This window comes from Pelobates fuscus, chromosome 9, assembly GCF_036172605.1.
Source record: "Pelobates fuscus isolate aPelFus1 chromosome 9, aPelFus1.pri, whole genome shotgun sequence".
NCBI lineage: Eukaryota > Metazoa > Chordata > Amphibia > Anura > Pelobatidae > Pelobates > Pelobates fuscus.
In genome coordinates, this window is record NC_086325.1 from 16,218,636 (window position 1) to 16,329,923 (window position 111,288).

The 111,288-nt window shown below is 45.5% G+C and overlaps 5 protein-coding genes and 1 long non-coding RNA gene across 7 annotated transcripts; 5 read left to right on the plus strand and 1 right to left on the minus strand.

The window, feature by feature from the left end:
* Positions 1–9,276: 9,276 nt before the first annotated feature.
* PRSS16 (serine protease 16) lies at positions 9,277–17,950 on the plus strand. Its single transcript, XM_063431301.1, has 12 exons — positions 9,277–9,427; positions 11,832–12,013; positions 12,114–12,213; positions 12,402–12,531; positions 12,673–12,793; positions 13,046–13,123; positions 13,694–13,741; positions 13,970–14,239; positions 15,902–16,043; positions 16,126–16,305; positions 16,806–16,951; positions 17,089–17,950. The coding sequence occupies exons 1-12, from the start codon at positions 9,289–9,291 to the stop codon at positions 17,155–17,157; spliced, it is 1,605 nt and encodes a 534-aa protein (XP_063287371.1). The 5' UTR covers positions 9,277–9,288; the 3' UTR covers positions 17,158–17,950.
* Positions 17,951–24,585: 6,635 nt separating this feature from the next.
* DMAC2 (distal membrane arm assembly component 2) lies at positions 24,586–33,499 on the plus strand. 2 transcript variants are annotated; one of them, XM_063433227.1, is made up of 7 exons: positions 24,586–24,670; positions 28,108–28,325; positions 28,852–28,932; positions 30,509–30,648; positions 31,718–31,880; positions 32,498–32,673; positions 32,791–33,498. In XM_063433227.1, the coding sequence occupies exons 1-6, from the start codon at positions 24,653–24,655 to the stop codon at positions 32,667–32,669; spliced, it is 792 nt and encodes a 263-aa protein (XP_063289297.1). In that variant the 5' UTR covers positions 24,586–24,652; the 3' UTR covers positions 32,670–32,673; positions 32,791–33,498. The 2 variants fall into 2 exon arrangements, with proteins under 2 accessions (XP_063289297.1, XP_063289298.1); XM_063433228.1 differs by lacking the exon at positions 28,852–28,932 and having other exon boundaries at positions 32,791–33,499.
* A 16,625-nt stretch (positions 33,500–50,124) lies between these two features.
* B3GNT8 (UDP-GlcNAc:betaGal beta-1,3-N-acetylglucosaminyltransferase 8) lies at positions 50,125–56,275 on the plus strand. The gene is made up of 2 exons (XM_063433229.1): positions 50,125–50,362; positions 53,866–56,275. Exons 1-2 carry the CDS (start codon positions 50,330–50,332, stop codon positions 55,066–55,068), a joined length of 1,236 nt encoding a protein of 411 aa, XP_063289299.1. The 5' UTR covers positions 50,125–50,329; the 3' UTR covers positions 55,069–56,275.
* Positions 56,276–58,788: 2,513 nt separating this feature from the next.
* On the minus strand, positions 58,789–84,583 carry BCKDHA (branched chain keto acid dehydrogenase E1 subunit alpha). The gene is made up of 9 exons (XM_063431291.1): positions 84,511–84,583; positions 78,657–78,833; positions 68,326–68,412; positions 66,497–66,605; positions 63,198–63,359; positions 62,425–62,631; positions 62,188–62,329; positions 61,352–61,523; positions 58,789–59,323 (listed from the first exon to the last, which is right to left on the minus strand). The coding sequence occupies exons 1-9, from the start codon at positions 84,571–84,573 to the stop codon at positions 59,153–59,155; spliced, it is 1,290 nt and encodes a 429-aa protein (XP_063287361.1). The 5' UTR covers positions 84,574–84,583; the 3' UTR covers positions 58,789–59,152.
* Positions 84,584–84,655: 72 nt separating this feature from the next.
* EXOSC5 (exosome component 5) lies at positions 84,656–100,316 on the plus strand. Its single transcript, XM_063431293.1, has 6 exons — positions 84,656–84,869; positions 87,668–87,781; positions 91,114–91,234; positions 94,990–95,131; positions 95,219–95,308; positions 99,040–100,316. The coding sequence occupies exons 1-6, from the start codon at positions 84,788–84,790 to the stop codon at positions 99,130–99,132; spliced, it is 642 nt and encodes a 213-aa protein (XP_063287363.1). The 5' UTR covers positions 84,656–84,787; the 3' UTR covers positions 99,133–100,316.
* Positions 96,457–97,544, plus strand: LOC134572370 (uncharacterized). Its single transcript, XR_010085276.1, has 2 exons — positions 96,457–97,154; positions 97,187–97,544. It is a non-coding gene; the product is annotated as an uncharacterized LOC134572370 (long non-coding RNA).
* Positions 100,317–111,288: the final 10,972 nt, after the last annotated feature.

Consider the following 111,288-nt stretch of genomic DNA (forward strand, 5'->3'; position numbering starts at 1 on the left):
TCATTCTCTGGAGAAGGGATCTACCTTGATCATCTACTTTAGATAAGGCACTTTTTGGCTTGTAACCCCAGGCAGGCCCGGCATTCCATCCCGCCGCCCCCCAATGATTACAATTGTGCCCCCATTGCTTGTCAACTACACAAACATATGGATCTTTTGAATGAGGGATATCTCTGTAAATACTCTGGATTTGTGATGTGGGGAACGGGCATTCTACAATATCACAATAGTCAAAGGTGTAAGTAGCCACATGGGTGCATGATGAATTGTACCAGAAGGTATACCCACTAATATCTTTGGTGATGGCTACTTGTTGGGCCTTTATGAGGCTGATTAAGGAGAAGATGTGCCAGAGGTACATGCTTGTGCGGTATCTGCTTCCTCTGGGGCAGGAGATTTCTTGCAGTGGGAAGCGTGGATCCAATTTGGCCTACCGGCCAGTTTGACGGAAGTTGCGGTAATCAGGAGAACTTGGAATGGACCGTCAAATCTTGGTTCCAGGGTATTTTTCCGCACAAACTTCTTGACCAGAACCCAATCTCCGGGGAGCAGGTTATGGGCACCTGTATCCAATTCGGGATCTGGAATTGAAGAGAAAACTTGGGCATGTATTTTGTTTAAGGCACTTGCAAGTTCAGTTACATAATCTACTAAAACATCTGATTGGAGCTGTAACTGCTGCGGATAATAACAACCTAGTCTGGGTGCTGTCCCAAATAGAATCTCATATGGGGACAGTGAATGCTTCCCTCTAGGTGTGTGCCTAACACTAAATAAAGCTATTGACAGGCTTTCTGGCCAGGGCATCTTTGTTTCTTGTGACATTTTTAACATTCTGGCCTTTAGAGTGCCATTCATGCGCTCTACTTTACCACTACTTTGTGGGTGGTAAGGGGTGTGGAAGGCTAAGGTCACCCCTAGAGCAGTCCAAATTTCTTTAGTCACTGTTGCTGTAAAGGCTGGGCCTTGATCACTTTCAATGACTTCTGGGAGTCCGAACCTACATACTATCTCTGTAAGTAGGCGTCTTGCGGTTGTTTTCGCAGTGATATTGGCCACTGGGTAGGCCTCTGGCCATCCTGAGAACATGTCCACTATGACTAGTGCATATTCATGGGGCCCACTCTTGGGCATCTGGATGTGGTCAATTTGAATTCGCTGGAAGGGGTACATGGGCTTTGCCAGGTGTTTTGCAGGCACCTTGATTGGTCTTCCTGGATTGCATTTTGCACAAATGACACAGGCCTTACAGAAGCTGCTGATCAATGTTGTGATTCCGGGTGCTTCATAATACTTCTGTATGAGGGCGGCCATTAATTCCTTTGACAAGTGTGCAGGCCCATGTGCCCATTGGACAACTGCTGGATATAAATTTTTGGGGAGACAGAATTTGAAGTTGTTGTAATATACTCCGTCCTTTTGGACAGCTCCTTTCTTTTTCCATTTCTGGATTTCTTCAGGAGTGACTGCAGCTTGCTGTTCTCGCAAAATTCGCAAATCAGTAGGAAGAGTTTGCAGAGCAAAAATAGGGACTTCTTCTTCTTCTTCTTGTCCGGACACGTCTTCATCCACTTCCTGCAAATCCCTGGCTGCTAGCTTAGCAGCCTGATCAGCCAAATGGTTGCCCATTGCTTCATCTGTATCCAACTTCCCATGGGCCTTTACCTTCAAGACGGCCACTTCTTTAGGGAGTAGGAGGGCATCCATTAGCTCCTTGATTGCAGTACTATGCTTGACTGGCGTACCGGCGGTGGTAAGAAATCCTCTTGTCTTCCAGATTAGGCCGAAGTCATGTGCCACGCCTAGAGCATATCTTGAATCTGTATAGATATTGGCACGTTTTCCTTCGGAAATTTTGCATGCTGAAGTCAGAGCCTGTAATTCAGCTTCTTGCGCAGACATTGCTGGTGGTAAGGATGATGATTTGATAACTTCATCTGTTGTGGTTACGGCATATCCTGTATGGTATCTTCCTTCTTCATCAGCATATCTTGAACCGTCCACAAACAGGGTAAAATCCGGATCTGGTAATGGATTCTCGTGCACGGTTGGTAGGTGCACTGTCTCCATTTTCATCTGTTCAAAACAGTCATGAGGTGTTTCGGGGTCATAATCATTCACTATGACCAGATCTTGAAATTCTTTTTCTAGGAAGTGGCGTGGCCATGCTTCCAGAAGGTCAGTTGTTGGGTATTTGACAATACCATTTTCCTGTAGCTGTTCTTCATCCATGGTGGCCCATAACTTTGCCATGGGCCCAAGATCATTCCATGACTTTGTCTTCAATTTGGTAACAGGAATATGTGGGATAGCAGTATCCCAATGGCGGTAGAGGTAGTTAAGTTGTTGAGGTAGTTGGACCAAGACCATGCTATTGCCTTCAGAGTCACAATAGAAATCTTGAGCAGTGAGCTTAACATCAGTCCAATGGTAGAGCTCATCTTCATAGCAAGGCTCGGGAGTAATGTCTGGTTTGTACCACATGGTACAGAAGGCGTGATCTGGGCCTTCACAGAGAGGCTTTTCACCTTCATAAAATGTCAAATGTGGATGCATGACTTTCTTGATACATCCACAAAGCAGGTAAATGTAGGTTTCATCTGTGATAAATCCATAATAGATACCCCCCTCAGGGAGTGGAAGAAGAGTGGATGGGTTAAGAACTTGACATCTTTGGATGGAAATGTTGTCAGGTAGAAGAAGATGGCACTGGAGGCGTAGGTGTCTGGCTGGAGACACGTGCTTGAGCTGGACTTGGTTGATGATGGCAGAAATGTCATGAGGGGCCAAAACAACCAGGGGGTGGCCAAGGACCAGGTCTGAGGTTCTTTCTATGAGCTCTCTTGCAGCAAAAACAGCCCTGAGACAGGAAGGAGTCCCTCTGGCCACAATGTCCAGTTGACATGAGAAATATCCAATAGGCCTCTGGCGGCCTCTTAAGTCATTAGTTTGGGTGAGAACTCCTGTTGCGTGGCCTTGTCTTTCAGAGACAAATAATTTGAAAGGTTTGGAGTAATCAGGTAGGCCCAAGGCAGGAGCAGAAGCAATGGCACGCTTGAGAGCATTGAAATTGTCCAGAGCTTCATTAGTTAAACAGAAAGGGTCAGACTTAAGTGCGTCATAGAGGGGTTGCATGAGCAGGGAGGCTTCTGGGATCCATGCTCTGCAGTAGGAAATGAGGCCTAGGAAGGCATGGAGAGATTTTGAAGTTCTTGGAGTTGGAATATCCAGTACGGCTCTTACCCGGTCCCGGGTAAGATGTCTGGTACCTTGAGATAGGCAATGTCCAAGGAAAATTACTGAGGGTTGGCAGAACTGTAGCTTGATGAGTGAAGCTTTGCATCCTTGTTCTGCCAAATAACAAAGCAGGCTAATTGAGCACTTTTCAGTAGTGGGTATATCATCTCCACAGAGCAGCAAATCATCCACATACTGAAGCAGAACAACTTCTGGGTGCTCGGCTTGCCATGGGTCAAGGATGGTGGCCATGGCCTTTGCAAATTGACTTGGTGAATTTTGTGCCCCTTGGGGCATGACAGTCCAGGTATACTGTTGCATCTCATGGGTGAAAGCAAACAGGTATTGGCAGGATGGGTCCAGTGGAACACTGAAAAAGGCATTTGCTAGGTCAATGACTGTGAAAAATTTTGCAGATGGTGGGACTCCAGAGAGCAGAGTATGGGGATTTGGTACAAGAGGGGTGTCCAGGACGGTAGCTTCATTAACAGCACGGAGATCCTGAACCATCCTGTACTTCTCTGGCTCACCTTTTGGAGTTTTCTTTTTCACAGGGAATAATGGGGTGTTGCATTCAGATTTGCATTTCACTAGGGCACCCTTCTCCAAGAGTGCCTTGATGTGGGTAGAAATGGCAGCAGCCTGTGCTGGTTTTAATGGATATTGTGGTTTTCTTGGTAATTTAGCCCCTGGAATAAGCTTTACCACCACAGGGGGAACATTTAGGTGACCTATGTCCTCTGGGCCTGAGGACCATAACTTGGCGGGCACCTGTGTTTTTAATGCCTCTGGGAAATTGGACCTTAATTCTGCTGCTTTCTCACGGGGCTTTTCTAAATGCAGCATTAGAGGCAAGGAGCACAAGGCTGAGGTGTCTGATTCAGATAGAGGTGTGGACATTTCTACCTGCCCATCCGGGGTGAAGGTAATGGATGCTTGCAGGCGTGAGAGAACATCAGCACCTAACAGGTTAATTGGGCATGTGGAGGATACCACAAAGCGAGCTAGCAGGCTGGAGCCAACTCGGAGTGGAGTTGTTAAAGGGCTATGTCTTGGCTGGCCATCCACTCCGACACAAGAGACATCAATATTTGACAGAAAGGATGGATCTGGCAGGTCTTGTTCACGGAGAACACTACGGGCTGCACCTGTGTCAACTAGAAAGGTGGTAGGGTGGCCTTCAATGGGCAAAGTCACTGTGGCAAGTGGCCCCCCTTTATCCCCTGTAGACACTGCCATTACAGGGGTTACAGACACAGGCTTGCCAATTTCCTAATCATCGGGTTCCTCAATTATCGGAACCTCTTTTTCGGCCTTAGGGGCCGGGGCAGGCCTGGATGGCTTTCTTGGCTCTCTCTTGGGTTCTGGACAGTCACTTTTAAAATGTCCCTTGGCTTTACAATTAAAGCAGAAACCATCCTCTGGTCTGGTGCCCCTGGGGACAGGGGTACTGCGTGATACCATAAGAGGGGCAGAGCTTGGCCTTCTGGGGGTCTGGGCAGATTCTAAGACCCTAGCAACTAAAAGTAGGGTATCCAGGGGAACAACCTTATATTCAGGGCGTGCAGCAATGATTCCCTTGCGTATAGAGTCCTTAACACCTTGGACAAACGCACCTGACAGCATTTGTGAATGAATTTTGTCAGTAAGATCAAACCCCAAATCTGTAAACATTTGATACAGTCTTGCATGAAACCTTTCCACTGATTCTCCTTTATCTTGAATAACATCAGTAAGGCCAGCAGCCTGATCTGCAAGTTTGTCCTTAGCCCATTCTTTCCAGAGGGGTAATCAACATCACTGTTGAGCTGATCTGTACTGAGGTGTCGGGCCATACTTGGCCAATATGCATCCCCTGCTTTAATAGCACAAATGCTCAATAGATCACGCCATGCGGCTGAATAAGTCTTTTGAATTTGAACTATCCCTCGGTAGAAGGGCATGGGCTGCTTTTCTGGGTCCGGGAGTGATTTCATCAGAGCACTAGCTTGAGTGGGGTTAAAAGCTACATATTTAGGAGGGGCCTGTTCTCCCCGACCCTTGTGGCCGAAGGGATCATCGATAGAACGATGAGATGGGGCTCCCGCAGCAAGTTCCGATGAGACATGGGACACCCTGTCCATCTCGTCATCATCGAATTCTATGATATTGACTCTTCTACGCGGTGCAGGTCCCGCGTGAGGTGAAAGGGTCGGTGGCTGGGAATGAGCCCCAGATGCAGGGGTGGCTAGCGAGTCGTAACCTGGGGACAGGTAGTCGCCGGGAATTACTGGCATCAGGGCTGAACTGGGAGCCGCCATATTGGAGGCGGGGAAAGGAGTTGCTTCAGGATTAAGGGAAGGAGCGGCGGCCATATTTGATATGGGCACTTCCGGGGTAGATTGGGCCGGACTGGGCATGACCGGAACCTGGGGAGTGGCTTGGGGAAAGGGAGGGTAACCGGGGTAGGGCAGGGCCATGGGATATGGGAAGGGGTAGGGCCAGGCAGGGGAGGGCAAAAGAGTAGGGTGGGCAGGTACGGTTAAGGAGGTAGGATATTGGACTGGGGCGGAGCTGGTTATCGGAGGAGACAGGACAGGATTAGTAGGGATGGATGCAGAAAGAGGAGTCGTAGCATGGGAGGGAGGGGTAGTTAGCTGGACGGGTGCTGATGGAAGGGGATTAACCATAGAGAGGGATTGCAGGGAGGAGGCGGCAGATGAGATGTTAGGATTAGGCATGGAAGGAAGCGTGGGGATGGCTGAGGATGATGGGACCGTTAGAGAAAGGGAAGGGGTAAAGAAAGATCCATCAGAATTCAGGACCGGGCAGACAGGGGAGGTGATGGGATGGGATTCAGGAGGATCGGGAGTGGGGAACATAGTCAGCTGGCTATCACCTATGGCTGACTGAACCTTGGGGACGGACATCCCCTGGGCGCCATTTTGGGGCGCTGGCTGAGGGTAAACCCCAGCAACACAATTTTTATGATACACAAACAATTTTACACCTTTGTGATTTACTTCTTCCTCAACCCAACCTTCTAACTGAATAGCCTTCGCTACTCTGTACCATGCTTCAGCAGTCTTTAATAAACCATTATCTGTAAGCTTGCCTTTCATTTCTGCTAGTAACTTGCGCCAACTTTCTGGTTGCAATCTCCCACATGTCGGTACAGCAATTTTACATACTTTTGCAATCTTTTCAACACCTTTAACCATCTCTTCACCCTCTCTGTTCTCTACCAAATCACATGCTAACCAGCCCTTGCTGGGCTTATCTAAATCCTGTCCCATAGTCCCTTTACCCCTATACCAGCGTCCTAGATATAGAGAGAGAGAGGGAAATTTGAACAAGAACGTCTACAATGCTCGACTGCCACCCGAGAATCGTGGGACTTTCTCAGGTGCGTCTTCCCAAAACGTAGACTAGTCACTGAATCCGCCTACCCGGGGTGGTAGACACGGATTGGAGCGAGGTGAGAAGTGTGTGACCAATCACTTCTCTTTTAAGAGGAATGGGAGTGGATAGTATAATAATATAGAAAGTGTAGAAAAGATGAAAGGCAAGGAAAAATCCTTAGAGACAGACACAGGAGTACATGAGACTCCTCATTAAACAACCAAGACAACAATACAGTTGAAATACAGTGCATGCATCACAGTTCAAATAAAATCAACAGTAATTCCTTTCCTTTACTCGTGTGCTTACTCCAAAGTCACCTCCCTCAATCCCGTAGTATCTTACTACCAACGGCCAAGGATAACAGCTAACACCGGTCCGAAATCCATATGCCTCCCTCGTCACAGCAGCCCACTAATGGTGTCTGCGCTACCCTCACCCTTGTAGTGCCCCTATAAAAACCCACTTTATAAGTCCCACTACTCCGTGGTGATGAAGACAGCAATGCCTGCCCGAATTCACACACCACAAAATAAAAATTGGAATAGCTCCAGCTCAGCGCTCAAAGCTGGAGGGTACCACCACTCTGCAAGCAGAGTAACGTGCACAGAGAAGCTAGCAAGGCTATCAAAGTGACACAAGAAGGATCCCCAGGAAACTATGAGTCTACACAATCTCCACAGATCCAACACACCTCTTTTTCCCTACAGCCCCAGCCACGAGGCTCCTAAAAGAGTTAAACAGGAAAAGATGACCCCCAGGAACACATCCACAGGTCAACCCCCCTTTTTCCCTACAACCACAGCACCGTGGTTCCTAAAAGGGGTAAAACAGGCAACAGAAGACCCAGGCAAATCCCCTCAGGTCCACCCCCCTTTATCCCAAAAGAGGTAAAATACAAACAGATAAACAGACAAAACAGAAGACCCAGGCAAATCCCCTCAGGTCCACCCCCCTTTATCCCAAAAAGGGGAAAACAAGCAAGACAGAACCCCAGGCAAATCCCCTGCAGGTCCACCCCCCCTTTATCTCAAAATGGGGAAACAGGCAAACAATTCAAACACAATTCAAACACACCCAGGCAACAGATAGACTAAAATGCAGGTAAACAAATGAGTAACGAGACACCGGGCAAGATATTACCTGTCTTTGATGTCCTCCCGGGAAGCAGTCACAGACACGTGGACGGGTCAATCAAAGGGGCCGGAACGTACCGGTGGCTCTGCAGAAGTCTCTACCGTGTATCTGGAGGTGATCAATCTCCCTTCCTTCCCCCTGGATTCCTCCGTCCACCCTTGTCTTCCTTAGGACGGCTCACCGGCCGGACATAGCCCGATGCCCCACGTTGGGCAGCCAAGTTGTTATGGTACTTTTTGCAGTAAACCAAAATGTTTAAATGTCTATCTGTTCCTGTCCAAATCAATAAAATAAATTGCGTATATACGCTGAAGTAATTAAGTCTGACACACAAGGTTCAGGTTAAAATAACTTCGAGAAAATTTATTGGCAAGTGATTAAAAAGCGGACACGCAGGTCCTTTTAAGAGACATTTTACGTCATCATTGCTTATTAGAATATCAGTAAATAAACATCATTAATTGGATTAATTGTCAAGTGTCGGGATTAGTGTCCACCTATCAATATTATTAATTGGCTCAAAAGACTAAGTGGTTAATCCCGTGTCCACCCACCAAGAGGTGGGATTGTTCTGGACACGGGTGGGGGACAAGGGGTCTTGAGCGTCATTTTACACGGTCGGTGATCTCAGGCCTCGTGGCCAGGTGCAAGGTCTCTTATGAATAGAACATTTCATTACTACTGTGTTCGCATGGCCTTCAAATTATACTTTGTTGCAAATCTAAGGAAAAGTCAGCAATTCCTGTGTTAATCATATCTTTATAGAAAATACAGTCTTTGTTCTATTGTATTAGATGTGCTGGGAAATTCTGTCATGTAAGGTGATTTTAAAATGAACAAGTTAGGTTATGAGGACAAAATGGAGGATTGAAGAAGTCAGGTTAGGGGGACAAAATGGAGGATTGTCACAGTATAAAGTTAAAATGGAGTTAGTGCAATAATTGAATACAAATACAATAAGGTTTTTTAAATAATCCCACATCAATACTTAATTCCAATAAGTGATAAACCTCTTGATTAATTTGGAAAACATAAAGCTGAGATAGCATAATACTGGTTTAACACATAATAATCAATCACAGAGGTAATGGGTCACTCACACTCTCCAGAGCCACATTGAGCAGGCTCTGACTATGTTGGCATGTAGATAGTCAGAGCCTGCTCAATGTGGCTGTGGAGAGTGTGTGACCCATTACCTCTGTGATTGATTATTATGTGTTAAACCAGTATTATGCTATCTCAGCTTTATGTTTTCCAGATTAATGAAGAGGTTTATCATTTATTGGAATTAAGTAAAACTCACTGTGTGTTGGTGTTTACTATTACACCCCCTCTCCTTTCTTTTTTCTGTTATTTGTGTAGATCTAAGAACTAGTTTACTTTTTTTGCTAAATCCCTGAGATTGTGTAATTCCTCCGTAAACTGATAGCAATGATTAGACAAACATTTAGTTATTGGGCTGTGCACTAACTCGGGCTGAGTCAGGAAAACAGATCATGTGATTCCCTCTGTCATGTGACTTCCCCCTAGGTCATGTGCCAGTTAAATGTTCTCCTTCCAGGGGAGGCTTCTCATTATCTTTTCTTTTTATCTGTGGAGCTGCAAGCAATGGCTTTGTCCTGGCTGCCCCTGTGCCTGGTTCTGCTGACCCTCCTGGGGGGGACTCAAGGGGGTAAGAAGAGCTTTTTAATTCATAGCAAGGTTACTTTCTAGTTCAGTCTTTTATTGAGAGAATTAAGTAACTCAGTGCTTTCACACAGTAAATGAATGGGACATTAAATGACTGCTGTGTGGGTAGTAGATCCCTGGATTAGCCTCCTAACAGAAATGGTAGTGGTAAAATTGATTATTATTTTTTGGGGACTAATAGGAGCTGTTGTGGGGGGAAATAATCTGTCTGTGGTGTAACTATATCCTCTCCCCTTCAGCCCATAACCCCTACCTCTCTCTACATCTCTCTCACTGTCTCTGTCTGTCTCTCCCTCTAGCTGTGTCTGTCTTTGTGTCTCACCCCTTGCACTTTCCACTGCCCCCAGCCTGGTCTGATCCTGTCCTCTGATAGATCACTCATTTAAAGAACCCGTATCTGACTATTTGATTTTAATATAATGTTGTCCAAATCTTCACCTACAGACCATTCTATGAATGGTCAAGAGTGTAGCGCAGTCATAGCGGTGGGAGGATCGTCCGTGAGGAGCCAATCAATTCCTAAATCGATCAATTAGAATTCTGCCACTACCTGTCCACAATCCTGAATAATTACCCACGCTGGAGATAGACTGTATATAATGAAAACTGTCAGGGTTAGTTACTAAAGTGAATTTCACATTTACGGCCAAAGTAGCCAAACTGAAAGCGTAGCAGACTTTGAGAATTTCTACAGTTTGGATATTTTGATCTTAAATGTGAAATTCACGTCCGTGATTAATTCTGTGAGTTTATAAAAATGTTGCATGCTGGGAAAGTATTGAGCACATTGGTGGGTTTCTGCTCCAATCTCAAAAATGTTATAGCTCACTCATGCCATTAAAGAGATCACTAATGATAATATCATGAAGACCACTATAGTGCCAGGAAAACAGCCACTAGAGGAGGAGTTAACCCTAGCAGGTAATTATTGCAGTTTATAAAATTGGTAATAATTACATGCTCCGGGTTAAGGGTGATAGGAGTTGGCACCCAGACCACTTCAATGAGCTGAAGTGGTCTGGGTGCCTACAGTGGCCCTTTAAAGGGACACTCCACTGCTCAAATACAAAATAAATAAATCATTGTTTAGTAGATATAGCCCCACGGAAAACTTGCATGTGTTTAATTATGCATTTTTTTTTTTTTTTGAATAATATGGCTTGTAAAAGCTGCTGATCTCTCATCGGAACCTTTGCACGCTCTCCCCTTCTAGCCCCGCCCAGACTTTCTGTGGCTGTCCCATCACAGACCTCTCAATGCAGCTCTTTGCAAGGCAGGTGCTCCGGGCAATTGCTGCCTCTTGAGTTCAGCTCCACCGAGCTAGCCAAACCAGGAAGTAACTGGACCGCTTGTCTGCTTGAAAAACCAGAGGGGTGTAACCAGCATAATTTATAAAATGTGTTAATTTCTATTAAACTCTGCTCTTTTTTTTTTTTTATAATTCAAAAAAGAGGGAACTCTGTTCACACACAAAGCTATTTAACAAGCTAAACAAGTTCTGGAGTGTCCCTTTAATAATATGGCCTTCGTTTCTCTCTCCCTGTGGGAACACTTGTTTCTGTGTTATGATATACATAAAACACAGACCATTTATATTGCACTATACAACCTCCATCGCATTCTGTCTGTTAATCCAATTTATTCTACTTATCCCACCTATGTGTTGCCCTGCTCTGCTCGGATTGTAAGCTCTGTAGGCAGGACAAGTCAAACCGCTACATTTAATTGACTATTTCCTCTTCATTCGGGTGAGCTGCGGGTTAGTTACAGGAAATTGTGACAGACAATCTCTATCGCTGGGCGTCAGGACTCTGTAAACACAAGCATTCCCCACGCTGTATAATACGCAGTCAGCCATCCGTTCAGTGTTATATGAAACCTCAGACCTGCACAGATGAATACTTATACCCCCTGCGGCAGTGCAGAGACCACCAGTGGGGGGGGGGGGGGGGGAGGTGTGTATTATTTTCCATGGCACAAGATCGAAGCAGACATGACTAGAGTAAAGTAAACAACATCTAGAGTCTTATGGTCAGTATACACAGAAATCATGAGAGAGAAAGCGAATTCGATGATAATTCAACAACTGACTCAATTTTGGAATTGTATAACGCACCAGATGGGAATACAAAATAAGATCTTGAACTGTTTCCCAATACAGTCTCTGATGATAAACATGCAAGACTTTGACATAAGACAATGGGAATCAATGGAATAGGGTTATTAAAAGACTTATAGAGATAAATATATAAAACGTTCCCTAGATTACAATCTGTATTTTGGATAATATAGGGGGCTGACATGGGCACTTACTATTGTTGCTCTTTCAGTACAATATCTTCCACCTCTCACCCCAAGCTGATGTATCTCTCTCCTCCATCCCACAGCGTGGAATATACGACAGATCAGAAACAAACTGCACCGGCAGCAGCAGGCAGAATCCTTCAAATCTTTTTACACTCGCTTTGGGCTCCCAAGGGGGGCACTTTCCTACACCACTGCACTGGAGGGTTACCTCACCCAGCCACTGGACCATTTCAACCGACGCAGTAATGCCACCTACAGGCAGGTCAGTAATTATAGTGCCCAATATGTCGAATGCAGATGTGTCAGCACACTCCTGCTCATTGTAAACCATGCTTTAATTTTTGCCAAATCTCTCTGTTTAGCGGTACTGGATAAACGAGGAGTTCTGGCAGCGGCCGGGCGGTCCGGTTTTTCTCTTTATTGGAGGTGAAGGTTCCCTGTCTGAATTCTCCGTACTGTCAGGTAAGATGTGCTGGTGGGTGGGAGGGCTCCCATCCCCCTCTGTAAATGAAAAAGATAATATGAAAGGTGCCCTAGCGTTTATTACTGGGTGTAGGGGAGACACCCTAGTGTTTATTACTGGGTGTAGAGGAGGGCTCTGTGATGACTGCATGCTGCCTGACATCAATCTCTTATGCTGCCTGTTATAGGGGAACATGTGGAGATGGCACAGAAACACCAGGCACTCTTAGTATCTCTGGAGCATCGTTATTATGGAGCTAGCATTAACGAGGACGGCCTTACTCTGGAGGCAATACGTTTCCTGTCTAGCCAGCAAGCGTAAGTATCAGACACTCTGTGATGTCCTAATACATAATATGAAGACCCCTACCTCTCACCCCCTGCTAATACGCAGACATGAAGACGCCTCCCTCTCACCCCCTGCTAATATGCAGACATAAAAATTATACTGTTTTCCAGTCTTGCAGATCTTGCCTCCTTCCACCTGTTCATCTCCCAGAAATATAATCTCACCCGTAATACATGGATCTGCTTTGGAGGGTCTTATCCCGGCTCCCTCTCTGCCTGGTTCAGACTTAAGGTAAGAAAGTTAATTGACTTATACAGAAAACAATCTGCCACTTCCTTCCTACAATATCACAAAACCACTGGTATATATTAACTAGCAGTGAGGGTAGTGTGTGTCTGTGTGTTACTGGTTCTTGGCACGTGGGGGAGAGGTAGTGTGTGTGTGTGTGTGTGTGTTATTGGCATGCAGGAGAGCTGTATTTCCTGTGTGTGAGAGGTTGTTACTGTGTAACATTTTGGATTAAAGCACGCATTGTCTTTACAGTTTCCCCATCTGGTGTACGCCGCTGTGGCCTCTTCTGCTCCGGTTAGAGCTAAGCTTGACTTCACAGACTACAATAAGGTATTCAGGCGCTCCATGTCGTGGCATGTGCCCACTGTATCCTGCCTAGGTTGTTACAGGGAGTTTTACTCTCTAAACCAGGAACTGTCTCAAATTTAATAATATTACAAATGTCAGGCCAAAATAGAAAGTAGTTACAGTATTTTTCCAGTTTATCTAATGTGGCCTAAAATGAGCAATTTCCTGGTCAGATCTTTCCGATTGTTAAAGGAATACTCTACGCACCAAAACAGGTGTAGCTTAATGCAGAGCACAGCACGGACATTGCTTCTGCCAGCTGATGAGACCTGCAGTGTTAATAAACACACTGTGATGTCACATTTGATTGAAAATTAAACCTTTTTTTTTTTTTTTTCCTCATGCAGGCTGTGTCCATCACAGTCACGGGAGATTTGGCTAGGGCTGCAGAAACAAAAGCTATTTATTTTTTACTCCTAAATTCCAGTCAATTGAAAACCATTCATTTTACTTAATATTAAAAAAGATATATATATATAAATATATAATCTCCTTTATTATTGGTAGCCAGAGAAAAGAACACAATATTTAAACCAGTGTCTGTCTCTCCAGGTGGTGGGTCATAGTCTATCGGACCCTGTGATTGGTGGATCTGCAAAGGTACGTCGCAAAATTACAACATATTTCATGTATCCATTCCCTTTAAGCCACTAAGCGTGTCACTGTTATTTGGTCCCTTTAACCCAATAAGCCTGTCATTGTCATTTGGTCCCTTTGCTGCAGTGGGGACTGTCTTGTTTATTAAATATGGCTCTTCCAAATCTGTTTCAGTAAAGGAAACTCTTTCTTTCTTAAAGTATTAATACATGTATTTCTGTGACTTTCCAGTGCCTGGATTTGGTCAGACGAGGTTTCCAAAGAGTAGATTCTCTCCTCAAGTCGAGAAATGTCACCCAGTTGGAGAAGGATTTCTTTTCATGTGAAGCGCTGCGCGGCCCAGATGACTTCTCAGAATTTGTTAGTAACCTGGCCGACATCTTCATGGGCGCAGTGCAATATAATGGGGAAATTAAAGGCAATGACGTGCGGGGATTGTGTCAGATTATGACCACGGAAGGCATGAAATCTGCCTACGAGGGATTGAAAAAAGTCAACAAGGTAAGGGGTTACTGCAGTGAATATCCATTGGTACGGAGAAAGGGTTGTTATTGCCATTTATATAGCACCAACAGATTCCGTAGCGCTTTACAATTTTATGAGAGGGGGGATTTAACTATAAAAAGGACCATTACAAGAAAACTTACAGGAACGATAGGTTGTAGAGGACCCTGCTCAAACGAGCTTACAGTCTATCGGAGGTGGGGTATAAAACACAATAGGACAGGAAATATCAATCAAATAAGGTGGGAGTGAAGCAGAGCTGGAGGAGAGAGTAAAGTGCTGCCCTTTAGGAGAGAGCTAGAGACAGGTATGTGAGGTAGAGGTTACTCTTTCCTAAAGAGATGGGTTTTAAGGCACTTCTTAAAGGATTGAAGACTAGGGAAGAGTCTGATGGGGGTAGACAGGCTATTACATAGGAAGGGAGTGGCCCGAGAGAAGTCCTGCAAGCGCGAGTTGGCTGTATGGGTGCGAGCAGCGGTCAGCAGGTGGTCATGGGCAGAGCGGAGGGAACGAGGAGGAGCATAACTATGGATCTGTGAAGAGATATAGGAGGGGCTAGAATTGTTCAGTGCTTTATAGGTATGGGTTAGCACTTTGAATTGACTCCTAAAGCATACAGGAACCCAATATAAGGACTGGCAGACGGGTGAGGTGTGAGAGGACCGACTAGAGAGGAAAATCAGTCTGGTCGCTGCATTCATTACAGACTGTAGCGGGGCAATACGGCTTTTGGAGAGGGTTACAATAATCCATGCGGGAAATTACTAGAGCATGGATAAGCTCCTTGGTAGCATCTTGTAAGAAAGGAGCAGATGCGGTCTATGTTTTTAAGTTGGAATCTACAGGATTTGGCAACAAAGTGGATGTGAGGCTCAAAGGTGAGGCCAGAGTCAAGTATGACGCCAAGACAGCAAGCTTGCAAGGATGGACTTGTCTGGATATCACTGACTTGAAGGAAGAGCGAGAGAGGAGGATCAGTATTAGGAGGAGGAAAGACAAGGAGTTCAGTTTTAGAGAGATTGAGTTTCAGAAAGCGCGAGGACATCCAGTCAGAGATGGAAGAAAGGCAAGCATATATGGGTGTCATCTGCGTACAGGTGGTAGTGGAATCAAAAAGAGGCTATAAGTTTTCCAAGAGAGGCAGTATAAATAGAAAATAGAAGGGGACCAAGGACAGAGCTTTGGGGAACTCCAACTGAGACAGGACGAGGGGAGGAGGTATTCTTGGAAAAGGAGACACTGAATGAGCGTTGGGAGAGATGAGAAAAACCATGAGATGATGGTCACAGAGACCGAGCGATTTGAAGAGTTTGAAGGAGGAGAGCATGATCAAAAGTGTCAAAGGCAGCAGAGAGGTCAAGGGGAACTAATAGGGAATAGTGACCTTTTGGATTTAGCTGCGATTAGGTCATTAGTAACTTTGATAAGAGCAGTCTCAGTAGAGTGGAGAGGGCGGAAGCCAGACTGAAGAGGGTCAAGGAGAGAGTTGGAATTGAGGAAGCGGGACACACTGGTAAAGACAAGTCTTTCCAAAAGCTAGGGATATGGGACGATAGTTAGAGGAGGAGGTTGTAGGATTATATCCAGCTGATAACGTGAGGTAACAAATCTATCCTAATAGAGAAACCATTTAACATCAGTCACCTTCTCATCGTACAGGCATACATGGAGTCCACGGCCCTCAAGTGCGTGGAAAATTCTTACCAGAAATCTGTGGAAGATCTGAACAGCACCAAAATCAACCCAGTGGGAGTCGGAGAACGCCAGTGGTATTACCAGACCTGCACAGAGTTTGGATACTGTATGTACCGCTGACAGATCAGATATGCACAGATTATATATGTTTAATGAAATGTCTGATCCTTTTTCCGATTCCTCCGCAGATCAGACGTGTGAAGACAGCTCTTGTCCGTTCTCCCCACTCATCACCCTCTCCTCGCAACTGGCTCTCTGCCCTCGCGTATTCCAGATCCCACTGGAGTCTGTACAGAAATCTGTCCAATTCACCAATGAGTTCTATGGATCAAATCATCCCAAATCCAGCAGAATAATCTTTGTTAATGGTACAACAGCGATTTTTTTTTTTTTTTTTTTTTTTCCCCTCAGAGTCACAGTGTACTAATGACAGTGACGTGTTTAATGGTCGGTCTCTCCCAGGGTCACAGCGTACTAATGACAGTGACATGTTTAATGGACAGTCCCTCCCAGGGTCACAGTGTACTAATGACAGTGACGTGTTTAATGGTCGGTCTCTCCCAGGGTCACAGCGTACTAATGATATTGACATGCTTAGGGGTCGGTCCCTCCAAGGGTCACAGCGTACTAATGACAGTGACATGTTTAGGGGTCAGTCCCTCCCAGGTTCACAGTGTACTAATGATAGTGACATGTAAACAAATTGTGACATTAAATCTTCCCCGGTTATTTTGCTAATTAATTTATGGATGTTACACTTTCTAATATCTGTACTGTGTGTGCTCTTACCACTTCTGCTGGGAAGCTATTCTGGGCGTATTCTCCACTTTCTGAAAGTTGTATTGTAATTTCTATCTGTTTGCTGCAGGGGATATAGATCCATGGCATGCACTCAGTGTGTTGAAGAATCAGTCTCACTCAGAGGTCGCCATCTTCATCAATGGGACTGCGCACTGTGCGAACATGAGCCCTTCACGTCCCAATGATCCTCCTTCTCTGCAGAAAGCAAGAGAGGTCAGTATGTAAATTATTGAATCTTCTCTCATTGTCTATACAGGAACCCTGAAACATTCCAACTTATTGAAGTAGTCTTATGTTCACCTTACACTCACGTTTTTTAAATGTTTTTTTTTTCTTTTTTTTTCCTTCAGGAAATTGCAGTTCAAGTCGCTAACTGGTTAAAATCTGCTCGGCGAGATTTGGAAAGTGCTGGACCCTAAATGTGCACTTAACGAGGCTGCACAGCCTACAAACCAAATGTGCCAGATTTACACTGGAAGCCTTTTTAAAATCTTTTAATGTGGTTGTAACCCATTGCTGCTAGGAAATTTTATGTCTATGCAATAATGTTTATATTTTACCAAAAGTGTGATTTACATATAGGGGGGAACTACTGTGAAAGCAGAGTATTGAACAGTGAAAATGGGAACTCCCAGCATGTTCAACCCTTTGCTGTTCAGGCCAGCACAATCATACTTAAGTGGAAGGGTGTGCAGAGCGCAGTAACTTTTGTCTTCACTCCGGAACCAACACCACTGTCAAGGATGATACAAGACGTTTGCAGTTTATAAACGTCTGCTTTAAAAATAATTTATTTGCAGTGATTCGATTGTCATTATAATGACTTTATAATGTTATTTAACTATTCTGATACTTAAAGATCCACTCCTGCACTGGCAGTCCCTCCCTAATGTCAGTAGTCAAACCATTTAGTAATGCTTTTTACTTGATCCTGGGGACTGCTGGACGCTGCTCTCCCGCTTCCTTAATGTCAGAAAGAGATCTGGAAGATAAGCTGCGCAGTGGAGGACAAGCTCATTGGCCTAGAGCGGTAGTTGATCAATCTCAGCCAATGAACAAAGCCTGGTGGATCAATGAAGATTCTTCTGGCAGAAATGAGGTGTGGAGCTGTGCCCAGTGAGCCCCAGAAAACCGTAACCAACATTACAATGGAGGGTGCCAGGGCACACTGGAGTAGTTACGGTACTTGGGATATTTTTTTTAAAAAAACAAGTCAAGGAATTTTTTAAATCGGAACTGTACTATAAAATTCGGAGAACAGGGGAAAATTGGTTTGAGCATTTTATTAAATTAACTTGTACATTTTATTACAAAATCTAAATGTGATTCAGAATTATATCATTGTAATGATTTACAATCATTAATCTTTAATGGAGGATGATTTATTTTTTTTTATATATAAATTAAAACAAAAGTGATTTTAAAATGTGTGTCTAAATAACAGAAAAAATATATTTTATAAAAAAAGATTTAAACATGTGCACACTGTTTTACACAGGACCATTTACCATAAGTTTGATATTTGATTCATTCATGCCTTGTTCCCCTCCCCTTCCTCCCCCATGTGTGGGAATTCTGGAATTTCTGTATAAATGTATTTGTATTTCTGCTGATTTTATAATATGTATTCCTCATTTTAATTACGGTTATGGTAAAATGAAAAGAAAGTGTATTTGTCAACCTCCTGTTTCTGATCATGTTTGGAGGTTTCTCCCCAACAGTTAAGTGGAAAGGCTCTTTTTCTAACCGCACCCAAACTTTCAGAATTCCTGAAGTCTGAATGGTGCTGATTAAATGTTTGCAAATAATAATTACTGGTTTTAATGTTTTAAGTTTATTTTGTGTAAACAGCTTTCTGCTAATAAAAGGATATTTTTGTACCAATTCAAAATATGTCACTACTTTTCTCTCCAGGGACCACAAATTCAATGTATTAATGCATTTTCAAATAATTGATCTAGTAAAACATCCCTCAATATCATGTAAATTTTGAAACAAAGCTAATTGCTGCAAAGAGAAGTCATGGGTAATTATGGTAGAAAATATGGAACATCCAGGGATAGTGTACCAGCAGAGATGGTAAAAAGCATGATGAATAGAAAATGGAAACTTACAGATTTATGGAACCATGGATATATAAACTGCCATATCTTGGCCCAAAAAAGAGCTACGGTTAGGTACTACAAAATAATATATGGGGTTGGAGAGGGGACATGCCGGTGCAGGGGGGCAGGGGACCGGTTACCACATAACGTGACTCTTGCAGAAGAGGAATCAGTTGGGAGCTATTAACAGTTTAATTGATACACTTGATAAGTGGGTTTTTAAAGATTTTTTTTTTTTGAAGGAGTGGAGACTGGGTGAGCATCTAACGGAGGAGGAAAGCGAGTTCCACAGGAACGGTGCAGCCCTCGAGAAATCTTGAAGGCGAGCATCAGAGGTGGGAGTACGGACAGAAGATAGACTTAAGTCTTCAGCAGATCGTAAGGGCCTAGACGGGACAAACGTGTGTATAAGGGAGGATAGATAGATGGGAGCAGCATTACGTAGAGATTTGAAAGCAAGAACCAGAATTTTAAACTGAGCTCTATATTTTATAGGAAGCCAATGTAGGGACTGACAGAAGGGTGAGGCATGGGAGGTGCGGGCGGACAGGAAGATGAGCCTCACCGCCGCATTCATTATGGACTGTAACGGCGCAAGTTGGGAGCACGTAAGACCACTGAGAAGCGGATTACAGTAGTCAAGGCGAGAAAGGACAGTGGAATGGACCAACACCTTAGTCGCATCTGGCGTTAAGTAGGGGCGGATGCGTGCAATGTTTTTGAGATGGAAATGACAGGATTTGGCGATAGATTGAACATGAGGCTTGAAGGAGAGGTCGGAGTCAAAGAGAACACCTAGGCAGCGAGCCTGCGTGGTGGAGCTGATGGTAGCACCGTTGACTTGGAGGGAGAAATACACAGGAGTAACAACACTTGAGGGAGGAAAGACCAGAATTTTAGTTTTGGTCAAGTTTAGTTTAAGGAAGTGGGCAGCCATCCAGTTAGAAACAGCAGAGAGGCAGTCAGAGACACTAGTCAAGAGGGATGGGGAGAGATCAGGAGAGGACAGGTAGATTTGCGTGTCATCTGCATAGAAATTATATTGGAAGCCAAAGGAGCTAATGAGTTTACCAAGGAAGGCAGTATAGATGGAGAACAGTAGGGGACCAAGGACTGAACCTTGGGGGACACCAACAGAGAGGAGTTGGGGAGAAGAAGCAGAGCCAGAGAAAGAAACACTGAAAGAGCGCTGGGAGAGGTAGGAGGAGCACCAGGAGAGAGCAATATATTGTAGACCGATATTGCGGAGGATGAGAAGAAGCTGTTGATGATCAACAGTGTCAAAAGCCGCAGTCAGGTCAAGGAGAATTAGGATAGAGTAGTGACCACGAGATTTTGCAGCGAGTAGATCATTGGATACTTTGGTCAGTGCCGTTTCCACAGAGTGCTTAGCGCGGAAACCAGACTGAAGTGGGTCTAGCAGAGAGTCGGACTCGAGGAAGTCTGTCAATCTCGCATACACAATTCTTTCAAGGATCTTGGATGCAAAAGGCAGTAGCGAGATAGGACAATAGTTGGATGGGGAGTTAGGGTCAAGATTGGGCTTCTTTAGAATTGGGGTTACAGTTGCATGTTTGAAGGGCGATGGAAATATACCAGAGGAGAGCGAGAGATTGAGAATTTTAGTGAGAGGTGGAGAAAGAGAAGAGTACGGATGAGATGCGAGGGAATTGGATCTAGGGATCAGGTGGTGGGGCGGGAGAACTGGAGCAGAGCAGAAACCTCTTCCAATGTAGCGGGTGCGAATGAACATAGAACAGCAGAGGGAGTGAAGTTAGGGGAAGTATTGTAAGGGGAAGAAGAAAGATGAGAGATCTCTTCTCTGATTGTAGAGATCTTGTCAGTGAACTGAGTTGCAAAGTCTGAGACGGTCAAGTTAGTAGGTGGAGGAGGAACAGCAGGGCGAAGAAGAAAAATGTGTGAAATAGTCGTTTGGGTTCGCGGGAGAGTGTGGTTATGAGGGTATTGAAGTAATTAACTTTTGCAGAGGAAAGAGCCAAGCTGTATGAGCTCAGCATAAATTTATTGTGGAGAAAGTCAGACGCACAGTGAGACTTTCTCCAACAGCGTTCAGCAGTTCTGGAGCATTTTTGGAGGTATCGAGTGAGCTTGGTGTGCCAGGGTTGTTGTTGGGGGGGGGCCTGCGGCGTTTAAACGTACAAGGTGCCATGATGTCTAGTTGAGAGGAGAGGGTGGAATTGTAGAAGGAGGTTGCAGAACTAGGACAGGTGAGGTTTGAGATGGGTAAAAGGAGAGTTTGGAGATTAGTGGAGAAAGGTAGATGATAGCAATTCTTAAAGGAGTGGGTTTAAATAGGCAGACAGTGTGAACTTCAAGAGAAGAAAATGATAGGGCAGGGGGAGTTATGATTGGTGAAAGGTACATTGAGGGGAGAGAAGGATGCCTACGCCGCCTCCTTTACAGTTGAGTCTGGGAGTGTGAGAGAATTGTAGCCCACCAAAACATAAAGAGGCAGGAGTAGCGCTATCAGAGGGGGACAGCCAGGTCTCTGTAAGTGCAAGCAGTGTGAGTGAGTTTGAGATGAAAAAGTCGTGTATGGCGGTTGATTTTAAATTACTGCAGATGGAGTGGAGTGCACACTGAATGTTGGTAAGTGAGGGTGAAGGGCAGGGTATTGTGATGAGGTTTGTGGGGTTTCTGGTTGTCTTAGTGTGTAGAGAAGGTGAAGGGCCCTGGATTGGGAGAGACATCACCATCTGCTAGAAGTAGGATGAGAGAAAGTGACAGGAGGTGTGAATGGGTTTTGTACTCATGGGGTCTAGGATGAGATCGATTGTGGGTTGGAGTGAGAGAGTAGAAAAATGAGTGTAAGGCATGAGATGAGAGAAGGGGGAGTGTAGCAGAGGGGGGCATATGTAAATGTGGATGGGGGGATGAGTGAAGTGGGTGTAAGGAGAGATTTTTATACTGCGGGAGACTGAGGAAATAAAGAGGAGGAGAAAACAGATCATTGCTAAACTGTGAACAATTTAAATTGGAGATAATTGGAATTTTAAGAGCAGGTGAAGGTAGGAAAAATGTGTTTTATGGTTTAAAAAAGGGCAGGAGTGTACTAGTAAGAGTCAGGTTTTTTTTTTTTTTTAAACCTAACTAAAATGTAGGCATGACAGACAATCTATAAATGTAATAATGAGCATGGGGTGGGTGGGTATCAGGCTTGCTCACTGAAGGAATGGGCTTGCAAAGTTGGGGAATCAGGCTGTTGAATAAAGAGATGTGAGGGTCAGAGAGGTTGCAATAAAGGAAAGGGAGGGGGAAATGTATCTAGGTACAGAGATGGAGAGATGGATATTCAAATAAAAACAAACATATCAATAAGAAAAGGGGGAGGGGGGTCAGAGGTCAGTCACAAATCAGAGGGGAAAAATAGAGGAATGCATATAGGTGAATAAAACAATTACATACAGGGATAGCAAAACTACACTTTAGCATAACAGACAAGATATCAATACAAGAAAATATACAAAGTACACCGGATATATTAAATAAAAATATAATAAATGTACAGGGTGGTTAAGTTAAAAATAAATGAAGGTGTGCAGGATGGGACTCTAGCTCTGTTTATTGCTGGCCCAGAGGACCGGTTACCACATAACGTGACTCTAGCTCTGTTTATTAGTGACCTGGGGGACCTGTTACCACGTAACGTGACTCTAGCTCTGTTTATTAGTGAGCCGGAGGACCGGTTACCACATAACGTGACTCTAGCTCTGTTTATTAGTGAGCCGGGGGACCGGTTACCACATAACGTGACTCTAGCTCTGTTTATTAGTGACCCGGGGGACCTGTTACCACGTAACGTGACTCTAGCTCTGTTTATTAGTGACCTGGGGGACCGGTTACCACATAACGTGACTCTAGCTCTGTTTATTGCTGGCCCGGGAGACCGGTTCCCACATAACATGACTCTAGCTCTGTTTATTGCTGGCCCGGGGGACCGGTTACCACATAACATGACTCTAGCTCTGTTTATTACTGGCCCGGGGGACCGGTTACCACATAACGTGACTCTAGCTGTGTTTATTAGTGGCTGGGGGGCCGGTTACCACATAACGTGACTCTAGCTCTGTTTATTAGTGACCCGGGGGACCGGTTACCACAAAACGTGACTCTAGCTCTGTTTATTGCTGGCCCGGGGAACCGGTTACCACATAACGTGACTCTAGCTCTGTTTATTAGTGAGCCGGGGGGCCGGTTACCACATAACGTGACTCTAGCTCTGTTTATTAGTGACCCGGGCGACCGGTTACCTCATAACGTGACTCTAGCTCTGTTTATTAGTGGCTGGGGGGCCGGTTACCACATAACGTGACTCTAGCTCTGTTTATTAGTGAGCCGGGGGGCCGGTTACCACATAACGTGACTCTTGCTCTGTTTATTAGTGACCCGGGGGACCGGTTACCTCATAACGTGACTCTAGCTCTGCTTATTAGTGGCTGGGGGACCGGTTACCACATAACGTGACTCTAGCTCTGTTTATTGCTGGCCCGGGGACCGGTTACCTCATAACGTGACTCTAGCTCTGTTTATTAGTGACCCGGGGGACCTGTTACCACGTAACGTGACTCTAGCTCTGTTTATTAGTGAGCCGGGGGGGCGGTTACCACATAACGTGACTCTAGCTCTGTTTATTAGTGAGCCGGGGGACCGGTTACCACATAACGTGACTCTAGCTCTGTTTATTAGTGACCCGGGGGGACCTGTTACCACGTAACGTGACTCTAGCTCTGTTTATTAGTGACCCGGGGGGACCAGTTACCACATAACGTGACTCTAGCTCTGTTTATTAGTGGCTGGGGGACCGGTTACCACATAACGTGACTCTAGCTCTGTTTATTAGTGACCCGGGGGACCGGTTACCTCATAACGTGACTCTAGCTCTGTTTATTAGTGACCCGGGGGACCGGTTACCTCATAACGTGACTCTAGCTCTGTTTATTAGTGACCGGGGGGACCGGTTACCTCATAACGTGAATCTAGCTCTGTTTATTAGTGGCTGGGGGACCGGTTACCACATAACGTGACTCTAGCTCTGTTTATTAGTGGCTGGGGGACCGGTTACCACATAACGTGACTCTAGCTCTGTTTATTAGTGACCCGGGGGACCGGTTACCTCATAACGTGACTCTAGCTCTGTTTATTAGTGGCTGGGGGACCGGTTACCACATAACGTGACTCGAACTCTGTTTATTAGTGACCTAGGGGACCGGTTACCACATAACGTGACTCTAGCTCTGTTTATTAGTGACCGGGGGGGGGGCGGTTACCACGTAACGTGACTCTAGCTCTGTTTATTAGTGACCCGGGGGGGGGGGGGCGGTTACCACGTAACGTGACTCTAGCTCTGTTTATTAGTGACCCGGGGGGCAGTTACCAAATAACGTGACTCTAGCTCTGTTTATTAGTGACCCGGGGGGCCGGTTACCACATAACGTGACTCTAGCTCTGTTTATTAGTGGCCAAATACTTTATGAGTTAGTTATTTTGCTTAATTACGCCTGAAATAATAAAATATGGTAAGATGCACTTTTTCTGACAGAATTTTTGTTTTAGTAAATGTGATAATTGCAAATCGCTGAGAATTCGCACATTTTAGTAAATTACCCCCAAGTGATCTCTCCAGGTTTGTCCAATCGCCTCCCCTAACCCCGCCCCCTGCTAGCCCCGCCCACACTCCAACGAGGGAGCAACCGCGTTAGAAAGCCACGCCCACAGATGGTAGGGAAATCTGATAGAACACCTGCTCACTGGTCACCCCTGGCCAGCTGTCACGTGACTGGAATCCAACATGGCGGCGCCCAGACTGGTAACTGCTGTGTGTTATACACAGAGAGAGAGAGAGCTTTATATAGAGATCCAGCGTTATACACAGAGAGAGAGAGCTTTATATAGAGATCCAGCGTTATACACACAGAGAGAGAGCTTTATATAGAGATCCAGCGTTATACACACAGAGAGAGAGCTTTATATAGAGATCCAGCGTTATACACACAGAAAGAGAGCTTTATATAGAGATCCAGCGTTATACACAGAGAGAGAGCTTTATATAGAGATCCAGCGTTATACACAGAGAGAGAGAGCTTTATATAGAGATCCAGCGTTATACACACAGAGAGAGAGCTTTATATAGAGATCCAGCGTTATACACAGAGAGAGAGAGCTTTATATAGAGATCCAGCGTTATACACAGAGAGAGAGAGAGCTTTATATAGAGATCCAGCGTTATACACACAGAGAGGGAGAGCTTTATATAGAGATCCAGCGTTATACACACAGAGAGAGAGCTTTATATAGAGATCCAGCGTTATACACAGAGAGAGAGAGCTTTATATAGAGATCCAGCGTTATACACAGAGAGAGAGAGCTTTATATAGAGATCCAGCGTTATACACAGAGAGAGAGAGCTTTATATAGAGATCCAGCGTTATACACAGAGAGAGAGAGCTTTAAATAGAGATCCAGCGTTATACACACAGTGAGAGAGCTTTATATAGAGATCCAGCGTTATACACACAGAGAGAGAGCTTTATATAGAGATCCAGCGTTATACACAGAGAGAGAGAGCTTTATATAGAGATCCAGCGTTATACACACAGAGAGAGAGCTTTATATAGAGATCCAGCGTTATACACACAGAGAGAGCTTTATATAGAGATCCAGCGTTATACACACAGAGAGAGAGCTTTATATAGAGATCCAGCGTTATACACACAGAAAGAGAGCTTTATATAGAGATCCAGCGTTATACACAGAGAGAGCTTTATATAGAGATCCAGCATTATACACACAGAGAGAGAGCTTTATATAGAGATCCAGCGTTATACACACAGAGAGAGAGCTTTATATAGAGATCCAGCGTTATATACACACAGAGAGAGAGCTTTATATAGAGATCCAGCGTTATACACACAGAGAGAGAGCTTTATATAGAGATCCAGCGTTATACACACAGAGAGAGAGCTTTATATAGAGATCCAGCGTTATACACACAGAGAGAGAGAGCTTTATATAGAGATCCAGCGTTATACACAGAGAGAGAGAGCTTTATATAGAGATCCAGCGTTATACACACAGAGAGGGAGAGCTTTATATAGAGATCCAGCGTTATACACACAGAGAGGGAGAGCTTTATATAGAGATCCAGCGTTATACACAGAGAGAGAGATTTATATAGAGATCCAGCGTTATACACACAGAGAGAGAGATTTATATAGAGATCCAGCGTTATACACACAGAGAGAGAGCTTTATATAGAGATCCAGCGTTATACACACAGAGAGAGAGCTTTATATAGAGATCCAGCGTTATACACACAGAGAGAGAGCTTTATATAGAGATCCAGCGTTATACACACAGAAAGAGAGCTTTATATAGAGATCCAGCGTTATACACAGAGAGAGCTTTATATAGAGATCCAGCATTATAGACAGAGAGAAAGCTTTATATAGAGATCCAGCGTTATACACAGAGAGAGAGAGAGCTTTATATAGAGATCCAGCGTTATACACAGAGAGAGAGCTTTATATAGAGATCCAGCGTTATACACAGAGAGAGAGCTTTATATAGAGATCCAGCGTTATACACAGAGAGAGAGCTTTATATAGAGAGACAGCGTTATACACAGAGAGAGAGCTTTATATAGAGAGACAGCGTTATACACAGAGAGAGAGCTTTATATAGAGAGACAGCGTTATACACAGAGAGAGCTTTATATAGAGAGACAGCGTTATACACAGAGAGAGAGCTTTATACAGAGATACAGCGTTATACAGAGAGAGAGAGAGCTTTATACAGAGATACAGCGTTATACACAGAGAGAGAGCTTTATACAGAGATACAGCGTTATACACAGAGAGAGAGAGCTTTATACAGAGATACAGCGTTATACACAGAGAGAGAGAGAGCTTTATACAGAGATACAGCGTTATACACAGAGAGAGAGAGCTTTATACAGAGATACAGCGTTATACACAGAGAGAGAGCTTTATACAGAGATACAGCGTTATACACAGAGAGAGAGAGAGCTTTATACAGAGATACAGCGTTATACACAGAGAGAGAGCTTTATACAGAGATACAGCGTTATACACAGAGAGAGAGAGAGCTTTATACAGAGATACAGCGTTATACACAGAGAGAGAGAGAGCTTTATACAGAGATACAGCGTTATACACAGAGAGAGAGAGAGCTTTATACAGAGATACAGCGTTATACACAGAGAGAGAGAGAGCTTTATACAGAGATACAGCGTTATACACAGAGAGAGAGAGAGCTTTATACAGAGATACAGCGTTATACACAGAGAGAGAGAGAGCTTTATACAGAGATACAGCGTTATACACAGAGAGAGAGAGAGCTTTATACAGAGATACAGCGTTATACACAGAGAGAGAGAGAGCTTTATACAGAGATACAGCGTTATACACAGAGAGAGAGAGAGCTTTATACAGAGATACAGCGTTATACACAGAGAGAGAGAGAGCTTTATACAGAGATACAGCGTTATACACAGAGAGAGAGAGCTTTATACAGAGATACAGCGTTATACACAGAGAGAGAGAGCTTTATACAGAGATACAGCGTTATACACAGAGAGAGAGAGCTTTATACAGAGATACAGCGTTATACACAGAGAGAGAGCTTTATACAGAGATACAGCGTTATACACAGAGAGAGAGAGCTTTATACAGAGATACAGCGTTATACACAGAGAGAGAGCTTTATACAGAGATACAGCGTTATACACAGAGAGAGAGAGCTTTATACAGAGATACAGCGTTATACACAGAGAGAGAGAGCTTTATACAGAGATACAGCGTTATACACAGAGAGAGAGAGCTTTATACAGAGATACAGCGTTATACACAGAGAGAGAGAGCTTTATACAGAGATACAGCGTTATACACAGAGAGAGAGAGCTTTATACAGAGATACAGCGTTATACACAGAGAGAGAGAGCTTTATACAGAGATACAGCGTTATACACAGAGAGAGAGAGAGCTTTATACAGAGATACAGCGTTGTACACAGAGAGCTTTGTATAGAGTGTTCTACAGAGAGCTTTATATACAGAGATACTGTGTTACAACGTTATACACACAGTTAGCTGTTTATAGAGCGCTTTATATACGGATATACTGTGTTCTATAGAGAGAGCTTTATTTATATAGAGATAGATTTATACAGACACTACTAGTCTTTCTGTATAATACATATAATTGTTTCACTGTGATCTACCTGCAGCTTCAGATGCCCAGAATACTACCTCACCTCAAACTCTTGCAGACTTCCAGGATCCTGGCTCTTGTTGGATGGAGAGACTCACGACACAGCTCGTCCTCCTCACTTCCCTCAATCAAACACAGAATCCTACATTCTCTCAACAATTATTTTCATGACATTGAAACTGTACTAGACTGGAGCAGCCGTCTTAAGACCTGGAACCTGCGCAGGAAGAATGCGTGCGTTGTGATGCTCGTGAATACATCTATCTTAAATGCCACTAACAAGGCGCTCATAGTTCTCACCTGAGCTGTTCATTGAGTAGATATTGTGAGGGGTATTTGCTAACAATCAGAGCTTGTATTGGGCACCAGTGAACCAGCACACATGGCCTGTAAGATTTGGTGGTTAATTAGACGTCTTTTATTTTCCATCATACCAGGCACTATCTGCTAATGATATACATATTGCACAATATAAGTGTCATATTCTGAATGTAAAAATGTAATATTTGGTAAAAATAAAATCAGAAATTAGTTTACAGTTTAGAAGGAGAGCTCACAGGGAGAGAGCCATATGAAATTAAGAGTTCATTAATTAAAACTTAATGAGTGGATATGCTTTTAACGGAGCCATAGTGGGCAACCTCACACTATTCTGTGCACTGCACACAAGTAGCAGTGATTCCTCTTTGTGTTCACATTGATTCCTTCTCTGGATTTTTTTCATATTATGGCAAATCTAACTAACCTGTATTATCCTTAGGCATTACGCGTACACCGAACGCCTCTATGGACCGTATGCTGCAGCTGCCTATTATGCGCTCTCTAAAAAGGGAGGAGTAAAGTACGTATCTAAGATTGATTCATAGATGATTTAAAACAGAAGAAGAAAGAGATAAAGAGAATATGGTAGAGGAAATGGCAAAAAAAGAAGAGCAGGGAAATGGAGGGTAAGGAAGGAGAGAAGTAGATTGGGGGGGTGGCGAATAATAAAGAGCACAAAAGTAAGAAGGGGAAACGGGTCAAAGGGAGAAGGGAAATGATACGAAATTAAGATCTAACAGAAGAGAAAAAGAACAAGACAACATATATTAGATTTAGATAATTCACATTTTATATCTCATCAAATAATAATTGTCCTTTTTGATTATAGATCCTGATATACCTGGAGCGACTCTTCCTTATTTCTATTATCTATCTTGTATTATAACATTGTTAAAGGAACACTCCAGGCACCCAGACCACTTCTGCCCATTGGAGTGGTCTGGGTGCCAATTCCCACTACTCCTAACCCTGCGAGTGTAGTTATTGCAGTTTTTTTCAGAAACTGCAATAATTACATTGCAGGGTTAACTCCACCTCTAGTGACTGTCTACTAGACAGCCACTAGAGGTCACTTCCTGCTCTATAGCACAGGAAACCTGTGCTAGGGCGTCGCTGGACGTCCTCACGCTGTGTGAGGACCTCCAGCGTCGCTCAAATCCCCATAGAAAAGCATTGAAATTATTTTTCAATGCTTTCCTATGGGGAGCGCTAATGCGCATGCCCGGCATTGCCGCGCATGCCCGGCATTGCCGCGCATGCGCATTAGGTCTCCTCGGCCGGTGGGCGGGATCAGTCTCGCCCACCGGCCGACGCAATGGAGAGGAGGAGCGGCGCGGAGGAGGAGACAGCGACGAGGGACATCGCCGCTGCCTCAGGTAAGTCACTGAAGGGGTTTTCACCGCTTCAGTAACTGGGGATTGGGGGGTGGGAGGTGAGAGGGACCCTCCAGTGCCAGGAAAACTGATCGTTTTCCTGGCACTGGAGAGTCCCTTTAATAATTGCATTAATTATTAGTCCATTTTTGCTTAAGATATACTTATCTTCTATTTAAGTTTTTGTAATTGTCCTTTTGTAGAAATTATTTAAAAAAGAATTATTTATTGGTGGGGGGGGGGAGTTCATTTTACAGAACAAATGTTGAAAACATCTAAAGCACGTTAACATCTGATTGAAAATGAAGCAATTTTTTTCTTGGAGGCTGTGTGGGTCACAACCAGGGGAGGTGTGGCTAGGGCTGCATAAACCACAACAAAAGTGATTTAACTCAAATTGACAGAGAATTGATTTCAATAAAGTTGTTTTGGTGACTGTAGCACCCTTTAACCCCTTAAGGACACATGACGTGTGTGACACGTCATTATTCCATTTTATTCCAGAAGTTTGGTCCTTAAGGGGTTAAACACCCACAATGTACGAGCATCATACAGCTTATTAATACGGGGCTGGCTCATCGCCTGTGTATTGTCCTATATATCTTGTCACATGACCCCTATTTACACTTGCATTAGGCTATATTGTAGAAACATTTGGGAGTTTTTCCTATGATTTTTCAGGTAAATCTTTGGTTCTCACTCCTCTTATCCATCTCCCTGCAGGTTTAAGGGTCACATCGATTGGCACCGGGTGGACAGGAAGGGGCGTTTCAGCTGGGATTTTATGCAATATAAAGATGTGCCTCTGGAGGGCATTGACCTGAGCAATTCACCCCTAACCTTTAGAGGTCTGGATAACCTAGGTGGGTGATAACCCTTGTTTCATGAAAAACCTGTGAATCGCTACATTTAACCAAATGGAACATAAACCAATATTGTCGTGTGATCTAGATTAGCAGCCATTGTGTTTCACATTTTACCATCTTGTATCACTGTATATATTCAGTCTATTTCATTAGAACTGTGCTATGAACCGTGGGAGAGGAAGTCGATGTTCCAGGTGAGGAGAAATTTACAAAACCATAAACAGTGGGAGTTAGAAATAATGTGTGAATTAGCTGCACGTTGATGACGCTCATTATGTACTGTCGGCCCTGCTGATTGAGGTGACAGAATCTCGTCTGTACGTAGCTGTGATTTACTCATTAAATTGGGAATTGCCGAAAGTTGACAAGGAATAAAAGCATCTCCAGCTTTTTATCCATTTCCACTATTTTTTGCCTGAAATCTATAGAGCTGGCTATCTATGGCGTAGCTCTGTGTATGGATGATAGAGCTGGCTATTGATGGCGTATCTCTCTGTATGGATGATAGAGCTGGCTATCGATGGCGTATCTCTCTGTATGGATGATAGAGCTGGCTATCGATGGCGTATCTCTCTGTATGGATGATAGAGCTGGCTATTGATGGCGTATCTCTCTGTATGGATGATAGAGCTGGCTATCTATGGCGTATCTCTCTGTATGGATGATAGAGCTGGCTATAGATGGCGTATCTCTCTGTATGGATGATAGAGCTGGCTATCGATGGCGTATCTCTCTGTATGGATGATAGAGCTGGCTATCGATGGCGTATCTCTCTGTATGGATGATAGAGCTGGCTATCGATGGCGTATCTCTCTGTATGGATGATAGAGCTGGCTATTGATGGCGTATCTCTCTGTATGGATGATAGAGCTGGCTATTGATGGCGTATCTCTCTGTATGGATGATAGAGCTGGCTATTGATGGCGTATCTCTCTGTATGGATGATAGGGGGATTCCAGGGATTCTTGATTGCAGCCTTCCTGCAGCGTCTTTGTATAAGTGATAGTGTCTTTGTATAAGAGCAAGGGGGTGCTGGGACTGAGCTGACTTGTTTTCCCTTTTCTAGTTTCTCTAACAGAGCTCCGGGAACTGTATCTCCGAAACTGCCCTCACCTGGACGATTGGGCTCTGAGCCGCCTGCACGTGTTTAAAGATTCGTTGGAAGTCCTGTCTCTGGCCGGGTGCCCTCATATCACTGAGAGAGGTCTGGCCACCTTGCACCATCTACAGTGAGTGTCACTTACTGCTGATTAACTGTTTAAGTACTGGATGTGTTCCCCGCTGCTCTCCAGTAATGGATATAGCAAATATAGTGACAGGACCAAGAGTCACTGCAATTCAGTGTGTCTGAATGGGCTTACTTGGCGGGCCTTGCAATGAGGTCCAACTTACTGGGTACATGTACGACAATAGGCAGAGCGTTCCAGGATCCGAGCTGGCAGCAAGGAATCCGGAACAGGAAGGATTTAGACTCCGTGACTGCATGCAGGTCTGTAACATCTCGCTGGACTGATGGCTCGGAGAAGGCCTCCTACTGGCTTACCTCCGTCATTGCTGTGTACACTACCACAAAGAGAGATGCTTGTGACCTATTGCACAGTCATGTCAACAGGGAGAGTGCCAGATAGAAAGCAACAAACGCTCTTGGTCCACGAGGCAAATACTTCACATCTAATTCATCTTAGAGAGAGCAAGAAATGAAATAATGAAGTTAACACCTATAGGATGTTTAGTAAGTTACAAAGGATTGAATTCTGTTCAGGCAGTAAGGCTGTATTTAAACATTCCAGCCATAATCACATACTCTGCTCATTTCTCTCTCTACCTACCTAACTACCTACCACAGGAAACTCCAGCACTTGGACTTGTCCAACTTGCCCTCTGTGCCTAACAAAGGGTTAATCAAGATTCTTCTGGAGGAGGTCCTCCCTGGGTGTCAAATTGTGGGGATGGATTATTTCGATGGACTGGAGGACACAGAGGAACAGCCTCTACTTGTACCTGAGTTACGCCACTGACCAGGTGAGCTAGTCTGTCCCGGCTGGGTGAGTCAGCCATGCAATTATCCTGCTTTCTGTGTCTGGAAGATGGGCTCCAGAGTTAACTGCTTTGTGTTTTTTTTGTTTTTTTTTAATTTAGATTTTAAAGCCAGGCTTGGGCTGTGGTCATATCCTTCATGGTTGGATTTACAATCTCTCCAGCAGGGCAGACTTTACTTGAAAGCACGTTGGGTAACATCTCTGCTGTTTGGTAATTGATTCCACAGAAGACTGTCACTCAGTTGACCCTCCACGAGGGCCAAGTCTGCAGGATTACTTTACCTAAGAACAGAGAGGGACCATGCTGAGTTGATTTGCCCGTGGACCAACTGGTAGAGATGCCATGGATTATGTGGACAGCTGTTCATCTACTTGGCAGTAGAAGTTTATAGATATGACACTGGTGCCCAGGCAGACTGACCTTATAACATCAAGGCTGAAGCGAGTTAACAGAGGGTCATGCCAGGCCATGGTCCAATGTCTATACAGATCTACCCTGTTCTGGAACAATATTTACAGTTTGGTTCTTGTCGAGATCCAGAGATGTTGCCGAAAACAACTTCTAGGAAATTCAGGTTTGTGATATTCGCGAGATGTCAGGATGATGTGTTCAATGAAAATACACGGTTGGCTCAAAATTTCCATTCTTTACAAGCCGACCATTGTAATTTGTGAGCAGCTAGGTTTGGCTGAAAATACTACAGGCGCATTATCTTGTAATCAGTCTGTAATAGCAAATAAACCGTGCTATATAGGCGCTCAAAATATGATGTAGTGAAGAACCTAATTCCACTAAGCAGCTCAACACACGTGAAGGTACCTCCAAACCTTAACACAATAACATGCAAAAAAGTGGGGTAATGAAAGTGGGGCGGAAAGGTCACAACAAACAAGACCCAGTGGAGCGCTAATAAAATATCTTGACTCACCCTTATTGTAAGGGATATGGATTATGAGAAAATCTAAAGGGAAAGAAATATAATGGAAACAATGGTGTAGTATGTATGGACTTGGTATTCTTAGAGAGAAGGGTTGTGAATGTAACAAACTCACATGGTTCAGAGCCTGGTTCGGGATAGGCTCAAATCATAAACGCAGAGGTATTTTAAAGCAAATACCAAGCTTCTTCAGTGGCTGTGTGGCAATCCTCAGAGAAAGGGAGAAAAAGGGACAATGGACCAGAGTCCTAGTGTATTATCCTTAACCCAATATAATGCCAGAACAAATACAAATACTTGCTCACCTTTAAGAGAGCCAATCCAAACTGGGCTCTCAGTGTAATAGGTAGTGTAATAGGTACTCTTATTGTTTCAATCAATGTAATCAGGGAGTAAAGATAACAGACTGATCCCCTTTTTCTTTTCTTCCATGTTTGTACTCTATATATATATATATATATATATATATATATATATATATATATATATATATATAATATCGAACATATAAATGCTATGAGAATATGCTCAATGTCTGCCAATGACAAATATGGCGGCCACGATCAAAACGGAAGTGACATCGCGGCAAGTGCGATACGTCACTTCCGGAATCACGAACAGCTGATCGGAATACTCCTTGCCATATTTGGCAATCCGGAAGACAACAGGAACCAATAGGAAAGGACTTTCTGGGTATTTAACCGGCGGGAAAATACAAGCAGGATACCGATTGAAAAAGCCTTTGTATAAGGCGAAACGCGTCTCGGACGAGGACTCATTTCCATACCATTGTTTTATGGGACTTTTTATTTGCATTTTATGTAAGTGTTTTACAATAAATTAGCTTTTTATTCTTTATATGAGCCTACGACCTGCATCTATTTTCCTGCAAACAAAGAAGAGCAGTGCCCTCTTAAAGGCACACTACCTATTACACTGAGAGCCCAGTTTGGATTGGCTCTCTTAAAGGTGAGCAAGTATTTGTATTTGTTCTGGCATTATATTGGGTTAAGGATAATACACTAGGACTCTGGTCCATTGTCCCTTTTTCTCCCTTTCTCTGAGGATTGCCACACAGCCACTGAAGAAGCTTGGTATTTGTTACATTCACAACCCTTCTCTCTAAGAATACCAAGTCCATACATACTACACCATTGTTTCCATTATATTTCTTTCCCTTTAGATTTTCTCATAATCCATATCCCTTACAATAAGGGTGAGTCAAGATATTTTATTAGCGCTCCACTGGGTCTTGTTTGTTGTGACCTTTCCGCACCACTTTCATTACCCCACTTTTTTGCATATAATCAGTCTTGACTAAACAGCACAGGGTGTATGACGCGTGGCGCAGTGATCTTTCTACCCGTGCAGCACTGTCTATTTATATGATGCAATAAAGATTGTCATATGATAAAAAGAGGTGGTTATGGTGTGTAATGTGTGAGTGCTCCACGCTGGATCCTTTCTGTAAATACGACACATAAGTGTTACTCCGCGACCCAGTATGTAAACGGAGAGCAATGTGGCAACAAAACACCAGGTTATTCTTTTTATTGCAGACCTGGTATTCCAGAGTCCTCCATGATGGTAACTCTGTTCCTCTAAAAATCCCCAACCAGCATATAATACCACACTTAAAGACTGTTTAAAAATAAATGTGAAAAAGGTGCTCAAAGTTAAAGAAAGAATAGCTGCAAATAGTCCCTAAAGACAGTAATTTCTCTATAAATAACATAAAAACACACACAATAGGGGTGAGCTTCAAAAAATAAATCATACTTGTTGGTGTCTGAAATCTTTCAACAAGTGGAAGAACAAGAGAATATTCTCATCATTCTAGAGACTATACCTGGAGTAAAATTCCTGAAAGGCTAAATGAATTGAGAAGACATTCTCCTTCTCCATTAGAATGGGAACCATCTAGAGATGGACATTGAGATGGGGCTCCCATCCTCCGACTGAGGTCTCCTTCCTTCCTGCTACCAGGGACCTTGGAGCACTTAAGCTCTCTGAGGCCCTCTTCCACCGGACCAGTCTGTGGTGGTTATAGATTGCTGCTGTGGTTCTAGCTCTGGAGTCTTTCTCTCCTGTAAAGCAGTGATTATAACTGTGACTGCCTATCCGCAAGTAGCTGGGATGTCACCGCCAAGGTCCCCTTTCCACCCTATGTTTATATCCCAAGTGAAATATAGCTTAGAAATTACAGCCAATATCGCTGTTCCACTCAAATAAAACCCGAGACTTCGTGAAGAGTGAAGAACCGGTTTATTGAGACAAATTACACACTTTTATACCTGGGACCCCAGCAGGGGCTCACCAGGAAAACAATTTTCAGTAGACAACATCTGGTGTGTTTGTACCTGACCAGGTAATTTTATTAATGGCCAGATGCCACCTTGGTGCCTAATAACATTTATTAGATAAAGTGTAACATTCCCAAATTAATGCCCATCCCCGGAAAGCTTTTTTTTTTTTTTTTTAAAGTTTCGACTGGGCTGCGACCGTGTTATCTGGTGCAAAGTTCCACAGCGTTGGGTGGGAAGTCCCAGTCACGAAAATGACGCTTTCTGTCAATACATGGAGATCCCTTAAGTCCTTGGTGTCTTTCAGTGCCTCACCACCTACTCTATCACCACTCTAAATAGCACCCTGTCTGGTGACTCTGGGACCAAGATCGCCTTCGACACAGTATTACCAGACCTGGACAACTCCGCGATCTGATTAGGAGTTCCAGAGAGTTTGTGTTGTGCCGTGCCTCTGTGAGTTTCCTGATGGTCTGCAATGACTCCTGGGACACTGGAAAGGGACGCTGGGCCTTGAGGCACGGGCTGGAGAGGCAAGTTTACTTCTTTTTAACCCCTTAAGGACCAACCTTCTGGAATAAAAGGGAATCAGGACATGTCACACAGGTCATGTGTCCTTAAGGGGTTAAAGGGAGGTGGTGGTTGGGAGCTAGTTCAGACTCCTCCTCCACTCTTGTTAATTTTATATGACTCTGGATGTCCTCATGCATAGCGTGAGGTCATTCAGCGTCAGCTTATTAAAAGTCGTCTTGATGTGGGATTATTAAAAATCTTTATTGTACTTGTATTGAATTATTGTACTAACTCCATTTTAACTTTATACTGTGATCCTCCATTTTGTCCTCCTAACCTGACTTCTTCGATCCTCCATTTTGTCCTCCTAACCTGACTTCTTCAATCCTCCATTTTGTCCTCATGACTTAACTTGTTCATTTTAAAACTACATTACGTGACTGAACTTCTCAACCCAATTAGTATAGTAGACAAAGACTGTGTTTCCTGCAAGGACAAGCACCAGGAGGTGCTGGCTACTCCTTAAACCTTGCTGGCTACTCCTTAGAACTTGTAAGATAGTATAGTTTGAAGGCCACGAGAATACAGTAGTAATGAAATGTTCTATTCATAAGAGACCTTGCACCTGGACATGAAGCCTGATATCATTGACCGTGTAAAATGACGCTTAGGACCCCCTTATCCCCACCCGTGTCCAGAATAATCCCACCTCTGGTGGGTGGACACGGGACTAACCTCTTAATTTTTTGAACCAATAGGTAAGACACTAACACCGACACTTAACAATTAATCCAATTGATGATGTTTATTTGCTGATATTCTAATAATCAATGATGACGCAAAATGCCTCTTAAAAGGGCCTGCGCGCCCGCTTTTACTTCACTTGCCAATAAACTTTCTCGAAGTTATTTTAACCTGAACCTTGTGTGTCAGACTTAATTACTTCAGCGTATATACGCAATTCAATTTATTGATTTGGACAGGAACAGATAGACATTTAAACATTTTGGTTTACTTTTTAAAAGTACCATAACAACTTGGCGCCCAACGTGGGGCATCGGGCTATGTCCGGCCGGTGAGCCGTCCTAAGGAAGACAAGGGTGGACGGAGGAATCCGGGGGGAAGGAAAGGAGATTGATCACCTCCAGGTACACGGTAGAGACTTCTGCAGAGCCACCGGTATGTTCCGGCCCCTTTGATTGACCCGTCCACGTGTCTGTGACTGCTTCCCGGGAGGACATCAAAGACAGGTAATATCTTGCCCGGTGTCTCGTTACTCACTTGTTTACCTGCATTTTAGTCTATCTGTTGCCTGGGTGTGTTTGAATTGTTTGCCTGTTTCCCCTTTTTGGGATAAAGGGGGGTGGACCTGCGGATGCGTTCCTGGGGGTCTTCAGTGTGTCTGTCTATCTGTTTGTATTTTACCTCTTTTGGGATAAAGGGGGGTGGACCTGCGGATTCGTTCCTGGGGGTCTTCTGTTGCCTGTTTTACCTCTTTTAGGAACCACGGTGTTGTGGTTGTAAGGAAAAAGGGGGGTTGACCTGCGGATGCGTTCCTGGGGGTCTTCTTTGCCTGTTTACCTCTTTTAGGAGCCTCGTGGCTGTGGCTGTAAGGAAAAAGGGGGGTGACCTGCGGATGCGTTCCTGGGGGTCTCCTGTTGCCTGTTTACCTCTTTTAAGAACCACGGTGTTGTGGTTGTAAGGAAAAAGGGGGGTTGACCTGCGGATGCGTTCCTGGGGGTCTTCTTTACCTGTTTACCTCTTTTAGGAGCCTCGTGGCTGTGGCTGTAAGGAAAAAGAGGGGTGTTGGAACTGTGGATTTTGTGTAGACTCATAATTTCCTGTGATCCTTCTTGTGTCACTTTGAGAGCCTAGCTAGCTTCTTTGTGCACGTGGTAACCCGCAGCTTCAAGTGTGGAGGCTGAGGGAATTTTTCTGTTTATTTGTGAGGGGGGCTTAGTCTTGTGGCAGAGGACTCTGTTTCCTGGGGGGGATTCAAGTAGGTATTGCTTGTTTTCCGCATCACGTGGTAGTGAGACTTATAAGTGGGTTTTATAGGGGCACTACGGGAGTGAGAATAGAGGTGGCCACATTCTTGTGGACTGCTGTGTAGAGGGAGGCTGACGGAACTCGGACCGGTGTCAGTTGTTTTCCGTGGCCGCTGGTAGTGAGACTTACGAAAGTTGTTCTCCGAGCGGAGACACTACGGGGTTGAGGGAGGTGACTTTGGAGTAAGCACACGAGTAAAGGAAAGGGATTATTGTTGATTTTGAACTGTGATGCATGCACTGTATTTCAACTGTATTGTTGTCTTGTTTGTTTAATGAGGAGTCTCATGAACTCCTGGGTCTGTCTCTAAGGATTTTTTTTTCCTTGTCTTTCATCTTTTCTGTACTTCCTATATTATTATACTATCCACTCCCATTCCTCTTAAAAGAGAAGTGATTGGTCACACACTTCTCACCTCGCTCCAATCCGTGTCTACCATCCCGGGTAGGCGGATTCAGTGACTAGTCTACGTTTTGGGAAGACGCACCTGAGAAAGTCCCACGGTTCTCGGGTGGCAGTCGAGCATTGTAGACGTTCTTGTTCTGTTATCTCTCTCTCTCTCTCTATCTAGGACGCTGGTATAGGGGTAGAGGGACTATGGGACAGGATTTGAGTAAGCCCAGTAAGGGCTGGTTAGCATGTGATTTAGTAGAAAACAGAGAGGGTGAGGTGATGGTTAAAGGTTGTTGAAAAGATTGCAAAAGTATGTAAAATTACTGTACCAACGGGTGGAAGATTGCAACCAGAAAGTTGGCGCAAGTTACTGGCAGAAATGAAAGGCAAGCTTACGGATAATGGTTTATTAAAGACTGCTGAAGCATGGTACAGAGTAGCGAAGGCTATTCAGCTAGAAGGTTGGGTTGAGGAAGAAATAAATCACAAAGGTGTGAAATTGTTTGTGTATCATAATAATTGTGTTACTGGGGTTTACCCTCAGCCAGCGCCCCAAAGTGGCGCCCAGGGGATGTCTATCCCCAAGGTTCAGTCAGCAATAGGTGATAGCCAGCTGACCATGTTCCCCACACCCAATCCTCCTAACACCCATCCCGTCACCTCCCCTGTCTGCCCGGTCCTGAATTCTGATGGATCTTTCTTTTCCCCTTCCCCGTCTCTAACATTCCCATCATCCTCATCCATCCCTACGTTACCTGCTGTACCTTCCCCTAACATTTCATCTGCCATTCCTTCCCTACACTCTCTCTCCGTTAATGATCCCCTCCCCTCTTCATCCGCCCAGCTAACCACCTCTTCCACCCTTGCCCCAGCTCCTCCCTTTACACCCACCCCTACCAATCCCTCTCCGTCCCCTCCCATCTCCACCCCAGTTCAATACCCCACCTCCTTCCCCTCCCCAGCCTGGCCCTACCCCTTCCCATATCCAATGGCCCTGCCCTATCCCGGATATCCACTACCCCTTCCCCAAGCCACTCCCGAGGTTCCGTTCATGCCCAGTCAGGCACAGTCTGCCCCGGATGTGCCCACATCCAACATGGCCGCCACTTCTTCCCTTAACCCTAATGCAGTACCTTTTCCAGCCACCAATATGGCGGCCCCCAGTACAGCCCTGATGCCAGTAATTCCCGGTGACTACCTATCTAGTTATGATCCGCTAGCCACCCCCGCATCTGGGACCCCCGCTCATCCCCCGGTCCTGTCACCTTACTCGGGCCCTGCACGTAAGAGAGCTCAGATCATAGAATTAGATGAGGGAGAAGAGGATAGGTTATCCCAGGACTCGTTGGAGGCTGCAGGAGCCGCTGCAGGAGCCTCAACTCATCGTTCTATCGATGATCCCTTTGGACACAAGGGTCGGGGAGAGCGGACCCCTCCTAAGTATGTTGCTTTTAACCCCACTCAAGCTAGTGCATTAATGAAATCGCTCCCTGACCCAGAAAAACAGCCTATGCCTTTATACCGAGGGATAGTTCAAATTCAAAAGACTTATTCCGCCGCATGGCGTGATTTACTGAGCATTTGTGCTATTAAAGCAGGGGATGCATATTGGCCGAGCATGGCCCGTCACCTCAGTACAGATCTGCTTTCCAGTGATGTTGATTACCCTTCCGGGGTAACCTTTTGCACCCAATTAAGAGAATGGGCTAAGGACAAACTTGCAGATCAGGCTGCTGGCCTTACTGATGTTATTCAAGATAAAGGAGAATCAGTGGAAAGGTTTCATGCAAGACTGTATCAAATGTTCACAGATTTGGGGTTTGATCTTACTGACAAAATTCATTCACAAATGCTGTCAGGTGCGTTTGTCCAAGGCGTTAAAGACTCTATACGCAAGGGAATCATTGCCGCACGCCCTGAATATAAGGTTGTTCCCCTGGATACCCTGCTTTTAGTTGCTAGAGGTTTGGAATCTGTTCAGACCCCAAGAAGACCTACTTCAGCTCCTCTCATGGTATCCCGCTCCACTCCAGTCCCAAGAGGTCCCAGACCGGAGGAGGGGGGACATTGCTTTAATTGTGGAGCAAAGGGACACTTTAGAAATGACTGTCCGGAACCTAAAAGGGAGCAAAGGGAACCCAGAAAACCACCCAAGCCTGCCCCGGCTCCCAAAGCCACCAAACAGGTTCCAATAGTTGAGGAACCCGATGACTAGGAGATTGGCAAGCCTGTGTCCGTAACCCCTGTCATGGCAGTGTCTACAGGGGATAAGGGGGGGCCACTTGCCACAGTGACTTTACCCATTGAAGGCCACCCTACCACATTTCTAGTTGACACAGGTGCAGCCCGTAGTGTTCTACGAGAACAAGACCTGCCAGACCCATCCTTCCTGTCCAATATTGATGTCTCTTGTGTTGGAGTGGACGGCCAGCCAAGACACAGCCCTTTAACAACTCCACTACGAGTTGGCTCTAGCCTGCTTGCTCGCTTTGTGGTATCCTCCACATGCCCAATTAACCTGTTAGGTGCTGATGTCCTCTCACGCCTGCAAGCATCCATCACCTTCACCCCAGACGGGCAAGTAGAAATGTTCACACCTCTATCTGTATCAGACACCTCAGCCCTGTGCTCCTTGCCTCTGATGCTGCATTTAGAAAAGCCCCGTGAGGAAGCAGCAGAATTAAGGTCCAATTTCCCAGAGGAATTAAAAACACAGGTGCCCGCCAAGTTATGGTCCTCAGGCCCAGAGGACATAGGTCACCTAAATGTTCCCCCTGTGGTGGTAAAGCTTATTCCAGGAGCTAAGTTACCAAGAAAACCACAATATCCATTAAAACCAGCACAGTCTGCTGCCATTTCTGTCCACATCAAGGCACTCTTGGAGAAGGGTGCCCTGGTAAAATGTAAATCTGAATGCAACACCCCGTTATTTCCTGTGAAAAAGAAAACTCCAAAGGGTGAGCCAGAGAAGTACAGGATGGTTCAGGATCTCCGTGCTGTCAATTAAGCTACCGTCCTGGACACCCCTCTTGTACCAAATCCCCATACTCTGCTCTCTGGAGTCCCACCGTCTGCTAAATTCTTCACAGTCATCGACCTGGCCAATGCATTTTTCAGTGTCCCACTGGACCCATCCTGTCAATACCTGTTTGCTTTCACTCATGAGATGCAACAGTATACCTGGACTGTCATGCCCCAAGGAGCACAAAATTCTCCAAGTCAATTTGCAAAGGCCATGGGTACCATCCTTGACCCATGGCAAGCTGAGCACCCAGAAGTTGTCTTGCTCCAGTATGTGGATGATTTACTGCTCTGTGGAGATGATATACCCACTACTGAAAGGTGTTCAATTAGTCTTCTTTCCTATTTGGCAGAACAAGGATGCAAAGCTTCACTCACCAAGCTGCAATTCTGCCAATCTTCAGTGATTTTTCTTGGACATTGCCTATCTCAAGGTACCAGACATCTTACTCGGGACCGGGTAAGAGCTGTTCTGGACATTCCACCTCCAAGGACCTCAAAGTCTCTTCATGCCTTCCTAGGCCTCATTTCCTACTGCAGAGCATGGATCCCAGAAGCCTCTCTGCTTATGCAACCTCTCTATGATGCTCTTAAGTCTGACCCATTTTGTCTGACCAATGAAGCTCTGGACAATTTCAATGCTCTAAAACGTGCCATTGCTTCTGCTCCTGCCTTGGGCCTACCTGACTACTCCAAACCTTTCAAATTATTTGTCTCTGAAAGACAAGGCCATGCAACAGGAGTTCTCACCCAAACTAATGACTTAAGAGGCCTATTGGATATTTCTCATGTCAACTGGACATTGTGGCCAGAGGGACTCCTTCCTGTCTCAGGGCTGTTTTTGCTGCTAGAGAGCTCATAGAAAGAACCTCAGACCTGGTCCTTGGCCACCCTCTGGTTGTTTAGGCCCCTCATGATATTTCTGCTATCATCAACCAAGTCCAGCTCAAGCACGTGTCTCCAGCCAGACACCTGCGCCTACAGTGTCATCTTCTTTTGCCTGACAACATTTCCATCCAGAGATGTCAAGTGCTTAATCCATCCACTCTTCTTCCACTCCCTGAGGGGGGTATCTATTATGGATTTATCACGGATGAAACCTACATTTACCTGCTCTGTGGATGTATCAAGAAAGTCATGCATCCACATTTGTCATTTTATGAAGATGAGACACCTCTTTGTGAAGGCCCGGATTACGCCTTCTGTACCATGTGGTACAAACCGAACATTACTCCTGAACCTTGCTATGAAGATGAGCTTTACCACTGGACTGATGTGAAGCTCACTGCACAAGATTTCTATTGTGACTCTGAAGGAAATAGCATGGTCTTGGTCCAGCTACCTCAACAACTTAACTACCTCTACCGCCATTGGGATACCGCTATCCCACATATTCCTGTTACCAAGTTGAAAACAAGGTCATGGAATGATCTTGGGCCCATGGCGAAACTATGGGCCACCATGAATGAAGAACAGCTACAGGAAAATGGTATTGCCAAATACCCAACAACTGACCTTCTAGAAGCATGGCCACGCCATTTCCTGGAAAAGGAATTTCAAGATTTGGTCATAAAGAATGATTATGACCCAGAAACACCTCATGACTGTTTCGAACAGATGAAAATGGAAACAGTGCACTTACCAACTGTGCATGAAAATCCATTACCAGATCCAGATTTTACCCTGTTTGTGGACGGATCAAGATATGCTGATGAAGAAGGAAGATATCATACAGGATATGCCGTAACCACAACAGACGAAGTCATCAAATCATCATCCTTACCGCCAGCAATGTCTGCGCAAGAAGCTGAATTACAGGCTCTGACTTCAGCATGCAAAATTTCCGAAGGAAAACGTGCCAACATCTATACAGATTCAAGATATGCTCTGGGTGTGGCACATGACTTCGGCCTAATTTGGAAGACAAGAGGATTTCTTACCACCGCCGGTACACCAGTCAAACACAGCACTGCAATCAAGGAGCTAATGGACGCCCTCCTGCTCCCTAAAGAAGTGGCCATTTTGAAAGTCAAGGCCCATGGGAAATTGGATACAGATGAAGCAAAGGGCAACCATTTAGCTGATCAGGCTGCTAAGCTAGCGGCCAGGGATCTGCAGGAAGTGGATGAAGAAGTGTCCGGACAAGAAGAAGAAGAAGTCCCTATTTTTACTCTGCAAACTCTTCCTACTGATTTGCGAATTTTACAAGAACAGCAAGCTGCAGTCACTCCTGAAGAAATCCAGAAATGGAAAAAGAAAGGAGCTGTCCAAAAGGACGGAATATATTACAACAACTTCAAATTTTGTCTTCCCAGAAATTTGTATCCAGCAGTTGTCCAATGGGCACATGGGCCTGCACACCTGTCAAAAGAATTGATGGCCGCCCTCATACAGAAGTATTATGAAGCACCTGGAATCACAACATTGATCAATAGCTTCTGCAAGGCCTGTGTCATTTGTGCAAAATGCAATCCAGGAAGACCAATCAAGGTGCCTGCAAAACACCTGGCAAAGCCCATGTACCCCTTCCAGCGAATTCAAATTGACCACATCCAAATGCCCAAGAGTGGGCCCCATGAATATGCACTAGTAATAGTGGACATGTTCTCAGGCTGGCCAGAGGCCTACTCAGTGGCCAATATCACTGCAAAAACAACCGCAAAGCGCCTACTTACAGATATTGTATGTAGATTCGGACTCCCAGAAGTCATTGAGAGTGATCAAGGCCCAGCCTTTACAGCAACAGTGACTAAAGAAATTTGGACTGCTCTAGGGGTGACTCTAGCCTTCCATACCCCTTACCACCCACAAAGTAGTGGTAAAGTGGAGCGCATGAATGGCACTCTAAAAACCAGAATGTTAAAAATGTCACAAGAAACAAAGATGCCCTGGCCAGAAAGCCTGCCAATAGCTTTATTTAGTGTTAGGCACACACCTAGAGGGAAGCATTCACTGTCCCCATATGAGGTTCTATTTGGGACAGCACCCAGACTAGGTTGTTATTATCCGCAGCAGTTGCAACTCCAATCAGATGTTTTAGTAGACTATGTAACTGAACTTGCAAGTGTTTTAAACAAAATACATGCCCAAGTTTTCTCTTCAATTCCAGATCCCGAATTGGATACAGGTTCTCATAACCTGCTTCCCGGAGATTGGGTCCTGGTTAAGAAGTTTGTGCGGAAAAATACCCTGGAACCAAGATTTGACGGTCCATTCCAAGTTCTCCTGATTACCGCAACCTCCGTCAAACTGGCCGGTTGGCCAAATTGGATCCACGCTTCCCACTGCAAGAAATCTCCTGCCCCAGAGGAAGCGAATACCGCACAAACATGTATCTCTGGTACATCTTCTCCTTAATTAGCCTTATGAAGGCCCAGCAAGTAGCCATTACCAAAGATGTTAGTGGGTACACCTTTTGGTATAATTCATCGTGCACCCAGGTGGCTACTTATACCTTTGACTACTGTGATATTGTAGAATGCCCATTTCCCACACCACAAATCCAGAGCATCTATAGAGATATCCCTCATTCGAAAGACCCATATGTTTGTGTAGTTGACAAGCAATGGGGGCACAATTGTGACCATTGGGGGGCGGCGGGATGGAATGCCGGGCCTGCCTGGGGTTACAAACCAAAAAGTGCTGTATCTAAAGTAGATGATCATGGTAGATCCCTCCTCCAGAGAATGACTTTGAGAAAGCCTGGGGGGGGTACACCAATGAAACTAATCCTTAACATTGAGCATCCAAGCCCAACAGATGCGGACCAGTATGTGATGGGAATGTATTGGAAAAAGGGTTCCTACCGTAAATTAGGGCATTTCTACCTCAAAGATATGTGCAACTCTTCTGAGTGGCAAGGGGCCACCCATATGGTCCCTAACCCATTAAAACCTCATATCCAGACCTTTCAAGACATGATGGCCATTGCTAACCCCACTTTTGAAGATACCATGGCCGCTGAAACAGGTTTTAATGATGTAAATCTATGGTTAGAATGGATGAAATATAATGCTAATAAGCATAATAGAACTGCATGTTATGTGTGTGGCGGTGCCCGGCCTCACCTGGGTACCGTGCCTTTAATCCTACCAGTAGACATAGAAGAATGTGTTTTAAGCCTTTTTGCCTATCACTATAATTTTAACAGGTCCATATGTATTGCATGGACAAAGGAGTATCCTCTCCTAACCCAGGATGTCAAACCCCCAGATGGTATTACCGTGTATAAAGGTAATTACACTTGTTATGCTAATTACGATGGAATAGGTAAATTCTTGGGTAACTTCTCCAAGGGGTATTGTGCTACCTACAGAAATGTCTCTATGGACTTGTTGCAGTTTCACACCAGGTCATTAGGGGATATTTACTGGTTGTGTGGGGATTTACAGCTAAGATCCAGAATGGACAAACAGTGGCGGGGGGAGTGTACTCTGGCTAAAGCTATTATGCCTATACATATCATTTCTGACACACACCTCGTCACCCATGGGTCCAAACACACTAAGGTTAAGCGTGACGCCCCAGTGAAAGGAAGTTTTGATCCTCATGTGTATATTGATGCCATTGGAGTGCCTAGGGGGGTGCCCAATGAGTTTAAAGCAAGGGATGAAGTTGCCGCAGGATTTGAATCAATTTTTACCATAGTTACCGCAAACAAGAATTTAAATTGGATAAATTACATTTATTATAATCAACAGCGTTTTGTTAATTACACCAGAGACGCCCTCCAGGGGTTGGCCGAACAGCTGCAGGCCACATCCCAAATGGCTTTCCAGAATAGAATGGCCCTAGATATGATCTTAGCCGAAAAAGGAGGGGTTTGTAAAATTTTGCCCGACACCATGACATGTTGTACCTATATCCCAGAAAACACAGGCCCTAATGGTAAAGTTACATTAGCCATAGAAAAATTAAATGACCTGTCTGAAGAATTAAAAAGGAATTCTGGGATAAAAGATCCCTGGGAAAGATGGTTTGGTTGGATGACAGGATGGCAAAAGGCTTTAATGCAGATTGGTATGGCTATACTAATTTTTCTTTTTATTTTTGCTCTTCTCTTTTGTTGTATCCTCCCATGTCTGAGAAAATCCCTCATGAAGACTGTTGACCAAGCGGCACCCACTTTCACCCATCTCGAAGTTGATGACCAAGATTTCCAAGACGTCAACTCACCCTGTCTGCCGCTGCAAACAATCCCTTTTGTTGATAAAGTGCAGGAATTCTAGGAAGGGACTAGCTTAGGGACAGCATCTGTCAGTGAATGGTAAAGGCCCCGTGTGGAGAAGTGGTGGGTTAGCTGCCATGGGACACCCATGGGTGTGAAGTGTTCGAGAGCCATACTGATGGATGAGTTAGCCTATTAGGGTCAGCTCTAGGGACAGACTTGCACTTTGCATTAACACCTAGCTAGCGGCCACGGGGTTTCTGTGCCTTTGGGTTAACACGTCTTCCTGGTACTAACTTAATAAAGTTTTTAGAATCTAACATTTCATAGGGGGGACTGATGTGGGATTATTAAAAATCTTTATTGTACTTGTATTGAATTATTGTACTAACTCCATTTTAACTTTATACTGTGATGATCCTCCATTTTGTCCTCCTAACCTGACTTCTTCGATCCTCCATTTTGTCCTCCTAACCTGACTTCTTCAATCCTCCATTTTGTCCTCATGACTTAACTTGTTCATTTTAAAACTACATTACGTGACTGAACTTCTCAACCCAATTAGTATAGTAGACAAAGACTGTGTTTCCTGCAAGGACAAGCACCAGGAGGTGCTGGCTACTCCTTAAACCTTGCTGGCTACTCCTTAGAACTTGTAAGATAGTATAGTTTGAAGGCCACGAGAATACAGTAGTAATGAAATGTTCTATTCATAAGAGACCTTGCACCTGGACATGAAGCCTGATATCATTGACCGTGTAAAATGACGCTTAGGACCCCCTTATCCCCACCCGTGTCCAGAATAATCCCACCTCTGGTGGGTGGACACGGGACTAACCTCTTAATTTTTTGAACCAATAGGTAAGACACTAACACCGACACTTAACAATTAATCCAATTGATGATGTTTATTTGCTGATATTCTAATAATCAATGATGACGCAAAATGCCTCTTAAAAGGGCCTGCGCGCCCGCTTTTACTTCACTTGCCAATAAACTTTCTCGAAGTTATTTTAACCTGAACCTTGTGTGTCAGACTTAATTACTTCAGCGTATATACGCAATTCAATTTATTGATTTGGACAGGAACAGATAGACATTTAAACATTTTGGTTTACTTTTTAAAAGTACCATAACAGTCTAACAACCCAGAAACCCCTATAGTGGCTGTCTGGTAGACTGACACTAGAGGTGGAGTTAACCCTCAAAGGTAAATATTGCAGTTTATTAAAAACTGCAATAATTACCGTTGCAGGGTTAAGGGTTCTGGGTGCCTGTAGTGTCCCTTTAAGATAGCCCCAGTTAACACAATAGGCTCCCTGCTGTGCCCTCACAGACTAAGAGGTATAATATACAAAATTACCTGCAGAAACCCCTTTCCCTGGACCTACATAATAGATATCCCTGGATAGCTCTTCACCGAGCACCCTTACTGTTCAAATAATGCCGTGATTCGAGGATCCGTGCCCAAGCTACAGAGTGTTAATTTTACCAGGTCACGGCTATTCTCCGATGCGGCTCAGAGTACCATGTGCGCGGCTGGCTTGTCCCTCCCAGTCTCACAAAACGTGGTCCTGGCGCTCTGTGGAGGAAAGCACCCAACACATTATATATAACTGGATAGCTCTTTACCCAGTGCCCTAACTGTCCACATAGTATCCTGATTGGTGGTTGGGGGACCGAGCAATACTCGATCAAAGATTCACTGGATCGTGGCAAAGACCCGATCTAGCAAACCGTTCCAGAGTGTTTCAGGGTATCTCCTGGTTAGGCGCTCAATGTGCAGAACAGGTCCAGCTGATCGGCATGGTCCCGCAATTCCAACTGGGAGGCAGAATAAGCATCCAGGGGGTCTCCATAACCCCTTCCAGGCCCATTGTCCGTAGGTAGGAGTCTGGCCTTCACGCCTCTACAAAAGGCAGTGGCACGTGAGCTTCCATCATAAATAGATCATAGATTGTAAGCTCGTTTGAGCAAGGTCTTCTGCACCTCTTGTCTCTTACATTCTGTATGTGAATTGCTTGTCAAATATCCCCATTCTATAATTGTGCAGCGCCAATGAATATGTTTGTGCTAATAATAATAATAATAATAATAATGTGTTTTTGTTTTTTCTCAGACCCCCAGTTTATACATTTTCTATAGCTTCCAATAACAGAGCTAAACATTCCGAATACAGCGGTAAAGACTGGAGACCAAAGAATATAGAAATAGTTTAGCACAGTGACTATGCCAAGCACACAGATTGAGGAGGTTCCCTCGCCCCTCAGTCCTGACTGTTACTTTATTGGTTGGGCAAGTGTCCTGTTTGGGACCCTCCTGAAGCAGCCTGTCTAAATAAAGGACAATTATAGTACATGTTATGATGTGCGCTTCCATGTTTGTATAATTTCTTCGAATTCCCATTTACCCACCAAATAAGATTGTATCACTGAGCACTGTGTCATTGTCTAGTCACGGCCTCTCAGTGTCACTGGGTCTCTTATTTTATTTTTTTTAAATTCTTTCTTTTTGCACACGATAGGTAAGGCAAGAATAATACAACTTTAAGGCTTGCGCAGAAGCCAATAGCCAATACTTCAACCTCGTACACACAATCATTGACAGTAGACGACAGCGCAAACCACCGTATAAATTCTGGAAAAAACTTATCCCCTATCGAGGATTTTATGGTTTCTTAAAATTCCACGCTGAGCCCTCGATAGGCATAGCCAGAGCAATATACCCGTGAGGCTATCGTATAAGATCAGAATACCCGGGCTCAAATTTGGAAATACAAATACTGACATCAGCCCACTTGCTATGCCTCGGTATAATTCTACATGTCTCGCCCCCTATCGTGGATTTTGTAATTTTATTCAGGCACTATATCTGTAGTAGGAGCCCTAAACATATCAATGCTTTAGTGAACTTTAGGCATCCTCAATTCTCCATCAGCATACTTATGCCTGTGAGAGAGAGAAAAAAATAAAAACACTGGGTCTCTTATTAATGGGAGCAGCTGGGAGATTTGGTACCTAGGGCTGGCTGAATGGATGGGGCAGGATATCTCTTCATGTGTCAGGGCTGAGCCTTCCCTTTCTATTGTTCAGGATAATTGGCTTTGTTACGAAGCCTCATGGGAGACGAAGTTGGGAGCGAGACAGGGAGATGGAGCAAGGGAGGGAGGATGCTGAGTCTGGTGATCTGAGCATCTAAACCAGGGAAGAGAGGAGGACACGGCAGGGAGTGGCGGCCAGACAGAGCTGGGAACCGATGCTGGAATTAGCTCTACACATCGCTTTCAGGGTGAGTTTCTGCAAATCAGGGCACTTACTGGATATTCAGGGTGTTACAGGGGCCCTTATTGGGTATTAGGGGTGTTACAGGGGCCCTTAGTGGATATCTGGGGTTGTTAAAGGGACCCTTACTGGATATCTGGGAGTGATACAGGGGCCCTTACTGGATATCTAGTGGTGTTAAAGGGCCCTTACTGGATATCTGGGGGTGTTACAGGGGCCCTTACGTGATATCTGGGGTGTTACCGGGGCCCTTACTGGATATCTGGGGGTGTTACTGGGGCCCTTACTGAATATCTGGGGGTGTTACCGGGGCCCTTACTGGATATCTGGAATCTGTTTTAGTGAATATTAAGTGGGATTATAGAGGATCTCTGAATATTAATAGTTCCTGGTTATTAATGGTTAATGGGAGGGGGATACAGGGGAATCCAGGCTATTAATGGTTAATGGGAGGGTGTTACAGGAGATTCCAGGATATTAATGGTTAATGAGAGGGGGTTACATGTGATTCCAGGATATTAATGGTTAATGGGAGGGTGTTACAGGTGATTCCAGGATATTAATGGTTAATTGGAGGGTGTTATAGGGATTCCAGGATATTAATGGTTAATGGGAGGGTGTTATAGGGATTCCAGGATATTAATGGTTAATGGGAGGGGGTTACAGGTGATTCCAGGATATTAATGGTTAATGGGAGGGTGTTACAGGGGATTCCAGGATATTAATGGTTAGTGGGAGGGGATTCCAGGATAGTAATGGTTAATGGGAGGGTGTTATAGGGATTCCAGGATGTTAATGGTTAATGGGAGGGTGTTACCAGGGATTCCAGGATATTAATGGTTAATGGGAGGGTGTTATAGGGATTCCAGGATATTAATGGTTAATGGGAGGGTGTTATAGGGATTCCAGGATATTAATGGTTAATGGGAGGGTGTTATAGGGATTCCAGGATATTAATGGTTAATGGGAGGGTGTTATAGGGATTCCAGGATATTAATGGTTAATGGGAGGGTGTTACAGGGGATTCCAGGATATTAATGGTTAATGGGAGGGTGTTACAGGGGATTCCAGGATATTAATGGTTAGAGGGAGGGGATTCCATGATATTAATTGTTAATGGGAGGGTGTTACAGGTGATTCCAGGATATTAATGGTTAATGGGAGGGGGTTACAGGGATTCCAGGATATGATTAGTTAATGGGAGGGTGTTATAGCGATTCCAGGATGTTAATGGGAGGGGCTTACAGGGGATTCCAGGATATTAATGGTTAATGGGAGGGGGATACAGGGGATTCCAAGATATTAATGGTTAATGGGAGGGGTATACAGGGGATTCCAGGATATTAATGGTTAATGGGATGGTGTTACAGGTGATTCCAGGATATTAATGGTTAATGGGAGCGGCTTACAGGGGAATCCAGAATATTAATGGTTAATGGGAGGGGGTTACAGGGATTCCAATATATTAATGGTTAATGGGAGGGGATTCCAGGATATTAATGGTTAATGGGAGGGTGTTACAGGGATTCCAGGATATTAATGGTTAATGGGAGGGGGTTACAGGGGATTCCAGGATATTAATGGTTAATGGGAGTGTGTTACAGGTGATTCCAGGATATTAATGGTTAATGGGAGCGGCTTACAGGGGAATCCAGAATATTAATGGTTAATGGGAGGGGGTTACAGGGATTCCAATATATTAATGGTTAATGGGAGGGGATTTCAGGATATTAATGGTTAATGGGAGGGTGTTACAGGGATTCCAGGATATTAATGGTTAATAGGAGGGGCTTACATGGGATTCCAGGATATTAATGGTTAATGGAAGGGGTTTACAGGGATTCCAGGATTTTAATGGTTAATGGGAGGGTGTTAAAGGGATTTCAGGCTATTAATGGTTAATGGGAGGGGGTTACAGGGGATTCCAGGATATTAATGGTTAATGAATGAAATGAAAATACCGAACCATCGGACCACCCCAGAGCGAAGTGTGTCCATTGTGAAGCCTTTCACACCATGTAACCGCAAACTAATTGACCATATAATCGTTACTTTGTATGTATCTGGGGGGTAACTGTTCGGCATACGAACAGCGTGACGGCGGCCATCTTACGCAAGAAAATCTCAGCGGTGTTAGGTCGTCGAGTGTCTTGAACTCAAATCGGACACTCGATTTCCCTAACACCGCTGAGAACTCCAGAACTCCGTAAATCCCGAACAGATGGGCCAACCAGCCCCCTTGTTCGGTAAAATAAATGTCCCGAACAAGGGGATTGATCCGAATGCAGGTTTAGCTCTGGATGGCAAGGATTTATATGCAATATATCTCCCGAACAGAGACCGACTGCAAGGCCAAACCGCATGGAGCCTTTTTCGGATACTACCTTGTGTGCGGTCGGTCAAATCGTCTCTACCACATAACTCCCGAACCCCTGGTCCGATCTGGGTGAATTTTCAATATGTTGGTCACCCAGATCAGGGCTACCAGAGGGTACCCATTGTATAACTCTATCTGACTGTTTTGGGGTACAACCAGAAATCGGGTTACAGGTATTCCAGGATATTAATGGTTAATGGGAGGGTGTAACAGGTGATTTCAGGATATTAATGGTTAGTGGGAGGGGGTTACAGGTATAAGTGGATTATGTGTCACACTGAGGGGAGGAGATGTGTGGGAGGTGCCGGTTACACTATTGCATACTGTACTAATTGATGTGAATCCCTCCCTTGCATGGGAGAAAGCTTTAAAAGAAGGATGTTGCTGTGACTGTTGCTATATGTTATTTTATTACTTGTTTCTGAGCCTCACTGGGATCTTTAGTGGAGATAACCTGTGAAAGACCAGCTCTCCGCTACAGTGTTACAGGGATTCCAGGATATTAATGGTTAATGGGAGGGTGTTACAGGGGATTCCAGGATATTAATGGTTAATGGGAGGGTGTTACAGGGGATTCCAGGATATTAATGGCTAATAGGAGGGTGTTACAGGTATTCCAGGATATTAATGGTTAATGGGAGGGTGTTACAGGGATTCCAGGATATTAGTGGTTAATGGGAGGGGGTTACAGGATATTAATGGTTAATGGGAGGGGGGTATAGGGATTCCAGGATATTAATGGTTAATGAGAGGGGGGTACAGGGATTCCTGGATATTAATGGTTAATGGGAGGGGGTACAGGGATTCCTAGATATTAATGGTTAATGGGAGGGGGTTACAGGGATTCCAGAATTCTTTTGGTGGTGGTGTATGCTCTATGGTTTGCGGGAGGAAGGGTTATTCGGGGTGTGCACGCTGCAATTTTTGGTAGTGCTGTATGCTTTGTGGTTTGTGGGAGGAAGGGTTATTCGTGGTGTTCATGCAAAGTTCTGGTGGCGCTGCATGTTGCGTGGTTTGGGGAGCCTGGGCTATTCGGGGTGTCCATACTTGTAGCTATGAAGAGAGACTTCCATTAACGATGCATCTGCTGAGAATATTAAAATATTGACCTCTTTTTTCCATTTCTCCTACAGCCGAGGGCCATGGCGGGCTTCAGGAAGCTTGCCGTCTCTGTCAGTGCTCTCCTCACTCTTGTGGCACTAAAGATCTACATTGATATGACTTATACGTTTCCCTCGGGCACTGGCCCGCTATTAGGCACCATCCAAACTCCTAGAAACACCCTGATACTCTTAGAAGCTCTGCGAGGCCAGGAGAATGAGTCTATTTTTGCCCTTCGCGACCTGGCTCAGAAGCTCCGAAAGGTGGTCATTGAGTCAGATGCCCTGTGGAACAGCAAAGAGCTACATCTATTAAATCATAAGGGACTGAAAGCCTGGACTTGTCAGAAAGAGAAACAGCATTTAAAAGATCCCAATACATATCCAGACTCCCTGAAAGACTTTCTGCTATATGGAGGAGAATGCAGGAACCAAGAGATACTGATAGACCAGCCAAACAAATGTCCTCTTAACAAGACTTTTCTTCTTCTGGCCATCAAGTCTTCTCCTCAAAATTTTGCCCAACGGCAAGCTGTAAGAGACAGCTGGGGTAAAGAGAGAGATTATGGCGGACACCAGGTCAGACTTGTCTTCCTTCTTGGTGTTGCACCTGGACCTGACCTATCTTCACTTTTGTGGTACGAGAACAAACATTCCCAAGATCTTCTCCAGTGGGCCTTCCTGGACACCTTCTTCAACTTGACTTTGAAGGACCAGTTGTTCCTAGGTTGGGCAAGGGTACGATGCCCAGGAGCCAGTTACATCCTTAAAGGGGATGATGATGTTTTTGTCCATATGCCTGAAATTGTGCACCAGCTATCCTTGATGGATAGAAAGAATCCTCACGCTCTTTATATGGGAGATGTGGTTATGGACGCCAACCCTTATAGAGACCCCCGAAGCAAGTACTTTATCCCATCATCCTATTACACTGGATCATATCCCCCATATGCAGGAGGAGGCGGGTATGTTTTTTCTGGGATCTTCATCCATTGGTTGTACTTGGTGTCACAGCTTGTGGTTCCATTCCCCATTGATGATGTCTACACAGGGATGTGTTTCATGGCTTTGGGGGTGAGTCCCTTAAAGCACCCAGGATTCCGGACATTTCATGTTCCAGGAGACAAGAGCACTGCAAAATGCCCCAAACAGCAGCTTCTTTTAGTACATCGTAAAACACCCCAGGAAATGCTGAAGATGTGGGGGGAACCGATGGCCAATATGGCTCCATGCTGATACTGGAAAGAACAGAGACCTATGATTCTGCACTTTATCCTAATAGTATATCTTCACTATTACCGCCCTAACACGACTACTGTCACAATTATTCAATTTGCCCTATGGCTCTGTATTCCTGCATGGACACTGTATCCTCATCTATTCACTCTGCTATTCCTGCATCTTCAGCCAGTGTCGCAACTACTGTATTCTGCAGCAGTCTGCTTCCAACCTTCTGTCCCGCCACTGAGTGCCTTTCTCGCTGCTATTTTATATTCAGTCTCCTCTCAATGAGTGCCTTCTGCCAGAGCCCACACCCACTGAGTGCTTCTCCCCTGAGCTCCACTCAGTGAGTTCCTTCTCCTGGCCTGTGACTCTCTGCTATTTTGTATCCAGTGTTTACACTCAATGAGTGCCTTCTCCTGTCCTCCATATCTGCTATTTTGTGTCCAGACTCAGTGATTGCTTTCCTCTTTCCTGTTGTGCATGCAGACTTTTGAAGGCTCCACTTTGGGCCAGAAAGAGGTATAAGTCCCCATTCCTGCAGCGCTAATCTCCTGAGCATGTAACAATTTGGGCTAGAAAATATCCACTGTAACGTGCCGCCATGTTCCCGGTGAGCCAGTTGAAGGAGGGACTATTTTTTACTAACTATTCAAAAGGCTGAATTCTCAGACAGAACACCCATGATCTTTGCTAGATAAGCATGGCCAAGTATCTTGGCCGCTGGGGATCTATCTTTTTGGCTCCCTGACTCCGATCATTAATACCTACATAACACAGAACCCCAAAGAAAGGTGTCAGATTGAGGAGAGATCCATACCCCCATCTCTGGTCACAGGTGGTCATTAGGAATCACAGGGTGCAGGCTGACCCTAGAATTGGATTAGTCACCCCATATACTGCACCCGATGTTCTCTGTGAATTACCAAATAATGCAGTGTTACACATCTGATTCATTGACCCTTTAAACCAGGGATTACCAAGCACTCTCACTGTACAGGGCCAATTCCAGCTGGTGCACGCGTTCATTTTGGCCACCATGTGTTTAACCGCATTTTTGGTGCAGGTGGATGGCACCACTTTAAAATAAACACGGCATCCAAAACTATTCCTACAAACAAGGGAATTTTTCTTTACGTCATCTTTTAGCAACGGTCCCCTCAAGACTATTTTTAATACAATAATCCTTTCATCAAGTATTGAAAGGAAATAGATTTTTGTTGTTGTTAAATGAAGTATATGTTAAAAAAAAAAAAAAAAGAGAGAAAACCTTTAGTATATGACAGGATCCTTCAGCCATGTGGTGTTTGAAAACGGACAGTCTCTATGGTCTTCCCAGCTTCACTCCCTCCACGGAATCAGGGAAGACTGTCTGCCTTCAAACACTGCCTGGCCCAAGGTGCATGTACATGGCTGAAGGATCCTCTCATATGCTAAACAGAGTGATGCGTTTTATTTATATATATATATTATTTTTTACATATACTAGATTTTAAAAATTCTGCTTCATTTTAAAGGCTTCAAGCTATGATTATTTTATTAATTGAGATGTCTGTTGTCCTATAAAGCGGAACTGTCACTTTCTTGAAATATGTCCCATTGAATAAAACGCAGAAAATCACCTATAACTTGTGTTAATCTTTTTTTTTTTTAATGAGATGTTCTGTTTTCTTTTCCATTTATATTAATGATTCAGCAAATTAATCCACTTTAGACAAGGCATCGCCATGGCAAACATTGCAAATAAAGAGTAGAAATAGATACATTGTTTCATGTCTCTTCCTCACTGTATGCGCTCTCTATGCCGACTGCCAGGTGTAATAGGCGGAGATTTATACCAATGATTGGCAGGCAGCTAAGATGGTGGCGCCCAGTAACAGGATAGAGAGATGTGGATTTTTATATCTAATTTTTTTTTTTTTTTACAGCTCACAGGTGGCATATTTTGTTACGTATAGGGATAAATAACCATAATTAAAAGTCTTGGGAAGCAACTTTAAGATATGCAGAATTTCCATAAAAACGTGGCGTGCTATTCTTATCACATTACCAGTCACTGAAAATGGCTGACGAGCACAGTAGATTCCCATTTTGTTGTCCACGTGCCACAAGATCTTAAAATGGCCCCATTTTGTTCTCGCACACCTGCATTGTGAATATACCAGTATTCAGACAACCGGTAACTAAAGATGTGATGTGTAGAGGAAGGCAGCAAAACCATCGATGGAGACCTTTATGTAACAATCGGAATTATTCCCTCATTTCAGAAATGCTGGGAATACAAGGGAGTTTCAAATTCTAGACCAAAGTAGCCAAACAGAAAACAGAATTAACTTGGTGAATTTTTCAAATTGGGCTATTTTGAACGAACATAGAAATTTGCTTTGAATTCCCAGCGACTCACTTTAGTAAATAACTCTGTATATCTCTCTCTCTGTCTTTTTCGGCTAAGCTAATTCAAATCAAAGGAACACTATAGGGTCAGGAACACAAAGATGTATTCCAGACCCTATGGTGTTAAAACCACAATCTAGCCCCTCCTGCCCCCCTTACTTCTATTCAAGTCTGCAGCTGTTGGCTCTGTCCCATATCTGCCTGCTTGGCTGACATAATCCAAAGTGATTATCTGAGCCAATCACAATGCTTTCCCATAGGATTGGCTAAGACTGACAAAGAGGCAGATCAGGGGAAGAGCCAGCACAAGTCAAACACAGCTCTGCCCAATCAGCATCTCCTCATAGAGATGCATTGAATCAATGCATCTCTATGAGGAAAGTTCAGTGTCTCCATGCAGAGGGTGGAGACACTGAATGTCAGTCACACTGTGCAGCACTGCCCCAGGAAGCACCTCTAGCAGCCATCTGAGGAGTGGCCAGTGGAGGTATCCCTAGGCTGTAATGTATACACTGCAGTTTCTCTGACAGTGTTTACAGCAAAAAGACTGAAGGGAATGATTCTACTCACCAGAACAAATTCAATAAGCTGTTGTTCTGGTGACTATAGTGTCCCTTTAATATCTGTATGTTGCAAGTATTGTTTTAATCTGGTTAATGGAAATACATTTCATGTGGCATTCTTACTGTCGACAGACATAATATTGGTTTCATCACAACGGACAGCCGGCGATCAGATTAGACATTCAAGGTAAAAACGCGCACATCTTCTTGAATGTTGTGATATATACACTCTATCATGGGATAATCAGCTGAAACTTACAGCCCCCCCAAAACCATGTATTCAGTTACAGAAGCCCTGCACCCGTCACAATACCCAGTGGGGACCCACAGTCCACAACAAACTTGCAATTTATTACCCTCAGATTTCACCAATCTCCATTTCTTGTCGACATCTTCCATCTTACAGACCTACTCCATCAATCACACTTACCTTCTCTTACAATCTTTAGAGAGAAAAAAAAAATTACTCTCACTACTCACCTACCAAATCTTAATTAATATCATAAAAAAAATCTCATTTAGATTATATTATAAACAGAAATAAAATGCATTTCAAATGTCACAATGTATCTGGCACACACTGCCACTGTCCACGCTTCCTGATTTACGCGGCTCATTTTCTTTACAGACTTGTTTACTGCAAATGTGAAATTCTGAAAATGCTGTTTCGCATCGCACGTTTTCTGCCAATTCTTTTGAACAGTGCAGGTCCTGTGTGTGTGTGTTAAGTATTGCTCCTGAAATAAAACTTTAAAGAATGAAATAAAAAATAAAAAAGTAGAATTAAGGGTCCTTTATTTAAAAAGAAAACGAAAATTCAGTGAAATCTCTTTAATGTTCCTCCACCAAACTAAGATACATTGATTGGAATCCATAATATCGTTTTCTTTGTCCCAAATAAACTATGTCACCGAGTCTGCTCTGCCTTTCTTGGCAATCTGCCTCTGAAATCACACAAAGTCAATTGTCACCATGGTGTTAAGCTATTTCTAAAACCAGAAAGCACATCTCCCTAACTCGTATTTACAATCCAAAAATGATTCTTCCTTTGAAAAGAAAATGGAGGCATCTCGGTCAGACACTGTAACAGATTATCCGGGTATATGTAGTGTTGGACTGTCTCTGCTCTCACAATAAAATGATTACTTTTCGTAGTTGTCCAGGGGGTAATGTTCCCCGTAAACCTTCAGATGTTTCATTAGAGAGTCTTGCTGTTTTTTCAGCTGTGGTGGCATCTCTGAATACACATCGGTAAACATGTGCTCTAGCTTCGGTTTTTTTGCGCGTTCTGCCTCTTCAAATGCTTCCATTACCTGCACGGAAATAGAAAAACGTATTAATAAACACTGGAAGGAGAATCTCTAACAAGAATATCTGCAGATTAACTAAATTACCCACTTTATACAGAACGGAACCCCTCAGACACTGCTAGACTATGGACAGACAGCGACAGTGCCAGCCGCCAGCCTCACGCTATTACACCATGCCATGTGTACACAGTACAAGTACAGCGCAGACAGCGACAGTGCCAGCCTCCCCCTCACGCTATTACACCATGCCATGTGTACACAGCACAGACAGTGCCCGCCTCCCCCTCACGCTATTACACCATGCCATGTGTACACAGTACAGGTACAGCGCAGACTGCGACAGTGCCAGCCTCCCCCTCACGCTATTACACCATGCCATGTGTACACAGCACAGACAGTGCCAGCCTCCTCTCACACTATTACACCATGCCATGTATACACAGCACAGACAGTGCCAGCCTCCTCTCACGCTATTACACCATGCCATGTATACACAGCACAGACAGTGCCCGCCTCCTCTCACACTATTACACCATGCCATGTATACACAGCACAGCCAGTGCCAGCCTCCCTCTCACGCTATTACACCATGCCATGTGTACACAGTACAGACAGTGCCCGCCTCCTCTCACGCTATTACACCATGCCATGTATACACAGCACAGACAGTGCCAGCCTCCTCTCACACTATTACACCATGCCATGCCATGTATACACAGCACAGACAGTGCCAGCCTCCCTCTCACGCTATTACACCATGCCATGTGTACACAGTACAGGTACAGCGCAGACTGCGACAGTGCCAGCCTCCCCTCACACTATTACACCATGCCATGTGTACACAGCACAGACAGTGCCAGCCTCCCTCTCACGCTATTACACCATGCCATGTATACACAGCACAGACAGTGCCAGCCTCCTCTCACGCTATTACACCATGCCATGTATACACAGCACAGACAGTGCCAGCCTCCCCGCACACTATTACACCATGCCATGTATACACAGCAGACAGTGCCAGCCTCCCCTCACACTATTACACCATGTCATGTATACACAGCACTGACAGTGCCAGCCTCCCTCTCACGCTATTACACCATGCCATGTATACACAGCACAGACAGTGCCAGCCTCCCTCTCACGCTATTACACCATGCCATGTGTACACAGCACAGACAGTGCCAGCCTCCTCTCACGCTATTACACCATGCCATGTATACACAGCACAGACAGTGCCAGCCTCCTCTCACACTATTACACCATGCCATGTATACACAGCACAGACAGTGCCAGCCTCCCTCTCACGCTATTACACCATGCCATGTGTACACAGCACAGGTACAGCGCAGACTGCGACAGTGCCAGCCTCCCCTCACACTATTACACCATGCCATGTGTACACAGCACAGACAGTGCCAGCCTCCCTCTCACGCTATTACACCATGCCATGTATACACAGCACAGACAGTGCCAGCCTCCTCTCACGCTATTACACCATGCCATGTATACACAGCACAGACAGTGCCAGCCTCCTCTCACACTATTACACCATGCCATGTATACACAGCACAGACAGTGCCAGCCTCCCTCTCACGCTATTACACCATGCCATGTGTACACAGCACAGGTACAGCGCAGACTGCGACAGTGCCAGCCTCCCCTCACACTATTACACCATGCCATGTGTACACAGCACAGACAGTGCCAGCCTCCCTCTCACGCTATTACACCATGCCATGTGTACACAGCACAGACAGTGCCAGCCTCCCTCTCACGCTATTACACCATGCCATGTATACACAGCACAGACAGTGCCAGCCTCCCTCTCACGCTATTACACCATGCCATGTGTACACAGCACAGACAGTGCCAGCCTCCTCTCACGCTATTACACCATGCCATGTATACACAGCAGACAGTGCCAGCCTCCCCTCACACTATTACACCATGTCATGTATACACAGCACTGACAGTGCCAGCCTCCCCTTTCATTATTACACCATGCCATGTATGGAATAATGCCCATCTTACCATCTTCCGTGACTTCTTCCTCCATATTTTCTCCTGCTCCTCGTCCCACCAGCCTTTGTGTAACATGTAGTGACGGAGCCGTGAGATCGGATGGTCCTGTTTGTCCCAATAATTAACCTCATCTACCGAGCGATAAGCAGAGCTGTCATCACTGGTGCTATGGTGCCCGATCCTTAAAATGCAGAAGAAAGGTTAAACAGCCATTTTATTACAGTGATGGGATGTAAATAAGAAATCGGAATAATATAATAAACGTTTAAACTGTGTTATGAGATTTATGATCACTTTCTGAATTGATTAAGGGACACGACAGACCCCTAAATCACTTTCTTTACTAAAATACTTTATGTGTAAAGAGTGTGTTTTTTTTGCAAAAAGTACAGATTTCAATATATAAATCAACCTGGTTACAACCCCCCCACCCAGGCTGTCAATCACAACCAATCCATTTACTTCCTGGTTTGTTTACTTCAATGGAGCTAAGCTCAAGAGGCAGCAATTGCTCAGAGCACCTGCCGCCTTGCAACGATTTCTCATTGAGCTGCGTAGGGAAGTTTGGAAGTGATTGGACAGTCACAGAAAGTCTAAGCGGGGATGGAAGGGGAGGGTTTGCAACGGCTCCAGGCAAGAGATCTGTAGATTTAACAAGCTGTTTGTAGATATACCCCAATAAAAAAAAAATGTATAATTAAATGCAAGCATGTTTTCTTAGGGGGGGGGGGGGGGGGAGGGTATATCTTCTAAACAGTGATTTTGAAGGTTTCTGTATTTGGGCATGGAGCATTGCTTTAATTTATTATGCCAAGGATAATCCCACATTAGCAGTGTCTGCTCACCTGTAAGTCATAGCTTCGATCAAGAAAGGCTGATTCTCTGCCACTGCCCGACGTCTTGCCTCTTTTGTGGCATTGTACACGGCAAAGACATCATTACCGTCCACTCGAATAGACATGATACCGTAGCCAGGACCACGTGCAGCTAGAGCACAATAAAAGGAGCGTTACAGGGAGAATTTTAAAAGGTCTGCGTTTTAAACTTTTTCTAGCTAAAAGGAATCAGTCGGTAACACTCACCAATACCATCGCCGCGGTACTGTTCGGATGTCGGGGTCGATATCGCATAGCCGTTGTTTCTGCAGAAGAAGATTATGGGACATTCGAGGGTGGCGGAGAAGTTGAAAGCTGCGTGGGCGTCTCCCTCGCTAGCGGCTCCCTCTCCGAAATAGCAGATGACAGCGCGGTCAGCATTCTCACGTTTCAGTGTGTAAGCCGCACCCACAGCTGTGAGGAGAAGGTAATACTCAATTCGCTAGACAGACGCAGAACATGCCAACGCCAAATTCTGAGAGAGATAATTCAATTACAGCTAAAATACCCTGTTTTAATTGGATAATGACTACAGGAAGTCCCGCAGCGTTGCCATATATTCCTTTCATAATCCCAAACTGCTTTCCTTTCAGTAGATCAAATAACTGCACATAAGACAATACCAAAAATGCTGCTGCTTTTGATTTGCAGAAACAATACGTACATACCATAAACACTGTGTATACAGCATTCACAGAGAGAGGACAGATCTAGTAAAGCCTGGAGCAGTGCACGGAAGGTAGGTAGGTATCACAGAGGTGATTTCACAACTTGTGCTTTGTGGGTGTAGAACGGGGGTAGTCTACCTTATGCATTCTAGATTTTAGATGTTGTGGACTACATCTCGCATAATGCACGTACAGCCATAAAGCTGGCAAAGCATCAGGGCTGATGTAGTCCACAACATCTGGAGTGCCGAAGGTTGCCTACCCTGGTGTACAGTGCTTGAATTCAGGAATCTGGTGTGTCAAACAACTCACCTTGAGGAATCTGTGTCGCCAGCGGCGAGGAGATTGTTACAAAATGCAGATCTTTGCAGCCATAATGTACGGGCATTTGCCGCCCTTTCCCTGGATCGTTAGCATTGCCGTAACACTGAGACATGAAGAGGTTCAAGGGATAACCACGGTACATCAATACTCCTGTAAGACAGCACAGAACGCAGAATTAAATAATTGCCATCGGCCCATGCCTTGTCAGCACACTGTCCTTTCTAAATACGATCAAGCAAAATCAACCTGATGTCAGAATCCAGAAAATGTAATTTAGGAAATTGTGATTAACTAATTCTCAGTGAATAGATCTCTGTGGTGTTACTTACTATGCACGAAATTACAAAATCTGATTGGAGACAATTGGTGTCTGCTAAACAAAAAGAATTTCAGTGCAAAGTGTGGGCATTTGCCTGTGGAATATTTAGTAAATAGACTATATGGTAAAAGATTGCACAATCAAATGGTCTAGCCATGCTTCTTCTCTCCGTCGCAGTAGGAGCAGGGATTATTAGTAAATGCGTGAAGTGTTTAAAAGTAAATCTCAGGCGTCCTCAGAACCCCACTGCTACCACAAGGTGCAAGGATAGGGGAGAGGAGTCCACTCCACAGCGCATTTATTAAACAATCCCCATTTCCTAGAACGGGATGGGCCACTCGCTCCGTGATATTTACTCACCACACGCCTGCGGTTCGTTGCTGAGCTAACGTCACAATCCTGTTCAGAGTAAATCCATATTCAGTTTGGCTGATGTTAAATTTAATACATTTCAGCTGCATTGATATGACTGAATTACCCGGAATTTATTGGCTGAACTTGCTGTTGGACCCTACAGACCTCATTCCAGTCATTTAAATCTAATCCATCTCACTGAACATGATGCAGTGTTAACTGGCCGGCAGGCGTATGGCATTGATTTCCATGGTAACTGCTCCATTTTACATGATAAATGAGCAGCCAGGCATTCAGTGTGCTCTGTGGAATATTCTACCAGAGGTGAGAAGTGGGGGTTTCTGAGAGACTTATTGTATGTTAGAGGGCGAGTTGTACTATAGGTTAACATTCTCTACTGCTCCCATTGAAAGGCCATTCCATGTATCTACTACCCTTTCTATATCACTGTTAGCCTTTACTGCTTCCACTGGAAGGCTATTCCAGATATCTACTACCATTTCTATATCACTGTTACTGCTTCCACTGGAAGGCTATTCCAGGTATTTACTACCCTTTCTATATCACGGTTACTGCTTCCACTGGAAGGCTATTCCAGGTATCTACTACCCTTTCTATATCACTGTTACTGCTCCCACTGGAAGACTATTCCAGGTATCTACTATCTACTAAAAAAAAAAAAATCCAGCTACACACACACTGAGACATCCAGCTACACACACACACACACTGACAGACATCTAGACACGCACACACACACACACAGACATCCAGATACACTGACAATCATCCAGATACACACACACACACACACACAGACAATCATCCAGATACACACACACACTCACTCACAGACATCCAGATACACACACACACTGACAGACATCCAGATACACACACACACACATTGAGACATCCAGACACACACACACACACACACATCCAGATACACTGACAATCATCCAGATACACACACACACACACACACTGACAGACATCCAGATACACACATACACACACTGACTATCATCCAGATACACTGACAATCATCCAGATACACACACACACACACTAACAGACATCCAGATACACACACACACACACACACACACACACTGACAGACATCCAGATACACACACACACACACACACTGACAGACATCCAGACACACACACACACACACACTGACAGACATCCAGATACACACACACACACACACACACACACTGACAGACATCCAGATACACACACACACACACACACTAACAGACATCCAGATACACACACACACACACACACTAACAGACATCCAGATACACACACACACACACACACTGACAGACATCCAGATACACACACACACACACACTGACAGACATCCAGATACACACACACACACACACACACTGACAGACATCCAGATACACACACACACACACACACACACTGACAGACATCCAGATACACACACACACACACACTGACAGACATCCAGATACACACACACACACACACACTGACAGACATCCAGATACACACACACACACACACACACACACACACACACTGACAGACATCCAGATACACACACACACACACACTGACAGACATCCAGATACACACACACACACTGACAGACATCCAGACACGCACACACACACACACACTGACAGACATCCAGATACACACACACACACACACACACACACACTGACAGACATCCAGATACACACACACACACACACACACACACACTGACAGACATCCAGATACACACACACACACACACTGACAAACATCCAGATACACACACACACACACACTGACAAACATCCAGATACACACACACACACACACTGACAGACATCCAGATACACACACACACACACACACTGACAGACATCCAGATACACACACACACACACACACTGACAGACATCCAGATACACACACACACACACACACTGACAGACATCCAGATACACACACACACACACACACTGACAGACATCCAGATACACACACACACACACACTGACAGACATCCAGATACACACACACACACACACTGACAGACATCCAGATACACACACACACACTGACAGACATCCAGATACACACACACACACTGACAGACATACAGGTCAAAACATACACTTTTATAGCCACCTTCCAGGTTCCTACATTTTAGGAGCCATACACTTTTATAGCCACCTTCCAGGCTCCCAACATCCAGTCTGCAGGCTGAGGATGTTGGGAGTTAGGGGCTGGCTCTATAGAGACTGAGCTGCCCTGACAGTTGGCAGAACAGGTACAAGTGCCAGGATTTGGTGACAGACTGGACATAAGGTGTAGAGGTGATAACACCAGGCAGCGAGCGTGCAAGGACAAGATAAGGGGCGAACCCTCTACCTGCAGGGAGGATTCGTTGTATAAGGAGGAACTAGAAGAGGTTCAGTTTTACATTGAGTTTTAGCAAATTTGTTTTCCATATAAAAGTATAACAAGCTTAATATGCAAAGCGCATCTAAACACATCTGGATAAATGTACAAATAAAATATTTATATACAATTCCACTAACTGTATGTAAGTATATAGGGAAATCAACTTACCAGCTTCTCTGTATTGTCCAAAAACAATATCGGTATCATTCATTGCAGCAGCGCTGCCCACATGGGTCCCTTCCTCACCATAGTTTGTCATATAGAAAGATATTCTTCCCTAAAAACAAATAGAGTTTGGATAAAAACTTTGCACTGCAGGATGACACAGACAGAAGGAGCTATGGGACACACAGTCTGTCCCTCCCACTGCAGGGTGACACAGACAGAAGGAGCTATGGGACACGGAGTCTGTCCCTCCCACTGCAGGGTGACACAGACAGAAGGAGCTATGGGACACACAGTCTGTCCCTCCCACTGCAGGGTGACACAGACAGAAGGAGCTATGGGACACGGAGTCTGTCCCTCCCACTGCAGGGTGACACAGACAGAAGGAGCTATGGGACACACAGTCTGTCCCTCCCACTGCAGGGTGACACAGACAGAAGGAGCTATGGGACACACAGTCTGTCCCTCCCACTGCAGGGTGACACAGACAGAAGGAGCTATGGGACACACAGTCTGTCCCTCCCACTGCAGGGTGACACAGACAGAAGGAGCTATGGGACACGGAGTCTCTCCCTCCCACTGCAGGGTGACAGACAGAAGGAGCTATGGGACACGGAGTCTGTCCCTCCCACTGCAGGGTGACAGACAGAAGGAGCTATGGGACACAGTCTGTCCCTCCCACTGCAGGGTGACACAGACAGAAGGAGCTATGGGACACGGAGTCTGTCCCTCCCACTGCAGGGTGACACAGACAGAAGGAGCTATGGGACACGGAGTCTCCCCCTCCCACTGCAGGGTGACAGACAGAAGGAGCTATGGGACACACAGTCTGTCCCTCCCACTGCAAGGTGACACAGATAGAGGGAGCTATCGGACACGGAGTCTGTCCCTCCCACTGCAGGGTGACAGACAGAAGGAGCTATGGGACACGGAGTCTGTCCCTCCCACTGCAGGGTGACAGACAGAAGGAGCTATGGGACACAGTCTGTCCCTCCCACTGCAGGGTGACACAGACAGAAGGAGCTATGGGACACGGAGTCTGTCCCTCCCACTGCAGGGTGACACAGACAGAAGGAGCTATGGGACACGGAGTCTCTCCCTCCCACTGCAGGGTGACAGACAGAAGGAGCTATGGGACACACAGTCTGTCCCTCCCACTGCAAGGTGACACAGATAGAGGGAGCTATCGGACACGGAGTCTGTCCCTCCCACTGCAGGGTGACACAGACAGAAGGAGCTATGGGATACGGAGTCTGTCCGTCCCACTGCAGGGTGACACAGACAGAAGGAGCTATGGGACACGGAGTCTGTCCCTCCCACTGCAGGGTGACACAGACAGAAGGAGCTATGGGACACGGAGTCTCTCCCTCCCACTGCAGGGTGACAGACAGAAGGAGCTATGGGACACGGAGTCTGTCCCTCCCACTGCAGGGTGACAGACAGAAGGAGCTATGGGACACACAGTCTGTCCCTCCCACTGCAGGGTGACACAGACAGAGGGAGCTATGGGACACGGAGTCTGTCCCTCCCACTGCAGGGTGACACAGACAGAAGGAGCTATGGGACACGGAGTCTGTCCCTCCCACTGCAGGGTGACACAGACAGAAGGAGCTATGGGACACACAGTTTGTCCCTCCCACTGCAGGGTGACACAGACAGAAGGAGCTATGGGACACTGAGTCTGTCCCTCCCACTGCAGGGTGACACAGACAGAAGGAGCTATGGGACACTGAGTCTGTCCCTCCCACTGCAGGGTGACACAGACAGAAGGAGCTATGGGACACACAGTCTGTCCCTCCCACTGCAGGGTGACACAGACTGGGTGTTCTTACCTGTCTCTGAGACTCGTACAGGATCCTGTCCATGGTATTCAGTAGAGTCATTGTGTGGTAAAACTTAAGAACCTTCTCTTTAGGGATCTGCAGGGTTTAAACAGAAAATGTTGGCTTTATCAGATTTCTACCTGTAAGACCTGTAGAGTCTCCTAAGTCCTTATGACGTTGATGGATGCAGAGTCAGATATACAAAATGTTTTCTCTGCTAATGATGTGACCCTCCCGGAAGATGGCAAAATAAAATAAAAAAATTCAACAGGATCAACTTTTGAAAATTAAAAAACAAAAATTAACAGAAATAAATTTATTTAAAAATGATATAAATAAAAGAAGATTAAAGTGGACACACCACACTAGCAATATGCAAGTTTAATCAAAATGGGGGGACATACTAAAAGGAATGACAGATTGGAATGCCCATAGACAATAATGGAAACAAAATATTTCAATTAGAGACAAAATTATTAGACATATAAAATAAATCTTTTGTAGACATACTCTCCAGGTTCAGTGGCAATTTTTAAAATTGAGATTAATTGGGATTATCATGGTTTTCTATGGAATGCCAATGGTGAATGACTAAAGAGAATGCCTATAGACTATAATGGGAGTTAACACACGAACTCACTTGCAGGTAAATCTGTGTTACATAGCAAACTAACCTTTACCACAGGCGTTCCCCAAGTACAGCAGCAGATTGTAACATTAAAAGCAAGTGGGATTATAGCACTTTTCTACGGAATGACAGGGCCGATCCTGAACAGGTGCACAGCTAACTGCTGATAGAGGCGCATCGCGGTGCTAAGCCCTGCCCGTCGCAATAGGCCCAGCTCCCTCACACTCGGCTCTGCCTCTTATATAGGATGCCCTTATCACACAAGGCACCTGGGATTCCCCCTCCCTGTCCCAAGGTAAGTCTCAGGGAGGGGGAACAAACAAGTGTTTTTTTGTTTGTTATTTCTTCACCTCCTAAGCTACAATTTTGCAACAAGCTAAGAAAAAAATTCCTTCTTGACCCCAGCATGGCAGTCAGATTTATCCTTGGATCAAGCAGTTATTACCCTACATTGAAAGATTATATCCTTGAATATTCTGTCTTTGCAAGTATGCATCTAGTAGCTGTTTGAACATCTGTACGGACTCTGATAAAACCACTTCTTCAGGCAGAGAATTCCACATCCTGATTGTTCTTACAGTAAAAAAAAAACTTTCCTTTGCCTTAGACGAAATCTTCTTTCTTCCAGTCTAAACGCATGACCTCGTGTCCTATGTAAAGTCCGGTTTGTGAATAGATTTCCACACAATGGTTTGTATTGGCCCCGAATATATTTGTATAATGTTATCATATCCCCTCTCAGGCGACGTTTTTCTAAACTAAATAGGTTTAAATTTGTTAACCTTTCTTCATAGCTGATTCCTTTCCTTTTATTAATTTTGTAGCCTGCCTTTTTCTAGTGCCATAATATCCTTCTTTAGAACAGGTGCCCAAAATTGCACAGCATATTCAATATATCATAAAGAGGCAAAATGATATTCTCATCCCAATAAGTTTCACAGTTCAGATTCCAAGTCACATATTGCTTCCCATTATAGTCTATGGGCATTCCATTGTATCATTTAACTGTCATTCCATAGGAAAGAGCTATAATCCCAGTTACTTTTAATTTTACAATCTACTGCTGTACTTGGGGAACACCTGTGGTAAAGATGAATTTGCTACATAACACAGATTTGCCTGCAAATGAGTTTGTGTGTTGCCTCCCATTATACCAGGGCTTGACAAATTCCAGGTGCCATGGCTCCTAGGAATTTTGCCTTGGCATCTGGGATATGCGAGCCCCTTCCCTCCAAGGCAGGCAGCGGCAAGCTGGAGGATTATGGAGGCGGGCAGCATGTTCGAGGGTCGTGGAGGCGGGCGGCTAGCAGCACGTATTGTTGCCGGCGGCGAGGGAGCTGTGATGTCCCTGCCCGGCTCAATGCGCGCCGCTTAATGATACCGGGGCAGGGATATGATGTCCTATTCCGGCTCAGGTCTCACTAAGCGGTGTGTGGGAAAGCAGAGCAGAAACATCACAGCTCAACAATACGCGCTGCTAGCCGCCCGCCTCCACGATCACCCAATTTTCCGCTCGCCTGCACAATCCCTCAGTATGCCGTCCGCCTCCATAATTCCCCTGCCAGTCGCCCACTGGACCCCACAGGTATTAAAACAAGCAATATTGTGTGACTGCATGTCTGTCAGTCTAAGTGTATGGGTCTGTCTGTCTGTCTTGGGGTGTGTGTGTGTGTGTGTGTCTGTCTGTCATGGAATATGTGTCTGTCTGTCATGGTGTGTGTGTGTGTCATGGTGTGGGTGTGTGTCTGTCATGGTAGGAGTCTGTTTATCATGGTTATATATGTGTGTGTTTAGATGACCAGACTCCTTCCCTTCGCAAATGAATTGTGTTTTTAACTCACCTTTTTTTCCCCACACTGTGCTGGTCTCCCCTTGACTGGCCCTGTCTCTGTGGCTGATATTATCAAGCTCAATGATCTCAGCCAAACCAATGTTTTCCCATAGGATTGACTGTAAAACGCTGCACCAATTAGCATCTCCTCAATGTATCTCTATTGGGAGCGTTCAGCACCTCCATGCAGAGCGTGGAGACACTGAATGTAGGTGCTGAACACTGTGCAGCACTGACACAGGAATCACCTCTAGTGACCGTCTGAGTGACGGTCACTAGAGGTTTCACTGAAAACGCAGTGTTTACATTGAAAAGTCTGCAGGGACAGGCTAAAGACACTACATTAAGCTGTGGTGGTCCTGGTGACTATAGTGTCCCTTTAACAATTTTATTTTTGTCGTTGAATATAAAGGTTTGTAAGCTAAAAAAAAAAAAAAATCTGTCTCCTAACGTTTTTAGCTGGCTCCTAGATTCAAAGCAAATTTGTCAAGCCCTGCATTATACTCTTTGGGCATTCTCTTTAGTCATTCACCCTTTGCATTCCATAGAAAACAATGGTAATCCCACTTAAAGGATCACTATAGTGTCAGGAAAACAAACTCCTTAGGTCCCCCCTTCCCCCAGGGCCCCACTCCCGCTGGGCTGAAGGAGTTAAAACCCCTTCAGCCATTTACCTTATTCCAGCGCCGGGCTCCCTCGGCGCTGGTGACCTCTCCTCCCTCTCCGACGTCAGTTCCCGAGTGCAGCCGAATTCGCATGCACGGCCAGAGGCGCGCGCACATTAAAGAACACCCATAGGAAAGCATTTCTTAATGATTTCCTATGGACTTTCTGCGTTCTCAATGCGAAAGACAGAAAGACAGCCACTAGAGGCTGGATTAACCCTGCAATTAACATCTGAAGGGTTAAAACATAGGGGACCTGGCACCTAGACCACTTCATTGAGCTGAAGTGGTCTGGGTGACTATAGTGGTCCTTTAACCTAAATTTAAACAATTGCCACTGAACCTGGAGAGTATGCCAGCAAACAATTTATTTGATATGTTTCACAGTACAGATTCAAAGTTACATATTGCTTCCCATTATATCATTCACCTGTCATTCCATAGAAAATAATCCCAGGTAATTTCTATTTTGATAATTTTGATTATTTTGGTAATTTCAATCTGCTGCTGTACTTGGGGAACACACGTGGTAAAGATTAATTTGCTACATAACACAGATTTGCCTGCAAATGAGTTTAAGTGTTGCTTCCCATTATACTTTATGGGCATTCTTTTTTTAAAAATTATTATTCTTAAAGCGCCAACAGTTCCGTAACGCTGGACAATGGGTGGACCAAAAGACACGTATTTGTAACCAGACAAGTTGGACACACAGGAACAGAGGGCCCTGCTCAATGAGCTTACATGCTAGAGGGAGTGGGGTATAGTGACACAGTAACAGAGGGATTGAGGGCCTGCTCAGTGAGTTTACATGCTAGAGGGAGTGGGGTATAGTGACACAGTAACAGAGGGATTGAGGGCCCTGCTCAGTGAGTTTACATGTTAGAGGGAGTGGGGTATAGTGACACAGTAACAGAGAGATTGAGGGCCCTGCTCAGTGAGGTTACATGCTAGAGGGAGTGGGGTATAGTGACACAGTAACAGAGGGATTGAGGGCCCTGCTCAGTGAGTTTACATGCTAAAGGGAGTGGGGTATAGTGACATTAACAGAGGGATTGAGGGCCTGCTCAGTGAGCTTACATGTTAGAGGGAGTGGGGTATAGTGACAGTAACAGAGGGATTGAGGGCCCTGCTCAGTGAGTTTACATGCTAAAGGGAGTGGGGTATAGTGACATTAACAGAGAGATTGAGGGCCTGCTCAGTGAGCTTACATGTTAGAGGGAGTGGGGTATAGTGACACAGTAACAGAGGGATTGAGGGCCCTGCTCAGTGAGTTTACATGTTAGAGGGAGTGGGGTATAGTGACAGTAACAGAGGGATTGAGGCCCTGCTCAGTGAGTTTACATGTAAGAGGGAGTGGGGTATAGTGACACAGTAACAGAGGGATTGAGGCCCTGCTCAGTGAGTTTACATGTTAGAGGGAGTGGGGTATAGTGACACAGTAACAGAGGGATTGAGGGCCTGCTCAGTGAGTTTACATGTTAGAGGGAGTGGGTTATAGTGACAGTAACAGAGGGATTGAGGGCCTGCTCAGTGAGTTTACATGTTAGAGGGAGTGGGGTATAGTGACACAGTAACAGAGGGATTGAGGGCCTGCTCAGTGAGTTTACATGTTAGAGGGAGTGGGTTATAGTGACAGTAACAGAGGGATTGAGGGCCTGCTCAGTGAGTTTACATGTTAGAGGGAGTGGGGTATAGTGACACAGTAACAGAGGGATTGAGGGCCCTGCTCAGTGAGTTTACATGTTAGAGGGAGTGGGGTATAGTGACACAGTAACAGAGGGATTGAGGGCCTGCTCAGTGAGTTTACATGTTAGAGGGAGTGGGGTATAGTGACACAGTAACAGAGGGATTGAGGGCCCTGCTCAGTGAGTTTACATGTTAGAGGGAGTGGGGTATAGTGACACAGTAACAGAGGGATTGAGGGCCTGCTCAGTGAGGTTACATGTTAGAGGGAGTGGGGTATAGTGACACAGTAACAGAGGGATTGATGGCCCTGCTCAGTGAGCTTACATGTTAGAGGGAGTGGGGTATAGTGACACAGTAACAGAGGGATTGAGGGCCCTGCTCAGTGAGTTTACATGTTAGAGGGAGTGGGTTATAGTGACAGTAACAGAGGGATTGAGGGCCTGCTCAGTGAGTTTACATGTTAGAGGGAGTGGGGTATAGTGACACAGTAACAGAGGGATTGAGGGCCCTGCACAGTGAGTTTACATGTTAGAGGGAGTGGGGTATAGTGATACAGTAACAGGTGGATTGAGGGCCCTGCTCAGTGAGTTTACATGTTAGAGGGAGTGGGGTATAGTGACACAGTAACAGAGGGATTGATGGCCCTGCTCAGTGAGCTTACATGTTAGAGGGAGTGGGGTATAGTGACACAGTAACAGAGGGATTGAGGGCCCTGCTCAGTGAGTTTACATGTTAGAGGGAGTGGGTTATAGTGACAGTAACAGAGGGATTGAGGGCCTGCTCAGTGAGTTTACATGTTAGAGGGAGTGGGGTATAGTGACACAGTAACAGAGGGATTGAGGCCCTGCTCAGTGAGTTTACATGCTAGAGGGAGTGGGGTATAGTGACACAGTAACAGAGGGATTGAGGCCCTGCTCAGTGAGTTTACATGTTAGAGGGAGTGGGTTATAGTGACAGTAACAGAGAGATTGAGGGCCCTGCTCAGTGATCTTACATGTTAGAGGGAGTGGGGTATAGTGACACAGTAACAGAGGGATTGAGGCCCTGCTCAGTGAGTTTACATGTTAGAGGGAGTGGGGTATAGTGACACTGTAACAGAGGGATTGAGGGCCCTGCTCAGTGAGTTTACATGTTAGAGGGAGTGGGGTATAGTGACACAGTAACAGAGGGATTGAGGGCCCTGCTCAGTGAGTTTACATGTTAGAGGGAGTGGGTTATAGTGACAGTAACAGAGAGATTGAGGGCCCTGCTCAGTGAGGTTACATGTTAGAGGGAGTGGGGTATAGTGACACAGTAACAGAGGGATTGAGGCCCTGCTCAGTGAGTTTACATGTTAGAGGGAGTGGGTTATAGTGACAGTAACAGAGAGATTGAGGGCCCTGCTCAGTGAGGTTACATGTTAGAGGGAGTGGGGTATAGTGACACTGTAACAGAGGGATTGAGGGCCTGCTCAGTGAGCTTACATGTTAGAGGGAGTGGGGTATAGTGACACTGTAACAGAGGGATTGAGGGCCTGCTCAGTGATCTTACATGTTAGAGGGAGTGGGTATAGTGACACAGTAACAGAGGGATTGAGGGCCCTGCTCAGTGAGTTTACATGTTAGAGGGAGTGGGGTACAGTGACACAGTAACAGAGGGATTGAGGGCCCTGCTCAGTGAGCTTACATGCTAGAGGGAGTGGTGTATAGTGACACTAAGGGTAGGGTAGAAAAGTAGGTTGCTGGGATAGTGTTCATTGGGTGCTTAGTGTTTTGTTTTGATGGCAGTATCAGGAGAGGTATCAGGGTGCGGGGAGAGAAAGCTGCTCACAGTTTAATTGATATGCTTTCCTAAAGAAGTAAGTTTTCAAAGATTTTTTTGAAGGAGTGGTGATTGGGTGAAAGTCTAACAGAGAGGGGAAGGGCGTTCCATAGGAACGGTGCAGCCCTAGAGAAGTCTTTAAGGTGAGCATCAGAGGTAGGAGTACGAACAGAGGTTAAGCGTAGGTCTCCGGCAGAGCGTAGTGGCCTAGATGGGACATATTTGTCTATTAGTGAGGATAAGTAGGTAAGAGCAGCATAGTGTAGAGATTTGTAAGCTAGTACCAGGATCTTAAATTGAGCCCTATATCTTACGGGAAGCCAATGTAGGGACTGACAGAAGGGTGAGGCTTGGGAGGTGCGGGCGGACAGGAAGATGAGCTTCGTCGCCGTATTCATTATAGACTGTATCGGGGCAAGTTGGGAACACGTAAGACCACTGAGAAGCGGATTACAGTAGTCAAGGCGAGAAAGGACAGCAGCATGGACAAGCACCTTTGCCGTATCAGGTGTTAAATAAAGTCGGATGCGCACACTGTTTTTGGGATGGAAGCGGCTGGATTTGGCGATTGATTGGACATGAGGGGTGAAGAGGAGCTCAGAGTCAAAAAGAACACCTAAGCAGCGAGCCTTAGAGGTAGAGTGGACAATAGGCCCCCCCTTCAGTTTACTAGCCCCCACTCGCGCTGCACGGGTGGGGGCTTGGGAGGAGGGATACTAGGATTTTTTTTGCCACAGGCTGCTCACTGTTTACTAGACATACCCCTACTCGCGGTATAGCGAGTAGGGGCATAATTTACTAATACTAAGTAATCTTTACTTATAATTAGTAAATTTGGCTGAAAGACCAATTTAGGGCTTTCAGCCTTTTGGTAGATAGCTCCCTGATACCGTGGGAATTAGGGAGTTATCTACTAAGTGGATGCAAGATGCAGCAGCGGCACGAATATGATCAGAGTTTCATTCATTCGAATGAAATTCCGATCCGAACAAAGTCTCGAAATGCGTCCTAACACGAATGGAGAAACAGTTCTCATTCTGTTAGGACACAATTCGGTAATTTTGCCAACGTTCTGTCTAAATGACAGGACGTTCGGGAAAAGTGAAAGGAGGCTTCACGGGAACACGGAGGAAAGGTGAGAATTGTAGGAAAATTTCTCTGACCACCGGAAACGAAGCACACATTGCTCCTCCGCTGGTCAGAGATGGTCAGGCGTAGGAAACCTCCATAAGAGGAATAGTCCCTACTTTGTCCTATGTTTTAAAGAAAACTAGAGCAGACAGGAAGAAATTAAGAACAGATCCTGAGAGAGGGAGAGAAGAGGAGTCGATCGGGGAAAGGTAATTTCGGCATCCCAGTGCCGCTTTAATGCTTGTATAAATAGAAACTTATGCAACCAATAAACAGATAGCATAAGACAGTACAGATGTAGCAAACTGTTGCAGGATGCGTCTATATACAAACACACAATACGGTCTGTAAAGAACTCATCAAAGTCCCAGAAATAAATAAAATGATGCTTCCAATGTTCCACTTAGTTTGAAAAATACATTTCATAGTGCGGTCTGTTCCCAATTACTTTAAACACTCACACGGTTCCAGATTAAAACTTGCCAATCAGGAGACGGCTCTTCCAAAAAAATGAACTATTCTTTCAGAGTTAATAAATCAGTCCGTCTCATGCAGATCAGCCCAGTACCGGAGAAAGGAGGCTACCAGCTGGATTCGGCATTAAAACTTGTCTAGTGCTGTCTACTTACCTTCCACTGACGGCAACAGAGGATTCTTTCCTGAAATTAGCCTTACGAGTTTCACGGAGTGTCAGCAACATCTGTACGGTCTTATACGATCTATTAATCTATTTAGGGGTTTATTTTATACATGGACTATTTCGATTGATGCTTTATACTCTGTAACTACAGCAAGGTTTTTTTTTCTCTATTGGCTCTTAGATCTTTAGTTTCATGCCCCACGGGATGAGGATTGAATACTATGGTTAGGATAACCGGACACGGACAGATCTAGTGATATAAAAGGCACGATAATATTCAGATGGGGTGTGTATCTTTAAAATCTCCCAGGCTCCCTAGTATTTACCATCACCATTAATGTTATAGGAACACTACTAGGGATACAGACATTTAGTGTCCTGTACATGTTTATGTGCCAAGACACCTTGGATTTCTTGATAGAGGCAGGTTTTTTTCATGGCCACCCTGTCTCTTTGGCTTAGATCAATCTTGATGATCTCACCAAATCCTAAGCTTTCTTATAGGGATGCATTAAGAGGCTACTGAGCATGCGCCAATTAAATTCTTCTCTAGGAGTAGCCTCTGATTGAGAATTAAGTCTGACTGTTTTTTGCACTAGAGTTGTGTTAACCCCTTAAGGACCAAACTTCTGGAATAAAAGGGAATCGTGACATGCCACACATGTCATGTGTCCTTATGGGGTTAAAAGACCACAATAGTCACCCAGAACACTTCAGCTCAATGAAGTGGTCTGGGTGCCAGGTCCCACAGGTTTTAACCCTTCAGATGTAAACATAGCAGTTTCAGAGAAACTGCGATGTTTGCATTGCAGGGTTAAGCCAGCCTCTAGTGGCTGTCTTCTTGACAGCTGCTAGAGGCGCTTCTGCAATGCTGGATGCGAAAATCGCACTCAGCATGCAGAACGTCCATAGGAAAGCATTGAGAAATGCTTTCCTATGGGCGTTTTAAATGCGCGCGCGGCTCTGGACACGCATGCGCATTCCGTTCCACTCGAGAGCTGACGTAAACAAGTTTGTTTCCTGACACTATAATGATCCTTTAACCCTGCAATGTAATGACACATATCTGTATTTACTAAAAGTCAATGTTTTACATTGCAGGGTAAAAGGACAGACATTGAGTGTAGTGGTCCTTTAATGTCCCTATAGAACATACAAGATATTATTATTATTATTATTATTTTATTATTTATATAGCGCCAACAAATTCCGTAGCGCTGTACAATGGGTGGACTAACAGACACATAATTGAGATTAGACCACTGGACGTACAGGAACAGAGGGGGTTGAGGGCCCTGCTCAATGAGCTTACATGCTAGAGGGAGTGGGGTATAGTGACACAAACGGGTTAAAGTAGGGGAATTAAATAGTTTGTTAGAGAAGGGTTTATTGAGTGCTTGGTAGGTCATTTTTGACAGTTGCAGGGAAGGAGTCAAGGGGTGGGGGATGAGAAGCCTGCTGACAGTTTAATTGATACGCTTTAACGAAGAAGTGAGTTTTCAAAGATTTTTTGAAGGAGTGGAGGCTGGGTGAAAGTCTGATTGAGGAGGGAAGTGAGTTCCACAGAATAGGTGCAGCCCTAGAGAAGTCTTGAAGGCGAGCGTCAGAGGTGGGGATCCGGGCAGAGGATAGGCGTAGGTCTTGGGATGAGCGCAGGGGTCTCGACGGGACATACTTGTGTATGAGGGAGGATAGGTATGTTGGAGCAGCATTATGTAGGGATTTGTAAGCAAGTGCCAGAATTTTGAATTGGGCCCTATATCTAACTGGAAGCCAATGCAGGGACTGACAGAGCGTGGAGGCGTGGGAGGTGCGACCGGACAGGAAAATAAGCCTCGCAGCCGCGTTCATTACAGATTGCAGCGTATTGAATTTAGAGATTTATTTAATCATTCGAATTCACTCCCCATGCGAAACAGGCATTGCATCTCTTAGACACACCAGCTTGGACCTTACATGTGGGTCTTCTTGCGGGTTGAGGATTTGGCCCTGTCGGTCCATCACCCGATAGATGGGGATCCCAGAAATTACATTGGGCTGGATGAATTCCAACGACTCCACAAACTCTGCAGAGGCTCCTGGGAACTGCGGCTTCTCCTCCAGTGACGTGAACTCGCTGCGAAAACGGACAGCCTGTGACGGATGACAAAGAGATTTAGATAAGCAAAGAGGCAGCAGCGGCCATGCCAAATGACAAGCTTACTCTGAGGATCACCTGTCTGTCTTATATGTTTACAGAGAAGTACCCAGCATGCAGCTCCCTCGGTAAAACCTGGCTGTGGACAATAGCAGCTATAGTTTACTTTCAGCCAGGGAGATACTCTTCAGCTTCTCCTGTCATGTGACCAGCTGGATGGCCCCTGTCCAAAATGATGTCACATTGGGAAGCAGTGTATATGGTCAGATATGACCGGCTCATTGGATGGTCTCTAATGATCTCCTGGGCTTCACAGCCCTGCCACCTGCGCTGCAGCGCCAACTAGCAAATATTAAATACAATCTCCGGTCTTTGCGAGGTGACAGCCACAAACAGAGATATTGCGGGTTTTCAGTGTTATTTAATGTCTGCACATTTTCCACAATTATAATATAAAGAGAAACTATAGGCACCAAAATAACTTTAGTTTAATAAGGTGGCTTTGGTGTATAGATCAAGCCCATGCAGTCTCACTGCTGAATTCTCTGCTAATTAGGAGTTAAAGCACTTTGCTTATACAGCCCCAGTCACACCTTCCTGCATGTGACTGACACAACCTTCCTAAACACTTCCTGTAAAGAGTAATTTAATATTTACTTCCTTTATCGCAAATTCTGTTTAATATAGAAATTCATATCAAATGCTTAGTTAAAGGACCACTATAGTGCCAGGAAAACATACTCGTTTTCCTGGCACTATAGTGCCCTGAGGGTGCCCCCACCATCAGGGTCCCACTCCCGCCCGGCTCTGGGGAGAGGAAAGGGTTAAAACTTACCTTTATTCCAGCGTTGGGCGGGGAGCTCTCCTCATCCTCTCCGCCTCCGATCCTCCCTTTCGACTGAATGCGCATGCGTGGCAAGAGCTGCGCGCGCATTCAGCCGGTCCCATAGGAAAGCATTAACAATGCTTTCCTATGGACGCTTGAATGCTCTCACTGTGATTTTCACAGTGAGAATCACGCAAGCGCCTCTAGCGGCTGTCAGTGAGACAGCCACTAGAGGATTTAGGGGCTGGCTTAACCCTTATATAAACATAGCAGTTTCTCTGAAACTGCTATGTTTATATAAAAAAGGGTTAAACCTAGCTGGATCAGGCACCCAGACCTTTTCATTAAGCTGAAGTGGTCTGGGTGCCTAGAGTGGTCCTTTAATAGCTTGCTACACTGCAGAAGACTCTTGCATGTGATTAAAGTTCAATTTACAGAGCAGGAGATAACTTTAGAGTCTGTCCCTCCCACTGCAGGGTGACAGAGACAGAAGGAGCTATGGGACACAGAGTTTGTCCCTCCCACTGCAGGGTGACAGAGACAGAAGGAGCTATGGGACACACAGTCTGTCCCTCCCACTGCAGGGTGACACTGACAGAAGGAGCTATGGGACACAGAGTCTGTCCCTCCCACTGCAGGGTGACACAGACAGAAGGAGCTATGGGACATGGAGTCTGTCCCTCCCACTGCAGGGTGACACTGGCAGAAGGAGCTATGGGACACAGAGTCTGTCCCTCCCACTGCAGGGTGACACAGACAGAAGGAGCTATGGGACACGGAGTCTGTCCCTCCCACTGCAGGGTGACACTGGCAGAAGGAGCTATGGGACACGGAGTCTGTCCCTCCCACTGCAGGGTGACAGACAGAAGGAGCTATGGGACACGGAGTCTGTCCCTCCCACTGCAGGGTGACACAGACAGAAGGAGCTATGGGACACGGAGTCTGTCCCTCCCACTGCAGGGTGACACTGACAGAAGGAGCTATGGGACACAGAGTCTGTCCCTCCCACTGCAGGGTGACACTGGCAGAAGGAGCTATGGGACACGGAGTCTGTCCCTCCCACTGCAGGGTGACAGACAGAAGGAGCTATGGGACACAGAGTCTGTCCCTCTTACTGCAGGGTGACACAGACAGAAGGAGCTATGGGACAGTCTGTCCCTCCCACTGCAGGGTGACACAGACAGAAGGAGCTATGGGACAGTCTGTCCCTCCCACTGCAGGGTGACACAGACAGAAGAAGCTATGGGACAGTCTGTCCCTCCCACTGCAGGGTGACACAGACAGAAGGAGCTATGGGACAGTCTGTCCCTCCCACTGCAGGGTGACACAGACAGAAGGAGCTATGGGACAGTCTGTCCCTCCCACTGCAGGGTGACACAACAGAAGGAGCTATGGGACACAGAGTCTGTCCCTCCCACTGCAGGGTGACACAGACAGAAGGAGCTATGGGACAGTCTGTCCCTCCCACTGCAGGGTGACACAGACAGAAGGAGCTATGGGACAGTCTGTCCCTCCCACTGCAGGGTGACACAGACAGAAGGAGCTATGGGACAGTCTGTCCCTCCCACTGCAGGGTGACACAACAGAAGGAGCTATGGGACACAGAGTCTGTCCCTCCCACTGCAGGGTGACACAGACAGAAGGAGCTATGGGACAGTCTGTCCCTCCCACTGCAGGGTGACACGGAGTCTGTCCCTCCCACTGCAGGGTGACACGGAGTCTGTCCCTCCCACTGCAGGGTGACACGGACAGAAGGAGCTATGGGACAGTCTGTTCCTCCTACTGCAGGGTGACACAGAGTCTGTCCCTCCCACTGCAGGGTGACAGAAGGGGATGATGCCAGCAGTGAGCTTATTAAGCTATCCCCCATATTTGACATAACGAAAAGCTAAATATCTGAAAACAATAAAAACCTAAAGGGCAACACTAATTACCATAACCACTGCAGCCCGCTTTATGCCAGCAGTCTGCTCGTGCCGTACCATGGAAAGTAGCCAAGTTATTTCAAAATGGTTTATCACCTACCTGGGTCCATTCAAAGTTTAGTTCCAAATTAGAAACATCTCCAAATAAGGTGTTTTCAATTAAGAATTTGGGCCAAAACCCGCATATTCCGGACAAACTGTGAGTATTTCTGGAATAAAAGATACTAAGCTGTTCTGCTCAGGGACCCATTCACTGTTCCCGTATGTCACACATGGTTTATTGGAATGGTTTGCTGACTGTACAGATCTGCAGAATATGAATAATTGCTCTGCTAATAAACTACAGAACAGGAGTGACAATGAGCTGTATTCACTAACCGGTGAACTGCAGTGACAATAACGGCATTGGCCTGAACTCTGCAATGTGAGTTTAGTTTCAGTACTATATATCTCTTATTGTTAACCCTTTCAATGAGAAAGATATCTCCAATCACTGGGGTTAACCCTTTCAGTGAGACATATCCCATTACTGGGGTTAACCCTATCAGTGAGACAGATCTCTCCTATTACAGGGGGGTTAACCCTATCAGTGAGACAGATATCTCCTATTACAGGGGGTTAACCCTTTCATGGAGACAGATCTCTCCTATTACAGGGGGGTTAACCCTTTCATGGAGACAGATATCTCCTATTACTGGGGGGTTAACCCTTTCAGTGAGACAGATATCTTCTATTACAGGGGGTTAACCCTTTCAGTGAGACAGATATCTCCTATTACTGGGGGGTTAACCCTTTCAGTGAGACAGATATCTCCTATTACTGGGGGGGTTAACCCTTTCAGTGAGACAGATATCTCCTTTTATTGAGGGGTTAACCCTTTAAGTGAGACATATCTCCTTTTATTGGGGGGGTTAACCCTTTCAGTGAGACAGATATCTCCTATTACTGGGGGGTTAACCCTTTCAGGGAGACAGATATCTCCTATTACTGGGGGGTTAACCCTTTCAGTGAGACAGATATCTCCTATTACTGGGGGGTTAACCCTTTCAGTGAGACAGACATCTCCCATTATAGGAGGGGGGGAGGTTGAGTTAAATCAGTTACAATCCATGGGGCCCCTGCAGCTCCCAGAACATGTACAGGATCTGCTGTTCAGTGCAGGTAGAGAGGAGGGGTAATCTCCACCCCTGACTGTCAGCCACTCAGAGCTAGGCTTGCTGACCAGCCTCTCTGCAGTGAGAGCAATGTCACCTCCTGGGGACCGGTCTCTATAAACATACAGAGAGCAATGTCACCCTCCTGGGGACCGGTCTCTATAAACATACAGAGAGCAATGTCACCCTCCTGGGGACCAGTCTCTATAAACATACAGAGAGCAATGTCACCCTCCTGGGGACCGGTCTCTATAAACATACAGAGAGCAATGTCACCCTCCTGGGGACCGGTCTCTATAAACATACAGAGAGCAATGTCACCTCCTGGGGACCGGTCTCTATAAACATACAGAGAGCAATGTCACCCTCCTGGGGACCGGTCTCTATAAACATACAGAGAGCAATGTCACCCTCCTGGGGACCGGTCTCTATAAACATACAGAGAGCAATGTCACCTCCTGGGGACCCGTCTCTATAAACATACAGAGAGCAATGTCACCCTCCTGGGGACCGGTCTCTATAAACATACAGAGAGCAATGTCACCCCTCGACACTACTCCACGGTACAGACACCGTTAACATGGAATGGGATTGCATAGAATAAAAATGCAATGTCTAATAACAGACAATGGATAATCTGAGAGCTGCAGAAACTACCCATGTGTTATAATAAGCCAGTCATAAAACACCAACCTATACCGCAGAACTGTACAAAGCATGGGAAAAATAGATCCACCATATGCAACCATCACATATAAAATACAAACCTTCATATTTATTATATATATCCCCACAGTCTCCCTATCTCTGTCTTCCCCAGTCTCTCTCTCTCTCTGTTCCCACAGTCAGTTTGTCCCCCCCAGTCTCTCTCTCTGTCTCCCCCAGTCTCTCTCTCTGTCTCCCCCAGTCTCTCTCTCTGTCTCCCCCAGTCTCTCTCTCTGTCTCCCCCAGTCTCTCTCTCTGTCTCCCCCAGTCTCTCTCTCTGTCCCCCCCAGTCTCTCTCTCTGTGTCCCCCAGTCTCTCTCTCTGTGTCCCCCAGTCCCTCTCTCTGTGTCCCCCCAGTCCCTCTCTCTGTGTCCCCCCAGTCCCTCTCTCTGTGTCCCCCCAGTCCCTCTCTCTGTGTCCCCCCCAGTATCTCTCTCTGTGTCCCCCCCAGTATCTCTCTCTGTGTCCCCCCCAGTCTCTCTCTCTGTGTCCCCCCCAGTCTCTCTCTCTGTGTCCCCCCCAGTCTCTCTCTCTGTGTCCCCCCCAGTCTCTCTCTCTGTGTCCCCCCAGTCTCTCTCTCTGTGTCCCCCCAGTCTCTCTTTCTGTGTCCCCCCCAGTCTCTCTCTCTCTCTGTGTCCCCCCAGTCTCTCTCTGTGTCCCCCAGTCTCTCTCTGTGTCCCCCAGTCTCTCTCTGTGTCCCCCAGTCTCTCTCTCTCTGTGTCCCCCAGTCTCTCTCTCTCTGTGTCCCCCAAGTCTCTCTCTCTCCCCCCCAGTCTCTCTCTCTCTCTCTGTGTCCCCCCCAGTATCTCTCTCTCTGTGTGTCCCCCAGTCTCTCTCTCTGTGTCCCCCCCAGTCTCTCTCTCTCTCTGTGTCCCCCAGTCTCTCTCTCTCTGTGTCCCCCAAGTCTCTCTCTCTCCCCCCCAGTCTCTCTCTCTCTGTGTCCCCCCCAGTCTCTCTCTCTCTGTGTCCCCCCAGTCTCTCTCTCTCTCTCTCTCTCTCTCTCTCTCTCTCTCTCCCCCCCAGTCTCTCTCTTTCCCCCCGTGTCTCCCCGGTTTGCTCTCACCGTTCTCCCCCTGCTCCATCCTCCCGGCCCCCGGAGTCGCAGTATTGCCCTCAGAGCCGCCATTTTGCCCGGATTGGTGCAGCCCCTCCCCCGATAGCCCCCGAGGGCCCCAGCCTGGGACCTGCCCCCTCAGCCCCGGAAGCTCCCCCCGCAGGAAGCCCCCCTCCCGCTGACTGTGGCCCCCGGGGCCCCGCTGGGAGGAGCACACAGGCATCGCGCGGGGCAGCCCGGCCCAGGACCCCGGAAGCGGCAGTAGTTGGCACGTGTTTATCGGAGGATGGAGGAACCCGGGCTGCGGGAGATCGGCTGCGAACTGAGAGTGCTGAGCCGGAGTGATGGGTCCGCCAGCTTCCTGCAGGGTAACTAACCGGTACTAACCGGTAACTGCCCCCACTGGGGGGGTAACTAACCGGTAACTGCCCCACCGGGGGGGTAACTAACCGGTAACTGCCCCCACCGGGGGGTAACTAACCGGTAACTGCCCCCACCGGGGGGTAACTAACCGGTAACTGCCCCCACCGGGGGGTAACTAACCGGTAACTGCCCCCACCGGGGGGGTAACTAACCGGTAACTGCCCCCACCGGGGGGTAACTAACCGATACTAACCGGCAACTGCCCCCACGGGGGTAACTAACCGATAACTGCCCCACTGGGGGTAACTAACCGCTAACTACCCCACCGGGGGTAACTAACCGCTAACTACCCCACCGGGGGTAACTAACTGATAACAACCGGTAACTAGCCCACCGGGTTATCTTTATTAATACTCCTGTCTCTCCTGTACTCACTGTATCTTTTATACTCCTGTAACTTTTATTAATACTCCTCTCTCCTGTACTTACTGTACCTCTATTAATACTAATCTCTCCTGTACTTACTGTACCTCTATTAATACTAATCTCTCCTGTACTTACTGTACCTCTATTAATACTCATCTCTCCTGTACTTACTGTATCTCTATTAATACTCCTCTCTCCTGTACTTACTGTATCTCTATTAATACTCGTCTCTCCTGTACTTACTGTATCTCTATTAATACTCCTCTCTCCTGTACTTACTGTATCTCTATTAATACTTGTCTCTCCTGTACTTACTGTATCTCTATTAATACTCCTCTCTCCTGTACTTACTGTATCTCTATTAATACTCCTCTCTCCTGTACTTACTGTATCTCTATATTAATACTCCTCTCTCCCGTACTTACTGTATGTCTATTAATACTCCTCTCTCCTGTACTTACTGTATCTCTATTAATACTCCTCTCTCCTGTACTTACTGTATCTCTATTAATACTCCTCTCTCCTGTACTTACTGTATCTCTATTAATACTCCTCTCTCCTGTACTTACTGTATCTCTATTAATACTCCTCTCTACTGTACTTACTGTACCTCTATTAATACTAATCTCTCCTGTACTTACTGTACCTCTATTAATACTCATCTCTCCTGTACTTACTGTATCTCTATTAATACTCCTCTCTCCTGTACTTACTGTATCTCTATTAATACTCCTCTCTCCTGTACTTACTGTATCTCTATTAATACTTGTCTCTCCTGTACTTACTGTATCTCTATTAATACTCCTCTCTCCTGTACTTACTGTATCTCTATTAATACTCCTCTCTCCTGTACTTACTGTATCTCTATATTAATACTCCTCTCTCCCGTACTTACTGTATCTCTATTAATACTCCTCTCTCCTGTACTTACTGTATCTCTATTAATACTCCTCTCTCCTGTACTTACTGTATCTCTATTAATACTCCTCTCTCCTGTACTTACTGTATCTCTATTAATACTCCTCTCTCCTGTACTTACTGTACCTCTATTAATACTCCTCTCTCCTGTACTTACTGTATCTCTATTAATACTTGTCTCTCATGTACTTACTGTATCTCTATTAATACTCCTCTCTCCTGTACTTACTGTATCTCTATTAATACTCCTCTCTCCTGTACTTACTGTATCTCTATATTAATACTCCTCTCTCCCGTACTTACTGTATCTCTATTAATACTCCTCTCTCCTGTACTTACTGTATCTCTATTAATACTCCTCTCTCCTGTACTTACTGTACCTCTATTAATACTCCTCTCTCCTGTACTTACTGTACCTCTATTAATACTTCTCTCTCCTGTACTTACTGTATCTCTATTAATACTCCTCTCTCCTGTACTTACTGTATCTCTATTAATACTCCTCTCTCCTGTACTCACTGTATCTCTATTAATACTCCTCTCTACTGTACTTACTGTATCTCTATATTAATACTCCTCTCTCCTGTACTTACTGTATCTCTATTAATACCCGTCTCTCCTGTACTTACTGTATCTCTATTAATACTCCTCTCTCCTGTACTTACTGTATCTCTATTAATACTCCTCTCTCCTGTACTTACTGTATCTCTATTAATACTCCTCTCTCCCGTACTTACTGTATCTCTATTAATACTCCTCTCTCCCGTACTTACTGTATCTCTATTAATACTCGTCTCTCCTGTACTTACTGTATCTCTATTAATACTCGTCTCTCCTGTACTTACTGTATCTCTATTAATACTCGTCTCTCCTGTACTTACTGTATCTCTATTAATACTCGTCTCTCCTGTACTTACTGTATCTCTATTAATACTCGTCTCTCCTGTACTTACTGTATCTCTATTAATACTCGTCTCTCCTGTACTTACTGTATCTCTATTAATACTCGTCTCTCCTGTACTTACTGTATCTCTATTAATACTCGTCTCTCCTGTACTTACTGTATCTCTATTAATACTCGTCTCTCCTGTACTTACTGTATCTCTATTAATACTCGTCTCTCCTGTACTTACTGTATCTCTATTAATACTCCTCTCTCCTGTACTTACTGTATCTCTATTAATACTCCTCTCTCCCGTACTTACTGTATCTCTATTAATACTCCTCTCTCCCGTACTTACTGTATCTCTATTAATACTCCTCTCTCCCGTACTTACTGTATCTCTATTAATATTCGTCTCTCCTGTACTTACTGTATCTCTATTAATACTCCTCTCTCCTGTACTTACTGTACCTCTATTAATACTCCTCTCTCCCGTACTTACTGTATCTCTATTAATACTCCTCTCTCCTGTACTTATTGTACCTTTTATTAATGCTCATTTCTCAACTCTTAAAGGGGACACATCTGTCCTGGCGGGAGTATATGGCCCAGCGGAGATTAAGGTTAGCAGAGAGCTGCATGACAAGGCCACCATTGAGGTGATACTAAGGCCCAAAGTAGGACTACCAGGTGAGTGTCCTGCGAGCATGGCTCGCTTTAAGAAATTATCAGAATCTCATTTTTATTTTCGTGGTTAGGTTATAGTTTATTTTCTTTCCTATTCCCTGTTCCCTCCTGGTTTCCCCGGGGGTCATCTGCGCCAAATAAGAGCAGATATGACGGGGATGGGGAGGGGGTGTATGACAAGGATGGGGATGGGGAGGAGTTGATTGACGGGGATGGGGGGGGTGATTGACGGAATATGGGGGGGTGATTGGCGGGGATATGGGGGGGGTGATTGACGGGGATATGGGGGGGTGATTGACGGGGATATGGGGGGGTGATTGACGGGGATATGGGGGGGTGATTGACGGGGATATGGGGGGTGATTGACGGGGATATGGGGGGGGTGATTGACGGGGATATGGGGGGGGTGATTGACGGGGATATGGGGGGGGTGATTGACGGGGATATGGGGGGGTGATTGACGGGGATATGGGGGGGGTGATTGACGGGGATATGGGGGGGTGATTGACGGGGATATGGGGGGGGTGATTGACGGGGATATGGGGGGGTGATTGACGGGGATATGGGGGGGTGATTGACGGGGATATGGGGGGGTGATTGACGGGGATATGGGGGGGGTGATTGACGGGGATATGGGGGGGGTGATTGACGGGGATATGGGGGGGGTGATTGACGGGGATATGGGGGGTGATTGACGGGGATATGGGGGGGTGATTGACGGGGATATGGGGGGGGTGATTGACGGGAATATGGGGGGGGGGTGATTGACGGGGATATGGGGGGGGGTGATTGACGGGGATATGGGGGGGGGTGATTGACGGGGATATGGGGGGGGTGATTGACGGGGATATGGGGGGGGGTGATTGACGGGGATATGGGGGGGGGTGATTGACGGGGATATGGGGGGGGTGATTGACGGGGATATGGGGGGGGGTGATTGACGGGGATATGGGGGGGGTGATTGACGGGGATATGGGGGGGGGTGATTGACGGGGATATGGGGGGGGGTGATTGACGGGGATATGGGGGGGTGATTGACGGGGATATGGGGGGGGTGATTGACGGGGATATGGGGGGGTGATTGACGGGGATATGGGGATATGGGGGGGTGATTGACGGGGATATGGGGATATGGGGGGGTGATTGACGGGGATATGGGGGGGGGTGATTGACGGGGATATGGGGGGGTGATTGACGGGGATATGGGGGGGTGATTGACGGGGATATGGGGGGGGTGATTGACGGGGATATGAGGGGGGGTGATTGACGGGGATATGGGGGGGTGATTGACGGGGATATGGGGGGGGTGATTGACGGGGATATGGGGGGGGTGATTGACGGGGATATGGGGGGGGGGTGATTGACGGGGATATGGGGGGGGTGATTGACGGGGATATGGGGGGGGTGATTGACGGGGATATGGGGGGGGGTGATTGACGGGGATATGGGGGGGGGGTGATTGACGGGGATATGGGGGGGGTGATTGACGGGGATATGGGGGGGTGATTGACGGGGATATGGGGGGGTGATTGACGGGGATATGGGGGGGGGTGATTGACGGGGATATATACTGGACACTTACATTTATGGTCACAGTAGCCAATCTGGCAAAATTCTCCCAAGTCTTGTGTTTTCGAATTGGCTAAAATTAGTATCCTAGTTTTTTTTTTTCTTTCAATTTATAACTTTTATTTCTTTTTCAACAACAGAACATAAAAAAAAAAAAGATTACAGGACAGCACAATAAAATAAAATACATATGCTCTTCATTACTATTACTTCATTTACAATGAGGCTTCTACGTTGGTTTTTATAACCTGTTTACTTTCACACGTATGAAATGCCCAGCATCTTCCTTCTATTTTAACAATATATACGAAGTCTTGCAGTTAATCAGTCATACATATTCATTAATATACAATACTGCCCAAGCGTTATCCGCATATTTATATTAAACTATTATCCCCCCTTTCTCTTTAAGGTCCATTTATACTCTACTCCTGAACACTAGCTAATCTTGCCACACACACACCTCACACCACTACTCACACACACATGCATACACACTTTATGTAGCCTAGGGCAGTATTATAATCCACGATCTCCGCTGGTATTACAGGTAAATCCACAGTCAGCGCTGAAAAGTAAGGCAATGTCCCAAATCCTCCCAATAACCGGACGAAACACAGTATGGGAGTCAACTAACCGGCTTTATTTACAGGCTTCCATATTTATACAGTTCCCCATGTAAGGGGTTTCCCTACAGATGTTTCAGGGAATTTCTCCCAACAGGCATTGTATTTCTCCCAGCAGGCATCGCTGCACGAGAGGGATACTCCCACTAAAATGGATGGTTAAGTGGATTATCCCCTCGCGCAGCAAAACCGACAATTTACTTAAAAATACATATTGCACGCTTTATTCGGTACATTGACATGACCGAACGTTCGGTAGATAGCTGAGGTCTGAGAGCCTCTTTTGTGAGAATACCGCTCAGATCCCAGCTGAAATGACCGAACGCCGCATCAATTACTTTTTACATGGAAGTTCCCCTCAATCTGCCGATTGAACTTAGGAGAACGAAATTACCGAAAACTGGGCTCCCGAAACGGTATGGAAGTACAGCGGTGTTCGTGTCGTCGAGTAGCCGTTTTTAGTTCCAGGTGCTCGACGACCAAACACCGCTGCAGAAACAAAGGATCCAAGATGGCCGACCGCCGCGTGGTCGGTAGTCGAACGACGGCCACCTAGGAGAGCCTCTAATTACCGATTGCAACATTGTTGCAATCGGTTAACAAGCGCCACACGTCCCTGAATGTGTGGTCTATCAGGGGAGCCCGCATTCGTCTCACGAACAGCCCGGTTAGCCGCTGTTCGTGAAACAAAGTATTTGCAGGCTAGTAGTTTACGGCTTCCAGCAGGCGAATTACCATAGTCCCAGAATACACAGTACAATACATACAGCCTACGACATAACCTACAGACAACCTTTAATACATGTATAGCCCAGAAGTGGCTAGGTTTGCCACACTTTACATCTATACACACACACTACACCTGCAATTGTGGCTTTTTGGTTATTCGTCGTCAATCTCTCCCTCGTGCTCTGGTTTTCAACAAATAACAAAACCATATAGGGTGTCCGTGTGATTCTGTCATTGTGTGTATGTAAATCTTTGTCCATCTGGATTTCCATCCTATTCCCCTGTTACCCTTCCTTCTCTGGTTTGATTTCACACCCCCTGCTTGTGCCCTTATTTTTGCCATTTTGTTTGTCGTACCCGGCTGGAACTCCACATTTATCTGACATTTTTTCCTCTTTCCATTCCTTTCAGCCATTCAGGAGAAGAGTCAGGAGCTGCTGATTCGGGAGACGTGCGAGTCTGTCGTTATAGGAGCTCTGCACCCCAAAAGTTCTATAACCATCATCCTTCAGATTGTCAGCGATGCTGGATCTGTATCCTTATCTCATTCTGCCAGCAGATAGGGGCAAAATAAAATGATAATCTAATACTACCGTAAAAGATGTAAACCAGACCTGGGCTGAGAGTCACCGTTACCTGCGTAAAACTGATGTGCATTGCTCGTGCTGCGTCCCTTAAAAGGGTTAGCCCAAGCAGTCTTATAAAAAAAATGTTGCTTTTATAGTAACCCTTGCACTGCCCACCACCCCTCAAAAAAAAAAAAAGAATAAATGTGAGGCTGAGGCCAAGTTCTCTCCCCTAATCCTGTCCCCTTGCTACCAGGAGTGGGTGGACTGAGGGGAGGACATGGGTGGCACAGACCCCACTTTTACACAAAACTGACACACGCCTAGCTTCAATATGTAAATTTCTGGTGAGATATTCCAGGGGAAAATATAAAAAAAAGTACAAAGAGGTTCTTGTGCGTGAACAGCGCCCTGAATCCTGGTAGAATGTGTTGCTTTGCGAACCTTGCGGGAATCGGGGCGCCACACTCCGGAGCGGTTAGTAAAGTAGATCGTATTAAATAAATCGTCCGACTGATGTATACGAATTATCCCGACAACCATTTAAAGCCAGCACTGTAAGAGCATGTCATAAGGTTTACATTATATCGTTAATGTTTTGCCGTTATCAGAGTTCTTTCACGCTGACCCATAATACCTGCTCCTGGTCTAGTCACTAAGACATTTCCAGAAACTTCGAAGTAAAATAAAAGGGACACTTCCTCTCATTGAAGATGTCTGGGTGCAGTGTCCCTGTCCCCATTGGCCTACAGTGAAAATCATGATTTAGAAAAACTGCAATGTTTATATTGCATGATTAAAGCACCACTCTAGGCACCCAGACCACTTCAGCTTAATGAGGTGGTCTGGGTGCCAGGTCCCTCTAGGATTAACCCTTTTTTTTTTTTTTTAATAAACATAGCAGTTTATAGGGTTAATCCAGCCTCCAAATCCTCTAGTGGCTGTCTCACTGACAGCCGCTAGCGTGATTCTCACTGTGAAAATCACAGAGCACGCAAGCGTCCATAGGAAAGCATTGTAAATGCTTTCCTATGAGACCGGCTGAATGCGCGCGCAGCTCTTGCCGCGCATGCGCATTCAGCCGAAAGGGAGGATCGGAGGCGGAGAGGAGGAGGAAAGCTCCCCGCCCGGCGCTGGAATAAAGGTAAGATTTAACCCTTTACTCTCCCCAGAGCCCGGCGGGAGTGGGACCCTGATGGTGGGGGCACCCTCAGGGCACTATAGTGGTCCTTTAAGACTACCACTAGTCTTCCAGGCGGCCACCGGGGGCACTTCCTGCATTTACACGGAGTTTAACTCGCTCTGCATTAGGACGTCCTGTGTCTTGAAAATCCTATAGGGAAGCGTTGATTCAGTGCTAATGAATGAGTGGGGTGCTTGCCACGCATGCTCGTTGGCTGTCCGCTGACATCGGAGGAGGTTGAGACGGAGCCAGGAAACAGGTAAGTGATTTAAAGGTTTTTATTTTAACCCTTTGAGGGGGAGAATGCAGCTCTGTATTCCTAACAATATAGTGCTTCTTTAGGTCGAAATAGCCAAATTTGACAATTCTCCGTGGTTTAAATTCTGCTATTTTGACGTAAAATTAGACATTCGGGACATGTCAGAGTTTAGTAAACCGCTTGGTACGTGGTGGTATGTATGTGATACATTACAGTTCACTTGTTTCTACCTGTATGCTCAACTTACTGTGCGCTGCTAGTTTATACAGCGCCACAACTTGTGCTGGTGCTTTGAGAAATCTAATCACATTAATGCAGGTCAGTACTTAAAAGGGAACCGTCACTTCTCTGCAATTTGATTTACTGGGGGCTAAGATGGAGGCGCCCAGTTATAGGGTAAAGAGGGGTGGATTTCTACATTTAATTTTGCTTTTCACACCTCACAGATAAATATTTGTTAAATATAGAGATAAGTAAACATATCAATAAATTCAGCCATTTCCTTTAAGGAGCACTGCCCCTTCAAGAATTTTTGTGTTCTTTGTCTGAAATTAGATATTTTTTTTCCCATCTAATCTTTCTTTCAAATTCCAAATCTTGCAATTTAGCTGCACAGTTGATCCTTAGTAATGCTGTTAGCAGTGACAGACTCTGTTTCCTAGTCATTCCAATGTTTGGACACTAGTGGGCAGCATAGGCTCAGTGGACACAGTTCTGTATCTGTCGGTATAATCACCAGACTGCAAGACCAAATTATCTCAACAGCTCTAATTGGTATGAATAACATTGTATTTCATAATATGACAAGTCTGAATTTAGTGCAAAGTGTAGACATATGGGGATTTATCAATCGTAAAATTACCCCCGAATTTGTCAGCTTTTTAGCAAGATCTACCTGGTAGCAAAAATGTTCCATTCAATAGAGTTTGGCTAATGCTAAATGAGTAGGGCATTCCATTCTATAGAGCCCGGCTGACACTAAATGAGTAGGACATTCCATTCTATAGAGCCTGGCTGACACTAAATGAGTAGGGCATTCCATTCTATAGAGCCCGGCTGACACTAAATGAGTAGGACATTCCATTCTATAGAGCCTGGCTGACACTAAATGAGTAGGGAATTCCATTCTATAGAGCCTGGCTGACACTAAATGAGTAGGGAATTCCATTCTATAGAGCCTGGCTGACACTAAATGAGTAGGGAATTCCATTCTATAGAGCCTGGCTGACATTAGAGTAGGACATTCCATTCTATAGAGCTTGACTAACGCTAAATGAGTAGGACATTCCTTTCTATAGAGCGAGGCTAACGCTAAGTGAGTAGGACACTCCATTCTGTGGAGCCCGGCTGACACTAAATGAGTAGGACATTCCATTCTCTAGAGCCTGGCTGACACTAAATGAGTAGGACATTCCATTCTACAGAGCTTGACTAACGCTAAGTGAGTAGGACACTCCATACTGTGGAGCCCGGCTAACACTAAATAAGTAGATGTTAAAGAGACCCATGCAGTTGCTGATTCCAGGTAATTTAATGTCCGGTTGTCTCAGCGAAGTTTACCGTCGTGTTTGCTATGTGGGACTCTGTTTGTCCTTGGAGTGACATGACCCTTCGTTACTCTGCCCTATAGGTGCTCTGATAGCTCTCCGCGGTTCAGTATAGTGGGATTTCCTGAAAGGCGTCTCCTTATATAGCGGCCTAATGTCTTCTGCCCCAGATCAGTCAGTCTCACAGAGCAGCACATGGCTACTTACAGAAGGGCCCTTGCAATGGCTGCTTGCTGGGGAGACAACTTGTATTTGCGCCTTTAATCTCACTGTTAGCCGTCATTCTGGGACAGCGTGATTAATTCAGCGTTCCTCGACACGCAGGTTCTTTCTCTAGCAATCTGTCAGATCTGAGCGGAGTTAATTAAAGCCACAGGAAGGGAGATGGAATTAGGGTGTCAGGATTCCTGTACACACCAAATATCTGACACTGTTAACAATGTTAAAAATAGTAACCAGCTCTTGGTTTGGCTCCCTCGAAACGAACATCATTCCCTGTCAGCGCTGCGGCATATGGTGGCACTATTTAAATAATTGTATGACGCCGAGTATTGCTGCAAATTCAAAGTGATTTATTTTAAAATTTTAGGCCAAAACCAATAATTTAGCTGTGTTCCCAGTTCGGGTATTTTGGCCTTACATTTGAAATCCCAGCAATTCTCACTTTAATAAATATCTGTTTCTGGGCTCACATTGTCCACCCGCACACTGACAGCCCTTAACGCCTGCCTATCTCCTCGCCTGCTGTCTGAACGCCGCGTGCATGGCACTGATGGACGCAGGCCTCCCCCTGTGTTTCCTCTTCTGTGGGGTCACTTGCGCACTGAATGCTGATGGCCATCTGACCCTTGACCCTAACACTAAGCAACAGAAGGTAAGTCCATGGCTTGGGTGAGTACATGGCACAGCCTCCCGGCAGAGTTGGTAAAGGTTTTTCATTGTAATGTTACTGTATTAACAGGAGAGCCGAGCCGTCCTGACCTTCGCTATAGAGAGTACGGAAAACAAAGTGTTAACAGTGTTTTCTCGAGGAACATATTCTACTACAGAGGTAAGGCCACCACCCTAATACACAGTGCATCCTAATACTGAGACACTTCTCCCTTACCTCCTAATAAGAGATCAGTCATGTCTCTTATACAGGTCTTCAATGGAAACCTCTAGGACTGGCAAGTTAGTGTATTAAACTACTGATGGGGAACCTCTAGGACTGGCCGGTGAGGGTACAGAACTACTGATGGGGAACCTCTAGGACTGGCCGCTGAGGGTATAAAGCTGCTGATGGGGAACCTCTAGGACTGGCCCCTGAGGGTATAAAGCTGCTGATGGGGAACCTCTAGGACTGGCCGGTGAGGGTATAAAGCTGCGGATGGGGAACCTCTAGAACTGGCCGGTGAGGGTATAAAGCTGCTGATGGGGAACCTCTAGGACTGTCCTGTGAGGGTATAGAACTACTGATGGGGAACCACTAGGACTGGCCGGTGAGGGTATAAAGCTGCTGATGGGGAACCTCTAGAACTGGCCGGTGAGGGTATAAAGCTGCTGATGGGGAACCTCTAGGACTGTCCTGTGAGGGTATAGAACTACTGATGGGGAACCACTAGGACTGGCGGGTGAGGGTATAATGCTGCTGATGGGGAACCTCTAGAACTGGCCGCTGAGGGTATAAAGCTGCTGATGGAGAACCTCTAGGACTGGCAGGTGAGGGTATAAAGCTGCTGATGGGGAACCTCTAGGACTGGTGGGTGAGGGTATAAAGCTGCTGATGTAGAACCTCTAGGACTGTCCGGTGAGGGTATAAAGCTGCTAATGGGGAACCTCTAGGACTGGCGGGTGAGGGTATAAAGCTGCTGATGGGGAACCTCTAGGACTGGCCGGTGAGGGTATAAAGCTGCTGATGGGGAACCTCTAGGACTGGCCGGTGAGGGTATTAAGCTGCTGATGGGGAACCTCTAGGACTGGCGGGTGAGGGTATAAAGCTGCTGATGGGGAACCTCTAGGACTGGCCGGTGAGGGTATAAAGCTGCTGATGGGGAACCTCTAGGACTGGCCGGTGAGGGTATAAAGCTGCTGATGGGGAACCTCTAGGACTGCGCTGCTCACAGCATTTTCTCCTGAAATCCACCCAAATGCTTTAATTAAAGTAAGAGTCGCTCAGATTAATCTGTAAACACACCCAGCAGACTCCTCCAGTTATAGGGTCGCATTAACCCTCTCCCTGCTGCTGTTATAGGATTGCGTTAACCCTCTCCCTGCTGCTGTTATAGGATTGTGTTAACCCTCTCCCTGCTGATGTTGTAGGATTGCGTTAACCCTCTCCCTGCTGATGTTGTAGGATTGCGTTAACCCTCTCCCTGCTGCTGTTATAGGATCGTGTTAACCCTCTCCCTGCTGATGTTGTAGGATCGTGTTAACCCTCTCCCTGCTGCTGTTGTAGGATCGCGTTAACCCTCTCCCTGCTGCTGTGCAGTTTGTTTCAGTAGCTCACACTGTATTACTCTGGATCTGGAGCGACAGCTATGCAGTGCAGAGGGTTTTATGTACAAATTCACAAGAGAGACTCCGGACCGTGTGTTTACCATTAACATTCCCAGGGAGTTTCTTTTGCTGGATGATGTGAAATCTCACTGTCCGTGGCCTTGGAGTAATCAGCTGTTACGTGGCAGCTCGTGGCTAACCTTACCAAACCGAGCACAGCCATTCTTATATTCCAAGTCTGAGAATAAAGGGTTCAATCATTCTTTCTAAACCCTCCATTTCACAGCTACTGCACCTCCATCCTGCCCTGCAGCTCTCTCTGCTATTCCTGTACTGACCCCACACACAGCTCTGTCACTGCACCTCCATCCTGCCCTGCAGCTCTCTCTGCTATTCCTGTACTGACCCCACACAGCTCTGTCTGTACCTGCACCTCCATCCTGCCCTGCAGCTCTCTGCTATTCCTGTACTGACCCCACACACAGCTCTGTCACTGCACCTCCATCCTGCCCTGCAGCTCTCTCTGCTATTCCTGTACTGACCCCACACACAGCTCTGTCACTACACCTCCATCCTGCCCTGCAGCTCTCTCTGCTATTCCTGTACTGACCCCTCACACAGCTCTGTCACTGCACCTCCATCCTGCCCTGCAGCTCTCTCTGCTATTCCTGTACTGACCCCACACACAGCTCTGTCACTGCACCTCCATCCTGCCCTGCAGCTCTCTCTGCTATTCCTGTACTGACCCCACACACAGCTCTGTCACTACACCTCCATCCTGCCCTGCAGCTCTCTCTGCTATTCCTGTACTGTGTTCACAGACTGCTGTCTGGGTTCCATATGATCTAAAGGTTTCACATAAATATGAAGTGTTTTCATGTTTTTTATTCTCTGAGCGCTGAAGGTCCCGAGTCGGGCGTCACAGAGTACAAAGCGTTCTGTGTCTCTCTGTCACATACACATAGCTTACAAATCGTTCCCAGCTGGGCTTTCATATCTCACATTGTGTCTCTGAGCGTCTGAATCTTCACCTGAATATCAATAAGATAAACTCGGTATTACAGCCGCAACCACCGAGCCATTGTATTACAGCTCATTCTATCTGTGTCACCCTGCAGTGGGATGGGAAGACTCCGTGTGCCATAGCTCCTTCTCTCTGTCACCCTGCAGTGGGAGGGACAGACTCCGTGTCCCATAGCTCCTTCTGTCTGTGTCACCCTGCAGTGGGAGGGACAGACTCCGTGTCCCATAGCTCCTTCTGTCTGTCTGTCACCCTGCAGTGGGAGGGACAGACTCCGTGTCCCATAGCTCCTTCTGTCTGTGTCACCCTGCAGTGGGAGGGACAGACTGTGTGTTCCATAGCTCCTTCTGTCTGTGTCACCCTGCAGTGGGAGGGACAGACTCCGTGTCCCATAGCCCCTTCTGTCTGTCTGTCACCCTGCAGTGGGAGGGACAGACTCCGTGTCCCATAGCTCCTTCTGTCTGTGTCACCCTGCAGTGGGAGGGACAGACTCCGTGTCCCATAGCTCCTTCTGTCTGTGTCACCCTGCAGTGCGCAGGTCTATGGGTGCTGTATGATTTGTTGCCTGTAATGTGTGTTGTCCAGCATTGATAAAGTTAAACGTTTACTCAGTATCTTTGTTAGTACCGTGGGATCTGGGTTGTACTGTTGTGGTTCCATCTCTCTCTACATGTTAAGAAATCCCTCCAGGCAGATAGACTGGGAGATTTTAATAAAGTGAACTTATGAGAATCATTAAATTTGTACAAATAATCTGTGTCCCTGCAGCGATTCTTAAACTGAGCGGGGGAGGAGGGTACTGCGCTCACACACACTGTGTATAATACCACACTCACACTGTGTATAATACCGCGCTCGCTCACACTGTGTATAATACCGCACTCACACTGTGTATAATACCGCACTCACTCACACTGTGTATAATACCGCACTCACATTGTGTATAATATCGCGCTCACTCACACTGTGTATAATACTGCGCTCACTCACACTGTGTATATTACCGCGCTCACTCACACTGTGTATATTACCGCGCTCACTCACACTTTGTATATTACCGCACTCATTCACACTGTGTATATTACCGCGCTCCCTCACACTGTGTATATTACCGCGCTCCCTCACACTGTGTATATTATCGCGCTCCCTCACACTGTGTACAATACCGCGCTCACTCACTGTGTATAATACCGCGCTCACTCACACTGTGTATAATACCGCGCTCACTCACACTGTGTATAATACCGCTCTCACTCACTCTCACACTCTTTCTGTCTCCCCAGCTCCAGCAGAGTATCGCTGTGGCTCAGATCGCAGCTCAGAAGATCTTTACATTTTACAGAGACTCGGTGAGGAGGAGATACTCGAAATCCTGAGAAAACAGTTTCTTTGCAGAGCCACTCCCCTCCCCTTACAATTGCCTTCCCACCCTTCCCTTACCCCTCTTTCACAGCCCTCGTCTTCCCTTACCCCTCCTTTACAGCCATCGCCTTCCCTCACCCCTCCGTCACCTCATTGCCTTCCCTCACCCCTCCGTCACCTCATTGCCTTCCCTCACCCCTCCGTCACCCCATTGCCTTCCTTCACCCCTCCGTCACCCCATTGCCTTCCTTCACCCCTCCGTCACCCCATTGCCTTCCTTCACCCCTCCGTCACCCCATTGCCTTCCTTCACCCCTCCGTCACCCCATTGCCTTCCCTCACCCCTCCGTCACCCCATTGCCTTCCCTCACCCCTCCGTCACCCCATTGCCTTACCTCACCCCTCCTTCACCCCATCGCCTTACCTCACCCCTCCTTCACCCCATTGCCTTCCCTCACCCCTCCTTCACCCCATTGCCTTCCCTCACCCCTCCTTCACCCCATTGCCTTCCCTCACCCCTCCGTCACCCCATTGCCTTCCCTCACCCCTCCGTCACCCCATTGCCTTCCCTCACCCCTCCGTCACCCCATTGCCTTCCCTCACCCCTCCGTCACCCCATTGCCTTCCCTCACCCCTCCTTCACCCCATCGCCTTACCTCACCCCTCCTTCACCCCATCGCCTTACCTCACCCCTCCTTCACCCCATCGCCTTACCTCACCCCTCCTTCATCCCATCGCCTTCCCTCACCCCTCCTTCACCCCATCGCCTTACCTCACCCCTCCTTCACCCCATCGCCTTACCTCACCCCTCCTTCACCCCATCGCCTTACCTCACCCCTCCTTCACCCCATCGCCTTACCTCACCCCTCCTTCACCCCATCGCCTTACCTCACCCCTCCTTCACCCCATCGCCTTTCCCTAACCCCTATCATCTTCTCTCACCCCTACTTTACCCCCATCACCACCCCCCCTTTCTTCACCCCCATCACATGCTACACTTCTCTTCCCTTCACATCCTGCTACCCTCAACCTGACACCTTTGCCCTGTCCTTTCTCCATTATAATTTTTTTTATTATTTAGATAGCGCCATCTAATTCCGTAGCGCTGTACAATGACCTGCGAGATTCAGTTTAGTTTGTATTCAGTTCATGCATTTCATATTACCGTTGATGTTTGTGAATAAAAGTGTTTGTTATTTTTCCCTGTTTGTATCGGCTCCATGTGATGTTGACCCGAGTGATGCCGTACAGATAGTGTAATAATGTTTATTATATAGCTGTGTGACGGTGCATGTCCAGGGCTTTGTTGCTGCGGATAATATTCTGAGATTGTCTGATAGGAGTTTGGATTATTGCTCAGATTAAATCTCTCCTCTATTACGGCAATGTCACTGCTATTGTGCCGTCTGACTACTGATTGTGTGCATGTCGTGTTGAGCTGTAAATCACGCCGGCAATATCCTGTGAATGGCGTGCCCTCTGCAGCTGCTGCGCCCAGCTCGGCCATTCCGTTCAATTAAACCACTTTCTTATCCTGCACGTCAAACCCCCAAAACTCAGGGGGGGCTCTCCCTCTACTCCCATTCTGCCCGGTCAGTGTAAGATTTCCTGCAAAGAATGACATCTGGAGGACCTTCACTCACAGATCTCATTACCCCCACTCCTCTCTGTGCTTCACTCACACTCACAGATCTCACTCCCCGCCTGCACTCCTCTCTGTGCTTCACTCGCACTCACAGAGCTTATTGACCCCACCAGCACTCCTCTCTGTGCTTCACTCACACTCACAGATCTCATTAACCCTGCCTGCACTCCTCTCTGTGCTTCACTCACACTCACAGATCTCGCTCCCCACCAGCACTCCTCTCTGTGCTTCACTCACACTCACAGATCTCGCTCCCCACCCTCACTCCTCTCTGTGCTTCACTCACACTCACAGATCTCGCTCCCCACCAGCACTCCTCTCTGTGCTACACTCACAGATCTCGCTCCCCGCCTGCACTCCTCTCTGTGCTTCACTCACACTCACAGATCTCGCTCCCCGCCTGCACTCCGCTCTGTGCTTCACTCACAGATCTCGCTCCCCACCAGCACTCCACTCTGTGCTTCACTCACAGATCTCACTCCCCGCCTGCACTCCTCTCTGTGCTTCACTCGCACTCACAGATCTCACTCCCCACCAGCACTCCTCTCTGTGCTTCACTCGCACTCACAGATCTCATTGACCCCACCAGCACTCCTCTCTGTGCTTCACTCACAGATCTCATTGACCCCACCAGCACTCCTCTCTGTGCTTCACTCACACTATTGCCCCTTCCCTCCTCTTGCTCTGTGTATTCTCTCTCCTCTGCCTCTTTAGCTGCTGTCAGGATAATATTATCAGAACTGTTTATTTCTTAATAGCTTCCCATGTGCGGCGAGCTGGGGTACGTTCTCTGTGCAGCCTGGACTGGCAGCATGAAACGCCAGCAGTGGGAGCCGCTAATTGGCCAGAGACAAACGGTAAGAGCCTTGTCAGATATTATTAGGAATCGAAACAGAGACCACATGGACAGTGTCCTCCATCCGCCCTTGCCGACTCATTCACTGGTTAATGCTTTTCGGAAGAGAGCAGTGAATGGGAGGCCGCGCCATGCGTCTACTACACGGCTGCAAAAGTAACAGCAATAAACGGGAATTGTTTTAGCCTTTACTAGGAAGAAATAACCTGCTATCCCCGCTGTTTATTTACCCCTCTATCCCCGCTGTTTATTTACCCCTCTATCCCCGCTGTTTATTTACCCCTCTATCCCCACTGTTTATTTACCCCTCTATCCCCACTGTTTATTTACCCCTCTATCCCCACTGTTTATTTACCCCTCTATCCCCACTGTTTATTTACCCCTCTATCCCCACTGTTTATTTACCCCTCTATCCCCACTGTTTATTTACCCCTCTATCCCCACTGTTTATATACCCCTCTATCCCCACTGTTTATATACCCCTCTATCCCCACTGTTTATATACCCTGGTTATTTACCCCTCTATCCCCGCTGTTTATTTACTCCTTATCCCCGCTGTTTATTTACTCCTTATCCCCGCTGTTTATTTACCCCTCTATCCCCGCTGTTTATTTACCCCTCTATCCCCGCTGTTTATTTACCCCTCTATCCCCGCTGTTTATATACCCTGGTTATTTACCCCTCTATCCCCGCTGTTTATTTACCCCTCTATTCCCGCTGTTTATTTACCCCTCTATCCCCGCTGTTTATTTACCCCTCTATTCCCGCTGTTTATATACCCCTCTATCCCCACTGTTTATATACCCTGGTTATTTACCCCTCTATCCCCGCTGTTTATTTACCCCTCTATTCCCGCTGTTTATTTACCCCTCTATCCCCGCTGTTTATTTACCCCTCTATCCCCACTGTTTATTTACCCCTCTATCCCCGCTGTTTATATACCCCTCTATCCCCACTGTTTATATACCCTGGTTATTTACCCCTCTATCCCCGCTGTTTATTTACTCCTTATCCCCGCTGTTTATTTACCCCTCTATCCCCGCTGTTTATTTACCCCTCTATCCCCGCTGTTTATATACCCTGGTTATTTACCCCTCTATCCCCTCTGTTTATTTACCCCTTTATCCCCGCTGTTTATTTACCCCTTTATCCCCGCTGTTTATTTACCCCTCTATTCCCGCTGTTTATTTACCCCTCTATCCCCGCTGTTTATTTACCCCTCTATCCCCGCTGTTTATGTACCCCTCTATCCCCGCTGGTTATTTACTCCTTATCCCCGCTGTTTATTTACCCCTCTATCCCCGCTGTTTATTTACCCCTCTATCCCCGCTGTTTATTTACCCCTCTATCCCCGCTGTTTATTTACCCCTCTATCCCCGCTGTTTATTTACCCCTCTATCCCCGCTGTTTATTTACCCCTCTATCCCCGCTGTTTATTTACCCCTCTATCCCCGCTGTTTATTTACCCCTCTATCCCCGCTGTTTATTTACCCCTCTATCCCCGCTGTTTATTTACCCCTCTATCCCCGCTGTTTATTTACCCCTCTATCCCCGCTGTTTATTTACCCCTCTATCCCCGCTGGTTATTTACTCCTTATCCCCGCTGTTTATTTACCCCTCTATCCCCGCTGTTTATTTACCCCTCTATCCCCGCTGTTTATTTACCCCTCTATCCCCGCTGTTTATTTACCCCTCTATCCCCGCTGTTTATTTACCCCTCTATCCCCGCTGTTTATTTACCCCTCTATCCCCGCTGGTTATTTACCCCTCTATCCCCGCTGGTTATTTACCCCTCTATCCCCGCTGGTTATTTACCCCTCTATCCCCGCTGGTTATTTACCCCTCTATCCCCGCTGGTTATTTACCCCTCTATTCCCGCTGTTTATTTACCCTTTATCCCCGGCACTTTTTACCACAGTAGCGTGGTTAAATGGAAACCTACAGGTCATTCATTAAATTGGGAATTTCAGATTTACAATAAGTGTAAACATTCTCCATTCAGCCCTTTTCCGTTAAATTACTTCGGCCTACGGTATCAAATTACTTACATTTTAACAAACTGAAATCTAAATCACTATATTCAGGCTAAGAAATGGATTCGAATCCAGCGGCAGTAACCGGCCAGCAATGTTTTGCTAGTTTTCGGATGGTTTCACACAATTTTCCAAGCGATCACAATAAAAAAAAAATCCCCAGAGCAGTTTACTGCGGCGAACGCATCCACAGTCCTAAAATATTTTATAGGGGAAAATCCTTCGATCCCCGAATGTGTCTGTTTATCCTGGTGACATCGGTCATTCGTTTTATTTTGTGAATGTTATGAATGGTCAGGAAAAAGTATAAAAATGGCAAATTATTATTTCACATTAAAGAACAGACAGAAAATGGCTAAAACTAGCAGATAATCGATCGGTGATGCTACTAATTGGCAGGTACGTCTTTACCAGGGGGTGCCCAATAGGTAGATCCCCAGAAGTTTTAAAACTACACCTACCATGATGCTTTACCATTCTAAAGGCATTCTACGAGCACGCAAAGCACCATGGGAGTTATAGTTTTACATAATTTGGGGATCTACCTTTTGGGCACCCCTGGCCAGGTGTAATTATTATGGCATCTGTTTCACTATGTACTAATGTCATTACAGGGTTAATCAGCTAAGTGAGAATCCGCAGGAATTTTAAATTTCAGGCCAGAGTAGCCAACCTGGCAGATTAGCTTACTTGGAGAAATTCTCCACTTTGGCTATTTTGACCTTAAATTTTAAATCCACTTTGAATTCTCACTGAAGTGAATAAGCCTGTTGTGTCGAAATTGATTATTGTCTGATGTTTTCGTTAAAGTGTCTTTAATTCCGCTGTAACACGATTGGGTAATTTCAGTACGTAATGTCATTTAAAAAAAACAATTTGAACACAGATTTGACCTTCTACAGGCATTCTATGAAAAAAAAAATATATTGTTTGAAGGAAACGCCAGTCAAGAAGTGTTTGAAATTTAAAGGGGCTTTTTTGTGGGGGGCGGAGGCGGTGGGGAAGCGGTGTCGTAACACTGGAAACAAAAAACAGATATATAAAAGAATTGTATTCGATAGACAAGAAAAAACCCCATAAAATAACTAAATATTAAACAATGTTATATATCATCATGGCTATCTCTAATGGGCTAAGCAGGACCGCGCTGAGTGCGTTCACCAATTGAGCGCCGTCCTGGATGAGACCTACTTAGCACAATGGCGAAATGTGGTGCAAGTGCCTGGGGGACCAATATAAGCTGGCAACATAACAACTGCATAGGTATGTAGTGGTTATGGTGCTTTAAATGTTCCTGCTCGCCCCAGCCATTAGTGTGCTGATAATTATCAAAGGTAAGACTGTAGTTTTCCTCTATAAAAGTAGTGACTTTAGATCAGCTGGAAATTAAATTAGCTATAATTTAGTTGAGCCTTTGGATTTTCAAACAGGAAAAAAAATAACTGATTGGAACAGATACTCTGGGTCATATTTTTCACTCCTTAATTTGCCTCAATTTATGTTTCAATTAATCACAGTCACTATTAAAGTGCATTGCTGATATTTAATGAGTTAGAATACAGATTTGCATTGTTCACCATTGATGGATAAATTATATTAAAAATCCAGTACACACGTGGTATTAATGGGACACTATAGTCACCAGAACCACTACAGCTTATTGTATTTGTTCTGGTGAGTAGAATCATTACCTTCAGGCTTTTTGCTGTAAACACGGTCTTTTCAGAGAAACCTCAGTGTTTACATTACAGCCTAGTGATAATTCCACTGGACTTTCCTCAGATGGCTGCTAGAGGTGCTTCTTGGGGCAGTGCTGCACAGTGGGACTGACATCCAGTGCCTCCGCCCTCTGCATGCAAACACTGAACTTTCCTCATAAAAATGCATTTCTATGAGGAGATGCTGTTTGGCCTGATGCAGAGCCAGCACCAGCAGACTGGAATAAATGTAAGATTTTACTATATTACAGGGGGCCGGATGGTATTTTTAACACTATGCAGCAGTACATGTTTGTGTCCCTGACCCTATACTGTTCTTTTAAATAATGAATCTGCTATGTCATCAGAATCAGTACAAAGTCTGTGACCTGACTGCGCTTATTCACTAAACTGAATTTTGTAGTTTGATTTCTCCGTTAAGCACAGTTCGCTGTTTAGTAAATAGCTGCCATGATATCTGAATCCTGTCCTGCGCCTGTTGTAACTGGTTCGAGATACCGGACCCCCCTCGATGACCATTCATCTCCCCACCCATTTCCCCAAGGAGATACTTTGTGACACGGACGCCTGAAGTCCTTGTTTTAATCGAGGCCAATCTGCTCTCATCGTTTTAATCAGGATCAGCTGCAGTTTAATTACAGGAGGGGGGGGGGGGGGGGGGGTTAGTTCACTTTGGATTTAAACGCTTCCTTCATAATCTCAGATTACGATTTGCACCTTTAATTAATAGGTTATAAAATGTATTCACAATAAATTTATGGCTGCTGTTGACGACGGACTGAAAAGTTTACGATTTGTCGGGGGGCAAATCAAACCGTCATCAGTGTGCCCCCGGTATTTTTAAATCGGCGAGATCCTTGTCGGGTTAATTCATTACATTCGTAAAAAGTGTTTGGGTAGAAAAAGATTTCACTTAAATCGTTCTTGGTCTCCGCTTAAAACAGATCGCCTGTCTGGTGGGTAATGTCTCTGAACGTGGCAATATGTCTCTGTAACGGTTTATTGATTAGATACTGGGATAGTATTGATTAGCGCACAGCGGCCAGATGAGAATTGTATCAGTGATCAGAATGGAGAGAAAGAGATGGAATTTTAAGTAAAGAAATTGCAATTTTATGAAAAATTATTCAATATTAATTTTGTACGAAACGTGAAGTAAAACGCAGAATGGGAGGGATTTGGGTTATGGAGTGATAACAATCTAAATGATTTATCTTGTATTTAATGTCAGTCATTTGAACTGACAGAGCCCCATTGCCATCTTCGTCGGCTACTGACAAACTATGTCTGTGAGGTTTATTTACTAAACTGGGGGATTCTGGAGAAGTGATGAGGCAGTTTCACGATGTAGGCCAAAGAAGCTGATCTGGAGAAATAGTTGTTGACTGTATGTAGTTTGGCTGCTTTGGTCTAGATAGACCCTTTTATTTTGTTTATTAAAATGACATTCAAGGTTAAGTGAGAATTTTATCCCTGAATAGAAAATAAAGCAGAGAATCATTTTTTTCAATGGGAAAATGGGAGTCCGGTGGGAGGGGGGTAAAAGGGTCGGGCCAGCGATGCTGACTGTCAGTCAAACCGGGTGGCCCTCTGACGTCAGGACATGCAGGTAATGCTGTTTGTAGACCGTTACCTGGCGTCCACTAAAGTAAGACCCCACTCAACAAAGTTGAGACGCCAAGCAAGGACCTGAAAATCGTGACTGCCCCTCTAAAATCGGAATGGTTGTGAGACCTGCGCTTAGGGACTAGACATGAAAAGTGCTGGCCGGTGGGATGTAGAATTCCTGCCAAGTAGACATCAGAGCTGTTATTAGTTTTTTGGTTTAGCTCCCGCATCTAATGAAATCAGGGGACCCCCTCTACCTTTTCTCCCCATGAAATGGTTACATTTGTTGAGGAATACATGGTTGATTTGAGGGATATGAGAACGAGGAGTCGAAGGTCAGCCGTATAATTGGGCCAGTCCGTAATCTGATAGAAAGCGTTGGATAGCAGTGATATGGTGAGGGTCCAGGTTAATGGGATTGATAGCGTGCTACGTGATAGCTTTAGTAATAAGCAATAGTGTGATAGTTGGCTTTAATTCTCTCTTACACGTATAGAAATGGTATCCCCCTCTGTCGAGGTACGCTTATTACCAGATTGGGATCGTCAGACTGTTTCTACTCTCCATTTTACGAGATGCAGCGTGGATTCTATTATAAGCACTAATAGATTAATAGACAGTGGGTTTATTGTACCTCAGGGACGTCACATGAATTCTGAATTGAAGATGAGAAAGTGCTGCCCATCACTATGCAGGGTTTATTCTCTCTCGGAGTGAAATGAATTGACTAATCTTAGCCCAGCCAGTGACTAGTTAATTGATTTGCAATCAATGCTAATCATACGATATAATGAATCCTTTCTACGACTTGGCTCAGCGTAACGCTGGGTAATGGGTTTATGTCTCACGGCAGCAATGCTGTATTGTGAGAACAGTTTAAAAAGCATTAACGGGCAGAAATATGACAAATATTGAACTGTTTACACAGAATGCCAATGGTTAAAAGAGCGGCTCCGTCCTGCAGATTTCAGGGCCGTTAACTCCGACTCTCCCACAGAGAGTTGCTCGAGACATCACACCCCCGCCGCCTTTTCTTCTCATTTTACTCATGTTTCCTAAGATAAAACCCGCAGTAATCATTCAGCGTTTACTAATGAATATTTATTGAAATCTGCGTTACATTCACTGCTTCGAAAGAAAAAATAATTACAAAAAAATGAAACAACCACGCAGCCCCCTCCCCCTCGAATAGACGGAACTTTCTCCACTAGGCAGTCAGTTTCCATGAACGCGGACCCCCCCTGAGCTAAGCACCCAAAATCGTTTATATTGAATTAATAATCCGGAACGTGCGATCCTTGCTTTTACAAGTGATGGCCTTGTCCCTGAGTCACACAAACCTGTTAACTCCAGAACTCCCACAGTGGCAACGGCGTAATATTTGTAACCCATTCGTAAGCAGTCGTCTCTCATTCCTTACTGAACCCTAAAAATGATTCCGGTGAATCAATATTTATTTATCATCCATAAGATGATGAAAGGGTTCTTGGTCCATACGTAAAATAGCGAACGGTATACACGTTATACGGTATACACTCCCATGTAATGAGGTCTGTGCCTTGTGGTAGAAAATGGAGGGATTTAAAGGTGTCCTCTTGGATACTGAATTGGACCTGTCTGTCGGAGCTGGAATTCTGTGTCACATGTGGCACCGTATCACCACTATCACATCTTGTTTGTGTCACAAAGTTCCCTTTTCCTACCGTAATTCGATGGCGATACAAGAGATTAGGTGACAGCGGATTGAGTGATTGCGGCGTCTAAATATGTTTGACATTTTGTTTGAAAACTCTGGAGGCTGAGATTGTTTTTAATCGGCAGCCGCGGCTGATATTACCCTAAGCCAGTGTGAGACGTGCAGAAATCCAGCACCTCCTACCATATGTCTTGGAATCCATTGCAGGAGGGCGTTCGACACGGCCTCTGTATTTGACTGTAATGATATATTTCATGAACCGTTTCAAACACATTTCAAGCTGGTTTGGTGGAGATTTTCCAGGATTTGGTTGAGTTTTCCGATCCAGCCTGTTTGTCTGGATGTGTTCACTAGTGTTAACAAATGACTGGTATGTTGTGTATTTAATTCTTTTTCCGAGTACCTATATCCGCTCTGTGGATGCAAAATGATGCTGTATTCCAGTGTCCTCGGATACCTTTTTTTTTTATCTGACGGATTTTCGAAGCTGTCGAGAAAACCCTCCCTTTACGAGACCAAGGCTTTGGCGTTTCCCATGGGCAGGCAGCAATTAAATCACAATTACACTCACCCTGTACTGGTAAAAAGAACAATTTCAAAAAACTCTTTTTTTTTTTTTTTTTTGCAAAACTCTATTTAAAAAAAAAAAAAAAGGTATTATTTTTGCAAGACGTCACTGTTTAATTAGATATGAGACATATTTGAGATTTGAGTTAGAACATGTGAAACAGCAATAAAAATAGGGGTGACGGACCTCGCTGCCGTCAAGCGTGACTGTCTGTGGGACGATGGGGGAAGGGGCAAATCAACGTAATTTATCATCTTTAATTCTCTTAACTATCAATTCAATTATAAAATAATCTCCTGAAAATTTTGGAATTATTGCTTTTCATAAATAAATATTTATCGCACAGAATCCTGGTTAATGGTTTTGAAATCATTAGGTTGTTTTTTTCCGGGCCAAGACTAATGTCATTGAAATGAAAGGACTATAAGAACGCGGATAGCTTTGCCAAGACCTTGTTGACTAACTGCGAATTATGGACAATTGGCGATTGAATTGTACATTTTACGCCAGAATAGCCTAAATGGAAAAACACTCCTACACGATTGTTTTGACATTTAATTTGTCATGAAATTGTGCAAATTCATGGGTAGTTCTCCACCGTTCCATTTAGTGAATCAATGGATTTTGTTTGAAATAAACCATTTGGCCACTAATGTCTAGTTTTGGGCTCTGGGCCATTTTTTCCATTTTGGGACGTGCCGGATTGTCTCAGGGAAACGTTGAAACGAATCTGGAATCTGACGGTGTTTGCAGTAAACAGAGGTCTATTCTCGCTTTGAATGTTGCTGTAACGTACGATTTTCGCACCTTGACGCTGAGACAATGAGAGAATAAATGTTATGATCAAGCCATCATTCACAGAGATTTATTAATTACAGGTTTCCCCATCCCATAGAGAAACAGGTTTCAATCCTTGCGAATAGGAGAATTAATAAAATTACCATCAATCAGGATCAGGGGCGACAGAGATTATCATCACTGGATCATATCAGCAGGAGGAGGCCAGTCTATAATTTATTTCCCGGGGGTCTCGGAGTGGTCTCTCTCCTTCAGTTATCTCCCATAATGAGAAAGTAATCAGGGACGTGGGCGCCCTCCCGAGTTTGCAGAGGGAGTGGGGCTTATTATTATTATTATTATACTTTATAGATATGTTTAAACTTCATTTAACAAGCATTACAGTCTGTGTGTTTTGTCTGATTATTGGGTGGGTGAAATGATGGCCATAATAAATATAACGGACGGATGGACGATGACAGATGGATGGAGAGATTTATACAGACAATGTTAATAGCGGAGTTAACGGATTATCAGTAACTGCTTTAGTAATAGATATAAATAGAATTTAGGGTGACTATCAGAAACCTGGGAATAAATTGCCCCATAAATTGGGGTGACGAAATCAAGGCGTATCCCACTGCATTTTATCTGATTGAGGAGGCAATGCTACGAGCAGGGCATTATAAGGTTCTGGTGACCCCCACTGCTGATTATTGACATGGCGGCATCATATACCATACTGCAGTACAATGGGTTAACCTTTACCTCACACTGGGACATGGCCCCCGGCTGTGTCTGATACAGTTTGGGGTGCCCTTGTCTCCCCCTCCCCGGACGTTGCCCCTTTCTGCCAGGCCGGGAGCTTTGTCAGTAGTTCTGAAGCCACTGACGGAGGAGGGTTCACTTGGCACAGATTGTCCTCTGCAGAACATTTCATGTCTATATCTCCTTGTTATGTATTTCTGGCAATTAATTGAATGCCTGAGGGCTCAGAGCCTCAAACGAAGCAGCAGAATAAAGATCTGGAGGAGGATTTCCTGTAACTGCTTGACTACTGTCTGTGTAACTCACTGTGAGTGCCCCTCAATGCATTCTCAATGTGAGTGTCCCTCACTGCTAGCACTCACCTCCTACTCAATGTGAGTGTCCCTTACTGCTAGCACTTACCTCCTACTCAATGTGAGTGTCCGTCACTGCCAGCACTCACTGCCTTCTCACCGTGAGTATCCCTCACTGCATTCTCACCGTGAGTGTCCCTCACTGCTAG

Bases quoted from the DNA above. Each gene is read 5' to 3' on its own strand.
- PRSS16 (XM_063431301.1), top strand. From the start codon at position 9,289: ATGTGCCAGTTAAATGTTCTCCTTCCAGGGGAGGCTTCTCATTATCTT. The intron at 9,428-11,831 runs GTAAGAAGAGCT...TCCATCCCACAG, and splicing joins CCTGGGGGGGACTCAAGGGG to CGTGGAATATACGACAGATC. The intron at 12,532-12,672 runs GTAAGTATCAGA...ACTGTTTTCCAG, and splicing joins TTCCTGTCTAGCCAGCAAGC to TCTTGCAGATCTTGCCTCCT.
- DMAC2 (XM_063433227.1), top strand. The intron at 28,326-28,851 runs GTGCGTTGTGAT...TATTATCCTTAG, and splicing joins AACCTGCGCAGGAAGAATGC to GCATTACGCGTACACCGAAC. The intron at 31,881-32,497 runs GTGAGTGTCACT...TACCTACCACAG, and splicing joins GCCACCTTGCACCATCTACA to GAAACTCCAGCACTTGGACT.
- B3GNT8 (XM_063433229.1), top strand. From the start codon at position 50,330: ATGCTGGAATTAGCTCTACACATCGCTTTCAGG. The intron at 50,363-53,865 runs GTGAGTTTCTGC...TTTCTCCTACAG, and splicing joins CTCTACACATCGCTTTCAGG to CCGAGGGCCATGGCGGGCTT.
- BCKDHA (XM_063431291.1), bottom strand. From the start codon at position 84,573: ATGGCGGCTCTGAGGGCAATACTGCGACTCCGGGGGCCGGGAGGATGG. The intron at 66,606-68,325 runs GTAAGAACACCC...ATTTGTTTTTAG, and splicing joins TGTACGAGTCTCAGAGACAG to GGAAGAATATCTTTCTATAT. The intron at 61,524-62,187 runs GTGAGCAGACAC...CTGCATTTTAAG, and splicing joins ATCGAAGCTATGACTTACAG to GATCGGGCACCATAGCACCA.
- EXOSC5 (XM_063431293.1), top strand. From the start codon at position 84,788: ATGGAGGAACCCGGGCTGCGGGAGATCGGCTGCGAACTGAGAGTGCTG. The intron at 95,132-95,218 runs GTAAGTCCATGG...CTGTATTAACAG, and splicing joins CTAACACTAAGCAACAGAAG to GAGAGCCGAGCCGTCCTGAC. The intron at 95,309-99,039 runs GTAAGGCCACCA...CTGTCTCCCCAG, and splicing joins GAACATATTCTACTACAGAG to CTCCAGCAGAGTATCGCTGT.